Below are 121,217 nucleotides of genomic sequence, written 5' to 3'. Positions count from 1 at the left end.
GCATGCAACCTAATGGCCAAAAGATAACACGACATGCACACACACACACACACACACACACACAAAAGAATTATTTGACGATGCATTAAGGCCTCTGGACTCTAGTGGTCTTGGCTTTAGTTTTCAGATACAGCCTTTAATAGTTTGGACTGGACTAGACGCTGTTTTGGTAAAAAATTGTAGTCCAAATCCTCTTGGGTTTAGAATTTGAAACGATTATGAATTTAAATTAATACTCCAAATAAAAAATTATAAGAATGTAGTTGTATTAAGCTAAATTTTGAGAGATTTTAGATTAAATCCTTAATCTCCATCCCCTTATAAAAAAAAAGAACGTAGTACATAGCAACAAGAAATTAATTTGATATAGTTTAGTAAAGATAAATTTAATTTAAAATTGTTCTTCCACATTTTTCTCAAAATAAACAAATTTATAATCAATAAATTATAAATTTGTGATACTGAACAAAACTATAAGAGCTTGTAATTGAGTTCTCACTTTGACTAATAATTTCTAAAAAAAATATTACTAATATAAATATTTAATCTTTTAAGTATAAAAACATTTGCATGTAATTAATTTCCTAGAATCAAATTCACCTGGTGAAAACACTTCAGTGGGAAACTAAATGCACTAAAAATCCCACTTTTGATAAGGTGATAAAGTGTGAATATTCCTTTTCGATGACTAACGGATTCCAAACAATTGGGCCTAATACAGGTCAAGCGAAAAAGAACTAGATCAAACCTAAACACTGTGAATAAGTGGAGTTTGATTTAGTTTTGGCTAGTTTTGGTTTGCTTTCTCTCGATTGTGACCAAGTTTTTGGCAACTTTTTTTATTTTTGATTTTTTGGTGGTTGTTTGCCTTTCCCTATTCTCTGAATAAGTGAAGAGTTTGCTAGTTTTGGTTTTGCAAGTACTGATCTAACTTTGTTTTTGTCTATTTATTTGTTTATTTGTTTTTTTTTAAGTTCTTTTTGTTCCTTGATTTGAGCATACTTGTAGAGGGTTCTTTTGATCTGTTCTGGTATGAGTTTCCTTGCTTGGTGCTCAACGAAAATGTTATTTCATTAGGTGGTCTGGCACTTCGAGGATTTAGTGGCCATGGGTTCTTTGGCTGGCTTCTCTCAGAATATAGAAGATTGAGACATCGATAAGCATTTTCATCGCTGCTCTGGCTATGCTTCATCTATTTGAAATTTGCTACATGTAATCAGTTTGGCTTTCTTGGACAAGCGGCCTGTTTCTTTGTATTTAATGATTTTTGGATTTGGTGTTATGTGATGATGAGTGTTAGCGTTGGAGTGGACGGCGCACGGTGGTGTTGCATTTGGTTTTGCCGATGATGCTGCTACTATTATTGTCGGATGCAAGACGTAATGAGAATTTTATCATGGGTTTTGGTCTATGCTTGCTGCATGTTTTGAATTGAGTTGTGTTTGAGTTTATTAGTTGTTCTAAGCCGGATAGTTTGTATGCCAGGAGCTTTATTGGGATACATCCTGTAATTTGCCCTATGGCCATGATCAAATGTATTTCTGTGCATTGTTAAAAAAAAAAAAAAAAAAAAGAAAAATTTACCTTCTGAAACCTTCATTTTTGGAATAAACCTATCAGGAGAAATCATAATGACATAGTACAAATTTAGTTTAGTTGTTGGAATTTAACACTTGTCTGACAATTTCAGATATGTCACAATCACAATATTTATCTCTCTGAACCCACAAACACAAAAGAAACCAAGAAGGTTCAAAGATAAGACAAAGGAAAGGCATAGATTGCCTTGTCTGCCTATTCATTTGGAAAACAACTAATTCCCAAATCTTTCAACATCCCCATCAACTTCTTTCTCTCTTTTATTAGTATTATTTTATAGGAGGAGTTATGATGGCTTAGTACAATTGATAAGCAAAAATTTAAATTTTGTTTTCCTAATCAAAAGATATATTTAGTACATCACATACAAATAATTTTAGAAAATTATAATTATAATAATACAATTTATTTAATGCTACTTCAATATATATTCCCTCTTTCTAAAAAATAAACTTAATTACTTTACTTTTTTATATTTTAAAAATTGAATAATATAAGTATATTAGAAAAAAGATAAATATATAAGTTATTGATTCATTTATTTTAATTTTATTTTTTAATATATTTAAAAATAATTATAGAATTATTTTTGTTGATTGCATTATAAAAACTAAATTACTCATATATAGTCCCATTAACGGTGGGAATGGAAAGATCTCAAGTTTGAGTATTTGTATTTAACTATTTTTGAAATTATTTAACATCTCCATGGTAAGCAACCTTTCTCATCTAGAAAAATCGATACTTTGTTTCATTAACTTTATATATAAAAAAAAACGATCTCTTCTTAGTTTTATTTAGAGAGAGTCTAGAGAATCTTTCGTCTTTTTTTTTTTTTTAATTTTATCTGCTCTTCCTGTTGTCACCGTGAGTTTAGTCTTTCAAACTTTTCATGAAATTTGTGATTAAATAATTATTTTCTTTTTGTTTTTGTTCAGCTCGAAGCTTAGGTTGAGTCTTTTTTTGGATTTGATTTCTCTTTTTTGTTTTCTTGTTGTGCTTGTGTTGCATGCAAATATTTTTGGATTTACTGTCCGGATCGACTTTGTTGCATATTCGGGAGAGAGAATCTTCTCAATTTGGAGAGGTTTTCTTACTCAATTATCTTTTTCCTTTGTCCTTGCACTTTAGATATGTTATATTTTTCGATCATGGAAGAATTTCATTTTTCTTGATGTAGAGTATTCTCATGAAATTGATGTACCGATTTTCCTTTATTATAAGCAGGAGATACTAATGGCACAAAACTTACTTGGAGTTTTGTCAGTATTCTATTACTCAATTTAGACAAAGGCGGGCTTTCGCTTTATGTATTTGGTTTATGTAGTCTTTGTTCATGAGGAGTTTCTCTTATGGTCTCTAGTGATTTTGTAACAGTAGAGACGTTTCAGAAGAGTCATTTAAGTGAGTTAGGATTTCTCAAATTTATGGATTAAATCTTTGTGTAGAGACGTTTCAGAAGAGTCATTTAAGTGAGTTAGGATTTCTCAAATTTATGGATTAAATCTTTGTGTAGAGTTTAAATTGTGACTTTTTAATGATTTGTTTTATTTTTCTTAAGTTAAGATGTTTTTCTATTTATAATCAATATTTATAATGAGACTTAACATCTTTTTAAATAAATAGCTGACAAAGAAAAAAATATCTAATTTTATGTAAAATCAAATAATGACAACCATGTAGAAGTTTTCCAACAGCTACTCAAACTCTCTCACAATTTGCAAGTTTCAATAGATTGAAGTTCTATTATAACTAGGAATTCTTCATTCTCCAAGTGTCTGGCTTTTTGTGTACCTCCTCACAAGCAATGGTAAATCTCCTGCACCTTTTCTAAGATTCAGTCTTCCCATCATCCCTAAGTACAACTCCAAGTGGCTCTTACATAATTTTATAGCATGTTGTTGAATATTTCTCAATAAATTATACTTGCATAATTTGGATTTAGTCAACAAGACAGGACTCAATAGTGGACGAAATCAAAGTGTCATTTTCCTTTTTTAACGGATGCTAGTTCGTTTAGTTTGGTTGGTTAAGAAATATACTCTCTATTTCAGATTTTTCGGAATTTAGTTTTATTCTTATTTTGTGAAATACTTTTTTTTTTTTTAAATTTTAATGTCTGAAAAGCATAATAAAAAAAGATTTTTTTTTAGAAAAGTAAAGTTTGGGGGACCTACTTAATTATCTCAATTGATTCTGGTGAAAGGGCAAGTGGAGTCCACTTAGATAGGTTAGTGGGTGATTCTCAACTGTTAACACGGTCTTAAATTTGTTTCATTTTAAAATATTTATATAAAAATAAATATATAAAATTGATTTAATCTTAATAGTATAGTTTTGTAATTTTTAATAAAAAAATTAAAAATATTTTTTTACTAGAAAATTGAAAATATTGATCGAGTAAACTATTAAAGTATAGAAAAAAAAGATATGTATTTTCAGAAATAATAAAAATAAACTGAAATTTTCGATTGAAAAAAGAAAGTTCGTTTTTGTGTATTTTCTATTTACATCGATGAGAGAAAAAGGTGTTGAGATGACCGACTTGCTCACAGGCTCCCTTAATAATAATTATTAAAAAATAGAACGAGGGAGCGGTCACCGTCGCCGTTTTTCATTTCAATTCAAATCCCTTCACTTGGCTACGCGTTTCTTCTTCTTCTTCTTCTTCTTCTTCCTCAGTGAACGTAGTGATCACCAAATTCATTCTCTATTATGCCTCGGGACCATCCGTAGTATCTCTCTCTTGCCTTGTTTCCTCAACCCAGATTCCGTTTTCTCTGTTTATTTCAGAAATTAGGTTTGATTTGTTTTGGTATTGTCCAATATGAAGAGGAGAAAATCGGAAACCAGATTGGATAAATTCGACTTGTTCCTGTCTTTGAGCAGGCAAAGATCCATTCAAATTCTGATTGGCGTTGGTTTTTTGTATATACTCCTTGTTACTATAGAAATCCCTTTTGTCTTTAATACTGGTTTCAGTGCTGTTTCTCAAGAAACTCTGGCTCGCCCTTTTACGCTTCAAAGCGAAGAGGATTTGCTGGATAAAGGTGCTCCTACTCGGCCCCGTCACTTGGTTTCTCATAACTCGGCCCAACCAACTCAGTCCCAAAGTACTAACAGAACCCTCAGGTTGTTGTCAAGTTTGAATTTTGACCCCACAACATTTGATCCTACTAAAAAAGATGGATCCATCGAGCTTCACAAGACTGCTAAGACTGCTTGGGAGGTGGGAAGAAAGTTTTGGGAAGAGATAGATTCGGGTAAAGTTCAGGTTTCGGATGTAAAAACCCCCAAGAACCTATCCGAGTCGTGCCTGCATTCGGTTTCGTTACCTGGGTCAGATTTTTTAAAGCGAGGGAAGGTGGTGGAGTTGCCGTGTGGGCTGACGTTGGGGTCACACGTAACGGTGGTGGGGATGCCAAGGTGGGCCCATGCTGAGAAAGACCAAAAAATATCACTGGTGAAAGATGGTGGAGAGCCGGTGATGGTGTCACAGTTTATGATCGAGTTGCAGGGGCTGAAGATCGTGGAAGGCGAGGATCCGCCGAGGATTCTGCATTTCAATCCGAGGCTGAAGGGGGATTGGAGTGGGAAGCCGGTGATTGAGCAGAATACTTGTTATAGGATGCAGTGGGGGACTGCTCTGCGTTGTGAGGGTTGGAAGTCTAAGGCTGATGAGGAGACAGGTGAGTTGGTGCCTAGTTTGTTTAGCTATCGTGTCCGATAGATATTTCATTTTTGTGAGTTATTTGAGGCCTGCCTTAAGAGTGTGCAAGTAGTATAATTTCTTTATGGCATATGCTTTTGAGTTCCTACTTCTTTTCCTGAAATGGACATTACAGACGTTATATTGCGGATTTTTGTTGTGTATTAATGAATTAGTATAGGTTAATAACAAGTACCTGTGGCTTATTGTTAGTTAGAATCAGGATGCATTTTTTCACTATTGGAGTTTGATGCTGTGAAGTTGGTATGGCAATGGGAGGTCATTGTTATGGAGTAAAACACAAGGTAAACTTGTAAAAATTTGCTATTCGTGTGCTATGTTTCAGTATCTCAGAATTAGGATGATGGTGTGTGTGTGTGTGTGTGTGTGTGTGTTCTCTGAAAGTGAGAGTTGGAAATGTTTATTTTACACTAGATCCACTTGGTCTATGTTGGTATTCTGGGGCTTGTGAAGTTGGACCACAGAGTGGGGCAACAGCTACAATTGTGCTTAACTTGGCACTCCTCAACCAAAAGCCATTTTGGTTCATTTTTATTGCTACTACCAATGTGAGAAAGCCACATTCGAATACTCCAGCTAAGGTGCAATTAGGCTGGACCATTCGAAGCTCTTCCTTTACTTGATATTATATGGGGTAGTGCATCGACTTGGGTCTAGCATTATTTGGCTTCATTCTTGGGATCTAGCATGCTGGGCTAGCTTATGAATCCAACTTGAGTCTGACTTTTAGTTCAGTCATGGAATTGGCTTATTACAGCTCAGCCCATCATGTTTTTGAATCCCGGGTCTATGCGTGTTTTACCTCATTGCTCATATACCATGAAGCATAGATGAAAGGACATAAGTGTGAGAATATTTAGGTGAAACGCTTGATCATATCCTCACATTATTGGGGGAGGGTGGGTTATACATGGAAATTACTCAACTCAATTACTACTATAATCATTCCTAAATTTCTGCACAACTCAAGCACCAAATCATAGCATAAAATCGCTACACAGTTCTACCATTTCTGCTAATGTCTCAATGGTCTAATTTTAAATGCTTCATAGGTTAGAAGTCTTCTCTTTTGGAGGACCTTCTTTTAAAATGTTATACATGCTAGGATTACAATATTGGAACTACATAGATAATAGGCTGGTAGTTATGTAGAGGTTTTGAGCCACATCATCAATATAATATTTGAAATAAACTTTTTAGCAGTTTAGGCTAAATAATGCCGAATTTATATCATCGAAAGGGGATGGGCAGATGACCATTTGAAAGATAAATTGCTCTTGACAAAATTGGTTGTTTGAAAGGCCTCCTAAATGGAAGGCAAGTTGTGGATGCTTTTATTGATTCTGCATGAATTACAATATGATATGGCATTAACAAGCAACTTCCATTTTACCCTTCGCCAGTGGTGAGAACTTTGCATGCTAGTGGTTGTAACTTGAAGCAGTATAGTTTGTTCTTCATATTGTATGAACTATGAAGAGACTGGTAAGTAATTGTTTCGAGTTAGGGTGGTACATGTAACTTTCCACTTACCTTCCTCCTCTCCCACTGGTCCCCACCAAAACAGGGGGAAATCATTCTAGAGTCTCAACAACTGAACACCCATGTTAAGAATGTAGATTTTTTCTATTTTCTAGTCATCTTTTGAAATTGCTCCAGAAGTGATGAGGATTTCCTCTTTATTTTCCCCATTTAATAATTTTTTTTGGTACAAGTCCTTTCTTTTCTATTAAAAAAAAATCTCCAGCAGTTAAGTAACTGTTTACATTGGTTACAGTTGATGATCAGGTGAAGTGTGAGAAGTGGATCCGAGATGACGACAATCACTCTGAGGAGTCAAAGGCAACTTGGTGGTTAAGCCGGCTCATTGGCCGAACTAAAAAGGTGTCTGTTGACTGGCCATTTCCATTTGTAGAGGGGAAGCTGTTTGTTCTAACACTCAGTGCTGGTTTGGAAGGTTATCATGTTAATGTTGATGGGAGGCACATCGCCTCTTTTCCTTATCACACTGTGAGTAATATCCTATTATTGTACTAATATCATTGTATATGTGGGCATTCTGTAATATTGTTTGGTAATGTTGACAGGGTTATACTCCTGAGGATGCCACAGGGTTAACTGTGAACGGTGACATAGATGTTCACTTTCTATTTGCTGCTTCATTGCCCACAACACACCCGAGTTTTGCTCCTCAGAGGCATTTAGAGATGACAGACAGATGGAGAGCACCACCTCTTCCTGAGGGTTCTGCAGAACTTTTTATTGGCATTCTTTCTGCAGGCAACCATTTTGCTGAGAGGATGGCTGCAAGGAAGTCTTGGATGCAACATAGGATCATTAAATCTTCAACTGCAGTAGCTCGTTTCTTTGTAGCACTGGTATGTGAAGAATGCATTAGCGACTGCATTTTTCATTATTCTTTCTTGCTATAATTGATGCTACTTGCTTTTCTGAATTTATGTTTGGATAGCATGCCCGGAAAGATGTGAATTTGGAGTTGAAGAAAGAGGCAGAATTTTTTGGTGACATTGTTATTGTGCCTTACATGGACAACTATGACCTTGTGGTATTAAAAACGGTTGCTATCTGTGAATATGGGGTGAGTAATGGAATAATTTTTAGTAGCTGAACTATTCCTTTTGATGTTTATTTTCATATTAGATGCCTTTGGGTTTTTAAAGGTTCGCACTGTCCATGCAAAGTATATTATGAAGGGTGATGATGACACATTTGTTAGAGTGGATGCAGTCCTCGATGAAGCAAGAAAAGTTCCTGAAGGCAGGAGCTTTTACATTGGGAACATAAATTACTACCATAAGCCTCTTCGATATGGTAAATGGGCAGTGACATATGAGGTATGATAACAATGTTAATTACTTAATCCTTTAATTTTATCAGATACCTAAAAACATGGTGCCTTCAGCTTTATCTGGGAGGTCATTGACAAATTGTCAGTTTCCATCTATAGTCATCCTAACGCTCTTAAGATTTCATGTGAACATGCAAGCTTCTTGGTCGGTTGTGATGCTTGTGTATCTTTACTTTTGCTGTATGTTCTGGGATCAAATCCCTGGCAACTATGGGTTTGCCTCTTCAAAGAAGAGTACTTGCAATGCACTAAATTCTGGTTTAATTGTTGCTGCTTGTGATCAGCTTATAATTGTATGCTTTGGGATTATTCTGGATCAGAAAGCTCTCCCCTACTCAACAACATGTTAGTTTTATTTGTTTCACAACATGCTTTGATTTTGTGAGGATACTGGTTGCAGCTAGGACAACTTCAATTTATTGTATACTAATTTTTGGGCTAAGTTAGTTTGTTAGAGAATAAATGATGGGCAGTTGTTGAATGACCATGTTAATTTCTTCTTTCTTCCTTTTTTTCCTTACTAGTCCTTGTGATATTCTCTTGCCATTTGTTCCTGGTTTCAGGAGTGGCCAGAGGAAGAGTATCCGCCTTATGCAAATGGACCAGGGTACATTGTGTCCTCTGACATTGCATGGTTCATTGTTTCCGAGTTCGAGAGACATAAATTAAGGGCAAGTGTTCCCTCCCCCCACCTCCAACCTACCAGGGAAAAAAAGAACCAAGAAGATAGTTCATGTGTTTAACTAATATTGCACTATGAACTTTCTGCAGTTGTTCAAGATGGAAGATGTGAGCATGGGAATGTGGGTGGAGCAGTTCAATAGCTCAAAACCTGTGGAGTATGTACATAGCTTGAAGTACTGCCAGTTTGGATGCATTGAAGGCTATTTCACAGCTCATTATCAATCCCCAAGGCAGATTATCTGCCTTTGGGATAAACTGCAAAAGCTTGGAAAGCCCCAGTGCTGCAATATGAGATGACAAATCCTTGATGCTGTCGAGTGCTGGAACATGGGTTGATACCGTGATGGTCACAGTATTTGGTGACTCAAGCCAGTGGATGCTACGACGATCACAACAATGGATGATTGTCTGAAGAAGTTGAGATAGGTTACACGAGGAAGTTTTGCAGCCATAGCATAAAAATTGTAAATTCTGTGAAGTTGGCTTAGCTTTTCCTCCTAGGCTGAACGAGTTCCAGTTCCAATTCATTCATTGTTTTTCCCTCTCTCTTCCGTTTCTTGTTTTCACATTTAGCTCTAAGGTTCTGGAACTTGGAAGATGATAGATGATAGCAGTTCAATCTTTGCAGGAAACTTGTCCCCATAAGTCCTTTCTTGCGTTTCAATTCATAATCAAAATATATAGAGCTGGGAATAGCTGGTGTTAAACTATAGTTTGCAATTTGTCGTGCTTATATGATTTGAAAAATGGTATCTTATAGTTTATAATTTTGATACGAAATATTTTATTATAAAAAATATTCCTATGAATTAATTTATCCTACTTTTACCTTGTGTAAATGAATTAAATTTTTTAAATTTAAATTTTATTTATTTCGAAAGTTTAAAAGATGATTTGAGATTCTATCCAGTTTAATTCTTAATAAATTAAAAGATGGAAAATTATATGCAAATTTAGTTGATAATAAGATATATACATATACATGCATATATTTCTAGATGTTGTCCCTGTTAGGAATATTTTTGTTGACGCTGTTTGAAAAGAATTTTACTGTCTTGAGGAACTTGCAAATGGAAAAAGAAAAATAAAAACTATTTTTTTATTTTCTTTATTTTTATTTGAATAAATCAAAATAAAAGTAGTAAAAATCAATAAATAAAGTTAATTTTTTTTCTAATATATAATATTATCTTATATATTTTTAAAGAATAATTTAAACGAAAATAGTAATTTCTTTTTATAAAAAGCTTTCCATCCTATTTTTTATTTTTTCAAAATTAAAAAGCTTATTTTTCTTCATCTTTTATTTTCCTTCTTTTTAAAGAGAATAAAAAATAAATAAATAAATACATGATTTTTTTAAATAAAAACATATGAATTCCCATTCGTTTATACTTTATATTTAAAAAATATTTTTTCATAGAAAAATAGGTTTATTGAAAATATTTTTTAATAAAATAATTTATTTTTAATTTGAAAAAATAAAAATATATTGACCTTGTCGGTGAATATGGTGATGGTTTTTTATTTAATTGCCCGGTTGCTCGCTTTGGCTCATACTTCCATTGACCTTTTGGGAACAAAAAAACTCCCTTTGACCTGTTTGACTCTGTAGTTTCGAGATTAACTTTCATATGTTCGTCCAGGTTTAATTAGGTCAGCACTCGTCAGCCTTGGAGGTGACTGTTAAGCAGCATAAGAATCCTGCTGCAGAGTATCCCTATTTAATTTAAATAAAAAAAATTAAGATTTAATTTAATAATTTAATTTATATAGTAAATTAATTTGATTTAATTTTAAAATTAAAAAAATAATTTATTCAATTTTAAAAAAAATTCAAATAAATTAAACCGAATCAATTTATTTACAACGTCACATTTTAATTTATAATTTTGATGTTTAGTATAATAGTAAATAATTTTTTCAATGATATTAAATCAAGTTAAGGAAAATGTTATCATGGAGATTAATTAGGTGGTGAATGCTTACAATATTTTTTGTGCGAGAAATTACTATTCATGCATATACTGGTTGGCAGGCGCTTTTCTGATGAGTCCAAAAGAGCGAAATTAGTCAGCGAATGCCACAGACTTCAATTCATTAAAAGCGCATGTGATATGTGGTATAAGAGCGTTCAAGACTCAGCAACTCATTTTTATTTTTTCACTTTTTTACCTTTTAATTCTAACCATTTGTTGGTAGTTCTTTTTCTAGTATATATTATTTATTTTCTTTCCAAAAACTCTAATATCAATCGTGATCCATCCTTGTTGCGATATTTTGTCCAAATTCCTATCCCAACTGCTCCTTTATTCTTGCCGCTCCCCGTTGCGTTTGCTCCCGTGCTCCCAGCCGCTGCGCTCGTCCCCCTATGGTTCCAGCCACTGCGTTTGTCCGCTCCGTCCGAGTCGCTGCGTTCGTTCGCTCGTCCCAGACGTTGCATCATTCCGCCTGTCCCTGCTGCTGTATCGGTATGCGTCGCTCCTCCTGGTGGGTTGCTCCGCCCGTCCAGCCGCTGTAGCACCCGTCACAGCGGTTGCTTTTCTCCTTTACGGCGTTGGTGACAACCGTTACCTTTCTCCTTCACGGTAGTGATGGTCACAGCTGCTCATTTGCATGTTTTCTATTCTTTTATTGATTTGTTTTGTATTTGAGATATTAATTTATGTATTATCTTAGAAACTTTGTTCATCATTCCTGTTAATGAAAAATCTTCTTATTTTGTCTTAAATGTTTGACATTATTGACTGGATTTGTGATTTCAACATAAAATCATAGAAAATAATAAAGGTATAAAAAAATCAATCATTTAAATTAAATTAAATTAATTTATTTTGATTTAATTTAAATTTTATGTATAAATTAATTCGATTTAATTTTAATTTCAAATGAAAATTTAATTTTTAATTTGGTCAATTCAAACTTTTAACCAACTAATCGTTTGCACACCCTAATACTAGATAATAAGCTCCAATTGCTCTGTTGTTGAAGTTGTTTAAGTCCAACTAAGGTCTCGTTTCAGTAACAGTATTAACATTATTTAATGAAAGTGTTTCGTATTTTTTTTAAAATTAATATAGTGTTTGATGCTTAGGTTAAATTAAAATATTAATTTTTATTATTTATTATTTAATAATTATTATTTTATAATAACATTTAATAATTGAATAAGTAATTATTAAAAAGATATTTTTCTTAATATTTAATTGTTGATAATTTTTTTATAAATTCATATATTTATTTATATTTTTTTTTATTTAAAAGCTAATTTAATATACAACTAATATCAAACGCTAACGCTACTAAAACAGGTAAGAGCTAGTCAAACCGCTCATGTGACCAAGGGGGCTTACGTGGAATATCATGTATGCAAAAGAGACGGATATGGCCCCGAGTGAAGTTTAGTCCTCGAGCCTCGCTCCGTCGACGAGACCTCCTAGTGGTTTACTTTCGCCGACGAGTCCTCGGATTATAACCCTAACCGAGTCTGTGGTCCCCTCAACCCTCTGCTTGGTAATGGTGGCCCTACTACTGTTATTTATGGAACTAATGGCCCTTCCAAGGAGCTTCTCTCTGGCTTTCTCGGGAAATGGCAGAGCCGTTGCTCAAATCGTGATCGTGGTTGGATTCAGGCTTGCAAGTCCATTGCTGCCACGGCAGGTAAGTGCGTAGCATCTTCACCTTCATCTCGCTGCTTATAAATTTTGTGTTCTATGATTTTCAGCTACGTAGAACTGTTGTTTTCAAGGGATTTTTTTAAATTATTTCTTTAGGAGTATAATCTGCATTCAATGGATTACTGGTTTGCTGAAAAATGATGAAAAAATGTGAAGCAACTAAAATGCAAATTTATTTGAGAGCAGAAAATAGAGAAATGAAATCGACGCCCCTATCGTTTGAACTTCTGGTGGGATAGCTCTTGAACAAGGTTGTTTTTATCATAATCTTACTGTTTTTTTTTTTTTTGGGTTTCCTAAAACTTGTGTAGTTTTCTTTCCCTGAACATTGCCGGAATTTTACAGAACAGATGGGATAAAATGGTAACTTTGCCGAAATGTGTTTATTTTTAACCTGGTTGAAGTTGAAAACAAGGTGTGAGAACAGGTTTTTACTGGGGCAGAGTGAATTCTACACATTGCATGCAGCAACTTATTTAATGTGTTTAAATAACGTGAAATATAGGTCAGGGATTTGCCATGTGTGATCTTCAATTTTGTCATACTCATATGCAATGCCTGTTTCTGGTTGGGACTGGTGACGACCACAAATGTGGTCGGTTAATTAAAGTTATCTCCATATGCATTTGGTTGTAGCCCCTTCTTCTCCTCTATAAAGTTAATTTTTATTCTTATTGCACGGATCATGCAAGTTTAAATGCATTATTTTCACTTGGAAAATAATATCTTGTAGTGATGGGGACTACAGTGTTTGTCCTTTTGACTATAGTTTAATTAATGGAAAGTTGATTATACCAGACATTTAAGTGCATGAGGAGAATGTAGAATGCAGATTAGATTGCTGTGCTTCTGTGACCAGCGTGGGTGACAGTGGCTATATGAGGATTACGATTTTGTAAGGGATGGGATGATGTCATTTTCTGTTATAAGGGAAATTAGTCTTCGTCTAAGTTAATTGATTGAACCTTATATGATTATATCGAGTGGTAATCAAGAGGCATCAACAAGTAAGTTTGAAAAGAAAGACTAGGTCTTCAGAGATGCTTTCAAAACAAAGTGTGGGAATAAGACAACATATTACAGTAGGTCTAGAGGCCTCTTAATATCAAGTTAATAATTTTGTATGACATAGGAAGTCAATAAGTTTGCATGACATAGGAAGTTAATAAGTTTGCATGACATGGGAAATATGACTCTTACTACAGGGAAGTGGCACGAGAAGTAGCTAATACTGGATGCAAATGCATTTCCCTTGTGTTCAAAATTGTCTTTTATTATATGATGATTGCTTATACCTTTTATATAACTCATAGAAATTTTGCATTTTCATGAAATTCTTAATCTTGGATTAACCAGATCAAGCAGTCTTATTCTACCATAATTTCTTCAACTTCTCATCATGAATAGTTCTGCTTTGGGTTTCTAACCCTTTCTTTTACATATTATAAGGATTGAGCTAGTGATATATATAAGAATGTAGAAGATCAGAAACCTTCAAGAGTGGTTTTGCTTTGGGTTTCTAACCTTTTTTTAATCATAAAGGATTGAGCTAGTGATATAGGCAAGAATGTAGAAGATCAGGAACCTTTAAAAGGCCGGAATCAAGATCAATTCTAGCTGCTCCGAGAGAACAAGCCACAGACTATAAAGGTTTAGAGCAAGTTTTCCATCTCTCTTTTGGCAATAATTACTTGGGATATTTTCCTCTATGCATTGATAGTTCCTGTATTTGTGCATGGCTTCTAGAATTTGTTCTGTTGGCAATGGGGGGCCACAACGAAAGATATTGGTCGAATGAAAGAGTTTATTGTGAACTATGGGCATCCATAGAAATAAGAACTGTACATGCTGCAGAGTATCTGGTGAGCTTCTTGCTTGCTTTCCTTTACTGTACTTAATGCAAGACTATCTTCATTTTGCAGAGACATTTTTCTCTAAACTTGAAATGACCAATCATGCAGTTGAGGCTGCCCAAGAAGCTTCAGAAATCTGAAGAGCTTGACGTAAGGTTAGTTTTGGCCCTGTTTAAGAAACTGAAATGTTATTCTTATTTAGTCTGTTTTACGTAAGTGTGTGTTATTTTAATTTTAATGTAAAAAAAATTGTCTTAGGTAATTTGTCTTGATCTTCTTGATCACATGGTCCCCCATTAGATTTTATGGTTCTCTTTCATTTTCCCTCTTATAGTTATAGTACGAGTGCAATAGCTTTTGTCATTGGCATATCTCTACATTGTCTGAATGAATCTTTCCATTTATTTGATCATGATATACAAAAGCACTACATTAATGTTGCTTTTCTTGAATGAAGTGCGAAATTGGTTTGTTGCTGAAGTCAATTGGTTTTCATTTACTTTTAGAAATATTATTGAATTTTGTGATTGATTCTCTTGGAAAATTCTAACACGTATCCAGTTGTACAAGCTAATTTGTACACCTAACCAATGAAAAGTTAGAATTTAAAATTAAAATATGGGTCCCACCATATTTTGGATAAGATTTCTTTTAATTTTAAATTATGTGTCAAGATTATATTGGACGGATATATACACCTGGATACAGGAAGAATTTTCCGATTCTTTTTTAAGTGTTATTTAAGAGGGAGGGTGCAAGGGGTAATTGAATCTCAAACCAACTCAAACTTCTTAAATTAAGTAAAATAGGAGATACTAAAAAATCTAAATTAAGATTTAATTTACAATTAAAAATTAAACAAAAATAACTTTTAAGTTGAATCTTCTTGAATGCATCAAATGGTCACATTGGATATTTGGTTTGGGCTTTGAAAAAAATAATAGTCTATTATCCTGCAGGAGGAGGCCAACATTTGTGGCAACACAATGAGTTAGCTCTCAAAGGTCAGAAGATACTGATCCTGATATCCATCTTGTTTTTTCTGGAAAATAATAATGCTTTTATGGTTGCGGGTATTTTGTGTGCAGTCGCTGATGAAGGCACCATCAAGAATTCCTGTAAGGATCTTTATCCTGGTTTTCACAGATCGTAGAAAGCTGGTATGCCAAGGAAGAAGATATCAAGAATCTTTACATCCATAGATATACTCACAAGGAGACTGATGATTATACCTGTTGGTGGATTGAGTCTTTTTGATGTTGTTTCACAGAGGACATAGAATCTTGATGAAATTATTTTATATAAATAATCTCTTCATGTATACAGAATAGGCATTTTTTCTTTCTTTCTTACATTTTGTAATCTAATTTGAACTTTCAGCAACCATTAATATTTAATACTAAATTTATTTGACATTAGAATTTCCTTTTGTTGCTTTGCTCATAAGATGATTGATGCCTTTGCTTTTGATTAGGAGGCTCACGCCTCGCCAAGCTAGGGTATCTTCAATGTCATGTCGTCTGCATTTCTTTTAATCTTCCTCATAATTTAATACGAATTGGTTGATCATAGGTAACATTATATGGTATAATCATTACCTTAAGTTTAAATGTGCTTCTGTTCAGGTAGTGTTTTCCTAGGGGGCCATGGTGGTTTTCTCCTGTCTGATCAAAGCATGATTTCCCATCATGGAAGGACTCAACAAGTTGGTGGTGAACACCTGCTGGTTTAGTATTCTTTTACTTATTATTAAATTGCAAGTATATTATCCACATATCTAATCTATCATGTTTAGCAGCATCTATGTTTATTATTATTTATAAAGTTGAGAATTGAGAAGCAACAGCTTGTTTCTGTAGGAGGTGGCCCTTTTTGCATAAAAAAACTATCTACTAAAGGCAAGCATGGCCTGTTGTCAATCTATAAAAGACAAATGGTTATGGCACAAAATCAAAGAATTTTATAATAAAACGAAAAGTGGCTTTACATGATCCACTACCTGCATCTCGTTTGTCTTTTCTATGGGAAGCCAGCCAGGAATTCAATTCACTTCCTAGTTGGATCATCACAGAAACAGGTAAACCTCATTCTCATCTTCTATCATGTTTTTTTCAGAATATATTTAAATTTATGAATTCTTCAATTATTTATCGCTCCAAGTTCTATTGGTACTAAACATTTTCAAGATAAATGGAGTAGTCTCTAATATCTATCTTTGATAATGAATCTAGACAATTCAATTAGGTTAGGATGGTTTACCGATAATAATTCACTAATAATATAAGTTTTAATGAAATGCTATGCATCCAGACAGCTACTAGACTTTTGGGATTTGGTGTCAAAGTAGATGAGAGATTTTCAATGATGGGTTTCATTGTAGAAATGGATAATCTCAGGAAGAAAAGAACAAAAATTGAAAAAGTGTGCATGGACAAAGAATGATGCTGGAAAGTGACAAACAACCTTCCAAAGTAGGGGACTATAGGGTAAGTACTTTCATCTGCCAAAGCTCAAATGCCATTAGTTCTACGCCACGTGAATGAGATGACTGGACCATTTGTCCTCTTTTAACAGATGAAAGTGACCAAGTCAGATCAACTAGTCCTTGCCATGTATGCAGTGGCCACGCCATTGTTTGATGGTGACCCTTGTGCACCCCTACGCCACCAGCTGTGGAACCCTCGCACTGCTGTGTGGAAGCTATCTGTGGATGCCATGACTGATTACCCACACCACCACCTGTTTTATTCTCTCAACTGCTGTCGCCAGCGCGCTTCTGTTGCAGGTAATCTCTCTCTCTCTCTCTCTCTCTCTCTCTCTCTCTCCTCTAACCTTGCATAATTAGTACAATTCACCAAATATTGTAAATAATTTATAGAAATTGCATAATTAATATAAAACATGTCAATTCATTATTGGTTTGATGGATATAACGCATTCATTTCCTCAAGTAATTTTTTTTTATGAAATTGGTGAAATGACGGTGTAAGTCATAGATCTATTTTTGTTGTAGCCTTTATTAGGGGCGAAAGGTCAATATTGATTATTGAAAGTAATCCCAAGAATGAGTTGTTGCTATTAAATATGAAATCTTTTATGAAAAACGAGAAGACCTTATTAATCTTCACATAGATTCTTTTTTAAAGAAAAAATAAAAAATAAAAAGAAAAATCATTCTCTGACCATATAAATAATATATACCTATCATTCAATCAACTTTTAAAGTCAATTATTTGGTTTGCATTATAAATTATTGCTGATTGAGACTTCACTTCTGCATTGCAAAACTTGTCTGTTTTTATTTATTTTGCTGATATATTCATTTCATAGTTCTAGGATTCAGACAGTAAGTATAATTTAGTCATCTCCTTTATTTTTTAAGGATGTATAAATCCCATCTCTCATTCAATAAGATGGTAAAAAAATTTGTATCTTTAATTTGAAAATTATTTCTATATCTGTTGGCTTTCCAATTAAAAAAAATGCTTATATTAAAAGTAAATAATAAGAAAATATTTGTATTTCTAAGATTTATTTGTTTATTATATCAGATAATTTTAATTTTGACAAACAATTATGTGCTTATTTTTTAAAAAAAGAATCACTGAAAGTTATTCCACTAAATTACTAAAAATTGATATGATTGTTTAAGATAATTGATCATATATATTAGTAGAAGCATGTTTTCAAAAGTTCATTGGCGACAATCACAGGTTCAGTGAAATAGCCATTTGGGTGAATTTAAGTATTTTAAAATATTGAGTCATATTGTATCCATCTCTTTTGTTCCACCAGCATTGTGATCAATAGTTCTTACTAATTTTGTCATCATCAAAAATATGAAAAAAAGAAAGATAATTTTAGTATCAATTTTTTTAAAAGAGGATTTTTTTTTTTTTGAGAAGGAAAAAAAAAAAGAGCTAAAATGTATAAAATGGTTATAGTTAGAATTTCCTAATAGAATTAAGGAACGACCCATAAGTTGCAGATAAGCCATTAAAAAAAAATGTATCAATGTACAGTGGATAAACTCGTGCGCAAGTGATTGAATGGATTTCCTCAATACTGACAAGAGAATCATAGAGAGTAATTGGGTATTAAGGAGCCCACAAATTTTGTCTATTTTCACTGAAAATCAACGTCACCACCACCGATATCTTAAAAACCACTGTCCAATAACGTGCCATTTATTTTCAAAAATTTAAAAAGAAATAGTCTAGAGCACTCTTAGAAGAGAAAGTTTACTACTGTTATTGACTAGCAATCGGGTAGCTACACTACACAGCACGCACTCAAGGGCCAATAATGACTCTGTGACAGGCAGGGCTTAGTCACTCTTGGCTACTCTTCTTGCTCGCCTGTATTTGTGGCTTTTTAGGACAACATCCAAACATATCCCACTAAATTATCAGAAAATGACAACGAAAGTATCCCCATTTCAGTGTATATGTGCCCAGAGAAACATTTCTTTTATACATTTGTTTTTGGCAAATACTTTTTTTTTTTTTCCTTTTCTTATACTTTACCTACTTTTTCTCCTTTACTTTTATTTATTTATATGAGCTTATGCAATACCCATCAAGATCCATGCATTAGCCTATAGAAAAACAATAAACACAAGAACCATTGTTGCATTAGGCCTAGAAAGAGAAGAGGGAGAAACCCGGAAGACAGAGCAAGAGCCAAAAAGAAAAACCATGCTGACAGTTTCACCTCAAACAATGACTGAGATGTGGGCAACAATGGGCTCAACCATAGCCAGTTTCATGTTTCTTTGGGCTATTTTTCGCCAATTCTGTCCATATGAGGTTCGCCGTTACTTGGAAAAATATAGCCAAAGAATCATGAGCTTCTTCTACCCTTACATTAAGATATCAATTCATGAGTACACAGGAGGTCGCCTCAAGAGAAGTGAAGCCTATGCTGCTGTTGAGGCTTACCTTAGTGTCAACTCAACCAAGTATGCTAAAAGGCTCAAGGCTGAGATGGGTAAAGACTGCAGTAACTTAGTACTTAGCATGGATGAGCACGAGAGGGTCACTGATGAATTTCGAGGGGTTAAAGTGTGGTGGGTTTCCAGCAAGCTGGTGTCACCCAGCCAATCCATGTATCCTCAACAAGAAAGAAGGTATTATAAGCTCGCCTTTCACAAGAACCATAGGGAGATGATCACTGAGGTTTACTTGCAGTACGTAATGAGGGAAGGGAAGGAGATTAGAATGAGAAATAGGCAGAGGAAGCTTTACACTAATAGTCCTGGTTACAAGTGGCCAAGCTACAAGCAGACTATGTGGAGCCATATAGTTTTTGAGCATCCTGCTACGTTTGAGACAATGGCCTTGGAGCCTGAGAAGAAGCAGGAGATTATTGAAGATCTTCTCACTTTTAGCAAGAGCAAGGATTTCTATGCCAGAATCGGAAAAGCATGGAAAAGAGGGTATCTTCTTTATGGTCCTCCAGGGACTGGCAAGTCTACTATGATTGCTGCAATGGCCAACTTACTGAACTATGATGTTTATGATTTGGAGCTCACAGCAGTGAAGGACAATACAGAATTAAGGAAGCTTTTGATAGAAACTACCAGTAAATCGATCATAGTGATTGAGGACATCGACTGCTCGCTTGATCTTACTGGTCAGAGGAAGAAGAAAGTGGAGAAATCTTTAGATGATGAGAAGGAGAAATCAGAGAAGGAAATTCCTCGTAAAGACCTTAAAGAAGAGGCAAACAGCAAGGTGACGCTTTCAGGGTTGTTGAATTTCATTGATGGGTTATGGTCAGCTTGTGGAGGTGAGAGGCTAATTGTGTTCACCACCAATTATGTGGAGAAGCTTGATCCTGCTCTAATAAGAAGGGGTAGAATGGACAAGCACATAGAACTTTCTTATTGCAGTTTTGAGGCATTCAAGGTGCTTGCAATGAACTACTTGAAACTCAAAGCACACCCTATGTTCGACACAATTGAAGGGCTAATGAAGGAGACCAGGATCACACCTGCTGATGTTGCAGAAAACCTTATGCCCAAGTCCCCACTTGATAATGCAGAGAAATGTCTTTCAAACTTGATTCAAGCCCTTGAGGAAGTAAAAGAAGCAGAAGCTTTTAAAACAGAGAAAGAATAAGGAACAGAAGCAAATTAGAAGAACAAGCAGCAGCTGATGAGAGATCAGAGAACCCTGTCAACAGAGGTGTTGCTTGGCCACGGGAAAATAGAGAAGCCGAAAAAATATTATAACCGGCACCATCATTAAATTCTTGTATTAAATACATTGCCCATCTACAATTTCGGGTACGAGCTTGAAGTAATTGTTATTATTATGCACAAGTTACAAATAACTGTTGTGAAAAGTCTTATCTAGAAGTCAGAAACTGACACCACTCGAGAATTTTCATCGCAATAGAAAATTACAAAACTACAAACAGCTCAATCAGTTTCGTCCACACATCTTCAGCATAACAGGTGCAGAGCACGCACCATAAGCATTACAAACCCTGAAGGGGGACAATTGCTGTGCAGGAAGAATGCCGTCCTAATAAGCGAAACATAGTTACCATTCGAGGGAGGATAGACCATTGCATAAAATGAATTCAGATCCAATCGTTTTATCCATACACAAAGCCAAATGATCAATGGGCACATTGTTTTCGTAATCATGGTGGATTAAACTAAAGGGCTTGAACATCTAACACCCAAATTTTTCAGTTACAATATCAGTTAATGTTATTGTACATTAATTGGATAAGGAACGAACTCCAAACGAATTCTCATTCAACCCTAGTTGGTTTTCTATGAATGTAGACATGCTAAAAAATGACTACCTAATCTACATAACTCTCAGCATCAAGTCGCTCCCTGCAGCAAATCCCAAATGAATTGCATCGGGCTGTTCCTTAACTTCCCCTTGGAAGAACTCTGACCATAATTTCCTCCACAGGCTTATCACAAAATTTATATGTATTTTTACTATCATACATTAAGCGTCCCCAACAGAAAACGACAAACCTTGTTTTCCACCAGAGGGGAACTTAAAAATTGTCTCTATTGTCATCTTTCATTATCGTGTTTGGACCATCTTCAAAACCAGAGCCTGGAGCAAGTTCGTTTAGATCAAGGAAACGCCGTTTCCTTACACCCTCAAGTTCGTCTTGGCCAGGGCTATTTGATCTATCTGGTGGCTGATTTTGCTGTTTCTCTGCTGTCTCGGTGTAATCTTCAACAGGCTGATCGACTTTCATATCTTGTTCTTCATCCTCATTGTCATTAGAATCTTGACTTCCAGTCGAATACTCTTGCTCACTAGCATCTGAGTGTTCGTCTGATGCATTTGATTTTCCAGGTTTCATAGACTCTGTCTCTGATTCTGACAGCTCGTATTGCCGGTAATTAATCCGGTTTCGGGTAGCCCTTTTACTGCGTCTCAAACCTGATTGAAGCTCATCGACAGACCTTAATTTAGTTCCCCTCCTTGTTCGGCCAGGTAGTTTCTTAAATTTTTGGGGCTCATCACTATCCTCACTGATGCTTAATGAATCCTCTTCTTCTTCCTCTTCTTCCTCTTCTTCACCATTTTCTTCATCCCACCTATACTCTTCATCCCCTTCAGAGCTGCTTGACAGCTTCCTCTGTTTACGTTTCTTCAAGTACTCCTCATCATAAACAGCTTCTCCAACTATGTCATCATCACTGTCAAAGTCTGCTTCGTTATCTGAAACTGCTTCAACAAACTCTTTCGTGGAATACCGTTGAGGCCTCTGCCTTCGCCTATTGCTGCAAGCAATTATGCAATAGTAAAGCTCATGTGCAATTTCAACACAATGCAAGAAGCTGTGAAATTATCTTACCTCCGATCCAATAATTCAGGTTTATGCTCTTCATCAATATCGTCAAAACCAGGTGAACCAGGGATTGTCAAACTGAAAGTGCCATGTTCAGAGGCATGTGAAGAACCAACCCATTTACCATTTGTTGCAGCTTCGGGTTTGATAATACCTTCTCTTCTGCAAATAGGCTCTGGTGATGGTGGTTTCCGCCTATAAGAAAATAAAAAATGCTAAGGATTTTAATAAAGTTAATAATGCAAGTTGGTAAGGGGAAAAAGGAGTAAATGAAAAGCAATATGAGGAATACATAATAAAGTTCATACTTGGTTATTTTAATAGCCTCACTGATTGATCGGTCATAATCATCTGTAAAAACATATGGCATCCATGTTCAGATTCATGTCATGTATCCATCGACATATGAGAATAATCATCAGTAAACTACAGTTGAGAACTGACTAAAAATGAAGCCTAATTCTTGCTTCTGTGTTGAATGATGTTTGTCATCTTACCAAAAGTATAAGTAACAGGTTTTCTGTCACGAAGCGAGCGTCCTGGTGAGAGTCCATCCACACTCAAGAAGTTATCAAGAAGTAGAGCCTGTCTATGTTGCTTTTTCAGCAACCTTTCTTTCCTCTGAGTGTTCACAGAAAAAGCAAAAAGGATGTTTTCACAACAGGAAAGCAAAATATGTCACCATATGCAATTAAGAAATAAAACATGAGTCAAAATGCAAATATTTTTTAGTTAACATAAAATCATGAGTCATGACACCAGGCTTCCTGAATCAAGAAAGGAGCACCTTTCCCTTTCTTTGTTAACATCCAATCAAGAAAATCCAGTCAAAATGTAGTCTTCATAGTTCATACCTTATGAACCTTCTCAATCTCAGGAAGCATGTCATTCTTTAGCTTCTTCCCTAATGAGGCTTCTGTTCTATTTTTACTTGTGAAAAGCTTCTCCTGCAACAACAGATGGACAAGGACAAATGAGAAACTAGATAAACAGCAACAGCTGATGTTTTTTTAAAAAAAAGCACCAGTTGAAGAATATTTAAAAATCATGCCAGCAGCAACAATTTTGAAATTGATCCAACTGCGATTGCCAACCCTAGGCAAAAGATAATGTCCAAAAAAAACAATTACGTAAAGGCATAATTAATCAGCAAAATGATACAAGCAGAATTACAGAAGCAATTGCCAGTGTAATACTTTTTTTATTAAAAAAATCACTGTATAAATTATGAAATAAAATGCTAAAAAGAGAGATAAAATCTCCCACAAGGAAAAGGCTTTAAAATCGTAACAAAGTTGAAGTCAACAACTACCAAAAGTTTTATCATATAACAGCTAAAACAATTAAAATTTTGGGAGACTTACCCTGATGTCCCCATAGTTTGCTACAATTAATTAGTTTGTAGACAACAACATAAAAAAGCCCCTATAATTTAATTTCACCAAGTGAAAAGGACATCTGTCTATTTTCTTGGGCATTTGCCATTAGTCAAAATGCCAAAGACTAAACTACCCTAATGATGAGTTTAAGAATAACCCTTAATTCCACACAATTTTTGCCTTCTGTACATTCCACTTCACTGTTGTTCCTCTTCCTCTCTGACTCTCTCCATTTGATATTCTCAACTTTTCTTCATCACTACCAGAGCTTCCCTTCTCACCAACCAACAAACATGTCATTCTCTTCCTCTGCCCACTAACCTTTTAAGGCTCATTATTAAAAGACAGTAGAGGTAAATAATGCATGCCTGCCTGTCTTTTCACTCTCACCTAACAAGCATGATATTGATATCTTTGATGGAACAAGTCTCATGGATATGCTTATTTCACAATCTACAATTGTGGAACTAGCACCAGCTCATAAAGCATATTTTATGGAGTTTTAATAGGCAATTTGGTGGTTCATTCACTGTAGAAGTATGGACATTATAATAAGGCCAGATGCATACTATAAGCAAGTAGCCCTCCATTGCTTAATATCCACCCCCTATTCACCCATACATGTGAAGACGACTTTAGGCCAAACAAGCTTAACAAATTCTTCTCTATTCTCCAATTTTATGTATTATTTCCCCCGCAACTGTCAGACCAGATGTTGACTTCCAATTTTATGGTGAATTAGGAGCACAAGGCCAGTATGTTGAGTTCCATGGGGACTGCATAGCTCCTATACATCACAAATATCTAAATGAAAACCATCTCAGACTACGCAATTGAGAATGATATAATCTCCATCCTCACCATCCATCTGAATCAAGAAGGTGCATCGCACTTGGGACAAAGAGGGACATGGAGAGAGGGAGACAAAGGGTCAAGGGTAAGGTAGGAATAAAAAAAAATTGATCCCTCACTAGACCAGCTTTTCTAAGGATGACAAACATTAAAGGCTTTAAAATGAATGGAAGAACTCTTTAATAGACAATGAAAAGGACATTTAATGTAATCGTCAAAATATAGGGAAAACTAATTAGTTATAGTAGACCCTAGGTACATCAAGGTAATTTTCCCTAAATTTTTTATTCATAATAAGAATTAAAAAATGATCTACAATTCCTGTGCATATGGTATATATGTCTACATGTATTAAGAACTTGTGGCAACAACAACTGTGCATATCGTGGAAGAAAAGGCTAGCACTCAAAGAAAACCAAAAAATTGTTCAGTACAACTAGAAATTATAACAAAGAAACCAGAAAAAGGAAAATCTCGTCTAAAGATAGCAATTCCACCACAAAAGATAAACCCAAACAATTCTAGATCCTAGAAGTTCAAACATCACATAGGGTAAGAATGATAACTCAACCAGACATATATTCATAAAATCTTTCAAAACATCTTAATTTGAGTCTACAAATTCAGCATGCAGCCACAGGACCTGACATTAACATGCTGCATTCGGTTTTGAATATCATGGATGTCTATTCTCACTATATGAGCGCACATGCAAGTGTGCTGCATTTATGTTAAACCTTTTCAATCTCACATTATTTCCTCCTGAAAATTTGATACGCAAATATACTTGTTGATTTATCAAAGGTTAAAGGAACATGCTAGGAGAATGCTCAGTTGACTGGTCGACTGCACATTCAAGGAAGTTTATTTATGATTTGTCTTCCACATATGAACTAATTCTTCCAGGAAAACACACACTTGGCATAACTTTCCTAAGCCTCCCATAAGTCTCTATCTAACGTTCTTAAATCCAGCATTTCATTTGTCCCCTTTCATCAGACTAGTTTATAATATTAAAGGTGCAGCAAATGATAGGGCCATACATGGACAGATGGCAATGCACCTACAAATATTAATGCATAATCATAATTTTACTTGATACATTTAGACACATCATCATATTTGCAACAACAACATGCTCTCTTTCAAATGAAATGATGGATATACTTGGAGCACACTTCAAGTTATCATGCATACACATTTGTTCTACAATATAAAATAACAAAAATATGAAACGAGACCTTTTATGGCAAAAAAAAAAATGAAAAAAAAAACTGTTGACTTCAAAACCCGTAACTAGTTTTGATTATCTAAATATATAAAAGAAATGTAAAAATAGAAAATACAATGAAATTTAGAAAAGACAGGTGCACAAAGAAAGGCCATTTAAGTAACATACGGAAACATCTTGGAATTCATCAAAATTAGTTGCAACTGTTTCCCACTGATACGTTGCATTGGGAAGGACCTGGGAACCTTTGGCCTTTGCCTTCTTCACCTCAAATTTTCTAATTTCCCGGTATAACCGATGACCAATTATTGGATCATCTTCATACCTGCACCAAAAACAAAAATCATAGATTATATAACTTCATACAAAAACTTTATTCCAAACAAAGACATTATGTTTTGCACAGAAACAGATTCGTTGATCTTTTTACATCATTAAAAACCAAGAGTACTCTAAATTGAATGTTTTAAGAGAATCTGCATACCAGTAATTAATTCCTTGTGAATCACCCCCAACGCGTTCTTTACGAAATACAGAAAGTTGAATACCATGTTTAACAGAGTTGTCAATATAATTTCGAATATCTTCTTGCTGCATATATCACAAAGATTCAATTCCTTTGCTAATATAACAATAAAAAAGGGGAAATAAAGTTGCTGACGAAGTTCTTATGTAGACTCAGAATTAGATAATGCATATAGGTTATTTGTCAAATTATTGAATGACTAGTATTCACGTATTTGATGTAAGTTAAATCAAAACCATACAGAAGAAACATTACTATAAACTAGAGAAAGGATTCAATCTTAATTGAAATTATAGAAACACCTAAGATGCGAAGTTGCTAAAAGTCTATAACTAGGGAATTTGAATTAGTCAAAATAAAGAATAAATTTAGGAAATGATTGCTAGAAGCCAAAAATGGCGGCCGAATGCCATAGCAATCAAGGAAAAATTGAAGATGTTGCACAAAAAATAAACAGCCAGCTGCATCTACAATGTTCATGTCTGCAAGCATAAACATACCAGTATATTCATTAACTGATTCTATAGGATAACTCATAAAGTGAAAAATTCTAAGACTATAAGGCTAGATGACTCCCCAAAAAATAGAAATTATTTATGAGAACATTAGATGGCAAAGTTCTTTACAATTATCAGTGGCACAAATTGAGTGAAAGAATGAAAAATAAACACAGCACACCAGTCAAGACCTATTTGACTCAAGTTCAAGGAACGAGAAGCCATACACTTAGAATCTGTGCTAATAGAAAACCACAAGATTAACTGCTAAAGAAAAACACCTTGGACACAAACAAACCTTAGAACAAGATGTATTTACCTGCACAACTAACTTGGACCAAGGCTTATATTCACTTAACTTCTCCTTCTAAACATATCCAACCCCATTACGAAAAGTGCTCCACTTGGTCTATGAATCAGTATATAATGCCCATTTAAGCTTTAATAAGGTTTAATATGCAATTGAGTGTAAAAAGAAATTAAAAATATAATTGCAGGCAGTAAGCAATCATTTCAAATCAAGAATCATAGAACATCCAATAATAATACCTCAACTCGAATGTCACATAGTGCTTTCAAGATCGCCACTCGGGTCCCAGGATCAAGAGTTTTATACACTTCAATCTCAACCCTAAAAAAAATTAAGTAGCAAATATTAGGAACATATAAGATTAACTATGAGAAGTTTATTTGGAATTATTAACTGAGAAAAATCTCATCCTAAGTATGTTAATTAGAGGTCATTAAAATTTATTTTTAAGATAATTTAACATAATTTAGTTAGAAAAGCTTCAAATCAGCTGTATCAGTTTTAACCAACTAATTTTAACACCCTCTTAACTAATGTATTTAAGGAGTTGCTCCTCTCAACAACAGCTACAACAAAAATGCCAAATAGATCCTACAAGTATACTAAATTGCAAACTGCTCACCCATGTGAAGCAACTATGGGAAGTTCCCCATCTGCAACCTGCACAAGACACCAAACTCATCTTAGCAGGGAGAAGCCTTAAAAAGGGTCAGTGCCAATATTTTTAAATATCTGTTAAAATAAGTACAATGATTGAGTTACCCAGTGCCACCAGTCTCTTAATTTTCTACACAAAACAGTAATCCAAGTATCCCGTGTAAGGGCCATTCGGGTTATAGGAGGGATTGCCTGTAAAATGGATAGATGAAAAGAAATAAGTACGGTAGTTGCAGTAGCATGCAGTATTCCTACTAATCATGTATTACTATCAAGCAGAAAATCAATGAACATGCATGTTGCACTAAATTACTATACAAAAACACACTTTAATTCATTAGCTGCTAATGGGTACACGATCAAGGTTCCACTCAAACTACAGTTTCAGCTCGATGAAGGTTGGGAACTCCACCACTTCAATATGAAGTTCCTTCTGTAACAATCACAAGTTACTAGTTCCACTTCTCTTCCAAAAAAAAAAAAATTATCACACTCATTTCACTTCTATATACTATAAATTAAGCCATATTTTATGCAAAACCCATACTATCACTTCAAAATCAAAACTATGATAACCCATGATGTGCTCAAAGAATAACCATTTCTTCAGCACATCATGCAACCACCTTCGTCTCACAATTTGTGACTGCCTGGGAGTGGACCAACAAAATTGGCTGCAGAATCCTCACACCTATTTCAGATAAAAAAACTTATCACTTTTGACTCAACAAAACTGACTATTTCACAAAAGCATATCATATCATAAGGCCCTGGTATCAAATATCTGCAGATTCAAAACAGTGCCGTAGCAACCTACACCCTCCAGAGTCCAATTTCTTTATCTCTCTCCCTCTCTCTCTCTTTGCTATCAGCAACATGAAACTGCCTAAATATTTCAAATAGTACGATCCCGACCAAGCCCTAAATTTCATAATTAAAAAACAAAGCACATCAGCATTTCGTACCTAATTTGACAATGTAAAAAGAATTTAATTATTTTGAGTATTTAATTTCCCACAATAATCCTCCTCTCAGCATCTTTTTTCCTTCATTACGTTCAATGCTGCTAGCCAAGCAGCAGTATGTGACATGAAGGTTACCTAAATGGAATCAATAATAGCACTATAGCAGCACCATTCCCGTAAAGTCTCGATAAACTTGGCAACACTAGGAGATAAAAACAGGGCATGTCCATACTGGCATCCCCTAAGCACTTTGCAAGATATCATCATTTTGACATCTGCCAGTTCTCCACTCATAAAACCATAATCCCAAGTTCTCACTTGGGAATTAAAATCCATCAGTTCACTTCCTTAGCACCCAAAGTAAAACACTTTGGGCACAGTTAAATCAAATAAGAAGTAACACCTCCGAGGCATGGCTAAAATTGAGCTTCTCACAAGCGCGCACATAACCAAAATGTGAACTGAACAACTTGCAAAACCAGGTGCAAGAAGTTCAATAAAGGAAAAATCAACTTAAAAAAAAAAAAGCACCGACCTTCATTAAGGGTATATGAATATCACTCAGAGTATCGTTTGGTGTAATCAAAGCTGTCTCAAACTCCTCAGCTGAGAACTCAACCTGTATATTCAATAGAGGCCTAAATACCTGCGGCGTGAAAAACACATGACAAAATATGAGCCACTAAAAGACACCAAAAAATGCAGGTGACCAAAACCAACAAAGTTCACAACTTCAAGAAGCATTAGAAAAGCTCACATGCAAGAAATTAAGTACGGAAGCTAATTCCCACATGGAGCGTAGGGTCCACCTCGGCAACTGAGCTGGCTCGGGCGGCCCAACCAGCGGCGTAATGATCTTACTGCTGGCGCTGCATTGCTCCTTCTGCTGCGGCGACTCATCGCATCCCTGTTGCTGCTGCTGCTCCTTCTTCGGTTTCTGCTTCCGGTCTAGCGCAGCCTGCTGCTGGGCAGCCTGAAGCCTCTCGGCGGCACGGATAGTACAAGCACGGGACGGTCGATTGCTCCTGTTGATAGGAGGCGCTGGAGCCTGCACAGGTGGAGGGGGCTCCTCGTCAAGAGGGGCAGAGGCGTGGTTCGAATCAGTGGCGGAGTCAGGGGCTTCGTTTAGGGGGATCGGAGATGAAGAAGGTCGTTCGCTGGACATTGTTGCAGAGATCGATAGGGTTTAGGGAAGCTAATGTGGAATTTACATGTAGAGGATCAAGGGTTTGCATTGGAGAAAGGAATCAAAGGAAAGAAATAATTTTGGATTGAGAATGAGAATGATAATTAAAGTGATAAGAGAAGAAGATTGAGGACCAAAAGTCCAATCCATTACTTGTATTCACATATAAATTGTATATGTAGTGCTCTGTTTGGTGGAAAGGAAAGCAGGAGAAATTGAAGGGGAAGGGAAGAGAAAGAAAGATTGGCAAGGGAAGGGAGAGGAGAGGAGAGGAGAAGAGGAGGGAGAATGTCTGAGATTTTGTGTAGGACTTGGATTTTTTATACCATTAACCACCGGGGGTTATTGGGTTTTTATCAATTTTACAAATTTCTTCTTCTATTGAAGGAATTAGGGTTGATTTCGCTATGCTTTTTGCTAATTTTCTTCTAGGAATTTGGTGTTATTGGAGTTGACGGATAATGCTAGTTTGCTATCCTTTTTGCTTGTGGAATTTTAATTCTTAATCGTGTGTCATTAGCAGTTATCACGATGGGTTCACTGTAATTTTAATAAAAAAAGTTTATGCTTGCAATAATGGCATAATTTTCCTGATTGTTTTTTTGAAAACAGTAGTTTTTGTTTTACCCGCAATTAAAACAAAACTAAAGTATTGAAACTTATATTTGCCAGTATAGCACTAATTTTAAAGTCTAATACAAAAACTGCAGAATCCATTTCGGACTTAATAAAAACCGATGTTGATTCGATTTTTGTCAGTGAAGTATAAGCCTCTCTTATATTATTGACCCTATATTATTTACAGCAACCACAGTAACATCAGTGAGTAAAAAATGATTTTTCTATGTGATAATATAATTCAATTTAATGGTTTATAATGATAAAAAACACAAACTAATACTAGAATTGAATCGATAATTATAATGTAGACATCGATATATAGGTGCATTATTTGAATATTTTTTTATTTAAACACATTTATTTTACTTTCAATATGTTATTTCAGATAATAAGAAAGATTTATTAAAATTCTTAATTACATATATTTTATAAAATAAAATATTTATTTAATCGTTGAACAAATGAAATGAATTAAACATAATTAAAAGGGATATGAAAAAAATGGACAAAGTACCTAACCTCTGCAATTGAAACCACATTTTTAACATTAAAGCTAAGAGGACATTATCCAACCCAACAAGAGATATTACAAAATTTTCTTTTTTTAAAAAAGAAAAGGTAACATGTACATGACGCAGTAAGCTCTCAACTTTTTTTAAATACATAGGTATTAGAAATTTATTCTGAATAAATAGGGAGCATGGGGTCCAACAATTTCTAAGAATTTACTCCATTTTCTCTCGAGAAATTTTTGATAATAATAGATGAGCAATTCTTGCTTTTATTAAAATTAGATAAAGTTTAAACGGTGAAAAAGAAAAGATAAAATTTGAATTTCATTAAAATAAAATTTTGAAAAACCATTTGATAAATGGTATGCATCTGAAGCAAAATTTTGAGTAATCACTTCCTAAACTTCAATCACAACATTCTGAAGAAACTGTTTCGATGCATGAAGCCTCTTAAATTATCACAAAAGCAACTTTTCACAAACCCACTTGTGCAATTTCCCATAAGATAATTGGTTGCTTAGTACATTGATATATAAAAAGTTTAATACTATGTTTGGTATTAAAATATTATTGAAATTCTAAAAAATGATTTTTTTTAAAGATAGAAGTAGTTTTTCTTAATAATAATTTAAAATTTTCTTTTTAATTACAAAAAAAAATTATAACCAATTTTTATGAGTAACCAAACATTAAAAAATAGGAAAAATATTTAACTAAAAAGGATTTTCATAAAATAAATGGAGTCTAAAGCAGCTTTTCAAAATTCTCCTTGTTAAGATCAATGAAATAATCGTAAAGCAGCTGCAGCTCTCAATGGATTGCAGTCAAAACCTATTTCCATTGGTCAGGGATTAAAGATACTGCTATTAAAGAAACAGAATTAAGAAAAGTCTGCAGCACAACAAAAAGACTGCTGTGATATGTTAGATAACGCCAAACCAAAGCAGCAACAACGAGGAGATTAGGACCAGAATACAGCTACATCGGCATTGCAACTGACCTGCACTCGAAGTAGGTGGTGTGGCAGGACTTGGACTTGCAACATTGGTGACATTTTCCTTCGAGCAGGTGTAATAGCAGCGACTTGGTCGAACTACTCTGTAAACGCCACTGCTGGCTAGCACAAAAATATCCTTGCGGTTGTCCTCCCCAAATGACAAAATGTAACCCAGAGATGGAAAATCACTTCCTGGTATAGATATGCACTGGATGGGAGTGTCCTTTGCACAACTGAAGGGAATTTTGCTTGTGGTAAAGTTACCACTACCTTCAGGGGTTTCAGTTCCTGCCCACACAGCACCAGCATACAAATCTGCATACAGGTACCTGAACGTACAGAACAAAGCATATTGATTTTTGAATGTCTGCTTAAGGACATGATTGCTTTTAAGGGTCTGTAGAATGTTTGAGCAAAGTGTGTGTCGCTTCCGTACCTTCCATACATGCATGGATCAGTTTTTGAGCGATAGAAGTAACCCCCAGTAATTGAAGCTGACCCTTCATTCTTGTATACTTCAGAGTGGTTATAACCCATAACTGGAGTAATTAGGTTTACTGAGTTTAGAGTTGTATTTCCACCAGGTGATGATGGAGGATCATAAAGATAGGGGCCTTCATACACACGCCAGCCATAGTTTCCCCCCTTTGTTATGATATCCACCTCTTCATATACGTCCTGCAGGCCAAAAATAAATTAAACGCGTTGCAAATTTGAACTAACTAATTGGTAAGATTGTTGGAAGCAAAAGATATCACAAACCTGACCAACGTCTGCGCATATGAAGTAGGATGGCCTTTTTGAATCAAAGCTGCAGCGCCAAGGATTTCTGAAGCCTAAAGCCCATATTTCTGGTAGCAATTCACCATCTTCACTAAATGGATTGTCTTTCGGTGTGGAGTAGTTTCCCCATAGGCCGAGGTTATTAATTTCTTTAGCACCTGCAAAAATGTAACTATGAGTTGTGCAACAAGGCCTCTTAACTCATTGCTTGGCCAAAGGGTTGGGGAAGAGAAGAGAAACTGCAATATAGCAACCGTTCACACAAATCAACAAATAACTGGTAATCAAAACAATTCTGTGCAGACACTCACTTGGTATATTATCAACATCCAGTCGCATGATCTTCCCAAGCAATGATTTCTTGTTTTGGGAGAAGTTATAAGGATCCCCAGCATTACGTGGTCCACCCCCATCTCCCATCATGAAGTATAAATACCCATCTTTGGGTCCAAAAAGAATCTGTCCTCCATGATTGGATGTGAATGGAAGGCCCATTGCAAGTATCCTTCTAACTTCCAATGATTTGGCAGCTGTGGCCTGGAAAAAATGCCAAAAGTCAGCTGGAATCATTGAATTAAAATAACATCACAAAATGCTACTTGTACAGAGATTTATACCAAGGAAGCTTCAACTGCTGTGTTGTTTACAGAATACTCTGCAATAACGCTATGGTATTGGCATGGCTGGACACCATTATCAGAAACCAGCATTGAAGGATCACAATGCACATCTGAATTACATGAACATCTTCCAACACATCCTGGCCACCTGAACTTGTCACAAATAAATGAAGCGAAGAACCGGCCATTTTGTGCAAAGTTTGGATGAAATGCCATACCCAACAACCCAATTTCACTATTAAAATAAACCTCATCCGTTAGATCAATGAAAGGATTGGACTCATCAATTTCCAGAATTCCTCCAGATCCTTCTTCAGGAATAGTTGCCAACCAAATCTTACCCGGTTGGCTGGAGAAGAATGCACGGTTAGAGCCGTCAGGATGACCAACCATAGTGAGGTAAGATCCATTTCCAATTTTCTCGAGGCACAAACCAGCTGGGGGACTCGATGAACCAGTGTTATTGAGGGTAACAGGTTCACCATTGAAACATAATCCATCAGCAGATGCTCTGCCAAATGCTTCGCAAAAATCCGTTTTTGATTGCCAGAGATCAGTCAATTTGGTGAGATTGGAATCGACAGGTAATCCAACTTGGCCTTGTAGTGAAGGGGCAAAAGGTGAATTTAATACAGATACGTTTTCACATGTATCCCATACTTTAGAGCAGAAGTCATTCGATGAATTTCTTGAAACAGTGGAATTACAGAGAACAGGAACTGGCCGGCGTACGTAATTGCTTGTAAACAACTCTGCTGAAAAGGGATGACATCTCTGTTAACCATGATAACAAGGATTCCATCAGTGAGAAAATTCTATCAAAAGTGGTTCTCATTAGCTTTAAGCTAATCTGGCCTTTGCAAAATATTCAAACAAGGCAACCTTTACTGAAAAATAATGTTCATTGGATATGATTTTTACTTGACAAAAAGGAGGAAACAGAAGTCTTACGGCGCAAAGTATGGATTTCAAGAGAGAAGCACAGGCAGGATTGGAGATGTTCATTGCCTGAAATAGCTTCTGCAATTGCATATCGCCAGTGGAATTGCAGCAGCTGCTCCCATTGTAGGGACAAAATCTCAGAGTGGTGTTTAAGTTAACAGGTGCTCCTAATCAACAAAATCAAAAGGGGAAAGAAAATCAGTTTCCAGTACATAATCACACACAACCACTTTAGTAAATTAAATTTAAAAAAAAAACTGAGAAAACCTACTTGAATCAGAGCATGACGGATGAGAAAAGGAAGGATCAGACAGTGACAGTGAGGTGAAGAACAGGAAGGCAATGGCGAGAACTGCTCCCATCACACAAAACAGACGAAGCAGCGATGATGATCCACCACAACCACCAGGTCCTCCTTTTTGCCTATGCCAGAATCATCTTAAGCAGCAAACTCTTGGCTTGATAATGGGGTAAGAAAATAACTAGTATTAGCTAGAGGAGAAAGCCTTTCTTGAGTTGAACATTCTTCTGTCTACTAACTGCTCTATTTTTTCAGTACCTTCAGTCTCTCTCTAATGGTGGCCCATCTGTAACATGAAAATGAGAATAAACAGATGTTAAGGATGAAATAAAAACTGCTAATATAAAATATAGACAGCTTTATATAAAGGGATCAGTGACATGTTCACATCATCTGCTGAGAAATATAATCGAATAATAGGTGGGTGAGGGATAGATATGGAACTATCTTGGGATCCTAGAACAAGGGGACAGGAATTGCAAAGAGGAGCTTCCTGGCCTGATTTGTTCTTGAAATTGGTTCCTTGAGAACTCAAAATACCCGGTCAACATGGCAGAGCGATGGGTCCTTTGAAAGAGGGAAAGCCATTTTCATGGTTGAAGCTTTGTTTGCATCTGCTAGTTTTCAGTTTCCACTGATTCGTTTACAAGAAAAAGCTGATTATGGGACTTCTTACCTGCGAATTCTACCATCTTTTTGTTATTTTACTTCATATCAAATTTTCTGGGAGTTTGAAACTGGCTTGGAATGATAATTAAATCCAAAATGTGTCTTGATTTGCAAGTGAATCTTCAAAAATACCATTGTTTATTCATGGATCCTCTCCAACCAATGCTTTCGAGAATTCATAGAATTTAACAAACCATAATAAACACCATAACTATATAATAGTGCACATTTGGCCGTGCCTTTCGTGCGTGGATTTTTTTTTTGAAAAAAATAAAAAGAAAAAGACATATCTGTTAGTGTAAACTTTGAGATTAATTTTTTAAATTTAAAAATTTTATTTATAATTATAATTTATAATCCTATAATATTCAAACAACTAGTCTTGTCATAATTAACATTTAATACCTAATTTTATATAGTGTAATAATAACTTATGATACGCACTTTACTCGCTTTCACCCTGCTCAATTTCTTTTGATTTATGCTTGAGGACGCACGACATATTGCTTAAGGACTGATAAATATTTTCCTCCTCCTGGTCCATGATAGATTTGGTTTTTTTCTGGGTCCCTTCTTGCTGGGCTCTCTAATGGGTTTCTCCATGTTCTATCTGGTGAAGGGACCTGTAAAATAAGAAAGAATGGTCAGGGGCCTACCGGGGTGCCCCGGTGGAGGCCCTCCAACGCTCAAGTAGATTTTATGGCTCAGGGTAATATATTCAGGCAAGAGTTGCAGAAATAATAAAAATGGTGTCCATGAAGAAGAAGAGAGAACCCCTTTGCGTGGCCTCTACCGTGATATATATATCTGTCTCTCTGCCACAATGCTAGCTGTCTTCTGCCGCCCAGCTCTGTATGTACGGATGTGTCAGGCGCCTGCGCCATGCGTAACGGTCATTAATTCTCCTCTGATACGCATGCGGAAAGATCCATCAGCGGGGCAGATTAGTCATTTTCCTCTTTCTGGGCTGGGTTGAATGGTAGGGCTGAAGTTGAGTCTGGTGAGGGCCTGATTACTGGGCCGAGAGGTTTGGGCCGACTTGATTGAGAAGTCTAGGAGGAGTCCGGCCCTGTGACTGAGCGGGCTGGACCTGGCTCTCGAGGGGAATATTGAAGCCTTCGGATCATGGACTGTTTTCATGGGCCTGGCCTTTAGACCGGGATGAAAAAATCCAGCGATCATCAAGGACGTATGACATATTTCTTGAAAATGGCCACCAGTAGGCAGGAAGAACAAGTATGAAGAGAAAAGGTTTGTTCACTGTGACTGCCTAATAGATCCATTATCCACCACTTTCTTCAAACAATAGAAGTGTAGAACACAATGCCATCAACCAACAATTTAATTCAAAGTTTTTTTACTTTCAGTTCAAGGAAAACTGAGAAATCTGCTGCTTCATTGAATTTTCCTGAGAGTGATAAAATCCAAACATAATACTTGGATTGGCTAATAAGAAACCCAATTACCTGTTGAGTTCAGGAGATCACAACAGAAGTTTGGCTTCATTAGGATTGGTTGAAGCTCCACTCCTTAAAGATCAACTTGGACATCAACTTTAAGGGGTAAAAACGTAAGCTTTGCCAAAATTATAAATATAACTCCCACAATTTCTTTTATTGGATTTTTCTGAAAAACACTACCTCCAACATGTTGAACTTCAACAGCCCAAGAGAACAGGATAACAGTCAAATAAAAATTGCAAATGATATTTGAATCACATAAGCATAAAAATGTTGGGAATTTAAAAGAGAAAAATGACAATATTTGGAGATTAGAGATATGTTCTCTAAATCATTTAGGTTAGATTTGGAAATTTAGAGTTAAATTTTTTTCATATAGACCAAGAGAAAATGAGGAGAAATCGATGGATGTCATTTAACTATAAGAATATTTTAATATATTTCTAAAAATATAAAGGCAATTTAATTACTAAGATAAATGATAGTAATCGTCCCTTAATTTAACACAAGATATCTGTATTCTAAAACAAATTTCAGAGAAACTACTATAATTAACACCAAATAGAACATAAAATGAGCAGATTAAAGGGTTACAAGTCTCTCTAAACAGGCAACAATAATAATGGAATTACATCCCATAAAAGTTACAAATGAGAGAGTACAAAGAAAATAAGTTGGGAATCGTTGGCAACCAAATATTGACTTTTATGAAGTACAGTTATCCCTCTATTCCAGTTAATATATCCATCGTCCACTTCAAGAAAAATTGGCCCCACTCACACCCACTTACATATTGAGGAGTTTTAGCAACAGAAAAATGGATCAAAGATACAATGTAGGTTCTGAAAACCCAACGACTAACCGAACCAAAAGCCACTTGCAACCACAATTTCTCTAGCTCAAACACCTGGTCCAGCACATTAACCTGTACACTTTGCTGCTTTCGGTTCCTTGTTTCTGAGTCCCCCTAGTCTGAGATCAAGCATCTAGAGCTCCAAGTGCTTTCATGTCCTCCAAAAAGGCCATGTATGAGTCATCAATACTCTGAGCCTTTGGAGCTGATGGCAAGTTGGTGGACTCTGGCTTCACGATGGTAGCGACTGTTGGTCTGGTGGCTGCTACTGATGCAGTTGAAACTGTTGGCTTGGGTTTTGATTTTTGGACAGCAGTCTCTCTTCTTACTCGAACTGAAGCAGGAACCTGAACACAGGCTAAAGTTAGGCTCATAGTATGGGAAACTAGACGATATTTGTTGGGTGCCGCATTACCATACAAGCAAGATTGTTAATCATATACGCACAATTTTATAACAATGCTAACAGAATTTAAACAGCACATGCAGTATATGATAAACCCATTTTCTTTGCATTCATCTCCCCTAAAGTTCCTCGAAGGTGCCATGCAGCGGAAATTTTCTTCTGCTCCATAGATTATCTCCAATAATGACTTAGATTATTTCCAATAATGACTTCTGGGAAGTGTGTTCAGCAATCTATTTTTTGATTATGAACAGAAAATGAGGACGTCTGCAAATCATCCACACATTCTAAATGTATTCCATGTTTCAAGATGTCTTGAATATTTTCTATTGAAAACCTCTAGGCAAGTTGCATCAAGGTTAAACACATTAGAAATTTGTCTAATGAGCAATGGTACTGCTTTTTCTTTGTGCAATATCCGAAGGAAGAGAAGTTTTTGACCTTTGCATTTTATACATATCCTATAGATAAATTTTAAAGAGAGAGGGGAGAGATTTTACATAAGATGGCTTTTGACAACTAATTAGAGAAATGCGCATACCATAGCTGTAAGTTCTGGAGTATGCTGTGCTAATGGCCTCTTAACAACAGTGGATGCGGCAGATTTGATATAAGATGGCTTCTGAGGAATGGGTGGCCTCATTGCAGGATCTTCTTGCAAGGTCGGAGGAGGACCAGGTGGAAGGGGTGGTCTCATCATTGGGGGAGGTCCAGGGGGAGGAGGATATGGTGGTCTTGGCATTAGTGGAACCATCACTCCCGGTGGAGCCACTTGGCCAGGAAGTCCAGTAGCAATCACTGGTGCCTGCATACCTGGTGGAGGTGGGGGTCCTGGCAAATGTGAAATTCCTGGAGGTAATACATCAGGCTGTAATGTGGGTATCAAAGTTGGCCCAGGCACAGGAGGTGGTTGCCGTGGAGGAGGTGGTGGGGGCACCATTTTAAGGTTATCCTTTGCTGCTGTTGGATTATCTCCATCAATTTCAGATAAGGCACCTTCAGACTGATTGCTGGCTGACTTCAGCAGCATACTTGGAGGAGGAGGTGGTGGAGGGAGAAGAGTAGGTACCTGAATATAGAAATGAGGATGTTATCTTTACACCCAAAAGTTCAGAAATGGTTTAGAAAAACATTTTTCTAAGAAAAATATTTAAAAAAATCCAGTTCAGGCGTCAACATAAATGCTTGTTACCAAATTCATTGAGTTTGTAAATACCTGCTAAAACCCTTTGGGTTTTGAATTATGAACCAATAAAATACTTTGTTTTTTGTTTGAATCTGATGTGATGTCTTTATCAAGTTTAGGTTGCCTTTATGACAAAAAAAGCAGTTGCAAAGGATTAGAGAGAAAAAGTCACGGTCACCTGAACTGTTTCTTTGGAGGATGGTTCATCTGACAAGGTACATAAATTTCTCTCCCTTCCAATTTCATTGGTGCCAGGTGGAGGTGGCTGAGCAGACTGTTGGAGGGGTGGAGGTGGTGGAAGTAAGGTGTGATTTGCAACTTGATCTTTTGGTGGAGGACCTGGAGGAGGTGGAGGCAGTGGCATACCCAAGCCAGGTGCAGGAGGCTTTGGTGGCATTGGAGGAGGAGGAGGTAGGGGTAAAGAAGCAGGGACAACAGAGATGTCTCCAGAGGCCAAGTTAGTGCTCTCTGTCAAAGGTGGAGGTGGGGGAGGTGGAGGGGGAGGCATAGCTAAGGCAGCATCATCTGACTCCGCATTTGAGGACGACGGAGCAGTGCTTGATGAGGTAGCAGCAGATAAGGGAATCCGGGGCCCTGTATGTTAAATCAAAGCAAGTTAACCCACACGCAGATACAAGCATGAGGATCACATAAATCAATAACATATTCAGCTGAAAAAAAGACCTATGGATGACTTATACATAGGAGGCTTTCCCGGTGGTGGGGCCCCAGTAGGATTAAGGGTAGGGTGATAGTAGACAGAGTCCTGCAAACAGAAACTTGGTAAATGTAAGATCATAAGAGAGGGAATAAGAATAAAATATTATTGAATTCAGACATACTTCAGGCTTAGGGTGCTTGACTCTCTCTTCTTCTTCTGCAGATGTTCTCCTTCGAGGCGGCCCCAAATGACTGCAATAGAATTTGTAATTCAGTTTGTCAATAAAACAAAAGATGTTTAAAAAAAATGGCATGCTGGCAAAGAAAGAGAGGAAAGAAGAAAATAGAGAACATTCACCTGAACATGACTGGGGTCTCACCCTTCTCCTTCATCTTCTCTTCATACTCCTGTTTGTGATATTTAAAAAACAGGTTATTATGTTTGTACAACCAAAATTTCTTCTTCCTATTCCCAATCTACTTTTTCTATTTCATCCTATATACAATCATAGGCCTAATATTTATAGACCATTAGAATTTCTACAGATAATGTTATATGAATGTTATTTATCTCCACTCTTTAAAGTATATAGTACTGTGCTGATTGAATAATTTGGTGAACTGCATGCTGTTTCCTTTCTGCTATAACTAAATGTTTGTCTTGATCCAGATATCTGGTCACCCTTGTAATTTTGTTTTAAACAAAGGAGTTGGAAAATGGAAATGAAAGGAGGAGCGGGAAACATAGTGTCATAACCATTACCTTTCTCTTTTTCAAAACAAGGTTGAGTGTATCCTCAAGTTGCCGCTTCTTGTGTTTTCTTGCTTTATCCAAGGCACCGTCTGCCTCTGCACCAATTATTAAGATGTTCTAATGAGAAAAGGCTAGCATATGCAAATTTCATTTCCAAGTCACATGCAACAAAAGTATCATCTATATGGGCACAACAGTCAACAGCTAGGCAACAGAAGAAGAGAAGTCATAGAAAACCACAGGATAATTATCAAAGGAAAAAACTTACGCAGCATGAAAAAGTGCCTGAGCAATGGATCTTGTAAGACATTTTTCTTTCTAATTTTTTTAGTGAAGGACATTTACTATAGCTACAAGCTTCAATTAGTACAGAGTAAACCCAAAAGTTTTATTTTGGTAAACAGGGTAGCCCAAAGCAACATCTATTCCAAAATTCTATAAAAATACCACCTCCAATCCCCAACTACAACCTCATATCTGCATGGAGTAATGTACAGGTACAGATAACAACAGAAAGAGAACGTCAATCACGACTTGCTTCCTCATTTCTTTTAGTACATTAAAAATATCAATGTTTGTTTGCATCTACAGATTTCTTGGCATTATTAGGTTTGAACTTGCTATATATCTACAATGTTCCATGGACTTAAGAATTCAATCTTCACACACTGAAAGTTCTAAAGAAAAATTAAATCTGGTGCCTCATGGCAAAAGAAGCATCATACTTGGGTTAATGTTTATGAGAAGAACTGACACTAATTTATGATGAGCTAGACACGATAACAATAAGAAGTCACTTGGCATGGAAGCACCATTGCCACACGTTATGCAGAATATACAAGTAGTTCAGAACAGTCATTCTTTTGAGGGAACTGAGCATCCATCATTAGGGAATATGTTCTACCTATGCTTGGGCCTCTACTTCCATGATCTTATAATTAGGGATCCAAGTCAACCACTAATAGCTCCTAGGCATTCCACTATAATCAGTTTGTTGAAATATGACACTTTTATTCAAAATGTTGAGCAGGAGAACTTCCATTAAGAAGACAAAGAAGACTCAAGTAGATTATGACTTACTCATCAGTTCCAACTTCTCTATTTGCTCCTTAAGAACATCAGGATCCTTCTTCAAAATGCCCACCTCCCTCACCTTCTTTCTTTCTTTTTTGTTCTGTTAAATTGAATACAGGTCAGAAATTTGATAACTTGTCAACTAATAGATAAGATTTTCATTTATCTCAAGGACATGATAAAATTACTCAAGGCACCAACACAAATAGGCATGCTGAAATCACAGAAGCAATCATTAGCATTCAATCTATGAAATTCGGGGGAAAAATGAGTAAAAGAAAATGTCCAATTACAGTCCTTCTGGAGCTAATAAATTTGGAAATAAGCAATTTCACCAAATAAAAATTTTCCAATTTCCAAATTTTACAGAGCTTGATCATAGCAAATTTTCTTTCGATCCTTGCAAAACCAAAAAATTTTAAATAGTTCTTCCGCATTGCTACATTTATTTTTTCTCTACCTTCAGCAATTAAGCATCCAAAATCCAGTTAGAGAAAAAACTATTCGATGAGTAACCAAACCACCCACATTCCAAAATTTAAGAAAAATAGAGAAATAAAAATGAAATACCCGTTTCAATTCCTTCTTGCGAAGCTCCTTACGATAGGCGTCAGTGGGGTTCATAACTTTGCCTCCTTTCGTCGTCTTCATCTTGTAAATACAGAAATTGAAGAACTCTGGCCTTATATATCTATCTCCGTCTCCTCGAAAAAGAAAAAACTACACTTTTTTTTTAAATTAGCAACAATAGTGATTCATATACTTGTTGTTCGATATGGAATTTGGTTAAAAATCAATGAAAGACAGAAGGAGCTTGCAGAAACCCTTCCTCGCTTCCTTTTCTAATCGTTTATAAGATACAGCTTAATATCTAAAGGGATTAATTCACCAAATACTCCCTTATTTCTCAGTAAATCTCAATTTTGAATGGGCCGATGCTAACTAGCCCATTTTGTAACGTCGATCCATCAAGCCTTATAGACTGCTTTTTGTATAATTAACAAATTCTCCTAGTAGTGATGAGTAAATTTCTATTAGATTTTTTCTATTTATTCTTTTCATATCTTATTACTATTATTATTAATTAATAATTATATATTTTTTGAAAGAAAGTGATTTTTCAGTTTAATTAATATGTTTACATTAAAAAAAATATATTAGTCTTATAATTATCCCTCGTTAACCTATCACCTTTTAGTTTCTTAATATTTAACATAAAACATTATATGTGAGATAAAAACTTTGCAAAAAAAATTATTAAATTTAAAATTAATAAGTAAAATAATTATAAACAAATAATAATTAATCATAATTTCAATACATGTTACATTTATATTTTAGTTATATTTTACTCTTAATTGTTGGTTTTTTTATGTAAGGTAATACTTTTAATTGTTAATATTTACATAAATAAGTTTTATTGGTGTTATTAAATATATAGTTATATTTTTATTATTAATTACTCATGTTTATGATTATAAAATATTTATTTAAATCCAAATATTATAATATTAAATTTGTAATAAAGTCGAAACATAAAATTAAGTTATAATATGAATATAAATAACATAGAAAATAATCAATAAATTATTATAATGAATATGAAAATTTCTAATCACAATTTATGTAAATATGAATGAATAATAAGTAAAATTAATAATGAATAGGTCACATCTTTAAACCAATTAGAAATAGTAACACTATTAAATGTCAAATAGATTATTTTACTATTAGAATAAGTAACATTAAAGGAAATACTAACTTACCTCGAGTTATTTAAGAAATGTTCTATCATAACCCTAACCCTAAATTGTTAATAACTGAATAATAAAAACCTTAAAAAATATGTTTAGAAATAAAGTAAATAATATGATCAGCGAATCAGAAGATAACTAAGTAGATAGTGTGATCAATAAATCAGAAACGAGTCATTTTCAAAAGGTGTTTAGAGTTTTCTAACGTACTAGTTTGAGATAGTTATTAAAATCGATGTATTTATTCAGGTGAAGTGAATTTTAAAATACTAAAAGTATAATTTAGGAGACCAATTTATAAATATTTAAAATTTAAAAACTAAATTAAAATATACTAAAGAGTTTAGTAGGTTAAAATATAAATATATAAAATTTAAAGATAAAATTCAATTTTAACCTTTATTTTTTCACTTTACTTCCGTATATCATTTAAATAAATATTAAAAAATGACAAATTAAAAGAAAAAGTTGTCTTTTTTTTTATGGCTGAAGCTTAAGACCTTTCTATAAATATAAAATTATTATACATTTGCATCGTCAAATTTTAAAATTTAAAATAAAAATATATTTAAAAAATTATAAATAGAACTTTCACAAATCTTTGCGAAGGTATGTCTTTAAAAGTTTAGTTTTTTAATAACTTTGATATTTTATCTAAATTTAAATATTATACTTTTATTTTTATTTTATTAACAATTTAAAAAAAAAAATCTATATGCGTCAGTAAGTGTCTAGTAGTATATATTTTAAAGGTTTGTTTGGTAATGTTGTAAAAAATATTTTGTAAAATATAATAATAAAAATTATTTATAATTTAATAATATTATTATTAAAATAATAAAACATTTTTTTTTTTCAAAATGATACTTTTCGTTTGAAACATGCTTGTCGACCCTCAACTTCAATATCAAACAAACTATAAATAATGATTGTTTGTCATAAAATACAAGTAAATATAAAAATGATTTTATTATTATAATATTGATTTTAAAATATAATTATCGTTTGTATATAATAATTTTATTATAATGAGTTTCAATAAATATAGTTTATGTTGCAAGCAAAAACTAATTTAAATTCTAATTATATATGTTATGATCTTTATATATTTTCCTATGGACAAAGCCAAGTCATTTTGCTTTGCTTTTTTCGCTTTTTGAACAGGAGAAGGCTCAAATTCTTTTTGTTTTGCATGCAATGGTGATCCTTCCTCTCTCATTCACCAAACGGTAGATATAGTTTGTATTATGTTTTGTCTATTGCAAATTTGAGCTTCCGTGATAAGGTGTCTTCATCAAAATATATTTGGTTATTTGCCTGCCTACATATACTTTGTTCAACCTGGAGTCAAGGGTAACTCCTGTGACGATGCAATTTGGAAGGCAACATATCACCTACGGTTGTATTAGATTATTCAAACTCCTGGCAGGTGCTAGGGGGAAATATTGAGCTATTGCAGCAAAGTCATGTCAAGGTCCAATTGATTGTAGCCTTGGCTGGATTTAAGGACAGAAGAATAGATGCTGCAGGTCAGGGTAGCATCTGTGCTGCACTGTGGCAATCCATTTGCTTTGCAACCTGTCCAAGCATGTCCCTCTTAAGTCTTTCTATTCTATGTGATTAGACTTCGTCCTAAGTTTATCTTCAAATATACATACATACTAAGATCTTGGTTATGGCTACTTCCCAATTAATGCCAAAGAATTTTAGCCTTGAAAGGTGCATCTTCTGATAGTCTACAACACATGCTTTTGTTCTGATAAAATTACAGCAGCCAATAAAGAGTGTAAAATATATAACATGACCCTTTATTTTTGCACAAAAAGTCAATTGACACCCAATCTTTTCAATATTAAAACTTTATAAAATCTAACCATTAAACCCTTTAATTTTATGAAATAGGACTATTAACCCCTCAAAATTTATACTCCACATGAAATTCCATATATTAACACTAGGATACAACACAAACTCTTCCTTACTGAACTTTCAAATCAACGGTCTCTAAGAATGATGTACCCGTCTATGCACAACCTCCTGATAGAACCTCCTTGTCCTAAAGAACAGCACAAGAGCAACAAGAACTCCAAAGAAAGCAACAGCTGCCATGATTAGAAAAGACAGCATGAAGCAGTGAGTTCCAGAGCATGTGTTATCTTTACCGGTTGCTGCCTTGTCATAAATGTACCCAACCACTCTTACAGAGAAAATATATGATCCAAGAGGACTTGCTATGGCAATGGTGTTGAATATAGTACCCATGTGCCCCACACCAAATAGCTCAGAACTGATTGTAGGCATCAATGACCACTGTGAACCATAAGAAACCCCCACAAGGAATGAACCCAGGTACAAACATTTAGTAAAACCTGAGGCAATGACTATGTGACCGATGGACAAAGTTGATAAAGTGATTGCCATGAATAATGGCCTTGCCCAGCCACTTCTGTGCAAGAAAATATCGGACACATATCCAGCTCCAAAACGGCCAAGAAAATTCCATATACTCCACAATGAAACAAGAGAATTTATTTCAATGGTTGTGTAACCAAGGGATTCTCCTATTTGACTGATATTATTTACTGTTGCGAGCCCAGATCCTAATCCACAAATTGTAGCAATAAATAACAACCAGAAGTTTACAGTTCGCAATGCTTGCAATAGATTAAGGTCATATTCATCTGATGAACTTTGGTAATCAGTGGCAGCCTTTGCTTGAGCCTCGCCACTAGGCAGTGCACGATAATCTGTAGGATCCTCTGCTGCAGAAAACTCGGAAGATTCTTCTGGCTTTGGTTTGTAACCCCTCTCTTCTAGTAATGATTGTGCAAATCTATCACAGCTCTCTCTCTGAGCTCTGACTGCAATTCCAAGAGGAGAGCCAACAAGAAACACCAAGACTACAAATGTGATGATGCGTGACCATAATGGCAAAGTAAAGATGTTCTCCAAAAGTATGTTAATTGTTAGATAAGCAGCAATGATCAAAGCAACTGCTGAGAAAGCATTTAAGTGCTTCTTGTCCTCTTTTGTATTTGTGTCATAGTTTCTTACCAAATTCATAAGCAACAGAGAGAGCAATGTTGGTGTCAGAGCAACTAGTAGAATGAAACTTTTTGGATTACCCAGGCATACCGTCTCATAAAATTGAATTAGCATTGCTCCACTCAACCCAAGAAAGCCCTGAACAATAACACAAAATGGCAATTTTCACAACTCTATACACAAATGACATACTTCGAGAAGGAGCATAGACAAACATATCATAGACAGAAATTCAAACATGCTTTTTGAAAAGATGTTAAGGAAAGAAATTGTTTAATTGTTTTAGAATCCCCATTACAGAACATGCCAATTTTAACTCGAAAAAAAAAAGTTTTGGCATTTAATTAGCATAATTAAGTTTGTATTTCAACAATAATGCCAAACAAATCCTATAAAATCTGCAAATGGGTTTAAAATTATATGTTTCTGCAAGCATTCATTTGGAAGCACTGGAAGTGCTATACAGAAGCAACGTTGCAAATTCCACTCGCCTAATAGTTTTCATCCTCAATTATTTAACCAAACAAACCCAATTCCCAAAAATTCTTGAGTTCACAAATAATCAAAGCAAAGCTCCAAGGATTAAGCAAAAGGACAAGAACTAATGAAAACAAACAAAAATAAAAGAAGTATGAGATCAAAGAACAAACAACGTGTAACGCCACCTTACTTTCATTATGCCAACAATGGTCCCACCATAGTCACCGAAATTGTGAACACCGCTCACGACGTTCGAGGTGTTAAAGAACGTCTGCGCGTGTGCGGCCATCCACATGAAGAAACACATAAGCGGCACCGGCAGCCGGGGAATCAATCCATCCACGGAAGCCCATATCACGAAATACCCGAGGAAACATTGGATCGCCCCTGCCGCATGGACCACCCATGGGCCGATAAAAACTCCGAGACGGCTGTGGTTGCCGTGGAGGGTGACGGCGGAATAGAGAAGGCCAGAGAGGATGCCGGCGTTGGCTCCGATGTCCTTGAAGACAGAGATGGTGTCGAGCGTTGATTGGTCGTAACCTTGAGTGGACTTGAGGATGGAAGAGTAGATACCGAAGGTGTAGGATGCGCCGCAGCTGCACTGGATCCATATGCTGGCAACCGTTGCCATCCATTTCGATTTTAGCATTTCTCTGTCCATCTTTCTTCCCGGGCGGTCTGACTGTCACCTCTTGATATGTTATACGTTTTCTTTTAAAAGTAAAATTACTACTAAGCCACTACAGCGTGGCAAAATCATTTATTTACTACTATTTATATTTTAAAATATACAGTATTTTTCTTTAAAAGTGAGCATTTTATCTTTTTAATAAAACTGTTCAATACTATAAAATTAATTAATTTATATTTTTATTTATATATATTAAAAAATATAATTTTTTTATTAATTTGAATTTTATTTATTTTAAATATTAAATATTAAAAAATATTTTAAAAGAATTATTAAAAATAAAATAAAATAAATTAATTGATATGTTATTATAATCTAAAGAAAATGGATAATAATTTTTTGATAATTAAAAAAAATAAATAAATATTATAAAATAGATAAAATAAATAATATATAAAAAAGTTAATTATTAGAATAATTATTATAAAGTTTCTTTTCTCTTTAATAAAACTGTCCAATGTGAAGAAATTAATTAGATAATATATAAAAAATAATTATTGAAATTATTATTATAAAATTGCTCCATTTAAAAAAATATTAATTTATAATTATTTTAAAATTATTAAATTAAAATTTTCATATATTTTATAAATCAAAATATTTAATTATTTTATTCAAAAATATTAATCGACGTATTTATTATTGTTTAAAGAGATTAAATAATAAAAATATTTAAATTTATGACAGTTTAATAATATATATAATTTAATAATTACGATTTCTATAATCTTAAAATTATAATTATTCAATAATTACGATTTATAAGACAAGCTAATAATTAAACGCCAAAAAAGGTAAACATACAAATTTTGTTAACAGATATTTTTAAAAAAATAAACATAGTAAATTTCATATGTATTTAGAAAAAATAATTAATACAATTACTAATTAATTTATTTTTTGTTTTTAAACATGCATTAATTTTTATCATTATTTTAAAACTAAATAACATTATGAAATTATATTTAAAATTAATACATTTTACTTTTTAATACCTAATTATATTTGATAAATATTTTCCCCTTCCTGGTCCATGATAGATCTGGTTTTCTTCTGGGTCCCTTCTTGCTGGGCTCACTGATGGGTCTCTCCATGTTTTACCTGGTGAAAGGACCTGTAAAATAAGAAAGAATGGTCAGGGGCCTACCGGGTGTGCCCCGGCAGAGGCCCTCCGACGCTCAAGTCAGATTTTATGGCTCAGAGTAGTATATTTAGGCAAGGGTTACAGAAAGAGTAAAAATGGTGTCCAGGAAGGAAAAGGAAGAAGAAGAGAGCCCCCCTCTGCGTGGCCTTTACCGTGATATATATATTTGTCTCTCTCTGCCACAATGCTAGTTGTCTTTTGCCGTCTAGCTAGCTCCGTATGTACGGATGTGTCAGGCTCCTGCTCCATGCCTAACGGCAATTGATTCTCCTCTGATACGCATGCGGAAGGACCTACCAGCGGGGCATCTTGGTCATTTTCCCCTTTCGGGGCTGGGTTGAATGGTAGGGCTGGAGTTGAGCCTAGTGAGGGCCTGATTACTGGGCCGAGAGGTTTGGGCCGGCTTGATTGAGGAGTCTAGGCGGAGTCCGGCCCTGTGACTGAGCGGGCTGGACCTGACTCTCGAGGGGAATATTGAAGCCTTCGGGTCATGGACTGTTTTCATGGGCCTAGCCTTTAGACCGGGGTGAAGAAATCCAGTGATCATCAATTGCCCCTTTATCTCCTCAGCAGTTATTCCATGACTGGTGAGGGGATAAATCTTTAAATTCTGTTCATGGCCGTGTGGTCTGAGAACTGCTCCTGTCAAAAGTATCCCTCTCTTGCCTTTTTATTATTTTTGCCTGAGCGTTGGACTCTTGTGTATGTTTTTTGCCCCTGAGTATTTATGGGCTGTCTTCTTTCGAGCGTTTTGCGGGCTCTTTGTTGATTGGACCTTTCTCTAGGTCAGCTGAGTTGGTTTAGTGTGAGCGGTCAATTCTCGAGGTCGTTGCCGCTCATGATTGCCCCTGATTCTCTGTTTGGCTTTGTATTTTGGTATGCAGTTTGCTTAGGAATCGCCTTGCCTTAATTCGGTCTGTCTTATCGGGTTTACCTGTACTGCTCTCGTTTTCTTGAGATCGGCATGATGCTTTGGTACTTTTGGCTGTTGGGTGAGATTAAAGTCTCTCTATCTGATGACTTGAGCTCCTTTGGGAGGTCGGAGTTTAGCTTTTTCATTTATGGTCCCGTGCCCCAATCTTTTATGTGAGATCAGAACTATGTTCTTTATGAGTTGTTTTTGCTTGTTGCACCGGATGATCTTGGGGATTCTGGCTATTTTTGCTCCGGGAGATCTTTGAGATCTTTGCCGGTCTTCTACCTTAGTGAGGTCTTCTGCCTTATTGAGGTCTTCTGCCTCAGTGAGGTTTTCTACCTCTTTGAGGTCTTCTGCCTTATTGAGGTCTTCTGCCTCATTGAGGTCTTCTGCCTCTTTTGAGGTCTTCTGCCTCATTGAGGTCTTCTGCCTCATTGAGGTCTTCTGCCTCAGTGAGGTCTTCTGCCTCATTGAGGTCTTCTGCCTCATTGAGGTCTTCTGCCTCAGTGAGGTCTTCTGCCTCTTTTGAGGTCTTCTGCCTCATTGAGGTCTTCCTTTGTCAAGATCTTATTGAGGTCTTCCTTTGTCAAGACCTTATTGAGGTCTTCCTTTGTCAAGACCTTATTGAGGTCTTCCTTTGCTAGGACCTCAGTGAGGTCTTCTTTTGTCAAGACCTTATTGAGGTCTTCCTTGTCAAGACCTTATTGAGGTCTTCCTTTGCTAGGACCTCAGTGAGGTCTTCTTTTGTCAAGACCTTATTGAGGTCTTCTCTTGTCAAGACCTCATTGAGGTCTTCTCTTGCTAGGACCTCAGTGAGGTCTTCTTTTGTCAAAACCTTATTGAGGTCTTCTTTTTCCAATACCTTATTGAGGTCTTCTTTTGCTAGGACCTCATTGAGGTCTTCTTTTGCTAGGACCTCATTGAGGTCTTCTTTTGTCAAGACCTTATTGAGGTCTTCTCTTGTCAAGACCTCATTGAGGTCTTCTCTTGCTAGGACCTCAGTGAGGTCTTCTTTTGTCAAGACCTTATTGAGGTCTTCTTTTTCCAAGACCTTATTGAGGTCTTCTTTTGCTAGGACCTCATTGAGGTCTTCTTTTGTCAAGACCTTATTGAGGTCTTCCTTTTTTCAAGACCTTATTGAGGTCTTCTTTTTTCAAGACCTTATTGAGGTCTTCTTTTGCTAGGACCTCATTGAGGTCTTCTTTTGTCAAGACCTTATTGAGGTCTTCCTTTGCTTGGACCTCAGTGAGGTCTTCTTTTGTCAAGACCTTATTGAGGTCTTCCTTTGCTAGGACCTCAGTGAGGTCTTCTTTTGTCAAGACCTTATTGAGGTCTTCTCTTGTCAAGACCTCATTGAGGTCTTCTCTTGCTAGGACCTCAGTGAGGTCTTCTTTTGTCAAGACCTTATTGAGGTCTTCTTTTTCCAAGACCTTATTGAGGTCTTCTTTTGCTAGGACCTCATTGAGGTCTTCTTTTGTCAAGACCTTATTGAGGTCTTCTTTTGTCAAGACCTCATTGAGGTCTTCTCTTGCTAGGACCTCAGTGAGGTCTTCTTTTGTCAAGACCTTATTGAGGTCTTCTTTTTCCAAGACCTTATTGAGGTCTTCTTTTGCTAGGACCTCATTGAGGTCTTCTTTTGTCAAGACCTTATTGAGGTCTTCCTTTTTTCAAGACCTTATTGAGGTCTTCTTTTTTCAAGACCTTATTGAGGTCTTCTTTTGCTAGGACCTCATTGAGGTCTTCTTTTGTCAAGACCTTATTGAGGTCTTCCTTTGCTTGGACCTCAGTGAGGTCTTCTTTTGTCAAGACCTTATTGAGGTCTTCCTTTGCTAGGACCTCAGTGAGGTCTTCTTTTGTCAAGACCTTATTGAGGTCTTCTCTTGTCAAGACCTCATTGAGGTCTTCTCTTGCTAGGACCTCAGTGAGGTCTTCTTTTGTCAAGACCTTATTGAGGTCTTCTTTTTCCAAGACCTTATTGAGGTCTTCTTTTGCTAGGACCTCATTGAGGTCTTCTTTTGTCAAGACCTTATTGAGGTCTTCTTTTTTCAAGACCTTATTGAGGTCTTCTTTTTTCAAGACCTTATTGAGGTCTTCTTTTTTCAAGACCTTATTGAGGTCTTCTTTTGCTAGGACCTCATTGAGGTCTTCTTTTTTCAAGACCTTATTGAGGTCTTCTTTTTTCAAGACCTTATTGAGGTCTTCTTTTTTCAAGACCTTATTGAGGTCTTCTTTTGCTAGGACCTCATTGAGGTCTTCTTTTGTCAAGACCTTATTGAGGTCTTCTCTTGTCAAGACCTTATTGAGGTCTTCCTTTTTTCAAGACCTTATTGAGGTCTTCTTTTTTCAAGACCTTATTGAGGTCTTCTTTTGCTAGGACCTCATTGAGGTCTTCTTTTGTCAAGACCTTATTGAGGTCTTCTCTTGTCAAGACCTCATTGAGGTCTTCTCTTGCTAGGACCTCAGTGAGGTCTTCTTTTGTCAAGACCTTATTGAGGTCTTCTTTTTCCAAGACCTTATTGAGGTCTTCTTTTGCTAGGACCTCATTGAGGTCTTCTTTTGTCAAGACCTTATTGAGGTCTTCTCTTGTCAAGACCTCATTGAGGTCTTCTCTTGCTAGGACCTCAGTGAGGTCTTCTTTTGTCAAGACCTTATTGAGGTCTTCTTTTTCCAAGACCTTATTGAGGTCTTCTTTTGCTAGGACCTCATTGAGGTCTTCTTTTGTCAAGACCTTATTGAGGTCTTCCTTTTTTCAAGACCTTATTGAGGTCTTCCTTTTTTCAAGACCTTATTGAGGTCTTCTTTTTTCAAGACCTTATTGAGGTCTTCTTTTGCTAGGACCTCATTGAGGTCTTCTTTTGTCAAGACCTTATTGAGGTCTTCTCTTGTCAAGACCTTATTGAGGTCTTCCTTTGCTTGGACCTCAGTGAGGTCTTCTTTTGTCAAGACCTTATTGAGGTCTTCCTTTGCTAGGACCTCAGTGAGGTCTTCTTTTGTCAAGACCTTATTGAGGTCTTCTCTTGTCAAGACCTCATTGAGGTCTTCTCTTGCTAGGACCTCAGTGAGGTCTTCTTTTGTCAAGACCTTATTGAGGTCTTCTTTTGCCAGGAGATCTTGGGGATCCCGGTCTTCTACCTCCAGGAGGTCTCTATGTCTCAAGGAGGTCTTCTAATGCCAGGAGATCTTGGGAATCCTGGTCTTGTATCCGGGAGATCTTGGGGATCCCGGTCTTCTACCTCCAGGAGGTCTCTATGTCTCAAGGAGGTCTTCTAATGCCAGGAGATCTTGGGAATCCTGGTCTTGTATCCGGGAGATCTTGGGGATCCCGGTCTTCTACCTCCAGGAGGTCTCTATGTCTCAAGGAGGTCTTCTAATGCCAGGAGATCTTGGGGATCCTGGTTTTCTTTGTTTACCCGGGAGATCTTGGGGATCCCGGTCTTCTTTATTTTCCCAGGAGATCTTGGGGATCCCGGTCTTGTTTGGTTACCCGGGAGTTCTTAGGGGATCCCGGTCTTGTTTGTTTACCCGGGAGTTCTTAGGGGATCCCGGTCTTGTTTGGTTACCCGGGAGTTCTTAGGGGATCCCGGAGTCTTCTTTGTAATTTGGGCTCTATGGCCTTACTGTCGCTTCGTCATCTCAGCTGGTTTTGTGTCTAACTGAGGTCTTGTTTATTTTTCTGAATTTTTCTGCAAAATAAGAGCTTGCACAGAGCATATATAATGAAGATGCTCGTTGTTAATTCAATAATATTCATCAATAAATAGTATGTCGCCCAAGACATTTTAACTCTATATTTCCGTTTTCAATTTATAAAATACTATTCTCGAACATGTAAAATATTGTGAACAGTATAAGTATTATTTACACTTTATAATTCTGTGATCAATAATAACTGCAAAATGATAAATGAAAGTAGCGTAAAAGACTCTTGATTTTGAGGTCTGTCTGGTTGTGATGATGATTAATAATTAATTGCCCGCATCAGTAATGGATCATGCATAAGCTAATAAATCATTTCTGATGGCATTTGTTGTAATATTTATAAAGAATTTGGGTACTTACCTCCCAGCATTTAAGAGCCATGTTGACCACTTTTGCATGAGTTGTGTTGACGCGTCATTTTTACTTCGATCTGAATTGTGAGCCCGATCTCAAACACGGCTCCGACCTCAATCACAGATCTGAGCTCGAGCACGGATCCGACCTGAACGAGCAATCTATCGCTGTGGTCGTCGGATTTGCCGAGCTCCTTCCTGTCTTGCTATTTCAATCATCCGACCTGCTTTTTCCTCGCGGACTCCTCTTATCTAACCTGTTACCTGGGACTTCACAATAGATCTGCCCATCCAATCTCTACATATGTGTATTGTTGATCTCACAGTTTTTAACAAAGATATTCATCATCTGAAATTTCACTTCGTTAAATCTCAAAGAAAAGATTAGTAGTAATAAAATTTAATAAACATTAAAATAAATTATCTAAAAGATTATCAAAATATTCTTGAACCAGCTGGGTCTTTCTTTTCAGCTGGGTTGTCTTCCCCATCCTCGAGGTGACCGAGCTTTCTCTGCTAACGCACAGTTTCGGGCTTCGCCGGTGACACCCATGACTGGATGCGACATTGGGTCATCACCTTCATGCGCCGGTTGTCCCGACGCCGTTCACCAGATATGAAGTCACTGTTTTCATGGACCCAAAGCAGCAGATTCTCAATTTTTACTTTTTCTTTTCCGACCTACGGTCTTAACTATACAGATTCCTCGATGCCTCGATCAAGCGTCCGAGTTCCGACCTTGATCACAAATCTAAGCTCGAGCACGGATCCGACCTCAACAAGTAATCTAACGCTGTGGTCGTCGGATTTGCCAAGTTCCTTTCAGTTCTGTTACTCCGACTAGCGAAACCATTGACGGTCTTACTAGTGGTGCTTGATCAGTCGTTCTCTCGACAATCATACGGATTAATGCCGACCATGCCGACCTGGGTATCTCATCTCACCTTGTCTTTGAGCTGAACGGCATACCGCGTCCGAGCTTATCCACCTTGCCTGGATATTTGATTATTTCCTATTATCTCCAGGTTGCTCTGATACTTGAGGGGCGTTGCTTTCCAACAGAGTTGGATGGCTATGAATCGTGTACCCTCTGACCTCATGTCCTATCCGACCTGAAATGTTAGTCTGACCTTGTCTATTTTTCATTTATTAATTTTCTCTTTAACTTGCTAACCTGATATTTTACAGCCGACCTCACAACTTCGACAAATATATATATATACTTCTCATTCATTTTTTTTTTATAAAAAAGATTAAAATCTACACTCAGAGACAAGCATTTCGATATGAAGTTTCACCTCGTCAGATCTCAAAGAAAAAGTTAGTAATAATAAAATTTAATAAATATTAAAATAAATTATCTAAAAGGCTATCAAAGTATTCTTGAACCAGCTGAGTCTTTCTTTTCAGCTATGTTGTTCAGCTGGGTTATTCAGCTGGGTTATCTGCTCAAACTTTCGTACCTTATGTGGATCTCAATGGGTGGATCTGGAAACTTTAGAGATAGTAAAATCTCTTTCGTTTCCCACAGACGGCGCCATTTGATAAATATTTTCCCCTTCCTGGTCCATGATAGATCTGGTTTTCTTCTGGGTCCCTTCTTGCTGGGCTCACTGATGGGTCTCTCCATGTTTTACCTGGTGAAAGGACCTGTAAAATAAGAAAGAATGGTCAGGGGCCTACCGGGTGTGCCCCGGCAGAGGCCCTCCGACGCTCAAGTCAGATTTTATGGCTCAGAGTAGTATATTTAGGCAAGGGTTACAGAAAGAGTAAAAATGGTGTCCAGGAAGGAAAAGGAAGAAGAAGAGAGCCCCCCTCTGCGTGGCCTTTACCGTGATATATATATTTGTCTCTCTCTGCCACAATGCTAGTTGTCTTTTGCCGTCTAGCTAGCTCCGTATGTACGGATGTGTCAGGCTCCTGCTCCATGCCTAACGGCAATTGATTCTCCTCTGATACGCATGCGGAAGGACCTACCAGCGGGGCATCTTGGTCATTTTCCCCTTTCGGGGCTGGGTTGAATGGTAGGGCTGGAGTTGAGCCTAGTGAGGGCCTGATTACTGGGCCGAGAGGTTTGGGCCGGCTTGATTGAGGAGTCTAGGCGGAGTCCGGCCCTGTGACTGAGCGGGCTGGACCTGACTCTCGAGGGGAATATTGAAGCCTTCGGGTCATGGACTGTTTTCATGGGCCTAGCCTTTAGACCGGGGTGAAGAAATCCAGTGATCATCAATATTAATAATATAAAAATAAATTTTTATTACTATTCATAATTAATAAAAATAATAGATATTATATTTATAAAATGAATGGAATATTTTATTTATCTGTATTGAGAAAATAAAAAAAAGTGTGATTTTTTTTTTCTCGTTTTAATAGAAATTCTTTAAACTTTCTATATATTTATTAATAATAAATTAACTATAGTATCAAAGGTGTGAAATATTCAAAAATATTTAAAGAGATTTTTTAAAAGTAAAATAAAAATAAATAAAATTATAATAATTGATTTATATATTACTATTATAAACAGCGACAGCCTTGCACCTATTTAAAAAACTAAAAATTTATTAATAATTTTTTATATTTAAAGATATAATAAATAAATTTAATTATTTTTAATTTTATAATTTATAATTATTTAAAATAAATAAAAAGCCATATAAAATAATGTGATTGCGGAAATTCAATTAAATATTTGGATATTTTGAAAGTTTGTGTTCCATTTATTGGCCACACGTCGAGACAACCTCTCGTTCTTTCACACCCATTGATTGCAACGTGCAGGCATCACGCCTCTTATTGATGAGGATCAGCTTTAACAGCCCTTGGCTTGATTGATTGGGTGGCCCCACCCATGATTTGTTTTATATAACATAGATTCAGCAATTGCCCGCCCAACAACACAGGGTTTGAATAGAATATGCTTTTTCTATTCCAAACAACCATGTGTTCTAAGTTTTAAATATTTTATTATTTTTTATTATGTAAAGAGTGTTGCATTAAAAAATTTAAAGAATAATAAAAAAAAAAAAGATACAATCTAAAATCAACATAAAGATTAATCCAACCCTGAAAAGAAAAATAAAAATTTAAAATCGATTCAAATGAAACAAAAAACCTATAAATCAAGTCAACCCACAATGCCAATTGGATGAAAAGATAATATACCGCAACGTCTATCAATCACTTTTCGTATTTCAATCACGGTTAAAAAATATAGAGAAAAAAGTGACAGAAATATAAAAAAACTCCATACATATCTCTAAAACGTAATTCACACATACAGAAATAATTATCAATAAAAAAAAATAATACCATAATTAAATCAACAATAAATTAATTAAAATTAAATTTTTATTATCCATCAAAATCCAAATTCAAATAAAAGGGTTCGAATTTCCATTAAGAGAAAAAATGCGACATTAACTCATCGAAAGCATTGATCACTAAATGTAGTGATAGTCAATAGTCAACATTCAAAAACTCTAACAGAAGAGATTGAATACATTTACATGTAAAAATCACATATTCAAAACTATCACAAATAAAAATTAACACAATAAATATTTCAATAAACTACGCTAAAATATCAAAAAATAAATGAAAAATATACTAAAATAAAATAATATCCAAACAGGATAAATTACGATAAAATATCAAAAAATAAATTAAAATAAAACAACAGCTAGAAAGAAGGGAGATATGAAGACCATTCCACCATGGATCGATAAAACCTAAGCGTCGTTCTCTTTTTCTTTCCCTTTCTTTGTCTTTTTTTTTTTTTTTTCTCTCAAATCTTAAATTATTTAACGTTACTAAATATTTTATTTTTCACTACATTCATTTCCACTGTTTTTTTTTTTCTTTCCCAATCTTACTTATAATTTTAGTATCAATTGAAATAAAGCTCAAATATAGTACTTATCAGCTTGGATCGGTTATTTTCACTTATCCTGTTTCAATTTAGATAATCATATTAATTAATAATATCTCTTAATTTTAATTTATATTACAAAACTCTTAAATTTTGATCTAAATATCCCTAAATTCATAAGTTATTATTGGTTTTCATATTAATTTATATTTTATTCGTTTCATAATTTTTATTTATTTTATTTTTTTATATATTAAAAATATAATTTTTTATTAATTTTTTAATTATATTTATTTTAAATATATTAAAATTTATTAAATATTAAAAGATATTTTAAAAAAATTATCAAAAAATAAAATTAAATAAAATTATAACAATTAATTTATATATTATTATAATTAAAAAATAATAATTTTAAAATAATTTTAAAAAATATAAATAAAAATTATAAGATGAAAAAGTATATAAATATTATTATATAATTTATTTATTTTATTTTATTTTATTTTAATTACATTCAAACACTATTTAATATAATTATTTATTTTTCTTTATATATATTAGTATTTTTTTATAATTTATTTATGTTTATATTAATAATTTTATATTATTTTTAAGCATATTTTGTATTGAAATTATTTATATATTAAATTAGAATATTAAAAATATGATATAATTTAAAATTGATAGACAATAAGTAAAATTTTATTATAAAACTTGTTAACTGATCATAGCAAGTTATAGAGACCTTAATAATATTTAAATTAAATTTCACAAAATTTTATGATATATATTTGAAATTAAAATATATTATTGACTCCACACAAGCTGAATAACGAATTAATCCCGCGTGAATTAACCGGCGCTTGTATTTGGGCAGAGAGTTTTACAAATATATATATATATATATATATGAACTGTTGAGATTCACTACAAGAATATATTGATATATGAACCACACATTTCAATACTATGTTTGGATGGAGGAAAATAAGAAGGGAAGGAATTTAAAAGGAAAGTAAAAATATTTTCCTCCTCATTTTGTTTTAATTGAAGTAAAATAAGGAGGAAGAAAAATAAAAATGGAAAGTAATAGAGGCAAATGAATGTAATTACTGTTTTATTTTATGTAATTATTTATTTTTTTATTACAATTATAAAGGATAAAATAGTTATTTTATCATTCAAAAGTTTTTTTTTTCTTTTTACTTTTATTTCTAATATTCAATTAATGGGAGGAAAATAACTTTTACACTGTTTTTATTTCACTTCTTTATTTTTCACATTTTATTTTCTTTATTTTCTTCCTCACTTAAAAATTATCTGAACAAAAGATAAAATTTCGCTAAAATTTGTGGGATTAAAAATAAATAGGTATTCAATTTATTGAGCATCACCATCAATTCAAAGATTACAAATGAGAATTGAAACAAAATTAATATTAAAGAAAATTTCAAGACACTGTCTAACTAAATTATGTGTTATTGTGCTTCTTATTCAATTGACATAGTAAAAAGAAAAAAACATTTCTAACAAAAATAAGTCTTATACATAGAAATAATGTTTTCAATAGAGCTGAAGCTACACTTTTTTTTTTATAGAGTTAATAACTTGTAAGGAGTCATATTTCTATCAACAATCCATGAATGAGTTGAGGTCAGCCTAGCAACATTGCCTCTCTGTAGGCCAATGCCTCAAATATCAGGGATCATAAATACTTGTCACTCGCTTGTGACACCAGGTGATCACCTTTCCATTTGAATTATAGGCTACAACAGCAACACTAGCTTTTTTGGTAGCTTTGTTAACAACACAATCAAAATTCAACTTGAGATGACTCGTTAGAGGCCTCATCCAAGTGGTTTCTACTCAAAAGTTTGATTGTTGGTTAAAATTTGGATTTGACGTTCAGAATTCGTCCATATGACAGAGAATAGCATAAATAATTTGAGAGTGTATTACATATTCATCTCTAAATTGTCATTCATTTCTAGATTTTTAAATATACTATTAGAAAAAAATTATCAATTCAATATTATAGAATAAATTAACAGTTCTTAGAAAAAAGATATTTTTAATTAGTAATTTATTGAATTTGAACTATATAAAACTAACAATTTTAATATCAAAAGAGCTGACAACTAAATTCAAATTGCTTCATATTGAACATATTGAACATAAAACTTACAGATACGACTTGTCATAAAAATAACTCGTTTAATTATAAAATTTGTCGATAGTCTATAAATTTATTTTTTATATTTAATTTGTAGTTTCAGTCTATATTAATAGTTTTAAAAAAAAATTATCTAAATTCAATAACTATATTTACTTACACAGTAATTTCTTATTAACTCCTCATTATTCTATATAAAATCATAGTTAGGATATTCTATCTAAATGTTTTTCAAAGAAAATCATCGTATGTGATAGTCTATGTATTATGACAAAATAATAAAAACGTATATCAATACACGTGCCTATACAAGTTAATTGGGCTGGTCCATAAGCAAGTTCATGTGTTGCATGAATCCAGTAGAGAACTAGTTTGGCTTGAGGATTTTCCTTTAGCTTTTATTTTCCCCAGCTAATTTCAATGAAACACTTTATTTAATTCTGAAAAAGGAAATATATAAATATATTGATCAATGGTATGACCAGCCCAGTGAAAATTATAATGATTAATACTATTTTGATAATTTATAAATATTAAAATTCGCCAAAATTCAATGACACAAAATATCAAATAACTCCATCTCGATAGGAGTTGAGTTTCCTCTTCGTTTTTTAGATTGTCTATTAAGGAGTTTGGAAAATGCTCCAAAAAAACATTAAAATCCATAAGTATTTTATCAAACGCAAATATCGTGTAATTAAATTACAATTTCTTTTTTTAATTTTTAGTTTATATGTATAATAATATCGAAGAAGGTTGTCTCTCACGAGGTTAATAATTAATTAGGAATTAAGGGATTGAGATCAGCCTAAGCCATGGCAGACCACGTGGAGACACAAGCAGAGCACGTGGAAGACCGTAGATGAACACGTGGAATTGTCGCCACATGAAGGCCCTGCCAAATAAAAAGTTAGTGGGCCTATGGAATTGACCCCAGCTTGCGTCCATCGCGTGATGATGACAAGGTACGGACGGCATGAAGTTTACCTTTCTCATTAACATAATCGCTAATTATAATCTCCCCACAAAACTATATTATTTGACTAACACATCTACATCCCACTCTCTTTTCTTCTGCGTAACTTGCACTCTCCAGTCACCGTACAACCTCGGTTTATTTGGGCTTCACTTCCTATCGCCAACGAAAAAGATAAAATAAATAAATAAATATAATGTGACAATTCCTACCAATTAATGTCACTTTTTAACACTAGTGAGTTTCATCAGATTGTGAATATATTTAGTTAATTTTTAATAAATTTTATTTTTAATTTTCATATAGAAAATATCATTTTCTTCTCATATTTATATTTATATTTTTTATATTATTTTTATTAAATTAAAAAATATTTAATTAGACCCATAAATAAAATAATGTGAGATGGTGGTGAATTTTTAAATTAGCCACTCCAACACTCAAGTCAATATACTGAGAATGAATGTAATCAATGATTTAAAATTTTAATATAAAAAAATAATATTTTTTTATTTTTATAATTATGCATATATAGCATATCGGCAGTTTGATAAAAAATATCGCTAATTAATAGATTTGATGATTTTGCGATTATAAACGGTATATGATAATAGTAACTTAGTGTTGAGACTCATTCTATTTAAAAGAGAATAAGTTTTGGTGATGAACTAGATGTCGAGATGTTTAAATTTTTTTTCTCGTGTAATCATATTTTCTATTTATTAAATTCTTAACAATTCGTAATTTATTTTAAACGATATCTACTTAATATTACATATTTTTTATATAATATGGTAAGTAATCATGTGTATATTATTTTTAAGGATTAGTTTGTTATATTTTGTTTAAACTATAAAAATTAAATTGTTCAAATATATGAAATTATAGGATCTAAATTATAAATAAAATAAATAAATTATATTGTGAAAGGATTTTTTTTTTTTGTAATTACAAAGACTAAATATCTATTTTTAAAAATAATGTGTAAATTTTACTAAATTATGTTAATTAAACTGTAGTTACCCTATAAAATCTCATGAAATTAGGTATACTAGACAAATGAAATTATTCAACATATTTGTTGAATGTCCTCCATTGCTCATAAAAGTATGGGTTTACTTTTCACAATTTAAATAAAAATTGAGTTTTTTTTTTTTATAAAAAAGTTATTGACACTAATATATTTTTATAATTTATCGCACCATAAAAAAATGTCATTAAACTTTTATTTAATTAAAATACTTTCATCTCTTAAAAGTATTATTAATAATAAAATTTAAAAATTAAGTAGTTGTACATAATACTAATCATCACATAATTTTTATCTATTTTAATTTTTTATATATATTAAAAAAATAATTTTTTTTATTAATATTTCAATTATATTCATATAAAAAATATTAAATTTTATTAAATATTAAAAAATGGTTTGAGTAATTTTTTAAAGATAAAATAAAGTAGAGTTATATTAATTAATTTGTATATTATTATAGTGTAAAAAAAATTTAGATAATAATTTTGAAATAATTAAAAAAATTGAATAAAAATGATGAGATGAAAAGGCTATAATAAATTATACTTACGTTAAAGGATTATTGTGCCGAACAAAATCAAAGGGTGATGAGCTTATCAAAATATAAAGATTAATTAAAGGACCATTATGTAATTTACCCACCGGAGACCCGCCAGTTTTAATTTCCGAAGGCTTGCCTGGGATTAAATTGTCAACCACATGAACAAACGCATACTGACATTGTTCGTTTGGTGAAACGTCTGTGTCACCCTCGGTGGCAACTAATATACTAATCTCCAATCCTTTATTTTAAAATACATACGAGCGGCTTAACTCCAAAATCAAATATACATTTTACATATCCACTCTTCTTTTATATCCATCCCTTTTCCCAAATGCCAATTCTTCCCCCTCTCTCGCCGTACATGGTGTCTTCTTCTCATTTATATGGGCGACGGAGACGACACTCCAAAACGCCCGCCGGACAAGGACGATGGAGACACTCTGTCACCGTCTTCGCCGGCGGAGGTGGAACCTTTATCTGATGTCCCCCTTTCCGATGCACCGATACTCTTTCTTGTGTTTTCACACAAGGCACTTCGCCACGAGCTCTCCGACCTCCACCGATTGGCTGTTACTGCTTCTAAAAGTCTGTCTAATCAACGCGAGCTTATACTTGAGCTCCGCCGGAGATTTGATTTCTTCAGACTTGCACATAAATATCATTCTGCTGTGGAAGATGAGGTCAGCAAAGCTTTTCGTTACTTTCGTTTTTTTAGTGCACAATCAGTTTTGTTCCCGTGAAAATGAAGAAAAGAAGGAAAACAACTTTCATTATTCCTTATTAACTAGAGAAATTGAATTAGTGAAAATTTCAATGTTGGCTAATTAAGCCAGTTACGCTTAATCAGGTCATAATTTCTCAGCATTGAGTAGCCAACCATAAAATATAACAAAACTTTATTGTGCTTCATATGGTGCTGAGTTTATAATTTTTGATGAATCCGGTAACTTACGAGCGAAATGCGAAGCGAAAACTTAAATCTTACTCTATTATGTGCATATTGATTTGCATTAGTAAGAAATATTAACTTTCTGACTTAATTTTGAAATTGGTTTCTTAATGTTTAGTATATTAAAATTTTGACTTGCGAATCGTGAATCCAGTGATACTATACTGAACGTTATACCAGAAAAAAAGAAATTAAAAATCTATACTTTCAAATGATCGAGATAAGCTTGATGTCTAGATGATAAATGGTTAGGAGAATGAGATTTTTATCTCTTTCAAGTTTTTGGTTATTGTGATGGCTTGGCTTCATAACATACTAATATATAATTTTCTTGTGGCAGGTTATCTTTCTAGCATTAGATGTCCGCATAAAAAACATTGTACATAAATATTCGCTTGAACATAACTGTATAGATGACCTGTTTGACTCTGTTTTCCATTGCTTGGATTCGTTGGAGGCAAATGAGGACAATTCTGAGACTTTTCAGGAACTTATATCATGCATCCGGACCATGCATTCCTACATTTGTCAGCATATGCTGAAAGAAGAAGAACAGGTAGCTAGCCTTTTTTCACATTACAGAACATGTGAAAAAAGGATGAATTCTATCTCAACAATTTCTTTATGGAAGATACCGCAATTATAATTTATATTACATATTACAGCAATAAGAAATACTTGTGTGCACCCATTATACCATGGACTAAGATATAAAAAAGTAGATCTCTTTATGAAAAAAATAGATAACTCACTTCAACGTTTCTTGAGTTTATGATTTTTTTTTGGGTTCAGTGAATTGAATTTATATAAGAATTTTCATAATGAAAATATTATATTCTAAACTCAAAAGCCTCAAATTATAATATTCAGTACACCTAGTCTACCACACGTCGATATTTCTTTACTAAAGAAAATTAATTTTTTCAATAGTGAGGTCTATATTTGTAAGTAAAGAAGCACCTTCACAAAATGAGTGTACTGAATGAAGAAGCACCTTCACAAAATGAGTGTACTGAATGATTTTCCCCCAAAAGCATGTACAAATTAAGCTATAATTTCATGTATGGAAAATTGGCATATCTAGTGCATGAAATTTGAACGCCAGAAATTAATTTAGGCGATAGAAAAACTCGCTCCTGCTCTGATGTTTGAACTTTGAAGTGGTGTTTTGATGCAGTGTTTTTGTCTTGACTCTATGGCAGTAGAATGATTACATGCTTTTCATTTTGTGTAGAGCAGTTAGTACATACGTAGAGTTACAATCAAGATAGGAGGGAACTTATATGACAAGGATGATTCAAAGTAATCTACAACAACCCTTATCTTATTTAAAATAGAAACTGCAAGCCAATCACACAATCCTTATCAGACCCATGGTGTTAAATTACTGCAATTGCAACTCATATATATATATATATAAATTATCTTATATGAACCAATAAATCTAGAGTTAACTTTAACTTTCTTATTAAATCTCAAAACACTTTCTTCGATAGTGAAACTTCGAAAAATATTTTATCTCTAACAGTGAATTCCACATTCTTCCTTTCTAAATCCGCATAAGATTTCTATATGTATTTATACGTGTATATATATATATATAAAGTTGAACCTTAAAAAATGGTTTACAAACATAAGCCACCTGCCCTAATACCTGTACTATGCGTGGCATATTAAACAGCTGAATTTAATACAATTTAAAGAATTAACAGAAATAATCTATTGATGAACATATTTCAAATTTTAAAATTGAATAGTGCAGATAATTTATCAATGCAAATTCTTTTAGTTGTTATTACAAAAATATTTACTAACACTTCAAATCAAATTACGTCATTTTACTAGTATTTCTTGAATATTAGCATAATATGTAAGACAATATCTTTGAGCATACTTATTATTATATTTGCTAACATTGGCGCATTTTTTTGATCATACCCTTTATTTTTTTTAATTGCAATTATACTACGTAGATACTACTTTATTACATTATTATGAAGGAACATTTAGAGGATAATTGATAATCATTTAAAAAATGGAAATTTTGATTTTGATGGGCATATAATAATTCAGAATTTTAATATATATTTAAATTGCATTTAACATAATTAATTAAGAAGTTTATTATTAATAACATTTTACTACGATGTTGAACATATAAAATACAGAAAAAAATTTAAATTCTAATGGCTTTACATGTTAAAGAAACGTTTATTGTTTTGGACTTGGTCCCTCGTGAAAATTTCAAAAGTGGCATTTTGTCCTGCATAATTTCATAATTTAATTTTATTCTTCTCTCTCTGCATATGGATCAGAGTCAAGCTGGAACTCGTGCAGGATACTGACTTCTTGTAAGGAAAGTTAAAAAAAAAAAAAAAGAAAAAAGAAAAAAGAAAAAAAGGCTGTAAATTTTGACATTGCATCAGAATTAAGTAATTCTAATGGATACTATTTGTGAAGGCTTATTGTATTCTGGAAGCTAAAATTCATTGATAGCCTTAAAGAATCATTCTCTGCCAACACACCAGCCCTCCCATTATCATAATGAATTTTTAGACATTATTATTCTTAAACCGGAGTTTTGTACTACATCCGCAATGAGTAATTTTCCGGTGTATTGGTAATTTGCCAGCGTGCATTCATTGGCAGGAGTTTTAGCAAGATCTAAAATAAGTTGCAGGAAATGGGTACAACATTCATCTAACCCTTTTTGTCCCTTTTGTGCAATGTTCCATCTCATTATATCAAGCACTAAGTCTCATTATCAAATTCGAACGCGTCTTTTCTCTTTTAGTTATTTTTTAATGCTAAATATGCAATGACAATGAGTTGCATATATGCACGGGTGCAGGTTTTTCCATTGCTTCTGGAGCAGTTCTCTCCAAATGAACAAGCTTCATTTGTGTGGGAGTTCTTTTGCAGCATTCCCGTAATCCTGCTGGAGGAATTGTTGCCATGGATTATCTCCTTTCTCAGTCCTGAAAAACAAGTGGAAGTGATACATTGTATTAGAAAAATTGTACCCAAGGAAAAATATTTGCAGGAGGTAGATCCTGAGCTAAATTCTTTATTTTAGTAACCTTTCTGATTGGTGATCACATTACAGTGTGTTGCAGGTGATAATTTCTTGGCTTTGTAGGAATGACCAATCCTCTTTTGGGGCTTTCACCAAAATTGGAAAAGAAGCTCGTGATGGATGTATGAGAAGTATACTGCAGTTGCACTGTTCTGATAGTCCAGCGAGAGAAACTGGGGAATCGAAGGACTGTGTGCCAGCTGCTGTCAGAAGCAATATGGTTGAACATCTCCATCTCTGGCATCGCGCCATCCAGAAAGACTTGAAAAAAATACTGGAAGAGGCATATCAAGGAAGAAATTCAAAAAGTTCCTTAAAGAGCGATTCAATAGTAGTCCGGCTGAAATTCCTTGCTGATGTCATAATTTTCTACAGGTAATTGGTATGGCTGATGAAGCACTTTTACGTAACTGGCAAAATTGCAAAGATAAGCTTCCCAGTGGAATGTGTTTCTGATTTGTTTCCCAAGAGTTTTTATCATTATGTTATGCATCTTTTCTTTTTCATCAATTTTTGTATTTCTCATTGAACTTTTTCTGTTAAACAGCAATGCGTTGAAGAAATTCTTTTACCCTGTGTTGAATAAACTTGCCAACAATCACTTGTCTATGTGCTCCAGTGATCAGTTCTCCATTGAAACTCATATAGAAAGTTTACATCAGTTTCTACAATGCAACGCTAAAAATGGTTTAGGTTTGTCTCAGTTTGTAGAGAAGCTTTGCTATGAACTGGAGTCCCTTGTGAGGGACATTGGCAAACAATTTTACTTTCAAGAAACAGAGGTACTACACGTGTTATTTATTCATTTTCATTTTTCTGATAGATTTCTTCATAATGCTACTCAGCATCAGTAAGCAACCAACTATTTCAAAATATTCACAACTTTGTCATTTGACATGTTTCAGTTTTGCCCAGGTATTTCCCCTTATTAGCAAGAACTGCAGTGATGATACGCAGTGGGAGCTTTTGTACACAAGCCTTCGTCTGATGCCACTAGGACTGCTAAAATGTGTGATTCCTTGGTATGCAGCTCATTTGTCTGTGGACGAATCCAGGTCCTTCCTTCACTTCATAAACCAGATGGGAGATAATTTTGCCAATACATCTTTTCCATCCCTCTTACTTGAGTGGTTCCACATTGATTATTCTGGTAAATCTTCTGGAGATATTGGAAAGGACTTGCAGAAAATATTCAAGAGTAGATGCTCATTTCTGTGTGAGCAAATCAAGGAAACTGCTGGATGTTCCTCCCTGCACCCAAACAAACAACCTTGTGGAGAATCTAAATCTAGTAAAACAGAACTAATCCCCACTAACAAGGGCAAGAAGCTTTTTTCATATACTTCTTCAGGACCCCACAAAGCTGAAACATATGAGACACTCTATGCAAGTGAAATAAATCTGCATGTATTTTTTCCTGGAACAAAAAGATTGTTGCTCCCTTTTCCTAAATTACCTGGTGGAGAGAGTTCTGCAACTTCCATTACAGATGAACCAAAACCAATGGACCTCATCTTTTTCTTCCATAAGGCTCTCAAGAAAGACTTTGAATGCCTGGTTTCTGGTTCAGCTCGATTGGTTGAAAACATCATGTTTCTTATGGAGTTCAGCAAGCGTTTCCATCTTCTGTGGCTTCGGTATCAATTTCATAGTGATACAGAGGATGAAATTGCTTTTCCTGCTCTGGAGGCAAAGGGAAAAGTCCAAAACATAAGCTATTCCTACACTATGGACCACAAGCTTGAAGTTAAACATTTCCACGAGATTTCCCTCATTTTAGACAAGATGTCTAAATTGCATATTTCAGTTTCTAGCGCTGATTCCTTCATGCAGGCACAAATAATGGTGAAATACAATAAGCTGTGTGTGAAACTTCATCATATGTGCAAATCAATGCATAAATTACTTTCAGACCATATTCACCATGAAGAAATTGAACTTTGGCCCTTATTTAGAGAATGCTTTTCCATCCAAGAGCAAGAAAAGATTTTAGGACTCATGCTAGGGAAAGCCAGAGCAGAAACATTACAAGATATGATACCCTGGCTGATTGGCTCGTTAACACCAGAAGAACAGCATGCTATGATGTCCTTATTGCGCAAGGTGACAAAAAACACAATGTTTGATGAATGGTTAGGAGAATGGTGGGAAGGGCATGATATTGCTCATGTGGCAGAGGAGCCAAATACTTTGTGCACTTCAGATCCACTGGAGATTATCTCAAAATATCTATCTACCGATGCTCTTGAAGAGCAAGGCAACATCCTCTGTGACAAGGGCATCAAGTTAGATTGTTTTGGCACTAACGTTGACATTTTGGGAAAGTGCAAATTGGATGATGATGCAAAGGTTTCTGAAGTGAATCAAAATAATGAAGGTTCAAAATCCGAAAAACTTGTCAGTGAAATTGAAAACAAGACATGCGATGAGGTTGCTGGTGTGAGAGTTAAGACAGATAAACCAGGGCAACCTTTTCAATCAAATCCAAAGTCTGGACATCCTGAGCACATTTTGACCATAAGTCAAGATGAGCTGGAGGCTGCAATAAGAAGGGTGTCTCGTGACTCATCCTTAGATCCTCAAAATAAATCGTATATAATACAGAACCTGCTCATGAGGTTGACATTATCACTTCTTTATAATTAAATATATCAGCTTTGATTTCTAACGTTGCATACACACACACACACAGAAAAACCATATAATCATGCTCTTTCTTTTAGTGATTTTAATATGTTTACTATGCACTAATGGAACTGTAAAGTGGAATCCATGTTTTTTCAGCCGTTGGATTGTTCGACAACGTATATCTCACACACAATCAATCATTTCAAGTAATGGGGAAGAAATTCCAGGGGGGCATCCATCTTACCGTGATGCTCTCAAAGTAACCTTGGGTTGCAAACACTACAAAAGAAACTGTAAACTTGTCACTCCCTGTTGCAATGAGCTCTATACATGCATACGTTGCCATGATGAGGTGGCTGATCATTCAACAGAAAGGTACAATTGAGTTTCTTGAGTTTCCTCAAAGTTTTTCTCTCTTATCTGATTTTCTTTTCTCTCTTTTTACTTCTATCGATCACTTTTTTCAGGAGAACTATTACAAAGATGATGTGCATGAAATGCCTGGCTATTCAGCCAATTGCACAGACATGCTCAACCGTCTCATGTAACAATTTATCCATGGCAAGATATTATTGCAAGATCTGCAAATTGTTTGATGATGAAAGGTAATTCAAGCAAACTTATTTTTTTCTCAACTGTTTCCCTAAAGACATGTTCTAACTGCTACGCACCACATCGGTCGTATGGAGATTGGAGACTTGTGGGTGGAAAAACCTTGGCCTCTCAGGCGTTCCCACAGATTGTTAGTTTTTGGTTATTATCTGTTTTTGGACAGGTTCTTGCACTCAAGATAAGATATTTAAAAAGAAAAGAAAATGATAAGCTGAAGTAAAATAAATAAGGAGAAGGCATTTCAAAAGTCGGTCGCTAAAATTTCAAATTTATTTGATGTCTGAGCATTCTGTGTCCTTTTCTTTAATGATGTTCGCGTAAAAAAATTATCATAAAAATTAGGTTATCATCATCACTTATGTACAGTTGATAGGCGAGCCATTGTATACTTATTGGCCTGTTTTAGAAACTTCAAAATCTCACTTTATGATGACCATGTTTGAGCAGCTGCAGTTCTGTCTATCACAATGATATTACATTAGTTGTCATAATTGTCAGTTTTCCAATCATTTATGCTTATTTGCATGTTATCATTAGATCATAACAAAGACTTCACGTCCAAAAAATACATACCTGATCAAAGATTGATTTAGATTGGATAATCAATGTACACCTCATCTTCTTACTTGGGCAATGTCGCCTATCCACTAACCACCAAGATGGCTGTATATCTCACAGTCTCTCTCTCTCTCTCTCTCTCTCTCCCTTTTTTCTTTTCCCCCTCTTTTCTGTTTGTTTTTCTTTTTGATAGATTTTAACAACACTTCAACTCCTCTATATTTAATATTGGACTTATTAAGTCTAGATTGATTGAGGGTTTTCATGTGAAACATCTATAACAGGGAAATATATCACTGCCCTTTCTGTAACCTCTGCCGACTAGGGAAGGGATTGGGCATTGACTACTTCCATTGCATGAATTGCAATGCCTGCATGTCACGGTCTCTTTTAGTGCATACATGCAGGGAGAAATGTTTGGAAGAAAACTGTCCAATTTGCCATGATTACATTTTCACATCCAGCAATCCTGTAAAAGCACTTCCTTGTGGTCATTTGATGCACTCAACATGTTTTCAGGTATCAGCTTTAAGTAGTGTTCATCTTTTTTCATGTATATCATATGTTTACACAGTTTTAATGTTGCTTGTAATGCTTCTGCTGTCAGGACTACACATGTACTCAATATACGTGTCCAATCTGTAGCAAATCACTTGGAGATATGCAGGTCTGTTATCATAAATTTTCCTTCTTGTTTCCTCTGAGCAGTTCAGTTATTATATTCTGGTATGATACTTTCATATCGCAATCCCAGAATCAAATCAAGTTTTTCCACATGCTTAACTTCTATTTTCTCACTATCTAATTGATTGAATTATCATCTCTTGACTGATTAAGGTAATGCTAAATTTGATTTGGAAGGAATCTGCTGAATCTTAAAAGTTTATGATTCTTCATGAAAAATTTGCGGGGTTAAAGTTCGGAAGTCTGAAGTGTATCTGACTTACAGTAATCAAAAAATTTCTGTAACGGTCATCTGTTGATCATCCTACCTCTGTGAATGTCACGATAAAACTAGGCCCATGTGATGCAGCCAAGGAAACTCAGATTGAGATTTTATTTTGGATTTCTAGTACAATTTCTGCATTCAGGAATCCCATTATTATTTAGTAATATTTAAGAGTTCTATTAAGTTTAGAATTTTCTAGTCGGTAAGTTTAATATTTTCCTAGTTGGGAATTCTAATCCTAGTAGTGGTAGGATTAGTTACTAATCTATAAGTACCTAAGCATCTTACTAGAAAATATAATTATTGATATTGACAATTGAGAATTAATAGCAGATTTGGTAGTTTTATTCTTTTCCCCTTGGAGCGTTCTTTCTGGTTCTACATTAATTTGATACTATAATCTTCAAAAGCTGTTAAGTTCAGAAGATAATTGATAAACCAAACTGATTCTAACCTACTAATTCTCATAGCCAAATGATGCATGGAATTTCTAAATCATACGATTTTGAGCTAGAAAGATGAAAGCTCATACCCATTTCTATTGATGTTTAATATCTGTCAGTTGACAATTAGGGCAGACAGTTCAGAAGCATCAAGTGCAACTCAATTCTTTGTCAACTTCAATTTCAAAATATTTGTTCATCTTCACCAATGATATTTAGTTATATGCAACAGGGAGAACATTAGGAGTATTTACCTCTAGCAGTGACTTGGGTTTATCTCCACTTTTCGCCAATTTCATATTTTAAAGTCATATGAATTGCCAAGTGCTTAAAGCCTTTTCTTTTCTGTTTAAGTTTTATTCACCAGCTATTATAATTTGACTTTTAAGTAATGTAAGAAAGCCTTTCAGGTGTATTTTAAGATGTTGGATGCATTGTTGGCTGAAGAGAAAATGCCAGATGAATATTCTGACAGAACTCAGGTTCTTGATACTCTTTTCCTTATTTTTCTTGTATGATCTTACTGAATACATGCTTAGTTTGATTAATTGTGATTGTTATTGCAGGCCATATTATGTAATGACTGTGAGAAGAAAGGTGCAGCTCCTTTCCATTGGCACTATCACAAATGCCAATACTGTGGCTCGTACAATACCAGGCTTCTATGATGCTTGCTCATAGTAGTCGGTAAATTCTTTTCTTCATATACATCTAGAAATATTAACATGTATCATCACTGTCTTTATCACTTGCATTGAAAGAGAGCTCCCTGTTTTTTGGGTCTGAAGATAAAGAAACAGATCCCTGGAATCCAGATCTTCTGAATAAATCAGTTGTAGACTTGTAGTACCTTGTACTCAAGGTCTTGTTTCTTCTCAAGATGTATTAATTTGATTTCTGAAACTCTTTTCTTGATCATAAACTGAATAATTCATTCTAAATCAACTAAAGAAATTCAGATTCTCTACAAAAGGGATTTAACTTTGAGGGAAAAGAAGGAAGGAAATTAGAAATTAAAATTTGCAGAAGGTAGTCTGTAATGTGGTCCAAAAGGAAAGGCGAAAATAAAAGAATTGAAATCAAAATACTATTTTGCGGCTTACTGATGCACTTCATCAAAGTTTCATGAAAAATTAACATTTGCAGTTTATTCATCACTTGGCACTGGTAAGACTGAAGCATGCAGCAGCACTATTCAGGTCATTATCAGCAACATAATTAATGTTTTGTTTTGTGTTCTTCAATGATTCTTCCAAGCTAAAATATAAATTTAGGCCTTATTGGAAAACAATAAGAAATTGAGCCATAAATATAATCTAAAGCATTTAATTAATCACAGTTTCTGCCTTTAACTCCATGGTAGAAAACAAATCCAAAGCTGAGACAGTATGTTATTATTGAAGAAATGGCCAAATAAGAATCTACAGCTTTAGTTTTTAAAGAAAAAGAAATTGAATGATTAAACAAACAAAGTAAATTGTACCTTGACTTGTAGACATCTTTAGAATCAATAATATCAAAAAATAGATGTGTTTCGTCATAATCTTGAAGTCTGGTTGGATAGCTAGTGGCTGTGAGGCAACCGAGTTTGAATTGCCATGGAATTGGTATTATCATTATTAGTATTAGTTGTGAGAATTGGGATGCTAAATCCATAAAGAATTTCCTAAACAATCCTTAGAGTCAAAGTAACTAGAACTAAAACCAGCATTGCTGCTATTCGAGTTGGAATGCTGCTATCAAACACTCAAAGCTGTCACCGCATTGCAAGCTGAGGGTAGTGTGAAGGAAAAGTTAAAGGGTATTACTAGGAGCATCACTGGTTCTAATTGTTAAGGGACATCATCAGATAAAGGAGAAATTTGATGTTGTTGATGTTGCCTGTATGTATTGAGTTATGCGTGAACATTATGGAGCTCTTCTTCAACCTGACTAATCTAGTAATGGAGCTGATGTATGACGCCTAGCAGCTAGGGCTGTGCTCAGTTTTTGCAAGTCCAGAACCTAACTGAAAGCTATACGAAGTCGAAGTTATTGTATTGTTTGGGTTCTATTTGGCTTATCACTAAGATCGGAACTGAGAACTGATCTTATACACATAATTACTATGATTTTTATAGATATTTTTTATATACTTCTAATATAATCACAGATATTTATATTCAATTAAGATTGTAAGAAAAGTATATTATAATGATTATAATATTTATTATAATTATAGACTATACAATCTATCCTTTATTCATCTTTTTTTTTTCTTAGTAATTTTAGTTATAGATATATTAAATCACTTTGTCATTCTTAATTATTAGTATACTACTTGTATATTAGTATATTAAAAAAAATATAAGATCAGACTTTTAATTATAATTTTATCAAGGTGTTTTTATTTCTATATTTATATTTTAACTCATGGATGATTATTTACTTATTTCAATTGCTATTGAAAGATTCATGTTTAATTGTTATTATTTTGGTACTCATGGTTAGAGGCATGTTCAAGTCAGTTCACAGTCACACACATTGAGAGTAAAAATATTCTCTGAGAATCTTAACATATTTATCTATGCTTCAACCAAAATTGGTGTTTTACTGCCATTATGTATAACTCTACAAAATTGATCAAGAAGTTTGAAAACGATTACAGTTATTGAAAACACGAACACTTTATAAATTGAATAATTGATTCTAGAAATTCAGGGTCCTAGAAAAGGGTTTAGGGTTAAAAAAAAAAGAAGAAAATAGAAGTTCAAAATTGTTGAATGTATTCTATGATGTTGGATTAAAGATGAGGGGAAAAAAGAATTGAAATGACCGTGGTTTAGTTGTCCAGCTCACTGATCAATTGACACTTGTAAGACTAAAGCAGGCAGCAGCACTCTTCAATTCATTCTCAGCTACATGCTCAATTGATTGTGTTGTGTCCTTCAATGATTCTTCGGAGCTGAAATATTTAAAACATCAAGATTGAAACCAACAGAATTTAAACCATAGTAATAAGTTGCAGCATTACTCAAAACATTGTTTCTGCATTTAACTTCATGCTATTGACCATACCCAAAGCTCACATAGATGTAACTATTGAAAATATCTATGTTAAGAATAGTTTAGAGAAATGTTACCTTGAGTCATAGGCCTCTTTGGAATCTATGTAGGATTGCCGGTCATCTATAGTATCAAAAAATGGATGGATTTCGTCATAATCTTGAACAACTTCTTGTTGAATAGATAATGGCTGTGAGGCAACCAATTGAGACTGAATTGCCATAGGATTGGTGTTATTATTGTTATTATTAGTGGTGGTAGCATATGGATGTTGAACCCACAAAGAAGAATTGCCTAGATGATCCTTGGAATCTAAGTAACCAGAACTATAACCAGCATTGCTGCTATTGGAGTAGGAGTGCTGCTGTGAAATAGGCAAAGCATTCACAACATCATAAGGTTGAGGAGAGGTAGAGTGACCAAAAAGTGAAAGGGCATTACTAGGAGTAGCCATCCCTAATTCTAATTGCGAAGGAACATCATCAGTTAAAGAAGAAATCTGATGCTGTTGATGTTGCCTATACATCTCAAGCTGTGAATGAACAGCATGTAGCTCTTCTTCAGCCTGCCTAATCTGGTAATGAAGCTGACAGATGATGCCCCAACAGCCATGAACAGGAAACCTGTCACGAATATTTGATTGGTAGATAATAGAACGCATTGCTTCTGCCTTTTGAGGGGCATCAAGATTTTTGAGTATCTTAAGAATGTTGCTTACACCAAATAATTTATGGGCATTTTGAAACATTTTTGGTTGATCAGGTAGGAAATAAGGAGCTAAGGGACACTCAGAGGAGCATTTTCTCCTGCGGTATTTGCACGCAGCACAGGCCTGGCTGGTGCCGCCCTTAAGGGTCATATTTCCAGCAGCATCAAAATCTTGGGAGACAATGTGTGTTACAATTCTACAAGGACAAACCAAGAAGAAGTGGAGGTGATGATGATGATATAGTAAGAAAAGAGAGCGAGAGGGTTTGATGATTTTGTTGAAACAGAAATGGGTAAACATTTTTTGATGCGGAATAAGTCTGATATGAGCGGATTTGCTGGATGTGAAGAGACTGATTAAAAGAGAAGATTGAATATTGAAGAGAGAGAGAGCGAATTTAATGCTGTTTCTTTCAAGGACAAGTGTCGATGGTCTAGCAGGGTTCTATTTTCTGGGGCTATAATGTTCTGCTTTGCGCTTCTCTTTTGTTACTTTAAAACGTGGCTTGGCTTTCACAGGTTTCAGAGCCAGATCAGATGAGACCTTTGCTCTACGTCTCCACTTGCTCAAGTTTTAATTGTATATATATAACAAAGAAGAGACCAAGTAACGATTTTTGTTAATGATAGTGAGCAACCCAGAAGGCCTTCCATCTTTGTTTCAAAAAATGATACTCCCCTTGCTTTCCTCAGGGTATTTGGATAGGATAAAAAATATCTAATTATATGATAATATTCAAAATTAAAATTTATACATCAATAATTCGTTTCATTAATGTTTTTTTTTTTTTGAAATGGCGTTTCATTGATGTTTTAATAAGAAAGTAACTTATATTATGATAAATTTGTATTATTAAAATTCAATATGAAGTGATTATTTTGAAATATTTAAAAAATTTTGCTTATAATTTTCTTTTCTCCTTTTGCTATATTAAAAGTTTGTATTTATCAATAAAGTTTGTATTTATTTTTATTTGATTTTATTATTTTTGTTAATATATATTTTTATATATATAAAAATATTACCCTTAGATTTGTACGAAATTTTTTAGATGCATTCAAGAATTGATATAAATTTGAAAGTTTATTAAAATAATTGAAAAAATGGAAAGTTTAAATTATTTTTAAAAAGTTCAATTTTTTTTTACAATTATTTATTTTTAATTAATCAATTAATTTTTTAGTTGCATAATTCTAGTGCTTTTTTATAAAGCTTACTAACGTGGTTAAACTTGTCAAATAAAAATAAAATAAAATAATGAAAATGATGTACTTTTTCATTCACCATAAATTTATAATAATCTCATTAATTAAGATTTTTTAAAATAAAATGAAAAATAAATCAACATTTTACATTATATATATATATGCAAAGAATTTGAATTTTAGATTTTATAAGTTATAAATTATTATTTATATATTTTAATATTAAAACTTAAAAAATCATTTTAATAACCACATTAACTAAGAATTTTTAAAGAAAATAGGAAAATCCATTAACTATTAGAATTTCTCTAATATCAAGTTAGACGTATTTATATAAATAATTTATATTTTTGAAACTATAATTAATTATAAATAAATATTAATAATTTTAATATCGTGCAAATAATGCTTCTAAACTGTAAGATTCTCCCATTAAAAAAAAAATAGAATCGGGGAAATCGTACAAGTCTTGAATCAAACCCGAGAGCAGTTGAATTTCCATCCAATGAAGAAACTCAGTCTACAGCAGAAATATAGTTCCATTATAAAAAATTGGGAAGTAAATGAAATATGTTTTGGCGAAGTTTTTCTTACAAAAATATATATGTTTTATTCTCTATTCTGGGATGCATCAGAAATGCTGCATGGACTCTTGGGAAGATTGATGCATCCCTGCTTTGCAAATATGCTGTTTTCATGGACTCCCATCACCATATAAAAAGAAAGAGAGAGAAAGAACCAGCCAGAGATGTGCAACAATGCGACTAAACAAGAAGAACAAACAGCAAATTGGCTACTAATTCCCCGCTGCCATTTATATGATTGATACTATGCCACAACTTAAGTTGCATGTGTAAAGTTTAGAACCCATGGGGCCATGATGGTGATCTATACAGAACCTCCTCTAAAGGGGGAAAATTTCTGAAGAATTGGTCATCTAGAATAAAGTTTCAATCTAATTGTAATGTAACTACGTTCACCACTTACAATTGCTATTAGCGTATATGCTCCTGGCAACAACTGATCATTATTTACCAATACCACCTCATCAAATGCATCATAATTTCTTTCAGTGCATCCACAGGCAGCTAACCAGGAAATTTGCTGCTCTTTTTCTTAACCAAACCCCTTATTGGACATATCCATGAAAGCAACAGAAAATTCCATGGACTTTACCCTTACAAAAATACTCAGATGCAAGAGTGCCAAAGTTTTTACACTCACAGTCGCTTATGTCAAAGATGTCCTCAAGCCAAAAGAAAATTCCCTTGATTCGTTGATTTGTTATTCTTCCCTGAGAAGGCCATTTCTCCGACAAAACCTCCTGCCTATATGAAAGAACTCGAGATTTTCTATCACAACCCTCATCTTGTATAAGAACTTAAGAAGTCCTTCAAAACAAAGATTTCCTCATATGAACTGTATCAAGGTAAAGCCGCAATGCATCAGCACAAACATCTCACCCTAGACCGAAAAATGTTAACCCATGCTGAACTCAGTGCTCTCTCCTGCATTAGACTAATTCCACAAATTCCGCTAATCACTACTTTACAGCTTCAAAAAAAAGAACCTGAGGTTGCAAGTGCCCTTTTTCACACACGGAAAGAACATCCGCCCAGCTCCCAATTACCTAGAAACAAAATTCCCGCTTTAGCATAAAAAAGATGCACACCATAAAAAGTGATGATTTACAATAGAAGATGAATTTACCTTGACAGTTTTGTCATCATACATAATCCATCGTTCATGATCCTGACTATAGGCGAAGCAATGATAATGTTGCCCATAATAGCAAACCTAAAAGGAGTACCGCAATTAATAAAGATAACGCAGCCAATCACATTCCATTGCTAATATATCAATAAAATATTCATGATATAATCATATACATGTGTGTGTATATATATATATATATATATATATATATATATATATATATATATATATATATATATATATATATATATATATGTACATAGATACAAGTTGCTGCTTTTATATACCTTTCTCACCACCAACTAGGGGTGAGCATTGGGTCGGTTCGGTTCAAAATCAAATCGAACCGAACCAAATAAATCAAAAATCAAACCGAATCAAATCGATCTAATTCAGTTTGGTTTGACTAGTTCGGATTTTTAATAAACTTTTTATTTTTTACACCTTATTTTTAAAATTTTAATTGATATATTTTAACTTTAATTATAATCTAATATCTGTATATTATTAAAAATAGTATACTCTTATCACTAGTCGGTTCAACTTGATTTTTTTTTTCTGACAAAAACCAAACCGAACCAAATTTCCAAATTAATTCGGTTCAGTCAATTTTTTCGGTTTAAACCGAATACTGGACACCCCTAAGACCAACCCTCATCACTCCCACCCACCCACAAACCAAACCAAATTTGATAAACTTTTACATTAAAGTAATATAATGGATGATCATTTATCCACACTTACCACTGAAACCAATCTGTGCATGTTTTTTGGATCCAGACCACGGTACAGAATGCTGATGTCTATCTCAGTACTAAGTGCTGCCAATGTTGCAGCTATATCCTCAGCACTTTCACATGTATTTTGCCATCCCAAAACTGTAGTCCAAACATATACATAATATTGAGTTTCCATAGGAATGCACCACTATTCAGCAAAGCATAAAATATTTTTGTTGACAAGAAAATACACCTGTAGTAAACACATGTGGAGTTGTCGACAGAATATGATGGATATAGTTAAGCTTCCCACAACCACCAACCTCGGGATCACAAGCTAATTGATGATTCATCTCTACTAGATTTAATAGCTCTTCAAAAGAGTTTTCAGAAGACGTGGTCTGAATTGTAAGGAAAAGTGAACAGTTCAGATAACCTGTGATTTTACCTAACTAAAAAATCCAGTAATAAATGACTTATGGAACAAATTGACCAGCAACACAAACCTTCATTGTCCGGAGGGCACTAGCATTTATATTATGAAAGAAAGAAGTGTACTTCAGATGCCTGGACTCCAAACAACAGCTATAGCAATTCATTCGTTCAAAAATATCCATACCGAAAAGAGAATGAACTAAACAAGCATCATTTGTACAATCCCAAGATCCCATGCCATTGCTTTCCACAGAATCAGAATCAAAAACACTTGAACCAGAAGTAAATGCTCGATGAAGACAATCAAATACTACTGCCAATACTTCAGATGCATCATTCATCTGAGCCTGTTTATGTGAATTCTTAAATTATGAGCAAATGACAAAATCACAATGAAGCAAAAACTTGAAATATGAAGAAAGTTCAAGAGAAATGCCTCTTGGAAGAAATTACTATCAGGATACAAGTTGCTCAGAGCTATCCTCAGAGATGTAGGAGCAACGGCTTCTCTCCGTATATCTTTAGATGCAGTGCTAAGAGCAGTGAAAATATCATATAATGCACATGCAACACAGGGTTCTCCCACATGGACATGCTCTGATGTTGATTTCCGCAAGAACTCCTCCCGAAACCGTCTTAAATGCCATAAGGACTGAGCTTAGAAGAAAAGATAAACAAATGAGGGCATAAAAATGAATGAGAAAAGCATAACTGAAATTATCAATGCAATAAATAAAGTTATTTCGCAGAACATACCTGTATGATGACATTCAGAAAACAATTATATTCACCAACATCATTCTGCAGGCCTGTACCAACCACATCAGTTTCATTCACATTTTCAATTGGAACTTCAGTGGGTGAAACTCCAGAACTGTCAACCTCCAGAGGTATATTTTCTGGCATCCCCAAACTTGAACTCAAGGGTGTTTTCTGACATGCTTGGAATGTGTCTGGAATCAACACAAATACAAGTATAAGTTTGCCAATATTTGATTCAAAAATCAGTAAAAGCAAGTAGAATGCTTAAGATGCTGAAAAATGCATTTAGATGTATGAGATACAAGAAACCTCCAAAAAGGCATTCAACCCACCTTAAGCTATTATTTAAAAGTCATGTCAGGCTCCATCCAGTGCTAGTATAGCAAGATGAGCAATCACTCGAGATTAAACCTTACAACTATAATGAATAGTATCATGCCTTTGTAAAATGCATCTAAAAGGGAGAGGCTTACTTCAGATGCAAAATCATTTACTTGACCACCTGCATACATGTATATCTTGTATATCTTACCCAATTTGACATGGTGGTTTCAACCCAATTATACAATGCCAATACATGCAAGAACCAAATAGTCCAAGTCCAACAATCATAATTACAATCTTTACCAGCAGCTCTTTGACTTCATTTACTGAATATTAATATTGTATTTACATTCGCATGCACATGTACTCCATTCTTAAGTCATTGGTAGGTGAGACTTTAACCCCAAGTTAATCAGTTAGTCAAGCTAGTTTTGTAAGATTCACCAAGACCCAATCAGACTGGAGAATCACATATAGTAGTTGCAACAAAAGTCTAAAACAATACTCTCTCCAAATATTTCTTCAAGGGAATTCTATTGGCATTGACAATTAGACGTGGATCATAACCAAAAAAATCAATGAAGCCCCATGCAGCATGCTTGTTGCTGCTTAAAGTAAAATACAAGTGACTGAAGGTCTAAGTGGCAATCCCATAATCATGAAGCACATAAAATTCTATATTGAGCAACAATAGTTAAGTAATAAGGAACTCAATGAATATAACAAAACAGACCGACTTAATTGGCCGTGTTGCTCAAAATTACTAAGAAAGCTTAGTTTGGAAAATTGGGTCCTAAAAGGCTGTTTTATCCTACAAAAACAAACAATAACCTCAACATAACATGGAACTTCACAACTCCCAGAAAGCATAGCAGTATGCAATTCTGCAATTCTGCAATTTGACAAATATAATATTACTGAATACCTAAATGGAGTACAGACAGTTCATAATTTCAATATCAGTAGGATTGCTGGACTTGTACTCTTGGTGGAGACATCCCCTCATGTAAGGATTCAATGCCACAAAATTACCCTAATGTATCAATATAAATACTGTAAAAGCAAAGGCTACAAGCTCCAAAGTCCAAACACATAGACAAAACATAAGAAACATTGAAGTAGAGTTCCTAGGGCATCAATCTCAATCTCAACTCTCAAGATAACTTATTTAGTTCCCTAAAAGTCCATCGTTCATCACATATACTGATAAGAGTAATAATAACAAATACATAGTCAAAGAATTTCTTTACCAAGACTTTGGCGTACAGCCTGTTTAAGGTCAGCTTGAAACCTTTCCTCATCATCCTCTGCCTGTAATTGTCTCAATGCCCTAGTTCCATTGTCCCCTATAGTAGGATTAACTATTTTCACACAGACAAACCATGATATAATCAGTTTCAACTGCATTCTGATTTAGCACAAAATGGCTCTAAGTTATGATAGCAAATTAATATTTGCTGATTCTTTGTAACCACTGTTAAGTGGCAACAATGCAGATAGTAGAAATGAAAACGGCAAAAGGAGAAGAAGAAGAAGAAGAAGAAGAAGGTTGAAGGACCATAATAGTATAGTAGACAAACATGACAAAAATATGCATCTCATATAAGAATTTTAAATAAGCAAAACAGTTAAAAATATTGTGTCAGAGATCCTACCCTATGTTCAACATTCACAAGAAAATTCCAGGAACAGAGAAATTATTCATGTGCCAATAATTATTTCACTCCAACACACCAGAACCATCTCAAACAATTCATTTCAATTTATCAGTCTAATTTCAAGCAAGCAAAAAGAACTTAAAGTAAGATCTAAATTACAACAGCATGAGAATAAAAAAATTAATTTCCCTAGACAAATGCAGGAGTTGAGTAGTACAACATCAATGAAAGTGCAATTCTAGTAGATAAGAGACAAACGAAGATTTACATACTTCATAGTACAACCAGGTCATTTCAAATTCAAGTAACTCTGGTTAAATCACTTTACAATCATTTCAAGTCCACTCATGTGAATGCTTATATTAATCAAGAAGTCTGTACAATAAAGAAGGCAAATGAAAAATTATCACAGCAGAAATACATACTTCCAACTTCAACATTGTTATGTTCTGATGAAGTTGGTTGAAATTTTCCATCAAAAGATCTGGTGGAACTCTTCTGCCGCCTACTTCTCCTTCCTGTCCTCCAGTCAGAAGCCAAAAGACTGTCATCCGCAGTTCCTTCACTAGATGGAACTGCAAAATAGAGATAAGGAAAATGTTTCCAAGAAATGGAGCCAAGCCTAGCCTCATTAAGGAAAACTGTAGTCTATGATGCTAACCTTGTTTTACATTTGTGTTATGAGTACCGATAATCACTTCAGCACTAGATATTGAAGGTTTGATTGGCACTGCTGCACTATCTACCATATGTATGCCTTCTATATCATTGGGAAACCCATCCTTAAATGTCAAATGTTCCTGAAACTGAAAGTTCCTAAGGTTCCCTTTAATATTCAAATGAGGCTCTCTGCAAAGGCGTAAAAGTAGTCTAGGTTGTCGTTCATTCAAATATTACCATTTTCCTAGGACAAGGAACTAGGAAACAAGTAGTGCCAATTTCTATATCATTAGACTATTTTGAACAGGAAAGCCTCAAAACAAATGCTTACCAATGGCCCATGTACATCATCTGCTCCACATTTCAAACAATTATCAGGCAGTCCAGCCACCTTTTCTGGTAATGTTCGACCAGATTTCTTGTGTTGTTGTTCAGCAAGATGCTTTAGTTTAGCCTCATTCTCAATTCGTCTTTGATACTCCAGAGTTTCTTCAAGTTTTCTCTCCTCTTCTTCAAGCTCAATTTTAAGTCTATGTTCTTCCTCCTGTCGTTTCAAGTCATCACTTTTCACCGAAAGAGGAATCTCAGAATCAGGAGGGTCACCATGAGATGCAACTGGAAAGGAACTGTGGCAAGAAACAAATCAAAGACAACAGGCTGTACTTACTATCTGAATTAATGATCCGCAAGTGCAAAATAAAGTGGCAGAAAAGCAAAAATAGAATGCAAAATGAGATCAAGAGGGACACATACCTTTGCTCGGCAGTCTCATCATGAAGCAGGTGCTGCTCATTGCCAAAAGGAGCCTGAAATGCAAAAAGACATTAGATTGGATTACCAATATGAATTATACTTTCAATCTACAGTAAAAACTTCATATAAAACAAAACACAAAAAATAAGAATAATGAATTTGAAACCTTTGGATCTTTGCTTTTCCTGTATTCTCTGTTCTTTTTCTTATCCTTTGCTTTCTCCTGTGTATTTCTCAAATTATCACTTCCTCTAGCAATCTTCTTAGAATCAAGTGCCAATTCTGCTAAAAATGCTTCTCTTGCAGCATCAGACTTCTCTGTGGCATCCTTCTCAGCTAAATCTTCCATGTGTGCCTGCAATAGAGAGTGTCAAAACAAATAGATAAAGGATATTGTATTCATAACGGTTGAGGAACACCACAAGAAGTTATAATTAGTCCAAGACAAACCCTCATATACGACTTCAATAAAGGTAACAAAATTGACCGATAATCATGGCCAGAAACAGGTTCAAGTTTGAGTTCCAACTGCTGCATCCCCGTTACAATTCGGATGATTCTAGCATCAATTTTGCTGAGCTGCATGACCAAACAACCAAGTTAAAGTGGCGAGAATCATTGTGACAAATAATAAGAGAGCTTCTAGACCAAACACACTAACCTCTACTGATAACTGGTGTTTCTGTCTCTGAATCACAACTTGTATACAAGTGTTCATTTGATGCACAATGTCCTTGGTTTTACTATCATTGTCTTCACCAAATTCCAAGTCACATAACTGAGAATTCAGACTACTGTGAGTATTCTCATATCCAAGTTGACTGCCGTTCAGATCTTCTGCTTCTTTTAATACATTGGCTATGACATCTACCTCGATCCTACTGCTAACAAACAGAGCATTATTTTCATTCTCAGCAATATCATCCCTCCGCTTTCTAAGTGCATATTCATAGCAACTACAATCAAGTGTGTCCATTTCCCTCTTCTTACTTTCTTCGAGACAAAGATCCTCCAAAGCCTGCAATGCTTCCTCATAGCTTAAATGCTCACATTTTCTCTCACAAAGACTCTGTAGGTGGTAAAACTCCTTCTCAAGTGTCTGGAGAATTTCCACTCCATGGTTCACTTTCTCCTCTTTCATACGCAGCCATGATTGCAAGTGCTCCCCACTAGAGAGGCCTGCAAATATCCATGAGAGCAAAGCATCAACGTCAGGTAGAATCTCATTTTCAACATTAGTAGAAGCTGCTGTGGCCATATCATCAGGAATACATGTGCCAGGAGCACTTTCAGATGGCAACAGACAATCATCCAGGTAGAGACACAATGCATCACCATTAAGAACAACTTTCTCTTTTATCTCAGGACCTTGAGCAGAATTTACATCATCTTTAGTACTATTTTTCTCAGAATATCTTCCCAAACCACAAGAATGAGATAGTTCCTGCAAGAATTTGAGGATTTTTCTAAGCTGCAATGCTCCCAAAAAACAAATGCACAAGGGAGTCTGATGCACGCCATGCTTTAGAAGCTGATAACCAGAAGCAAGAGTTTGTAGCTCATCCATCGTAAGTTGTATCACCTTGTTTACATGACTTGCAGCAAGACACTTACATTTAATAAGTGCCTCAAATACAGCATGAATTTTTTCAAGGAGCTTCCCTCTCTCAGAGTCCTCTGATAATGGCCAGCTATCAATAGATTCTGGCATGGTACTCTGGTTTCTATCGCATTCTTTACACTCAATACTGGAAACTCTATCTGCATCACTGCTCCCTGCAGTAAAATCATTACAGCCATTACTTGAACTTTCCTTCTCAGGAGAAGAATCCCTCGCATCTTTGAAATAATCGTCACACTCCTCATTATGCCTCCCCGAGAAAAAATCCTCAACTGTGTCTCCATCCTGGCATTTCCCTGGACTTTCAAACATCTTGACCGCAGAGGAAACATCCAGTGGTTTCCAAGCACAATTAAGAATCATATCAATCCACTTATTTTCAACACTGTGAGGCAAAACTGCCTGCATTCTAGGCATGAGATTACCCATATGTTCTTGCGCAACGTGACGTGTGTGACTCTCAGAATCTGCAAACTTCTCAAGGCATCTACAACACATCCAAAACCTCCATGCCTTATTCTCCTCCGCAAATGCCAATGCCTCATTTAAAACCTCAAAAGCCAAACTATCCTTGGACGACCCAAAATAACTCTTCACATCACTGACCCTAATTTTTAACAAATCCCTCTTCATTTCCATGCTCATTGAGTTCCAATATAACTGCACCCAATCCTTTCTCTCCTTGTTAGTACCACTCTTCTTCACATTAATCCCATACTTCCTCCTCTCTCCTCTCTTATCACTCCCCGGTGGGGCTTCCGCTCCCTTTTCACTCCGTTCACCCTCATTATGTCCCAAACCACTCTCTGATTTCTGCTGCAGTAGTCTGGCAGCAGCGACCCTAACTTCAATCTCTTTCCGTCTCTCTTCAGGCGTCTTTGTAGCCTTTTTTATCTCATTGGGCCTCCTAGTTTGCAATAATCTAAGCTCCATAGGATCCTCAGTGGCTCTCCGTATGGGTATCAATCTGATTTCTTCCCCAGTCCCTAAGGTCTTCATCCAAGTCGAAATTGAAGCAATGCTCGATTTCTGTTTCAAGCTCCTCAGCTCACTCTGCACATGAGCAATTCTTGCTTCCGCAGTCGTTATCTTCTGCTGGCTCTCGTCTTGCAAGCTCTCCTTGGCGGGATCAATCGGGTTCAAGATATCCAACGCACGGTCACACTCTTTCATAACCTCCTCGTACTCTTTCCCATCATTTGCAGCCTCGTAAAGCAAATTAGCATAGAAATGCGCGAATTCTATCGAGTTCGGAGACAATACAGCTCCTCTACTGGCGGAGTCGATCGCGTTCTTCAAATGCCGTTGTTTAGCGTTGGGATCATCGATTATCGAGGCCAACTTTACACAGACTGTACCTTGCACACGATGAATTAGGGCAGCGTGCGGCGAGTTATCACCGTATCGCATACACAACTCCTTCATGATGCGGAGGGCTTTGGTATGATTGCCGCGGCGGAGTGCCGTCAAGGCTCGCTCACATTCAATTTTAATCTTCGAGTAAGAACTGTCTGATTCATACGTAATAGACGTTTCGATCTTGACAAGAGAAAGATGAGTCACATTCTCGTCTTCATCAACGGCAGCCGCAGCCGCCGGAGTCAACGGCGGAGGTTGTTTTGAACGAGTGGGGTTGCGCTTCTTATGCCCCATCAATTATAGGGTTTGTTCCAAAGATCTGAGCAACATGCATATAACCGTCTCCGTGTATAAAGAAAATGTGTATTAGTTACAAAGAGACAACAGAGAAAAGACTTTACTTGAGAGAAGAAAGATTTCAGAGGCAAGTGGGGATTTGAAAAGAGTTGCCGATGGTTGTGACGGTGAACAAAGGAGACGGAGCAGGCGATGAAATCTAGCAGAAAAGATTAAGTAACAGTCAAGCACCTATCCCGGAGAAAGAAGAAGAAAACAAGAAGAGGGGATGTTTGATAAGAAATGGCAATTAAGGAAGTTATTTAATTAATTATAATAATATTCTATAATATATTATTGAAAAATTACATTGTAATAGAATTTAATAAAGTTGAATATTTTTATTTCATTGAAATGCATTAGGATATTGATTTTAAATATATTAAACTAATATGAAAGAATATATCAATAAGATATGAAAGAGTAATCTTTAAGATCAATCGATATATAAAATTTAATTAAAAAAATATCTTGAAAATATGGTTGGTTAGTTATAACTTAGATGGAAAGAATTAAAGAAAAGAATATTCACTAAAATTTAATGAAGAAAATGAGAAATTTCGTCACGTTTTCCATATGCGCATCACAGAATCCTCATTGATCATTTTCTAATTTGAGAGTAAACCAATTGGACTTTTTTTTTTAAAATTTAATCAAACACATGAATTAAATGATCTAAAATATAAATCATGATAGCATTTTTATGTGTTATTTATATATATATACATACATTGATACTTAAGTTTTGTTATTTATTTCAATTCAATCTCTATATTTTATAATTCAATGATTATATATCATTAATTTAAGATAAAATGGTAAAAATATTTTTAATTAAATATTTTTTTTAATTATCTCTCTTCTTTTTCCTTTCCTTATTATATTGACCATCCTTCTCTAAATTCAACTTAACACAAAGTTTTCATTTCAAATATCTACTAAACATCTATTTCTAACCATTATTTTGCTATGAAAATCTTATATCACCTAATTAGTTTTTTCTTACAAAAATATAAAGTTAGATTATCTCGAGTATATCCCATCACAATTGTATATTTTTATTGATTAGAACTTCAAATATTTTTTAAAGCCTTTTATTTTTTAATATAATTTAATAAAAAATTTTAATTTTAATTTGAAAAAAATATTTTTCAAATCAAAATAAATGCAGGCTCTACCACATTTTTTAAAGTATGGTAGAGTACGGTAGTGTCGCATTTACAATTTAAGCACAGTAAATATTTTATTAAAAAAAATATTAATTATTACCACACTTATGACGGCATGCCCTTTTAGTGTGGACGGTATAACGTGTCCATTCAAATTTTTTTATATTATTAAATTAGACGGTTGTAAGAATTTCTTAATATTATTATTAATATTAATTTTTTTAATATTATTTTTTCAATATAATTTAATCTTTTATATTTAAAATTTTATTTTATTAAAATATTTTAATAATATTAAATTAAATATTACAATTAATTTATAAAATAAAATAATATAAATATTTATAAATTGTAAAAAGCATAAAATATAAAAAAATATAATAATGTAAATACTTATAAATCATATAAAATAATAAAAATAAAAAATATATTTACAAATTATAAAGTTATTAAATATTACTAAACATAATTCAAATGTCTTTTTCTATTATATAGACGTCCCTTTTTTGACATCGAGTGTTATATGACTGATAACCATCGCTTGTATTCTAACTTTTAACAATAAGATTAATATTAGTTGATATTATAGGAATACCAATCTACTAAAAGGATCACAGCGTCCGAGTTATATGAGATGGTGACATAAAACTATTAAGTATTTAGGTAGTATATTGTATTCCACTGTCTTATAGAACACTAGGTATTGCTGGTGACTGTCCAACCTCACTAAATGGTCGGTGAACATGAAATGAAATAGGTACCAAACATTTATCAAGATAGTAGTATATGTATCAACATTGACTTTTTAGTGTGAGTTGACTTTTTTGTGTGAGTTACGTCTACTATGTCTAGATCTCCTTGGCGAGTCAATTGGCTTGTCAGAATCATCTGGCATAGGTTGTGCTCGCGGAACAGGCTGTGGTGGAGTTATCTCAGTGATTTGTTTCTCTTCCTCCATGGCATAGAACATGGTTGTTGTCTTTCTTTCAATAACATATGTGCCCGGATTAGAAATCTATTGATTTATCATATGAATATTCTCGATATCGTTCTCATGTTTGCATTATATAATTAAATAATTATATTTTAAATAAATATAAAATATATAAAAATATATTAAATAATAAAATATTATCAGTGTGCCAATAATTGCACCACGATATGATATCCATCGACGATATACTCTTCTGTACCATTTAAGGTATTCTGAATAATAATAAAGTTGCTCATCTAATAGTGTTATTTCAACCAACCTCTGTCATCTATCTTCCCATATGGCAATGCAACATACATAAATTGTATTCCAATTAATATTAAACGACAATAGAGATGTGTTATATACTCACAGGCTTAACTTGGAAGTAAGTGTATTTGAGTAAATCTGAGAGGTCTCAAATTCTACTACCCCAATCCTCAATCCCCATTTCAACAAAAAAAAATGTGTTATGAAGATTAGGTAGTTGGCGTGGTGGATTTCCATATGAAATCATATTAGGTAATTACAGTAATTTTTTATGCTTGACATATCTATAAAAATAAATGTGAACAAATAAGTTATAAATTTAGTGTGTCACAAATGCAAGTTGATAGTAGTGGCCATATGCAAATTGTCAAAAAAAGAATTCACATACAACCTTTGCAGGTGTGAGTAACATGAAATATTAACATATGCTTCCAATGCCATAGTAACATAATAGTTCGCATATATTTTATGCAATTATGAGTCACATTCAGTATTTGTATAATAGTTCACATGTAAGATTGAATTACATATCATTAGTGTGTAGTATGTATCAGAATAGGTTATATGCATGGTCAAAATACAAGCCATAATTTGGTAGTATGATCAGAACATATCACATACAAAGTCGAAGTATATGTCTTAATTGTAATAGTACAAAATAGGTCACATGCAACTTTGTAAGACATTTAACTTGCAAGTTTGGTAAATAATTCACATGTAATGTTATTTGTGTCGAAATACAAGTCATAATTTTGTAGTATGTATCAGAATAGGTCACATACAAAATCGAACTACATGTCCTAATTGTAATAGTGCAAAACAGGTCACATGCAACTTTGTAAGACATTTAACTTGCAAGTTTGGTAAATAATTCACATATAATGTTGTTTGTGTCGAAATACAAGTCATAATTTTGTAGTATGTATCAGAATAAGTCACATACAAAATCGAAATATATGTCCTAATTGTAATAGTGCAAAACAGGTCACATGCAACTTTGTAAGACATTTAACTTGCAAGTTTGGTAGATAATTCACATGTAATATTGTTTGTATCGAGATACAAACCATAATTTTGTAGTATGTATCAGAATAAGTCACATACAAAATCGAAATATATGTCCTAATTGTAATAGTGCAAAACAGGTCACATGCAACTTTGTAAGACATTTAACTTGCAAGTTTGGTAGATAATTCACATGTAATATTGTTTGTATCGAGATACAAACCATAATTTTGTAGTATGTATCAGAATAAGTCACATACAAAATCGAAATATATGTCCTAATTGTAATAGTGCAAAACAGGTCACATGCAACTTTGTAAGACATTTAACTTGCAAATTTGGTAGATAATTCACATGTAATATTGTTTGTATCGAAATACAAACCATAATTTTGTAGTATATACCAGAATAGATCATATACAAAGTCAAAGTATATGTCCTAATTGTAATAGTGCAAAACAGGTGACATGCAATTTTGTAAGACATTTAACTTGCAAGTTTGGTAAATAATTCATATGTAACGTTGTTTGTGTTATATATAAATAAAGATTATTTATCATCCTTATGTGATTATAAAAGTATGTGGCTAAAAGTTTATCATTCAATAGAGGAGTTGGGTCTGGTTGCTTTCAACTTTTAATGATACTACAAAAATGAGAATTATAGAGATCGTAGAGAATATTATGCTGATTTCATAAAAGAGTTTAGTTTTAGATTGACAAACCGAACAAATTTGTTATTGATTTGCTGTTAATAATATGTTATGTCACAACAAAAAATTTCATATAAAATTAAATATCCTCATTTTTTTAATTTATCTTTATATAAATTTGAAGCCTTTTCAAGATTTCTAAAATTAAATATATAAAATTTTCTATTATTTATTATATTATTATAAATAATAAAAATATATTACAAATATTAATAATCTCTTATATTTCTTAAATAAATACAATCATAAATTTTTCAAATTATAAATCTAAAATTTAATTCTTTTTACTAATTTGAATACAAACTATAATTTTTATATAAATATAAATTTATTAATTAATTACAAATAATAAAATAATATGACATAAATTTATAATTATTTTCTAATGACTTATTTATAAGAAGACGACTACGACTTCATGCGTCCATTAACAAATTAATTCATTCAATTAAATAGATAAAATTATAAAATAAAAATATTTTTTTTATTAATTTCTCTTCGTTTATATTAATTTTATCAAATCTAAAATTTATAAAAATACATACTTATGTTGATGAAAATTCCTACTTTAATGATAGATGATTGAATGAAAAAGAAATATTTAAATTGAAGAGGAAGAAGATGAAAGAGTGAAAAAGAAAGTGAAATAAAAAGAGAAAATTGGGAAGAGAGAAAGGGGAAAGAGAGTGATGTATTTACAAGGAGAAGAGAGAAGAGAGAAGAGGGGAGGGGAGAGTGAGTGACCAACTGTAATACCCGGCTAGAATCCGGCACCGGAATTTCTGTTGTTTGGTGGAATCCGGGGTGTTGGGATTCTATATAAGGGTAGGAGTTATGTTTTCTACGTGTTATGATGTGTTTTATGGTTTTACAGTTCGATAGTTTTGAGTTTTGAAGACAACATGGGTCATGGAGACTTTAGCCAAGTTCGGCCGCCGAAGATAAGTTCGGCCGCCGAAAGTGCCCAATGTTCGGCTTCCGAAGGTAAGTTCGGCCCCCGAATGTTGCATGGTTTTGCATGCGATTGGGCAACCGAAACTGAGTTGGCCAGCTAGCGTTTGGGCAGCCTTAGTCAGCATTTTGGACAGGTGTTATGTCCAATTTGTTGCCAGAAGCTTGGCCACGTCTCCCCTGGTTTATTTGCTGAGTTTGAGCAGCTCATGCAGAGTGTTTTGATCGTTCACAAGGGTTTGAATGTTTTGAAGCAAAAAGCTAAGTTTGTGAAAGTTTGAGAGTTTGAGGAGAGTTGGTCCGTTTTCCTTAGTTCAGAGTGTTCAGCTTCTTGTTACAGGAGGTAAGTAATGCTCTTGAACCTGTTTATGTGTTTTCTGAAGGTTTTATGGGAGTTGTGGCGAGAGAGATGCATGTTGAGGTTTTAAATGGGAGTTTTGATGATTTATGCATGTATACATGATTATGTGTTATGTTTGTTTTGTTGTTTGGGGTTATTAGATAGTTTTGGACCCCTGTGAACATATACTTGAGTATATGTGAGTTGAGTAGAGGAGGTAGGCATGTTTGGAGAGATTGAAGGGAAGGAGGAGATGGTTTGCCGTTGAAGCTGAGTTCTGGATGAACTCAGGTTCGGCAGCCGAAGGATCATTCGGCCGCCGAACCTCCTGCATGGTGGCTTGGTTGCCACAGCTTGCCCCCGAGTGTTTTTGCATGTTCGGCTCTGTTTGGGGGATTCGGCCGCCGAAGGTGCCGCCGAAGGTGCTTGAGTTTCGTCTCTGGAGAGGACGTTCGGCCGCCGAACCTGCCGCCGAAAGTGTCCTGTCCAGCTTTCTTTTGCATGCTTTGCATGGATAGTTGAGTGAGTTTAAGGGGATTCTTAGGGAAGGTTAAGAGAGTTATTTCTACGCTTGTTTGGTCCCTCATTTGAGTCCATCTGTATAGGTACAGACCAGAGGAACCAGAGAGAGCAGCAGTGAGTACTGCTCCAGAGGTTCAGAGCCTGCAGAGTCAGTCAGTCCAGATAGCCAGTGGTGAGTGGAACTAAACTTAAGACTTTTAATTGAACCACAAACTGCTTTTAGCATATCTCATGCATCATGTTTATGCCATAGGTTGATTGCATTAGTATTCACGAATATGTTGCATTGCATCGTTATGTGGTGATGTGAGTGAATGCTGAATGATCCCAGAGTCTCAGACAGGAAGTCCAGGAGCCTTTGACTACGCCCTGGCAGGTATAGCGAAGTCCAGGAGCCTTTGACTACGCCCTGGCAGGTATAGCAAAGTCCAGGAGCCTTTGACTACGCCCTGGCAATGGTAAGTACAGAGGTGTTATATACACATATACATATATGACAGGAAGACCAGGTGCTCGATTCTACGCCCTGGCACAGAGTTACTGGGACTATGTGGTGACGGGTTTACTCTTGATGTGGCTTGTCTGTGATATGGTGCATTCCATGAGATCATATTTTACTGAGATGTTTTACTGTTCTACTCACTGGGCTATAGAGCTCATCCCACTCCCTTAACCCCAGTTTTGCAGGTTCAGTGTACAGTGTACAGGGACAGTCCAGCAGAGTACAGGAAAAGTAACGAGATCTGTAATAGCTTAGAGTGGACATGTAATATTAAAGAGATGTAATAGTTGTTGCTTGACCTAGTGATGTATGTTTTGTACATGATCTGTATATGTATATATGTTTTCCTGTATGTGAAAACCAGGCTTAACAGGTATGAGTTAACCCATCTAGAGCAAGCTTTAGTCAGGGATACAGAGTACAGAGTACATGAGTACAGAGTACAGAGATAGTGCATGCACAGGTTAAGCCTTGGTTCAGAAAAGAGTTTTATTTTCACAGAAACTGTATGATCATGTATAAGGTTTACAGGTACACAGAGAGTATAGCAGGCTTGCTACGGGTTCTGGCGGCCTTAAGCCGACCTGAATCCTAGCGCCGGTGACGGTCCATTTCGGGGTCGTTACACCAACGGCTCTCTACAAGAGAGTTGTTGGTCAATATATCTTTAATATCGCGATTTAAGATTAAAAGTCTCACTAGGAGACTGACACGCCTTGTGTTGAGGTGACATAGCGTCCAACGCGCTTTAATATTATATTTCATCAATAAAAAAGTGGCGGGCTGACAGAATTCGTCCTACTCTATATGAAGTATAGAATTTTATCGTGCTTTTAAAGTGCGATAGAATTAATTATTAAAAAAATATTTAAAAGCACATTAAAGGAGAAAATAATTATACTGCGCTTTAAAAACGCGATAGAAACTCAATTCATCCTAATCCTAAACTAAAATAAACTATTTAAGAGCGCATTTTATTTTGATTTTTAATCGTAAAAAATCACCATAGATAAACTAATATACTAGACACAACTTCGGATTCATTGGCCAATGTTGGTGTAATGAATTCGAATATGGATAAATGATGCAAATCTTGAAATTGACTTTTGGGAATTTCTTTCTCTACCTTTTTGTGCATCAAATCAATTGAAGGGTTTTAATATATAAATGGAAGCTCATAGATAATATTGTTATAAATTCAAAGTTTATAGATGGTGTCATGTAATTGATTATTAGGGTTGGAGGTTAGCTAAAGTATTCTCTTTATTAAACAAAAAAAAAAATCTTTGTTAAGGTCCTTCAAAGCAGTCTGGTGTACAAGATTTACAAATTCTTTGTTATGCATATCAAACTATTGTAATTTGTATCTCATTTTGTTAGAAAAAGAAAATTTTCTTTGTTTCTTGTTTTTCTTTTTTGAGAAATTTCACGACTATCCCTTACCCGAAATTCCTTAGCTCGAACATGGAGGAACATCTACTGGGTGTTAATAGCGTGTTCATGCACTGTGATTTTTTGTAGTTGGTAGGCCAGCAATAAAGGCTGCAGTATCTTATATTAATAAGGACACAAGAATTCTAAAGGGGACAGAGCTGAGGCTGTTCATGGAAGATGCAAAGTGTAATATCTTCTTCGGTTCTGCTGGAGGTAACCTTCAAATTCCCTTGGTTTTTGTCATTTGTTGCGAGTATAACTAAGATAATTTAGAAGGAGAGCTGATTGGGGCTTTGTGCTGCAATAAATAAACTCGCAACAAAGGCCGATTGTGAGATTGCAGAGAGAAAGGGTACAGATATTCACAAAATTAGGACTTCTCGGGTATTCATGGATAATTGTAACAACCACTAAGAAAAGTAAGCTTTAAAGAAAAAAGCAAATCAAACAGTCCAATCTTGTGAATTAAATTGCAATGTCAGGTCTGAGTCAGATCAGTCGAGTTGATCCAAATTTTGAACAGCTCTATCAGGCTTGCAGTCAGTGCACAGACTTTAACTAGTTTAGTAATAATTTTTGCGGTGTGGCAAAGGACCTTGCCAGTGGAAGAACCTCCCCATTTCACAGGTTGCTACTAGCTACTAGCTACTAGATAGGGTTACAACTTTGAAAATTGGAGCTGCAATCGACCACATAACCATGTTCACAACAAACAAGGATAAAAAATGGCTTTCAATTACTGTAATGCAATCAGATACAGGAGAAAACACAAAGCGACCATCCTACGCTCTAATCTGCTACTTATACAGGTAGCAGTTAGCGAATAGAAAGTTATCTTGTATCTTGACATGCATAAATACATAGATATGCAAATGACACCGCGGCAAAATTGTGCATAAGCAACAATAAAGATAAACAGAAGCTACTTATAGTAAATGCATCCTCTCCACATAAGATTGGAGCAACCATGCGTTAAGAGGCTCCCCACACCCAACAAAACACCCGGAATTGCCATTTTCGGTGAAAAAGGGAAATCTGAAAATATGCAGCAATTCCTGTACAGCCTGCCTCACTAAAGAAGATCCTGTTACCCTACTCCGCCTTCCCCAGCCAGTCACTATATCAATACGGCTAGGACTAATGCCTGAGACTAGCATCTCGCGGCGAAACCAAGCAAGCGTCCTAGACAATGCTGTCACAGCAGTACCATCAGACATAACATGCAAGTTAATAAGCCAATAGCAAGAACCCTTCTCTTTGACAGCATCAGGATATATATTCTTCTGTGCAGCTACCTCCCAAACTGAGCCAGCCTCCTCCTTGAGCCCTGACTTGTGAAGAAAATCAACCACAGCATCAATGAGTCCCCTTTTGCTCTCTCTATCTTCACTATGCATCAGATCCAAGAACTTGCTTGCATGATCCCGCACATTTTGACCGTCAGGTCCAGCTGATGGTAACGACAACAGGAATGCATGTGCTGGATGGCCTGAGACTGCCATGAGTTCACAATAAATCCCCATGTCGTGTGGTGAGCTTGCCTCTGTACAACAACTGAGAAGCAATGTATAAGTCTGCAAAGAAGGGTGTAAATTCAATTTCAACATGCTCTGCAGCAAGTTATAAGCATCTGCAAGCCTGTGCACACGTAGGAATGCACTGAGAAGAGAATTGCAAGTGGGCACATTTGGGCGCAAGCCAGTATGGAGCATGGTCTGGTACCATTCCCAAGCCTTCTCAACATTCCCAGCCTTTCCCCACAAGTCTACTAGAAGGCCATAGACAGGCTCATCAGGCACCCAATTCTTTCTTTTCATCTCAAAGAAAACCTCTTCTGCTTCATCAAGATAACCACAGTGTCCAAGAACCTCCATAACTATGCTATAAGTTACTTTGTCAGGTTCAAATCCAGCATTCTGCATGTCACGATAAAGCTTTAATGCACTCTGGTAATTCCTTGCTTTGGCTTGCAAAGCAACCATGATATTGTAGGTGACTAAATTTGGAACACATCCTTGTTGAACCATCTCACCAAATAGCTTGTGGGCAGCAGCTAAATGGCCAGCCTTTCCAAGGCAGTTTATTATAACACTATAAGTGAATGTGTCTGGTGAAAGGCCAGCAACTTGCATTCTTTGGTACATCTCCATAGCAAAATCAAGAAACCCAGCTTTTGCGTGAATGTCAATGAGTGTGCAGTAAGTAACACGATCAGGTTCACACCCTGCCTTCTGCATTTGTTTAAACACATTAACTGCTTCATGTAGGTAGTTTGCACGACCATAACTGTGAATAAGACGATTATAAGTTACAACGTTAGGTTGGCATCCATCCTTGACCATCTGATCAAGCAATTTATTAATTGCACCAAACTGCTTTGCACGGCCAAGGATGCCAACCATGGTTGTGTAAGTGTGGCCATCATGCTTGAACCCAGGTTGCTGTTTTAACCAATTAAAAAAGCCAAAAGCAACTGTATGATCTTGAAGCTGCTTCAGAACTTGGTTTGCTTGATATGCATCAAATGAATAATTAATATTGCCAAGAGCTTTCTCTGCTGCAGGACCCCACCTTAGTTGTCTCAGTATCTGAGAAACATTTTCCACAATGTGCCCATTGCTTGCAAACTGTCTGGTACTTGGTACCATTATTGCTGTCATTTTAGCATCCCTTGAAAGTGTTCCATAATCTTCACAGAAGCGCTCCCCAACCTTTGAATCTTGAGCCTGTACATGGGCACTAAAATTTGTCACATACCGATTTGATTGACCTTTTGGTCTCTGAGGTATATTCCTCCTTTTATCAGTACCCGAAGCTATGCCATGATTTTTCACTGAACTACCAGGAGCAGTACTTGAAACACGTTTGGAACCTCTGACAGAACTTGATCTGTCACCTTTATCCTTCGAATTGTTAGAGTCACTAATATCAGACTGGACTACTGTCCCTGGGGATGGTTTCGGATAAACTTTAGAAAAGTTCTCCCTCCTGATGTGTTTCACATTTGAAGATTTTAGAGTAGAATGTGTCCTGGTGGGGTCAACCATGCAGTTTTTAGGTAAGTTAATTCCACTTCCATCAGATATAGGAATTTTGTACGTTACCAAATCAGATAGAAAACTAATTGCTGCAATACCTGCTTTCACAACCTGATCTGAAATTGGAGGTGAAGGGTATGCAACATCTTTCTCAACTGTATCAATGCCACTGGCATAGCTAACACAAACTGATCTCCCAGAAGTAGGAGCTGACACAGCTTCAGGCAAAGTTGGGTGCTCAATGCCATCAACTTTCTGACGACCCAACAATTTTCCAGCATCTCTCAAAACAGAGGTTTCTGCACTTGCTGAAGTTTTGGGGGCTACAGCAGATGCATCATGTGCAAGTAGAACATTATTTCTTGTTTGCTGCCTTCTTGGAACACAGGTTTCATCTTCAGAGCAAGTGCATGAACTACCATCTGCAGCATTAGACCGTGATCCACTAAGAAAAAATGACCTTGCATTACTGGAAAGGTTACTAAGCTGTTTTGCTCGTAACATGATCTTCAATCAGAAACCCTGTAATAAGAATGATCCATGAAAGAGTAATTATCTTAAACATCAACTTTATAATACTCTGAATTTCTCAATAAGCTTGTTTGCTCATGAACTGACATCAGTAATACAATACAAGGGATAACGTCTCAGATATACACAAAAGCCATATTCTCATAGCAACTGCAAGATGAACGATCAGTAGAGCCACCGACAAACAATCACCAAGGCAGCAAATGACATTTAAAAATGACTTCCATATTCTATTTAATATCTAAAAAAGGACAATGAAGAGAATAATGGAAATGCAACCTCTTAAAATGTCATTGATGTGCTCACCTTCACCAAAGCACTCGAAAGTCAAGAGGAATATTTGAGACTTCACAAATCAATAAATAAAGTTAATCGGGATGCAAAGCAAGCCACATTAGCTGTCAAATAAAGCAATTCATAATTGTAGCACAAAATGCACATTCCATTTTTCATGAGATTATTATTCATGGTAATTATGGGGGAAAAACAACATCTTAATGTCAAATTGAGGCATAATTAGTTCATTAGATCTACTACTAGAAAAGTAGCTGTCTCTATTTTCACTAATCCTAGTTCACACTCGCACCCTTGATCCATCCAATTTTAATAAAAAGTGGAAAGAAAATAAGAAATGTCTTCCTCCATCAGCCCATAAATCGGCTGCAACATCCCTCTGACCTGTATACCTCCAATTAGAAAGGCAGCATTTTAAATGCAGCTTTACTTTGAACCATCACAAAATTTTCATGTTGATATCACAGTACGGAGCAAGCAAATAGCACTTGTTCATTCTAGAAATGCAGAGTTACCATAAATAAAGCACATTTGAAGATGACCAAGAAAAAAAAAGGTAAAAAATAATTATATTCTTTACGCAATCATGCTTTTGCTTCCACGCTCCCTTTCCCCTCCTGTGTTCCCTGGAGTTGCATTTCTTCTCTCTTTCTCGTCTCACACTTGTATTTCTCATTCTCTGCTCATTGTGTTTTTTATTAAAGTTGCTTGTGCATCAAAATGGAAACTACAGTAACATCGTAGTATATACTCCCAGTCCTACCACTGGTTCCAAACCCCCAACAAAAACAGAAGGTTGTATGTGACTATGTTCTAAATCAAAATGGGAAAAAGGGTTTCTCATTCTAAATATTCTTCAAAACAATCATTTTGAAAGTGCACCATAAAAGATATGCAGTTGCTTCTCTACTTGATGAACATAAAAACAAACTAAAGAACCAAGATGTTGCTCAAAATAGTGATAACAGTGGTAGTTACTATATCCATGCTTGTATAGTGTGTATATTTCAGTTGCCCTTTCCACGATCTCTGCACTGTTGACATCTATCAGATTAACCCCGATAAAGCAGGGAAAAAAAAAACAAAAGAACAGATGATCCACTCATTTATTTAGAAATTACTTCTTCACCCTCAAAATGCATGACCAAGGTACTATAAATTACTAACAAAACTCTGCCAACCAGCAACTAACTTAACAAAAACACAAATACTATGTTATCCAACTGTTTTCTTTTAAACCATCCTTACCAATTTATATCAAGCACAAATAGCCCACACTTTAAGCTAATCATCAAATTCAATTACCAAGGTACTCTTTTAGAACGAGTAAACAAACAAAAGAGCATAAATTTACTCCCTCAAGTCACATTCTTCCGTGAACCAAGGCCAAATAATAACCAACAAATAGTATCTAACAAGCACACCAAATAAAGAACGAGCAAATTACAAAGACCCATGTTCTGAATCATCCATATAGGCCAAACACAAAAGAAAAATGGGGAAAATAAGAAAAACCCACAAACCAAATAACAATTGAAACAAGTGACAAGATTACAAACGGAAGAAACTAAAAAGCTTAATCCCAGTAAAAAATGGCACTGATATACAGAATTTAATATATCTATTTCAATGGTGGTTGGGAGTACCTGAGCTGATGTATAAGCTTCCGACGAGCTGAGATAGAGGTAAACAAAGTAGAGATTTTAGTTATTAGGGGTGAGGCGGGGAAGAAGAGGGAGACAGGGAGGGGCGGCTCTCCTCTAACGTCAACTCTTGTGGGTTTCTTCCAAGCAAATAGGGACTAAAGGAGGGTGGTATACGGGCGAGACTAAGGGTATTCTTTTTAGCGTTTCCCTTTTTTTTTTTTTTTAACCTTTTTTAAATATTATTATTTTAAATAAGTATGAGTGAATTTTTTATCAAGATAAAAATATTTATTAATTATTACTTATTTTCTCAAACTAAAAAATATAATTAAAATTATAAATTTTATACAATATATCTAATATCTTTCAATTATATCATTCTATAATTAAATTATTTTTTAATATATAAACGGCTTATTAATAAATTAATAAATAAATTACCATCTCAAACATAAAATAATTTATAAATTTATATAAAAATAATTTTAATATTTTATACAATAAAATAGTAAATAATTTTGCAAAATTTCTTAACAGGATTATGTAATTTTTAAATTTAATTTATCAATTCAGGCCATATTCAATAATGATAATTATTTTAAATTAATATATAATTTTTTTAATATATATATATATATAATAAATAAAAATTATGAGAGAAATAAAATAATAAAAAATAGAGCTGTCAAGTAGTTTATTTATTACTTCAAGTTTTGCAATAATTTTGGTCCTTCATGGGCTCATTTAATTGCAAAATCTCAATTTTTTTAATGTCAACATTTTTATGGATATAATAAAAAATGGTTTTGAGTTTGTTTTTGCAAGTAATTATTTAATTAATGGTAACTAATGAATTTTAAAAATTATACTAATAATTAAAATAACAGTGAAATTTCAAATAATAATTAAAGGGTTTCTAATATTATAAACTGGAATAACAATAAAAAAATTAATTTAAATGGGTTAGTGAAAATCTTATAAAAGTAAAAAAATAATAATAAAATAACAGAAGTTTTAAAAAAATATATTTTTAATATTATGGAGTCTATTAAAAAAAATTAGTCAAATATTATTTCTTGCTGCTCAAGTCAAGCTTACATTAATATTTAAGATAAATAAATAAACAAGAGAATCCCGTGATTCTGGGGGGCCAGTTCTTTTGCTGAATTTGTCTGCTACGTTCTCCTGTCTTCTTGTAAGTTCCACTATCCGTTTAAAACGCGTACTCTCTATACTCGCTTAGATTCACAACTCGGGCCGGCCCGATATTGCCAATCCGGTCCAATACCCACCTTATAACCTTTTGTTTTTGCCTACTGGATCACTCGCTCAATTTTTTCAGACCATATCCGTGGCCCTTTCACTTGTGATCAGTAAAGTGAATTTATTTTATTATAAAAATAAATTAAACATTTACAAAAATAATATATTTTTATTATAGATTTAGGCTACATCATGCTTGTTTTTGCAAAGTAATTTTGCTGAAAATTATGTTAAATTTATGATATATTCTCCTAACACCAGGGGCTAAGATTTGTCTAGGTTCAATTAAATATTACGACACAAGCACCGATAATTCAACCGTTCTAGAAATGAAATCGCTTTTCGTGCAAGCACTCATTGAATTTGAACGATATAATAATTAACCAAACGTCATATTCTAATTGGTATATTGACAATTTCAAATCAACATATTGCAATGTTTTATATTTTTATAAATTGATCGTTGAGTTTATTTAGTTGTATTCATGTCAATCATACTAAGGGTAGATATAATAATATGATATATTATTTTTATAAAAATAAAATTAAACTTCAATTTAGCAATATTGAAGGGATAATGAACTAAAATAAAATATTGGATGAGACGTGGAATTTGCCACTGTCTGCTTGCAAAACTTTCAACCTTCCGTCTGACAAGAATAATCATGGGCCAAATTTTATGGTATGCCGTGGCTTAGGAGGCTAGAGGTCGAACAAAGCATTTGGGCTCATATTTTAAATATATAAATTAAAAAAATATTTTAAATACATTTTTAAAATAATAAATTAATCGAACTGTGTTTAAAAATAATATTTTATAAAATATAATCAAAATTAAAATTAAACCGTTTAATAAATAAAAATTTTGATTAGAAGTGTATAAATATATATTTACTTTTTTTAAATAGAGTCATTTTATTATAATAAATTAATATTAAATAATAAATAAATAAATGAAAAATATCTATTTGGAAGGAAATTTTAATTTTTTAGCTAATTAAATAACAATTTTTATAAAAAAGCATAGATTTATTTTATGTTAATTAAAGCAATAAATTAAATTAAACGTTTTCCAGTGTTATTTATGGCACGTTAGACGTTAGTGGTGGAAAGGGACCCACATGATATTCCACATCTAACACGTCTTTGTCTTTCCGCTTATTTCCCTCCACCACTGTTACATGCGTCTCAAGACGCCCTGATCCGCTCTTACGTTTCCCATCAACGCTCCACAATCTCCGGCCACCGTAGAGGAAATGGGCGTCGACTACTACAATATACTCAAAGTTAACAGGAACGCCAGCGACGATGATCTCAAGAAGGCCTATAAACGCCTCGCCATGATATGGCACCCAGATAAGAACCCCTCCGCTAAGAGAGTCGAAGCCGAGGCTAAATTCAAGCAGATTTCTGAAGCTTTCGACGTACTCAGCGACCCTCAGAAGCGGCAGATCTACGATATGTATGGTGAAGAGGCCTTGAAATCCGGCCTTTTCCCGCCGCCACCAACTTCTTATTCTTCGTCGGCGTCTTCGTCTAAGCATTATTATCAGAGGCAGCATCCTAATCCTAACTTCAGGTTCAAGCCTAGGGACGCCGAGGATATATACGAAGAGTTGTTTGGATCCGAGAGTGGAGGTGGTGGCGGGGGAGGAGGAGCTGGTGGAGGAGGGAATAATCATGGTAGGGGTTATTTTAGGAATAATACTCATTATTTCGGCAATGGAGCAGAGGCGAAAAAGGCTGCTGCCATTGAGAATGCGTTGCCTTGTAGCTTGGAGGACCTATATAAGGGCGCTAAGAAGAAGATGCGGATTTCAAGAACCGTCTATGATGCTTCTGGGTACGTGTTAATTAGTTACATTTTTGAAATTGGAAGCTTTAAGTTTGTTTATTATGAAGTATTCATTTAATTTTGGTCAGTACTGCTTACCATGGATAACTTCCGAGCGATACTTGATTTAACTTCGACTAATGCAATCGGTGAACTCTTAGGCAGCGATTTGTTTTTGCAATGCAACAGTTTAGGTTATTCGACTTGGGGACATCTAGTTATTTTCGACAATTGATGGAAATCACCGCAAAAATGTTGTTTGGTTTTGAGGTCCTATTTAAGGCTTACACTCCTAGTAGGGTGTATTTTTGGTTTGCTAGATGTCTTACATCACTGCTATTGCCGCGTACTCTTCAAGCCTAAAGGACATGCCATTCTCTAAATTTTTTTCCTTCAGCTGGTACCTTTCACTTGGAGGAAAGTTACCTTGTCACTTATCAAAATGAGGAATAAAAGCTGCGTGTGATGTGCATCTGGTGTGGGTACTGTTACCTAAAGGATCTCATTGATTCCTTACAAGTATATTCTAAAACTGATATATCAAATAGGCAAGTAGCACAGTTTCCACCTTGCCAATGATGAGTCATGTCTGTCTATAGAAGGTCTTTCATCCATCTAACTTCTAATAATTGTAACATTTGTAATGGTCAATATTGTTTTGAGACAATCTCTTAAAGGTACGATTATTAGCAAACAGTAAATTTTTGGATATATCTCACGCCATCTAGATGTCACCAAGAAGGCAGCCTTTTGGATTGAATATTTTTTCATGAAACGAAAATCCATCACTGGATATAATATTTCATCTGGTACAAACTTGAACCTTATATCAGCTGCTAATTCTGTTTTACCTCAACTAATGTTTGCACATTTGGTTGTATATTACCTGGATACTATATTGTATCTTATAAAAAAAAGTTACATCACCTCCCTGCATTGCCTTCGAACCACTGAGCTACTAGTTCTTTGGCCACTGTATCAAGGGCGGTTATGGTTGTGTATATGCAACGTTAGTGAAGCTTTATTTAGTAAATGTTTGTTGAGGTTTATGAAGTGAATTATTGCAGGATGTGATGGGATGTTGGTTTTTGAGTGGAAAACAAAAGATATATTGAGACTAAATGGTCTATAAATTGGTATTTATACAACCAAAATATAACTGAAAAATCTCAACAAAGTCTGAATTTTAACAACTTAAAATCTTAACAGCTGTTATCTAACAAATCAAATCAAAATTAATCAACCTTCTGATCTTCAATATTTCGACACTCCTTGCCTGTTTTGCTGCATTTTTAGGTTCATCATTATGTTCTTTCATTTTTTTTGTTGCTCCTTCATTAGCAACTTCCTTTTTCTATTGTTTAAATACTTGCTGATCTATTTTAAGTTTTTTGTTATTTAAGTCATGTAAGTCTCTTTATTCTCATCATATTTCTTCCTTTCTTTCTTTTATGCTTGTTTTAAAGTTAATACAGTTTTGAAACCTGCCAATCTTTTCATCATTTTTCCATCCGTAGTTCCATGGACGAGCTTAGGTGTATTGTCATTTTATCACTCCTAACTTGATTATGTTTTATTGGAGATACTTGGTTATCTCCTCTTTGGCTTTTTGTTTCTAGAGAAGTTCTTATTCTCATCCTAGCAAGAGCACAGCAAATGTCAGTTCAGTCCCAAATCGAACTGAAATCAAAAAATCATAGTGTAATTTTTATAACCTAGCCAACGATCTTTAGAGACTAACCAAATTGATCCAAACTAAAGTAAATCACTGTGGTGTAATTACGTTAATTGGTTCTTGACCAAATAAAACTCAAACCTAGTGGCTTGTCCACTGCAGATGCAAATAAAATCTTAGAATCGATGCCAAGAAAATCTCATAATATGCAATCCAATATCTCAACAATCAAACTAATGAAATCTCAAACTTCATCCAAACAACTAAAGATCTCCAATGTGCCCATGAATCGATGACCATAAACTTTATCCCAAACATGCATCGACTAATCGAGTGAATAGGCACATGAAAGACCAATGTGATAAACATCTCTAGTATTGCATCACATACATACCCATGAATCACTTGATGTCCCAATTCAACATGCCTTAAGATTAAGAAGATGGTGAAGGGAAAATGCAAGTCACTTGCCGATTTTGAGAGTAAGATGGCCAAAAGGAGGTGAAAATGAAGGGATATGCTTGCTACCTGAAATGGAAAGAGTGGCAGCAAGATGAGGTTCTTTGCTGATGGCCACACAAGCCTAGAATGGAGATACAAATTGCTGAGTGAGAAAAATGAATATATGAGATGCATATTGAGATTAGGAGGAGCAGAGGCAAGAAACTTGGAGAAATGAGGGATTAGGGATTTTAGTGGAAATGGGGAAATTGGGGCTGGACTGAGGGGAAAGGGCTAGAGTTATGGGTTGGACCTGGACAACATATAAAAATGAGTCTTATTAAACTTTTTGGTCGGTTTGGTTTTTTTCTATAGTTGTTTGTGTGAATACTGAACTAAACTGAAAATCGAAGTTATCCAAAGTCTCTAATAAAACTGCACTGATACGAGTGAAAAACCAAACCGCAGGAACCAAAAACTCGTTCGTTTAGGTTTTTCAGTTTACACTGAATTTGTACAGCTCTATTCCTGGCTTGGCTTGGTGTTATGTTTTTCTTCATATGCATATTGAATAATAAGACCTTTTCATTGGTGCCCTTCCTCAATTCCACCTTCAAATTGTTCCTAATTTTCTATGCATATTTTCCCTCTTCTTGTTCTTTCTTTTCTTCATCTTGAATCTCTCCAATACCAGACCCTAAAGAAATTAGCTTGGTTCCACTTTGTTGGTTTTGAGGGGAGCAAATTAAAAAGATATATTAAGAGCGAATGGTCTATAAAATTTATTGAGCATAGTGGTTTATACAACTAGAATATAATTGGAAAATATCAACAAAATGTGTTAACAACTTAAACCTTAACATGTACTATCTAACAAATCGACCAAAACTAATCAACCTTATCTTTGATATTTGACTTATATTCTTATAATTAATTAGCAATTTTTTGCAACAGTAAAATATTCATATTTCAACAGATCAAAATACAGAATTTGGTGGATGCCTACTTTTCTATGTGTTTAATAGCAATCCTCATGGTTTGGGGCCGTGGAAGCATCTTTGGAAATGTGATTTTGTTTTGCTCACATTCTTTGAAAGTGGATGATGGCATAATCCATGTTATAGAAATTGATTTTCTAAGAATGCATTTATGGTTTTGTACTCATAGTCATCAAATAGGGATACTTTAATTATTGCTTCTTCTTTTTTCCATGCTCATGATAAGGAAGCTGTGTTGTTTTTCTTTCACAAGAAACCTCCAACAATGGGAAATACTGATTGTTTTAAATCGCTTGAGGTCCCTTTAGGCTTAATTTCACCACTAGTGATTGAACTCATTACTGATTTCAATATGGTTTACTCAATTCCATATAGATCAGTAAAATCCTCCAACTTTTATGCTATTTTAGTGTTAAAGTTGCTAGGTTTTGATGGAATTTCTTCCAAACCTTTTATACCATAGCTGATAAAAAACTTTTCCTTTTTTTTTTAAAAAAAAAAAAAAAACGCCATTTCTTGGTTCATCAAAAGTTGGCTGAAATCTCTATAATGATTTGACATTGGTTAACTTAATAACAATACCAAACTCCAGTGATTTTGCTGGTACAAATTTAATTTTAATGACTGCTAAAAATTAGTGTAAATTCAGTATTATAGGTGAAAGTAAGCATTCCCTATATGGTTATAAACTATATTTGGGTTTGAGTGTGGGAGTTAGGTAGGAGTTATTAGAGAAACGAGAGTTGAGGATAAATCTTGCTACTGCAAACTTTTGGAGAATGGGATGAACAGATAAAGGTTTGTTTTCCTTGCTAAGCTTTTTGGAGGTTGGAAATACTTTGTATAAATATGGTTAGAGATTGCTCTTATGCTTCTGAAATTTTACTTTCCTTTGATGGGCTACTTGGTTTCTTGGAAACCTTTCTCGTTGGTTGTAATTCTGCATGGTTGATATGCAAAGTCAAGTGGATCTTGGGTCAATGTCTTGAGAATGAACATTGAACATATGTAATTGCCTCTGCCTTCTGATATTGACTTCAAATTTGAACAATTCTCTTGCAGCAAGATTCAGACTCTTGAAGAAATACTGACCATTGATATAAAACCTGGTTGGAAGAAGGGTACGAAAATCACATTTCCTGAGAAGGGTAACCAGGAGCCTGGCATTATTCCTGCGGATATTATTTTTGTAGTGGATGAAAAACCACATCCTATTTACAAGAGGGATGGCAATGATCTAGTGGTGGACGAGGAGATAACACTGCTGGAGGCCCTCACTGGTAAGACCCTTGACTTGACTACACTTGATGGAAGGAATCTCATGATCCCACTAACAGATATCGTCAGACCTGGTGCCGAGGTGGTGGTCCCAAATGAAGGAATGCCAATTTCAAGAGAACCTGGGAAGAAGGGTAATTTGAGAATCCAGATTGATGTGAGGTACCCATCAAGGCTTACCTCAGAGCAGAAATCCGAGCTAAGAAGAGTTTTGGGTGGAGTTTCATAATAATGATTGATTGCTTCAGAGAGAAAAGTGGGGTAGATTGGAGTCATTTAGTTATTGATTTTTCTATTGAATGTAAATAACTAAATATGTGTATGGCTATACACTGATGTAGAAATGCTAATCCTAGGATTCATTGTGTTGAAAGGGCCAAAGGGGGACAGGGTTATGGATTTGGTGTATCAAATGTTGTTAGGGTAAAGGGCTCGGCGCCATTCTAACTGAAGATAAACACGTGGACAAATTCTACTTGGTCCCTGTAATTTTTGCCTTAGCAATTTTTAGTTGCTGGTTAGGATACTGCATATACCGGGGAAGAATTATGGCCCTCAGGCTCAGGTCTTGAACTGGTGGCCTAGCAAATTGATCACGTTGACTTTGAGAAATATTGAATTTAAAGCATTACTTCATTCAAGATACAACGTGAGTTTCTGTTGTCTAGATTTCGTTCTGGGAAGCTAAACGGGTACAAGGCCCAGTAGCTCCACTGGATCATACTTTGGCAAACGGACCAGTACTCAATTCAAATGCATGTCTTGCGAGTATAAGGTGGTTGACAAGGGATGTGAATGTAAATTTCAGTTTGGTTCGTTCAGTTGAGCCCTGGAGGCTAAAGGACAATACATGCAGACGATGTGTAAGGCCTAGTTCTGGTTTTCTATGCATACGTCTAATGTCTGGTGCTTGAATTGGTAATGAGGTCATAATGTCTCCGCCATGTTTCGTGGTTGAATTGGTGATGAGGTAAAAAGTGTTGTCTTGCACGGCAGCTGCTTTTGCGTTCTTCTTGTCCTAACGCAATAAGCAGCCGCATGTGCTGAATCATGCCCGGCATCTACGGAAGTTAGCTTTACCAGTTGGGTTGTCTTCAAGGTCATGTTTTATCTTCAATGGACTACTAATGCCCTTCCAAATCATATCCAAACAAAGTCTTTCATTCTTCACATCTTTTATTAAACCATTGTTTTGTTTGATGGAAAATATTTTTATATTTTTTTAATATTTAGAACGCTCTAGAGTTTAATAATTTTATTAACATTACTACATTTTTTTTATATATAAATTTATTTGAAGTTTTTTTATTTTTTAACATTACCACAAAATACTAAAAGAATAAGTAGAAAAATATTTTTCAAGGACCTGTAAGTTTTTTTCTGAGAAGGGAGCTTAAGCTTGTGAAAAAATCTCTCGTAAGAAAGTCATGTTCAATTTAAGAGCACTAACGTGTGTTGAGAAGTTGCTTTACGGATTTGCTATAACATATTCAATTGAAGAAACTCGGGCTATGATTCACATTTATATTATATATATATAAAAAAAAAGAAGCATGTGTATACACACTAATATTTATAAATTGATATGATGTTGAGCAAAATAATTGATCCACTACAAAACTAAGTCTCAGTAACTGTCATTACTACAAACAACGCAGTAAGCACAAACTCTATATTCCAAAAGTCCCCATCAACTATGCCCCTTTCTTTTTGTTCTTTTTGGATTTTGATTTTGAATTGTATGTGATGAGATTATGTATACAAAAAAGAAAAAAAAAAAAGAAAGAAAGAAAGAATAACAGAAGAACTAAAGGATACAAACAAGAAACCACCAACTGAACACAAACAACAAAGGAGGTGTCTGGTATTGAGTTTGAGGGCTCAAAAAGTGTTTTTTTTTTTTTTTTTTTTTTTTTTTTTTGAAAAAACATAATTTTAGATGCTATTAAAAAAAGTAGTTTAGGAAGCAGCAGTAACTCCAGACACCAAAACAACACAAAATTTCCTCAGCATCAGGACTCTGTAAAAGTACAGAAACCAAATTCTCTTATTAAGTAACGTTTTAGAGAAGCTGTTTCTCATTTGTCTTTTGTTTAAAGAAATGGGTAGCTTTCTTTTTGAGTTGAGGCTTCTTTTACTACCAAACCTGCTGTACCAATCTCTCACCAACTCATTCATGTTACTGAATGCTATTATCTGCAATTTCAAACTAATAATTGGATTCAAAAGTTTGGGAGTTGCCATGTGAGTATGCTGGAGATTCCATTTATAGTTAAAAAGTATTAGTTATTTGCAATTATTCTGTGTTTTAAATTAGTGATTCACTTATTTATATATAATTTTAATTATTACAAATCAAATTAAATTAAATAGTTTTTGAATGGTTTCTACAATTATAAAATTTCAATTAGTCATATAAAAAATATATATAACTTTAATTATCTTAATCTTAATAATATGAAATAGGATAGTATGGGTCTCTTATTCCTTAATTAATATTCTTCAATTTAAATTTAAAAATAAAATACTTATAAAATTTGAAAGAAATATTTCATCTTTCAATAGATTTATTTAATACGTATTTAAATTAGTCGGACTAATAGAATTTAAACATTAGAATTACGCATAATTTTTAAGATTTCGAACCAAATCAAATTAAAAAATCATACCAAAATAAAAATAAATCAATATTGCAGAAACCAAATTATATTGAATTGAACTTGTTTAAATATTTGATTATGTGGTTTGATCGTTTGTCAATAACCATATCGAAATCGTAACCAAATCAAATTTATTTAGATATTTAGTTCTGTATTTTGATTTTTTATAAAATATCATACTAGTACTAATAATCGATATTATATATATATTTTAAATAATTTTAATAATATTGTGGTTCTATTATATAATTTTATTAATATATTTTATATTTTATATATTTTTAATATAATTTTATAATTTAAATTTAAATTTAAATTTTATAAATTATTAAATAATATATAATAGAAAATTGTAAATAAATAAAAATATATAAATAAAATATTCATTGGTGAGTTATTCTAAACATAATAAAAATTTAGTTCCTTCCATGAGTATATACACCCTCTTTGATTTAATATTACCTAATTATTTTTATAAATTAAATTATTTATATAATTTAAATTTATCTTTTTCTTAACTATTAAATAGTTATTAAAAATATTATAAAATAATTATATAATCTAATTAGCTATTAAAAAAATTTTAACAATATAATTTAATTAATTAATTATAATTTATTATATATATATATATATAACTATAAATATATTAATCACTTTATAATTTTTAATTATATTATATGACTAAATCACTAATATAATATATTTTTATATATTAATTACATATATATTTTTACATTAAAAATATATAATTAATAACAATATAATTTAGTTAATTAATTATAATTTATTATATATATATATTTATTATTTTAACTATAAATATATTAATCACTTTATAATTTTTAATTATATTATGTGACTAAATCACATATTAGTAATATAATATATTTTTATATATTAATTACATATATATTTTTACATTAAAAATATATAATTAATAATTATATATAAAATAATATAATATTTTATTAAAAATTATAAAAAAATATATTAATATTAATACTAATATTATTATTTTTTAAATATTATTATTATTTTAGTATTAATTATTTACTATTTTAAAATAAATATAATAATATTTTATAATTTTATTTAGGGAAATTTACTTCTTAGTCCCTGAGGTTTAACGTAATTAACACTTATGTCCCCCTATTTTGGCGACCCAACACTTAAGTCCCTCATTTTCTCTTCCGTCCAAATTCGTATGAAGAAGAAGAAGAAGAAGAAGAAGAAGAAGAAGAAGTTGCAGAAAGGAGGGTAGAAAGAAGAAGAAGAAGAAGAAGAAGAAGAAGAAGAAGAAGAAGAAGTTGCAGAAAGGAGGGTAGAAAGAAGAAGAAGAAGAAGAAGAAGAAGGAAGAAGAAGAAGAAGAAGAAGAAGAAGAAGAAGAAGGAAGAAGAAGAAGAAGAAGAAGAAGAAGAAGAAGTTGCAGAAAAGGGTAGGAAGAAGTTGCAGAAAGGAGGAGGAAGAAGAAGAAGAAGAAGAAGAAGAAGTTGCAGAAAGGAGGGTAGGAAGAAGAAGAAGAAGAAGAAGAAGAAGAAGAAGAAGTTGCAGAAAGGAGGGTAGAAAGAAGAAAAAGAAGAAGAAGAAGAAGAAGAAAGAAGAAGAAGAAGTTGCAGAAAAGGGTAGGAAGAAGAAGGAGAAGAAAAAGTTGCAGAAAAGTGTAGGAAGAAGAAGGAGAAGAAGAAGAAGAAGAAGAGGCATTTGGGTTTGGGTTTAGTGAGGGTTAATTTTGTCAATTCACGTGTCCCAAACGGCTATTTTGGACGAAAGGACTACGAATTTGGACAGAAAATAAAGTGAGGGACTTAAGTGTTGGGTCGCCAAAATAGAGGGACAGAAGTGTTAATTACGTTAAATCTCAGGGACTAAAAAGTAATTTTTCCTTTTATTTATAAAAATCGATATTTAAATTGAAATTAAAATTAAAATTAAAAAAAATCAAAATAAAAATCGAAAACAAATCAAAATCATATCGAAATTGTTTATAACCATATCGATTATTAACAAAAGAATCATACCAATTCATACTAAATCAAGATTTAAGTATGATTTTAAAAATAAAAGAATCAATTATCTAATTTCGATTATAATTTTTAGAAAAAAATATATTTTACCATTGCCCTCTAAAGCTTTCTTTTTTTTTTTATAAATTGGCAAATAATTGGAGTATTGAGCTTCTTTTTGACAAAGTAAAAGCATGACAAAAGTTAATTAATCTATTTTTGGAGTATTTCTTTCATTTTCATCAATTTTTTTTTTCAATTTTAACATAAATAATTAATTCTTGACTATATATGAAAAAAATATATAAACATCCCCAAGAAGAAATAAATTGAATACATTAATATATTATAGAGTCCTTTGCTATTCCCATCAAGTAATTAAATAGAATGAGAAACCTTTCAATTATACATTATTTTATTGATTGATTGAAAATGAAAGCAATTTATTAACTTTAATTTTAATTTTTTTTAATATTTTTTAACTAACACACTATTGAAAAGAAAAAAAAGGTGATTTCCAAAGGCAGCATAAAGAATATGGAAATGGAAGTGTGTATCAGAATCCCACAGTGTTTGATATTCAACAGAGTTTGATATTTTTGAAATTTAAGACGAGTTTAAATTTAAAAAATAATATTCGTTTTGAATTTAGATTTTATTTATAAAATACTTACTTTTTGAATTTATTTATATAAATAGTTAATTTAATATAAAAATATATTTTGTTATAATATTTATTAATTTTTATATATTTTCATTTAAAAATAAAATTTAAATATTTTTTAAAAAATATTAAATTTTTAAATAAAAATTATTAATAAAACATATTTTTATATAAATTATTAATTAAAATATATAAAATTAAATAAATTTGTATTTTATACAAATAATAATAATAATACTCAAATTCGATATAAATTCAAATATTATTAATATAAATTAAATTCGAATTCAAATAATTTAATTTTTAACGAATATTCTATCGGTTTATATTTTTATTAATTTTTTATTTCATTTTATATAAAAATTAAATATAATAAAAATAATAATCAATAAAAAAGGGGAAACTTCTGCCCACCCACTCCTTACTAGTGTCTAATCTTTTTGGGTTGGTGTTGGCATCACCCCTTTTTTTTTCCTTTTTCTTTCCTTAAAATCACTTTATGCTTTAGATTTATTTGTGATAAACATGGGAATGAGAATCACACTTTTTGTGTTCTGAATGATGGATTCACACGTGGAGACTTTGTTTGGATAATTAATTAGCATTATGATATCAATCCACTTTTAATTCATAAGCACCACAATCATATTTTAAATTAAAATTAAAATTAAAATTAATTATATAAAAAAATATATTTTACAAACATGTATTTTTTTTTAAAAAATTATTAGTGTCAAATTCTAAATATTTTTCTTGAAATATAAATTTATTTAATAATTTACTAATGCATTCCTATTCATAAGATGTTTAGTTTAATATTTACTTTCAAGTTAAAATATATTTTTAATTTATAAATAAATTAAAAATAAATAATTTATTTTTGGTAAATTTATTTGAAATTAAATTTTGATTAGTTTAATTTTTTAGTTAATATGTATTTATTGAAGTCATTTAGTTAAATAAAAAATATATAATTAAGTATTTTAATTTGAATTTTTGAGAAAAAATATTAAGATAATAAAATATCTTACTTAGTTCAACATGTTTTTTAAAAGTCAGAAGATAAATTTATATTAATAAAATAATAATAAATAATTTGAAATAATATTCTAAATAGACAATTGAATATGGCGAGTGGAATTTCTAACTAAAATATGAGCAGTTAGAATTGGGTGTGGACGAATCCAACGAATAAAAATATTAATTTTAAAATTTAATAAAAGTTTACAATTCTGTAATACTACTGCAATATATATGTGTTTGTTTGCATGCATATGTATATAATTGCAAAATGAAAGGAAGGAAGGAAGGAAAGAAGGCAGGTCATGTGGTAGTGCAGTATAGCATTAAATTGAATTAATAAGGGATGGGCCATTTGTTTTCAGATTGCCATTTCTTGCTGGGATTGAATTTTGACCATACAACCTACAAACTTCCTATCATTTTTTTTTTTTTCCCACCATTTATAATTTATAAGAATCTAATAATTTTAGATATTGGAATAGCTAGTTCTTTGGTTGGAACTATCATGAATTGATTTGATTCCTAAAGAATGATTCAAATTGAGGTGTATGTTAAGAAAGCAGAGGCAATTTGAGCTGGATGTCTTCTTAAATGTTCCCTTTCTTCTGGCACATATTAAGGGTAGCCTCATCCTCATCCACCCAACCATTTATTTGGATTACCTGCTCTCCATTATCTTCCCTCTCTTTTTTTTTTTTTTTTTTTTTTAATTTTTATTTTTTATTTCCCTTGTGTTTTAAATTTTCTTTCTTTTTTAACAACATATAACTAAATAACTTTTTATTTTTAAAATAATTTGTATTTAAAAAATATTTTATATAAATATTTTTGAAGTTCAAATACAGTTGATAATATTTTTTGTTCACGATATAATTGTAAATTTTGTAAAATTTTTACAATTTTTTTTAATACTTTGCCTATTTAAAGTTTATGAAATATTAAAAAAATATATATGATGAAAATATAATGGATTAAATTTACATTGTTTTTAACATTTTTAAAATTTATATTATATTAATAATACATTTTTATTTTTATTTAAATAATTTTAATAAAAAAAAATCAATAATATTCCGAATCTAATTCATATGCAATCAATTCTTTTAGAAACTGCTCCGTTATATTATTATTTAGACATGATGAAATAATACACGTAATTTTATTTACATTTTTACTTTTCGTAATTTATTTTAGAGATTTAAATATTATACATATAATTTAAAAAATAAATTATTTTTTACAAATTTAAAATAAAATACTCAACTAAACAAACTAAATTAATTTTGTAAAATTTAAAATTTCTTAATTAAGTTATCCTACTCCAATCGGATCTATATTTATCCATCAGGTCCAGTTGCCAACCATATGAAAAATCCAACACCAACGGTCATGCCCATCAGCCACCCCCTTATATGTTGGTTCTTTGTATCAACGGTTAATATTTCAGATGGGGAGATCGAATATCAGAGTGACAGCCATGATTAACTAAAAGTATATCAAAAGTCCCGAACTCTAATGGTTCATATCACAGCATATAATTTTTTTTTATTATTGAAATGTAGGGAGGTGAAGCGTTACGGCCTGAAGATAGAAGAAAAAAAAAAAAAAAAAAAAAAAGAAGCAGCGTTACGGCCTGGTATGGATTGTCTTTTTAATGAGAAAAAGACAAATTCCGTTTAAGATATATTTTTCAGCTTTATTCAGTTGAAAAGGATTATTTTAAAAAAAATAAATTTAACTAAATTAAAAAATAACTCATTTCTCCTATATAAAAAAATACGTTTCCATAAAATTGAAAAAAAAAATCTTATTTTAATATATGGACTACGTTTTTTTTAAGTTGTGTGCATGAAAATAATTGCTAAATCTATATCATGGTAATTCTTAGTTCAATTTTGGGGCCTACAATTGGACATGTCCCACATAAAGGTGGGTTCCAATTTCAGATCATGGGTTTTTACCCCATTTCACATGCAGATGCAATCATTGGACCCCATCGTAGATCATAAATTACTTATGATTTGGGGGAGTTAGTCCAATTATCTTTTCTATCACTGCCTTTTGATTCACACACATCTCATGTGTTGTGCTCCTTCCAAACATTTACTTAATACTTCTAATCACATTTATAATAAGCTGATTAATTAAAAAACATTCAATCGTTTTTGTTATTTTATTTTTTAATGTTTATATTTAAATGTAATTTAGTTAATTTTTAAAAATCTGAATATCAATATTTAAAGGCCTGTAGTAAATTATGGGCAGTGAAGATCAAACTCAAAATCTTAATATCAATATGCATATGTATTATTCTTTCACTAAACTAATCTTAAATAGAATTAAAACTTTAAGTTCATATAAATATTAAATTAATTTAAATAATGATAAATAATATTAATTATAAACAAACTAAAAAATTGAAGTATTTTTGCCAACTTCGCTTGTCCCATTCCCTTATAAATTAATAAGTAAAAAAAAAAAAGCCTTGAGAAAATAAACATTATAGTCCTTGGGTTGCGTGAATAAAGGTAAAGGCCAAAAAAGTGACAAACGCCGCCCATGTGAGGAAGGTTATGTTATACCAAATTAATTCCATGTGTCCCTCTCTCTCTCTCTATATAAAAGATAAATTAAATAGAATTTAAAAAAGTAAAATTTAAAATTTTATGTAAACATATTTATCATTAAATTAAATTTATAAATATCGTTGATTTAAATTTTTAATATAATTTTATTTTGTATGGCTAAAAAAATATTGAGGGATTTAATATTTTGTATATATAAATAAGTACAGATTAAAAATATATTGTACTTGCTTAAATCAAGTTATATACTTCGTTAATAAAAAATTAAAATATAATATTATATGTGATTCTGTTATATTTTAAGTAGTATATTAATTTAATTAAATAGATATATACACTTAAATATAGATATATAAACTCCTCGACAAAAATATTACTATATGACATTTTCTTATTTTATTTAATTTTATAAAAAATATATTTTATAATATTTAAAGTATTTAAAAAATTAATTAATGTAAAATATTTTATAAATAAAAAAATTAAGTTATTTTATTAAAAATGATTTCATATTTTTTAAAAAATAAATTATTTCTCATATTTGAGAATATTATTAAAATTTTTATATATAAATTTGTTAATAATTTTTGTTTTTTAATTGAAATTAGATAAATTAAAAATAAATTATTTGTTACAAATATTTTATATAGAAAATATTTTTACAAAAAAATATTTTAAAAAATATATATTTTTTCCGCAAATAGCGAAACTTTAGAGACATTTCCATTTTTACAGCATCACATGCTAGGGTATATAAATATATAAAATAGACTGCTCACCTAAGACCATGACTGGCCAGGAGTCAAATTTGATCCAATTTTGGATAGGAATTCGTGAGGTTTGAGCATTGATTTTATGATGTTGTGAAGTCTAGAAAGAGGTAAGCTTAATCTAGTTTGCCTTTCTTTTATTTTTTTATATTTTATTATTATTTAATGATATATAATCATTATTTTATATTTATATTTTTATATTACAGTTATCAAGTTATTATCAATGGAATAAGGATAAACCGTAATCGCTCCTTTAATAAACGGTCTGAATCCAATTTATGAACCTGAATCGCTTAAACGGTTTCTAATATTGAGTTTTAACCAATCCAATTCAATCAGTACCTAAAGCCGATAAATTTGTCTTTTTCCTATTTGTCATCTTTGCATGGCCACAGTTCACCCAGAGAATTATCTCTCTTTTTATTTATTTTTATAATGAATAAAAATTAGAAATTTTATATATTTAAATAATTAATTTTGAACTAAATTAAAGAAATATATTTATTAATATATATATAATTTTAAATAAAATTGGAAGAGCTTTTCTTTTTCCCTTTAATAATTTATTTAACTCTTTACATTACAAGACATAGAGATCTCACACCTACATAAACTTACTCACATAATAAAATAAATTGATTTTATAATTAAATAAATAACATATTGACACAAGTAATTAAATAATTAAAAGTCTAACCAAATTTGAAGAACTTAGACCACAAGGATCTCTTAAAATATTTATAAAAATAAAAAAAATTGTTAGATGTCATTGCAAAATTGGACTGACAAAAATAAATAAGTATTTAAAAGAAGTGGTAGGTGAGACGTTTGCTCCAAACCTACAATGGTAGGTTTAATTGATTATTAATTTATAAAAAGGTATAAAAAGAAATAAGAATTATAAAGTCTGTGATATTCTATTTTTATTTAATTTGATAATAAATATATTTAAATAAATTTAAGAGTTTTTAAATTTTATTTTTTTAAATTTTATTTAATTTTTAAAAAAATTAAAAGTTAGTGAAATAAATTAATTATAAAAAAAATGCAAAAAGCATATTTAAAAAATAGACAAAAAGCTGGGACTAAAAGCAACGACAGAACTGACTAGCAGAGAAAAATTAATCAATCATCACTCACTCTGATGATTTTTTGTTTTTTACAAAAAAAAGTGTCACTGTTACGTTTAGGTCACGATTCTATAAAATTCATTCAAACCAACTCTTGAATTTAAGAATTTTTTTTTTTATTAATGACTCATTCACTCTTGCTTCTTTTGAAAATTCTAAATTATATATTAGAAACTCATTTTTATATAAAAATATTTTAATGTGAAATAATTAATTTTTAAAATTTTATTCTATTAATAAAATAATCACTTTATTAAAATTACTTAATTCATTACTTAAATTTAACAATTTAATCTTTTAAATTTAAATATTTATAATAATTTAATCTCATCTGCTTTAATAATCTATATAATAAAAATTTAATTCATTTAATTTGATAAACTTTATCTTGACTAATGATAAATTTAAAAGATGATTATTTTATTAATAAAATAAAATTATAAAATTTAAATTATAAATTTTAAGAATTGTACTGTAAATTATCTTAAATAATTTATTTTAATTAATGTTGTTTAAAAATTTTTTTATTGGAGTAAAGATTCAATTTTTTCATAAAATAATATTGGAAAGTTTATTTTAGTTTATATGTGAATTAAATAAAAGAAAAGTTAAAGGTTTACCCAAAAGGAAAAAAGATTTACTTTCCAGCAGCACCGATATGAAAAATATAAAAATAAAGATAAAAAGACTAATCTTTTAAAAAAGAGATAAAAATTGGATTCGCATTGGATATTCACAAAACTAGAGGGTTTTCTTTTTTTATTTTCTTTTTAATTTCTCGAATTTTAAAAGTTAGCTAATTTTAAAATTTCTTTTTTTCCCAATAAATTATATATGAGAAATATAAATTTTAAATTTTAGGAATACATAATTTTTTTTAATATTGATTGAGTCTAATTTTTCAATTTTTCAAAAATTGTGATTATTTTTATATTATTATAATTTTATATTTTCAACTGTTTGATCTCTCTTTTAAACTAATAAATCAATAAAATAATAAATTTACTAATATAATAGTTAAATTTTATTTAGACTAATACATTAATAAAATAATAAATTTACTGGTATAATAATTAAATTTTATTTAAAAAATATTTTGTAAGTAAAATAAAAATTAATTATACTAATTATATTATATTAATATAATTATTATTAAATTAAAATTACTATTAAATTATAAGTAATATAATAATATTATTTATAATCAGGTTAGTTAAATGTATAAACACTTCCTTGTATTTTAATAAATTTGAGAGTTTTTTTTTAATTTTTAATTTTTTATTAAAAATAAAGAAAAATAAATGTGTAAATATTATATATAGAGATGGGTCTATGCGGTCCATGTGCAGTTTATTGATCGCTTTCGTTGGTGGCCGCATCCACAAAATTATTAATTTAGTGGGAAAATCAGAATTATTTTAAAAAATATCACAACTCCTTTGAAAAAGCTTGAAATTCTTAGATGGCACCATTATATTTGATATTATTTCTAAAATTATTATATCAAAAATAATTTTCAATATATTAATAAAAATTATTAGAATTAATTTTAGAAAATTATAATAATTTAAATACAATAAAGAATTTTATAAATTTTCAAAAATTACCTTGAAGCTGAAATCCAATGGCCGGTAGAACTATGGGAAGCGTGAAGTAGCAGTGGGTTGAGCAAAAGTTGAGATCTTTATATAAATAAGAGTTTAACTTTTAGTTTTTATTTATGCGTTTTGGATTATTTAATGCAAATGCCAGAATAAAAAGAGCTTCTGGGCTGTTACTTGCACACTCTTTGCTCCTACTCGCACCGGTTGGTTTCTGTCATTGTTGTTTCTATTTGCAAGTCTGGTGTTGGTGCTTGTATTCGTTTTGGCCCTCTGAACTCTAATTCAGCCTCAAAATCAAGTCTTTTTAACTGGGAATCGCTTGATTTTACTGAATATTTGAAGTTTTCTGTCGTTTTAGTTATCGTATTGATGGAGGTTGTGCTGTGAAATTTCATCTTGGCTGTTGCTTACTTGCTTTGGTGAGAGAGTTCAAGGAGATAGGAAAAGATGGGGGACAAAGGTGAAGTTTTGGAGGCTGTCTTGAAGGAAACTGTGGATTTGGTAATAGATCTGAGCATAATTTGAGGCCATTTAGATTCTGGTTGCCTTTTGTTTTTGGTGTGTTTTGTGTTAAAGCTATTGAGTTTTTTTTTTGAGCGCAGGAAAACATACCCATCGAAGAAGTGTTTGAGAATCTGAGATGTAGCAAAGAAGGTCTCACAACTGAGGCTGCTGAAGAGAGGCTGACAATTTTTGGCCACAACAAGCTTGAAGAGAAACAGGTAGTTCTTTTCATCTATGTAGCCCATTATTATTTTGTTTAATGTTTCAGTCCTTGAACTTCTTGTTGCAATCGATCTTCATCTGCTGGGTGTGTTTCAGGAGAGCAAATTCTTGAAGTTTTTGGGGTTCATGTGGAATCCTTTGTCATGGGTGATGGAGGCAGCTGCTATTATGGCTATTGCTCTTGCAAATGGAGGAGTAAGTAACAGCACTTTGGGATTCTCAAGTTGGAATATGATTTTCTTTTAGACTTAGTAGAATTGGTCTTTTTTGGCAAT

General features: G+C 33.5%; 11 protein-coding genes and 2 pseudogenes across 19 annotated transcripts in view; 5 read left to right on the top strand and 8 right to left on the bottom strand.

Annotated features, from left to right (window-relative positions):
• The first annotated feature begins 4,153 nt into the window (after positions 1–4,153).
• LOC110617525 (hydroxyproline O-galactosyltransferase GALT6) lies at positions 4,154–9,594 on the top strand. Of its 2 annotated transcripts, XM_021760378.2 has the most exons (7): positions 4,155–5,288; positions 7,107–7,339; positions 7,417–7,707; positions 7,800–7,928; positions 8,011–8,184; positions 8,762–8,869; positions 8,970–9,594. In XM_021760378.2, exons 1-7 carry the CDS (start codon positions 4,427–4,429, stop codon positions 9,177–9,179), a joined length of 2,007 nt encoding a protein of 668 aa, XP_021616070.1. In that variant the 5' UTR covers positions 4,155–4,426; the 3' UTR covers positions 9,180–9,594. The 2 variants fall into 2 exon arrangements, with proteins under 2 accessions (XP_043813532.1, XP_021616070.1); XM_043957597.1 differs by lacking the exon at positions 8,762–8,869 and having other exon boundaries at positions 4,154–5,288.
• Positions 9,595–11,136: 1,542 nt separating this feature from the next.
• On the top strand, positions 11,137–20,745 carry LOC110617010 (annotated as a pseudogene).
• A 309-nt stretch (positions 20,746–21,054) lies between these two features.
• LOC110617009 (DDT domain-containing protein DDR4) lies at positions 21,055–30,312 on the bottom strand. The gene is made up of 12 exons (XM_021759587.2): positions 29,423–30,312; positions 29,201–29,311; positions 27,806–27,892; positions 27,666–27,703; positions 27,283–27,364; positions 26,195–26,301; positions 25,879–26,035; positions 23,103–23,195; positions 22,746–22,869; positions 22,557–22,599; positions 22,255–22,443; positions 21,055–22,180 (listed from the first exon to the last, which is right to left on the bottom strand). Exons 1-12 carry the CDS (start codon positions 29,828–29,830, stop codon positions 21,439–21,441), a joined length of 2,181 nt encoding a protein of 726 aa, XP_021615279.1. The 5' UTR covers positions 29,831–30,312; the 3' UTR covers positions 21,055–21,438.
• A 1,567-nt stretch (positions 30,313–31,879) lies between these two features.
• Positions 31,880–35,449, bottom strand: LOC110617522 (HIPL1 protein). Of its 2 annotated transcripts, XM_021760373.2 has the most exons (8): positions 35,304–35,449; positions 34,598–34,913; positions 34,336–34,493; positions 33,382–34,158; positions 33,076–33,301; positions 32,744–32,922; positions 32,418–32,659; positions 31,880–32,310 (listed from the first exon to the last, which is right to left on the bottom strand). In XM_021760373.2, the coding sequence occupies exons 2-8, from the start codon at positions 34,686–34,688 to the stop codon at positions 31,908–31,910; spliced, it is 2,076 nt and encodes a 691-aa protein (XP_021616065.1). In that variant the 5' UTR covers positions 34,689–34,913; positions 35,304–35,449; the 3' UTR covers positions 31,880–31,907. The 2 variants fall into 2 exon arrangements, with proteins under 2 accessions (XP_021616065.1, XP_021616066.1); XM_021760374.2 differs by lacking the exon at positions 35,304–35,449 and having other exon boundaries at positions 34,598–35,287.
• Positions 35,450–37,320: 1,871 nt separating this feature from the next.
• On the bottom strand, positions 37,321–42,576 carry LOC110617523 (protein EARLY FLOWERING 5). 2 transcript variants are annotated; one of them, XM_021760375.1, is made up of 9 exons: positions 42,260–42,576; positions 41,696–41,789; positions 40,625–40,710; positions 40,220–40,269; positions 40,044–40,113; positions 39,886–39,967; positions 39,380–39,795; positions 38,557–39,084; positions 37,321–37,956 (listed from the first exon to the last, which is right to left on the bottom strand). In XM_021760375.1, the coding sequence occupies exons 1-9, from the start codon at positions 42,338–42,340 to the stop codon at positions 37,735–37,737; spliced, it is 1,629 nt and encodes a 542-aa protein (XP_021616067.1). In that variant the 5' UTR covers positions 42,341–42,576; the 3' UTR covers positions 37,321–37,734. The 2 variants fall into 2 exon arrangements, with proteins under 2 accessions (XP_021616067.1, XP_043813752.1); XM_043957817.1 differs by lacking the exon at positions 41,696–41,789 and having other exon boundaries at positions 42,260–42,559.
• A 2,659-nt stretch (positions 42,577–45,235) lies between these two features.
• Positions 45,236–47,669, bottom strand: LOC110618140 (protein NUCLEAR FUSION DEFECTIVE 4). The gene is made up of 2 exons (XM_021761206.2): positions 47,159–47,669; positions 45,236–46,626 (listed from the first exon to the last, which is right to left on the bottom strand). The coding sequence occupies exons 1-2, from the start codon at positions 47,630–47,632 to the stop codon at positions 45,448–45,450; spliced, it is 1,653 nt and encodes a 550-aa protein (XP_021616898.1). The 5' UTR covers positions 47,633–47,669; the 3' UTR covers positions 45,236–45,447.
• Positions 47,670–62,634: 14,965 nt separating this feature from the next.
• Positions 62,635–75,972, top strand: LOC110617643 (zinc finger protein BRUTUS-like At1g18910). Its single transcript, XM_021760569.2, has 13 exons — positions 62,635–63,057; positions 63,667–63,882; positions 66,178–66,372; positions 66,443–66,777; positions 66,950–67,184; positions 67,318–69,020; positions 69,187–69,405; positions 69,498–69,635; positions 70,485–70,719; positions 70,808–70,867; positions 72,003–72,074; positions 72,159–72,279; positions 75,400–75,972. The coding sequence occupies exons 1-12, from the start codon at positions 62,761–62,763 to the stop codon at positions 72,258–72,260; spliced, it is 3,807 nt and encodes a 1,268-aa protein (XP_021616261.1). The 5' UTR covers positions 62,635–62,760; the 3' UTR covers positions 72,261–72,279; positions 75,400–75,972.
• On the bottom strand, positions 72,878–74,191 carry LOC110617923 (annotated as a pseudogene).
• Positions 73,901–75,646, bottom strand: LOC110617644 (LOB domain-containing protein 27). Its single transcript, XM_021760571.2, has 2 exons — positions 74,715–75,646; positions 73,901–74,536 (listed from the first exon to the last, which is right to left on the bottom strand). The coding sequence occupies exons 1-2, from the start codon at positions 75,644–75,646 to the stop codon at positions 74,434–74,436; spliced, it is 1,035 nt and encodes a 344-aa protein (XP_021616263.2). The 3' UTR covers positions 73,901–74,433.
• A 1,326-nt stretch (positions 75,973–77,298) lies between the features above and the next one.
• LOC110617922 lies at positions 77,299–87,148 on the bottom strand. Of its 5 annotated transcripts, none has more exons than XM_043957368.1 (15): positions 84,240–87,147; positions 84,029–84,157; positions 83,745–83,933; positions 83,579–83,631; positions 83,157–83,451; positions 82,827–82,971; positions 82,591–82,740; positions 81,758–81,868; positions 80,178–80,374; positions 79,858–80,073; positions 79,493–79,768; positions 79,240–79,387; positions 79,012–79,145; positions 78,262–78,348; positions 77,299–78,181 (listed from the first exon to the last, which is right to left on the bottom strand). In XM_043957368.1, the coding sequence occupies exons 1-15, from the start codon at positions 86,850–86,852 to the stop codon at positions 78,095–78,097; spliced, it is 4,830 nt and encodes a 1,609-aa protein (XP_043813303.1). In that variant the 5' UTR covers positions 86,853–87,147; the 3' UTR covers positions 77,299–78,094. The 5 variants fall into 5 exon arrangements, with proteins under 5 accessions (XP_043813303.1, XP_043813305.1, XP_043813304.1 ...); XM_043957370.1 differs by having other exon boundaries at positions 82,591–82,683; XM_043957369.1 differs by having other exon boundaries at positions 82,827–82,965.
• Positions 87,149–95,489: 8,341 nt separating this feature from the next.
• On the bottom strand, positions 95,490–100,460 carry LOC110617429 (pentatricopeptide repeat-containing protein At1g74750). The gene is made up of 2 exons (XM_021760187.2): positions 100,282–100,460; positions 95,490–98,332 (listed from the first exon to the last, which is right to left on the bottom strand). Exon 2 carries the CDS (start codon positions 98,312–98,314, stop codon positions 95,699–95,701), a length of 2,616 nt encoding a protein of 871 aa, XP_021615879.1. The 5' UTR covers positions 98,315–98,332; positions 100,282–100,460; the 3' UTR covers positions 95,490–95,698.
• Positions 100,461–102,670: 2,210 nt separating this feature from the next.
• On the top strand, positions 102,671–108,939 carry LOC110618131 (dnaJ homolog subfamily B member 1). 2 transcript variants are annotated; one of them, XM_021761194.2, is made up of 3 exons: positions 102,671–103,387; positions 107,555–107,772; positions 107,830–108,939. In XM_021761194.2, exons 1-3 carry the CDS (start codon positions 102,801–102,803, stop codon positions 107,997–107,999), a joined length of 975 nt encoding a protein of 324 aa, XP_021616886.1. In that variant the 5' UTR covers positions 102,671–102,800; the 3' UTR covers positions 108,000–108,939. The 2 variants fall into 2 exon arrangements, with proteins under 2 accessions (XP_021616886.1, XP_021616884.1); XM_021761192.2 differs by having other exon boundaries at positions 102,673–103,387; positions 107,555–108,939.
• An 11,394-nt stretch (positions 108,940–120,333) lies between these two features.
• Positions 120,334–121,217, top strand: part of LOC110616612 (ATPase 11, plasma membrane-type) — a 6,691-nt gene continuing 5,807 nt past the window's right edge. Inside the window, exons 1-3 of the mRNA XM_021759037.2 lie at positions 120,334–120,717; positions 120,819–120,938; positions 121,039–121,137. Coding sequence (XP_021614729.1) covers positions 120,664–120,717; positions 120,819–120,938; positions 121,039–121,137 — 273 coding nt within the window. The 5' untranslated portion in view covers positions 120,334–120,663. The remainder of the gene's footprint in view (positions 120,718–120,818; positions 120,939–121,038; positions 121,138–121,217) is intronic.

This window comes from Manihot esculenta, chromosome 6 (assembly GCF_001659605.2).
Source record: "Manihot esculenta cultivar AM560-2 chromosome 6, M.esculenta_v8, whole genome shotgun sequence".
In the NCBI taxonomy this organism is placed as follows: domain Eukaryota; kingdom Viridiplantae; phylum Streptophyta; class Magnoliopsida; order Malpighiales; family Euphorbiaceae; genus Manihot; species Manihot esculenta.
The sequence above is the reverse complement of the archived record's forward strand: the minus strand, read 5'-3'. Positions and strand labels throughout refer to the sequence as shown.

Excerpts from the sequence above, each read along its gene's own strand:
- LOC110617522 (XM_021760373.2), bottom strand. The coding sequence starts at position 34,688 with ATGGGAGCAGTTCTCGCCATTGCCTTCCTGTTCTTCACCTCACTGTCA. Across the intron at positions 33,302-33,381 it reads CAGCAGTTGAAGCTTCCTTG|GCCACAGCTGCCAAATCATT; the intron begins GTATAAATCTCT and ends CATTTTTTCCAG. Across the intron at positions 32,660-32,743 it reads TATGCGCAGACGTTGGTCAG|GACGTATATGAAGAGGTGGA; the intron begins GTTTGTGATATC and ends TTTGGCCTGCAG.
- LOC110617644 (XM_021760571.2), bottom strand. The coding sequence starts at position 75,646 with ATGTTTACCCATTTCTGTTTCAACAAAATCATCAAACCCTCTCGCTCT. Across the intron at positions 74,537-74,714 it reads AAAGAGGCCTATGACTCAAG|CTCCGAAGAATCATTGAAGG; the intron begins GTAACATTTCTC and ends TAAATATTTCAG.
- LOC110617525 (XM_021760378.2), top strand. The coding sequence starts at position 4,427 with ATGAAGAGGAGAAAATCGGAAACCAGATTGGATAAATTCGACTTGTTC. Across the intron at positions 5,289-7,106 it reads TAAGGCTGATGAGGAGACAG|TTGATGATCAGGTGAAGTGT; the intron begins GTGAGTTGGTGC and ends CATTGGTTACAG. Across the intron at positions 7,708-7,799 it reads CTCGTTTCTTTGTAGCACTG|CATGCCCGGAAAGATGTGAA; the intron begins GTATGTGAAGAA and ends ATGTTTGGATAG.
- LOC110617643 (XM_021760569.2), top strand. The coding sequence starts at position 62,761 with ATGGGCGACGGAGACGACACTCCAAAACGCCCGCCGGACAAGGACGAT. Across the intron at positions 63,883-66,177 it reads TGCTGAAAGAAGAAGAACAG|GTTTTTCCATTGCTTCTGGA; the intron begins GTAGCTAGCCTT and ends GCACGGGTGCAG. Across the intron at positions 67,185-67,317 it reads TTTACTTTCAAGAAACAGAG|GTATTTCCCCTTATTAGCAA; the intron begins GTACTACACGTG and ends AGTTTTGCCCAG.
- LOC110618140 (XM_021761206.2), bottom strand. The coding sequence starts at position 47,632 with ATGGACAGAGAAATGCTAAAATCGAAATGGATGGCAACGGTTGCCAGC. Across the intron at positions 46,627-47,158 it reads CCATTGTTGGCATAATGAAA|GGCTTTCTTGGGTTGAGTGG; the intron begins GTAAGGTGGCGT and ends GTTATTGTTCAG.
- LOC110618131 (XM_021761192.2), top strand. The coding sequence starts at position 102,801 with ATGGGCGTCGACTACTACAATATACTCAAAGTTAACAGGAACGCCAGC. Across the intron at positions 103,388-107,554 it reads ACCGTCTATGATGCTTCTGG|CAAGATTCAGACTCTTGAAG; the intron begins GTACGTGTTAAT and ends ATTCTCTTGCAG.
- LOC110617523 (XM_021760375.1), bottom strand. The coding sequence starts at position 42,340 with ATGAAGACGACGAAAGGAGGCAAAGTTATGAACCCCACTGACGCCTAT. Across the intron at positions 40,114-40,219 it reads GAGACCCCAGTCATGTTCAG|TCATTTGGGGCCGCCTCGAA; the intron begins GTGAATGTTCTC and ends ATTCTATTGCAG. Across the intron at positions 37,957-38,556 it reads CTCCAGAACTTACAGCTATG|GTTCCTGCTTCAGTTCGAGT; the intron begins GTATGCGCATTT and ends GCCTGTGTTCAG.
- LOC110617429 (XM_021760187.2), bottom strand. The coding sequence starts at position 98,314 with ATGTTACGAGCAAAACAGCTTAGTAACCTTTCCAGTAATGCAAGGTCA.
- LOC110617009 (XM_021759587.2), bottom strand. The coding sequence starts at position 29,830 with ATGTCCAGCGAACGACCTTCTTCATCTCCGATCCCCCTAAACGAAGCC. Across the intron at positions 27,365-27,665 it reads CCCATAGTTGCTTCACATGG|GGTTGAGATTGAAGTGTATA; the intron begins GTGAGCAGTTTG and ends AATTTTTTTTAG. Across the intron at positions 22,870-23,102 it reads AGATTGAGAAGGTTCATAAG|AGGAAAGAAAGGTTGCTGAA; the intron begins GTATGAACTATG and ends GTGAACACTCAG.
- LOC110617922 (XM_043957368.1), bottom strand. The coding sequence starts at position 86,852 with ATGGGGCATAAGAAGCGCAACCCCACTCGTTCAAAACAACCTCCGCCG. Across the intron at positions 83,934-84,028 it reads TATTGAAGTCGTATATGAGG|GCACACATGGAAGATTTAGC; the intron begins GTTTGTCTTGGA and ends TCTCTATTGCAG. Across the intron at positions 81,869-82,590 it reads TAACAATGTTGAAGTTGGAA|TTAATCCTACTATAGGGGAC; the intron begins GTATGTATTTCT and ends GTGTGAAAATAG.